We start from the raw sequence: 142,642 nt of genomic DNA, 5'->3' as shown, positions 1-142,642 counted from the left end.
GTAACTGAGCTAGAGTGCAACTCCAGATGCTGCAAAAGGGACACAATAGTTAGAAGAGGGTGCAGGCCAGGGAGCGCCCAACATATGACATCTATTATGTTTACGAATGATTTAGTATCAAGGAGGCTGTGGGTGCATGCATACCCTCCAGATGCGCAGGTAGTCCCCGCTAGTGGCAAGCAGGTCTGGGTAAACACCCTTGCTGTCCGGGATCCACATGATCTTGGTGGTGGGGTAGGGGTGGTCAAAGGTGTTCCTGCAGATGAACTCTGAACTCTCCTCCTCCAGACCCACAATCTGCACCTGAAGAGAAACAAGAATTAAATCTGAAACCGCTCTTGATATAGTCGTGGCCAAAAGTTTTCAGAAAGACAAATATTAATTTTCAAAGTCTGCTGCCTCAGTTTGTATGATGGCAATTTGCATATACTCCAGAACGTTATGAAGAGTGATCAAATGAATTGCAATTAATTGCTAAGTCCCTCTTTGCCATGCAAATGAACTGAATCCCCCAAAAACATCTCCACTGCATTTCAGCCCTGTCACAAAAGGACCAACTGACATGTCAGTGATTCTCTTGTTAACACAGGTGTGAGTGTTGACGAGGACACGGCTGGAGATCCCTCTGTCATGCTGATTGAGTTTGAATAACAGACTGGAAGCTTCAAAAGGAGGGTGGTGCTTGGAATCATTGTTCTTCCTCTGTCAACCATGGTTACCTGCAAGGAAACACGTGCCGTCATCATTGCTTTGCACAAAAAGGGCTTCACAGGCAAGGATATTGCTGCTAGTAAGAGTGCATCTAAATCAACCATTTATCGGATCATCAATAACTTCAAGGAGAGCGGTTCAATTGTTGTGAAGAAGGCTTCAGGGCGCCCAAGAAAGTTCAGCAAGCGCCAGGACCTTCTCCTAAAGTTGATTCAGATGTGGGATCGGGGCACCACCAGTACAGAGCTTGCTCAGGAATGGCAGCAGGCAGGTGTGAGTGCATCTGCACGCACAGTGAGGCGAAGACTTTTGGAGGATGTCCTAGTGTCAAGAAGGGCAGCAAAGAAGCCACTTCTCTCCAGGAAAAACATCAGACTGATATTCTGCAAAATTCTACAGGGATTGGACTGCTGGGGACTGGGGTAAAGTCATTTTCTCTGATGAATCCCCTTTCCGATTGTTTGGGGCACCCGGAAAAAAGCTTGTCCGGAGAAGACAAGGTGAGCGCCACCATCCGTCCTGTGTCATGCCAACAGTAAAGCATCCTGAGACCATTAATGTGTGGGGTTGCTTCTCAGCCAAGGAAGTGGGCTCACTCACAATTGTTCCTAAGAACACAGCCATAAATAAAGAATGGTACCAACACATCCACATTGAGAGCAACTTCTCCCAACCATCCAGTAACAGTTTGGTGACAAACAATGCCTTTTCAGCATGATGGAGCACCTTGCCATAAGGCAAGTGATAACTAAGTGGCTCGGGGAACAAAACATAGATATTTTGGGTCCATAGCCAGGAAACTCCCCAGACCTTAATCCCATTGAGAACTTGTGGTCAATCCTCCTGGGGCGGGTGGACAAACAAAACCCCACAAATTCTGACAAACTCCAAGCATTGATTATGCAAGAATGTGCTGCCATCAGTCAGGATGTGGCCCAGAAGTTAATTGACATCATGCCAGGGCGGATTGCAGAGGTCTTGAAAAAGAAGGGTCAACACTGCAAATAGACTCTCTGCATCAACTTCATGTAATTGTCAATAAAAGGCTTTGACACTTATGAAATGCTTGTAATTATACTACAGTGTTCCATAGTAACATCTGACAAAAATATCTAAAGATACTTAAGCAGCAAACTTTGTGGAAATTAATATGTCATTCTCAACTTTTGGCCAGGACTACTATATAACAAGGAACAAATTACTTAGAACTTAAACACACTTCATACTGTTTCTATTCACTTTTTGGTCATGTTCATTCTTTGTGGGTGAACTCTTATAACATAGAAGCGAAGATCTGTTCTGGGTGGCCCACATCACAGCATTGTGATTCACGGTGGTCCCAACTAATTAGTTCTGATTCTACACTGGGACTGGTTAACAAAAATATGCAGTTCATCTTCTCACTCACCTTATTGTTATATTCTTCAACGAAACTTCCAAGGGCCAGGCGAAAGCGTTTGTCGGGACGAACGCTCCAGTTCATTGCATACACCGTCCATGGCGCTTCGTATTTGTAGATCTCTTTTCGCTTACCGTGGAGCGACATAGCTCAATAAACGAGCTCTTATATCAAATCCTTACCTATATAAAGCAAAACAACTGTTTCCTTGGAACAAAATATACCCCACGGCTCGTTAGACTTTCCGAATTGAAGATTTGAACAGTTCAAAGGACAAAGGCTGTCAAACGACAGCTAGCTAGCAAACAGTCGTTAGTTATGGATACTACACTAGCCCAGTTAACGCCATTAGCTAGCTAGTTGCGCGTTGTACCGCGTGATAGCTATTACTGTCGGACAACGAAGGCAACCTTAAAGCTTAAATGTAGCTTCGAGACATACATTGGCTTACGGACAATAGTCTGAATTTGCCATTCGCTCGATGTTGATGATCCGGGTAAGTGAGCCTGCTTTTCGAATTGAGTCCCCTGCTAGCTTTGACCCGACTCCGACTTCAACAACACTGCTGCTGTAACCACAAAGAGGGGTTGGGGATCACTCTCCTCCCATCGAAGAAAATGTCGGCGGTGTGACGCTAGCTAGCTCATAGACCACAATCAACCCATTAACGTGTGGAAATCATCATACCAATCACACCATTCTGAAAATATGCAAAGATGTTTTTTTTAAACTATTTTAACAGCGTAACAGGGGTGGTGGACTCTGTTTGGGGATTGTGTCTAGAAGGGATATAGTTTATGTCACAAATAACTTTCCGTAACAGGTTAGGATAACTTACTCAGCAGGTTAGGGAAAAAGTAGGCTGAGGTAAATATATATATATTCGTCAATTTGATAAACTCTATACAACTGGGAAACTACTTTTGAACAGTCATGCAACTCGGAATTCCAAATCTGGAACTCTGGCATCTTTCTAGCGCTCCGACCTGAAGATCACTGGTGTTATTATTTCACCTCGTTTTCCCCCCGAGTTCCCAGTTGTCTTGAAAGCACCATAAAACTGATTATCCAATAGAAACCCCTAATCACACTTGTAGGCGGTGTCATGGCGACGTTGGTAGGCTAGCTAAACTTCAACGGGTAACGTCTCGGCCGAACTGCGCATGTGCACACTGTCAACTCAAGACACTTCTTTGCTATAACGTTGTTTTTAACGAACATGAAAAAGTGTCAGTTTGTCACTTTCACAAGGTTGGAGTAATAACATATTTAACTACTTACAATATTAGCTTGAATCTAGGCTGTGTCTTTAGATTTCGAGAAAATCAACAAGGAAGAAAATTTGACTTCTCAAACCCCGGCCTGGTCTGTTTCGCAAGCGGTCCAGGAAGTCTCGCGAGGTTGCTCCTCTGGGTTTTTAGAAACTCTGTGGTATAATCTACTGTCAAGAGGACTGTATTGAACAGTTAAGCGAACGACGACCTCAGCGTTTTCTATAGGAACGTATTTTAACACTCCATAGGTATTCATACAGCAAACGTTACATGTGTTGTTTTGCTTTAGTTTGATTCAACTTGATAAAACCGGCTTTTGTTATAATGTCAACCACTTATTAGCTATAGCGTGGCAATAACTTGGTTGGTAACGTTAGCTAGCTTGCTCGGTTAGAATGGGAAGAGATGGGGGTGGGACACGTTGGCTAATCATTCAGTTATCTAGCTTGCTAGACTAACGTTAGTTAACCAGATTTTGTGAACTGTGTTGCATATTTGCTAGCTCTTTGTAATCTTAGCCATCTGAAATGTTCTATGATTTCAGCTAGCCACTCCAAGTCAAGCTAGCTAGCTAACAGTCAGAGAGTGGATTTGTCTAACAGCAGACAGCTAACTTTAGTTAGCTCACCTGAATGCGAAGCAAGATTTGTAGTTGTAGTTTGTTAAACTGGTGGTTATCTAGCATAATTGGACTACAGTGTCCAGAATGATGATGTGTAAATCAAGAAAGCAACGCGAGCCATATCTTTTTTAGAATATTGATGACTTGGGGCCATTACCAATAACCACAGTCCATGTCCAGTCCGATTGATGAATAGATTCTATGGCGTTCAGACTGACACCTTTTGTAATTTAGGTAATTTGAAAGTGTCCAGACCTAGCTACCATTCTCTTGGATGTTGACCTTTTCAGTGGGAGTGGATGTAAGAGGCATGAAATTATAGATATGTGTTGTAAAAAAAACAAGTTACTATCCTGGGCATGTAAATAAATCAACTCACAGTAATGCAGGTATTTATTGGAAACATCTTTGTGACAGCCAGCCTGTGTGAGACTGACTGAGGCATTCTGTCTAGTGCTGGTTTGACCTTCTGTCACCTCCAAACCCACCTGGTTTGACCTTTCCCTCCTTATCTTCCTCCTGCTCTTCTCCTCCCACCTGTCCTCTCATTTTCTGTCCTGTGCTGGCACAGCTTCAACCATGAGGAGTGTGTACCTCTTGCTGCCCGCACTGCTACTTCTCCTGGCACTGCCCGTCTCCAGGGGACGCTACAACGATGACTTTGACGACGGGGAAGACCTGGCAGACTTCGCAGATGACAATGACTTTGCTGAGTTTGAGGATGTGAGCGAGGACACTGCGGCCGAGCCGGAGACGGCCCCTCCACCCCGTGGGGCCCCCCCTGCTCAGCCTGCTGAGGACGATGAGGACGAGGCCACAGTGGAGCTGGAGGAAGACGGACAGGAGGACGGCTTTGAGGATTCCGATACACAGGTTAGGGGCTGCTGTGGCCTGGTAGCTTGCATATGACCAGGGACAACTTAGTTGGCACACTATCCCATGCACTGTGTTTTTGGTTTGTGCCAGAACTAATCAATATTTATTTTTGTATTGCTGTAGGATCAAGACATGTACAGCAAGTACGATCCAGACGAGTTTGATGGCATGGAGAAGCCCAGCCAGTCCCTTAAAGACCCTCTGATCATCCACACAGTAAGTTCACTGTTAACACCAGACTAGTGACCATTAGGAAGCCATTGATTACAGACCTATTTCTTAAACTGTACTCTGACAACCAAGAAGAAAATCCCTCTTAAATGTGAGTGCCAAGATCAAACATCCTTAATGTTGTGGTTGTCAAGGTGATGAGTCTGTCCGTCTTCCCCTTCCAGGTGCCGGCCCACCTTCAGAACAGCTGGGAGAGCTACTACATGGAAATTCTAATGGTGACGGGCCTGCTGGCCTATATCATGAACTACATCATCGGCAAGAACAAGAACAGCCGTCTGGCCACAGCCTGGTTCAACTCCCACCGAGAGCTCCTGGAGAGCAACTTTGCCTTGGTGGGTGATGATGGCACCAGTAAGGATGCAGTGAGCACCGGGAAGCTGAACCAGGAGAATGAGCACATCTACAACCTGTGGTGCTCAGGTCGAGTGTGTTGTGAGGGCATGCTCATCCAGCTTAAGGTATTTACAGTGTGTGAGTAAGAGAGAGAAAGTGTTTGTGTGAGAACTAGCTGCTGTTTCAATGTTTTCTCTGGTCTGTTCCAGTTTGTGAAGAGGCAGGACCTGCTGAATGTACTGGCCAGGATGATGAGGCCAGTCTGTGATCAAGTGGTGGGTACATATGATGCCTGCATACATGTACATCACCAGTCACATTGTCACTCACCTCAGCGCTTACGAATACTTTCCTAAAGGTAGACCTTTTCTGTTGTCTGACTTGCTGTATATTTCTGTCTCTTTTTCTTTGTAGCAAATCAAAGTTACTCTGAATGATGAGGACATGGATACGTTTGTGTTTGCTGTGGGCACCAAAAAGGCCATGGCCCGGATGCAAAAGGAGATGCAGGACTTGGTGAGGGGCGGGCCCACATCACTCTACATTCATTCAGCCTTCCAGACACTATTAACCATCTATAAGCCTCAGGCTGCGTGGGTGTATGTATTGACCCGTCTTTGTTTGTGTGTCTGTCTGTCCCCAGAGTGAGTTCTGCAGTGACAAGCCCAGGTCAGGGGCAAAGTACGGCCTTCCTGAGCTCCTGGCCATCCTGACAGAGATGGGTGAGGTCACGGATGGTGTGATGGACAGCAAGGTGAGCAAGGGAGGGGACCTCTGTTGTGGCCTACTCACTACAGTGGGGACTTTGTCACTAGGCTTTTGCTGAGTGGTCTCTTATTGTTTGTAGTGGGAGAATTTGACTTGAAGAGTACAGTGTGCTACAATTTGACAGACCCCTTGTTTTTCTTTCATTCACCCTTCCACTGTCTTTGTCTTTCAGATGGTTCATTATATCACCAACCATGCTGACAAGATCGAGTCCATCCATTTCTCTGACCAATTTTCTGGTACAAAAGTTGTGCAAGAGTAAGTGTGCCTGCAAGCAAGTCAGTTTTTCCACAACATATTAACTATATCACACCAATGTCCTTACTCCACCCCTACCTCTGGTCTTGTATTAAAGCCTCTTATGAAATGATGTACAGCTGTTTCTGTTACCTGAAGCTTCCTTCTCAACCCTGTTGTGTTTCAGGGATGGACAGCCCTTAAAACTGCCTGAGACCAAGAAGACACTGCTGTTTACATTTAATGGTGAGCCAATTGTCTTCACTTGAAATGCTTTCCAACACTTGGCATGCAGCCGATTCACCATATTTGATACGTAGTGACTGAATGAAATGTTAACAAATGTTTTCCTGTGTTTGTGCATGTAGTGCCTGGCATGGGGAACACATCTCCCAAAGACATGGACACTCTGCTACCCCTGATGAACATGGTCATCTACAGCATCGACAAGGTCAAGAAGCTCCGCCTCAACAGAGAGGTGAGAATGGCAGGATAATTACACTAGTCTCCTAGTACGCCCTCAATCTGGCCTATTGGCAGACTTTAATTATTATAATTTTTTTATCTACAGTCTTCCTTTCATCCATCACTGCATCTCCTTGCTCCCCCTCTTTCTCCCTGTGTCTGTCCTCCAGGGAAAACAGAAGGCGGATAAGAACCGTGCCCGTGTGGAGGAGAACTTCCTGAAGCAGACCCACAATCAGCGCCAGGAGGCTGCTCAGACCCGACGGGAGGAGAAGAAGAGGGCTGAGAAGGAGAGGATCATGAGCGAGGAGGATCCTGAGAGACAGCGCCGCCTGGAGGTCAGCTCCACCACAGCCCACCAGCAGAATAACACACTGTAACATTACACATTGGAACACAGCACACTGTTCATCTTGACCTTCTTTGTACCTCTTGCTCTAACTGTCTATGGTGTTTCCCCCTTTTCCAGGAGGCTGCTCAACGTCGTGATCAGAAGAAGATTGAGAAGAAGCAGATGAAGATGAAGCAGATCAAAGTCAAAGCCATGTGAGGACAGACAGCTACAGGGATTCAATCACACAGCTCAGACGGTTTCCACTGCTTCCATCCATCTCTCTCACTTCAGCGCCCAGTTCTGGCTCACAGGCTCACACAGACATTCCCTTCTCCATGGGTGTGTCAAGCTTAGCTGTTTCTGTTCTCATGGAAACACTTTGTCCAATCAGAGTGGTGTTTTCCTTGGCTGTGAGTGAGCTGCTAGTGACAAGCGAGAGGGACAGAGGAGTTTTGCATATCAAGTCTGTCGCCATGACGACCCGTGCAAGTTTTTTTTTTTTTTACTTTCTTCTGCCTAGGTTTTCATTGCTCTTTTCAAAGCAAGTCGGCTCAATGAGCCTATTAATCAAATCGACAGGGATTGGGGGTTGCACCTCTTGGTGGGAAATAAAATGCTCATATTTTAAAAGGAATGAAGGCGTGTGAGGCCTGTTTGAGTTATTAAGTTAATTATTAACACTGTGGATGCTACAAGACGAGATGCAAAGTATCCAATTTGAATTTATATCTACAGTGGGGAGAACAAATATTTGATACACTGCCGATTTTGCAGGTTCTCCTACTTACAAAGCATGTAGAGGTCTGTAATTTTTATCATAGGTACACTTCAACTGTGAGAGACGGAATCTAAAACAAAAATCTAGAAAATCACATTGTATTATTTTTAAGTAATTAATTTGCATTTTATTGCATGACATAAGTATTTGATCACCTACCAACCAGTAAGAATTCCGGCTCTCACAGAATTCCGGCTCTCACTGTTCTCCACTCATTACCTGTATTAACTGCACCTGTTTGAACTCGTTACCTGTATAAAAGACACCTGTCCACACACTCAATCAAACAGACTCCAACCTCTCCACAATGGCCAAGACCAGAGAGCTGTGTAAGGACATCAGGGATAGAATTGTAGACCTGCACAAGGCTGGGATGGGCTACAGGACAATAGGCAAGCAGCTTGGTGAGAAGGCAACAACTGTTGGAGCAATTATTAGAAAATGGAAGAAGTTCAAGATGACGGTCAATCACCCTCGGTTTGGGGCTCCATGCAAGATCTCACCTCGTGGGGCATCAATGATCATGAGGAAGGTGAGGGATCAGCCCAGAACTACACGGCAGGACCTGGTCAATGATCTGAAGAGAGCTGGGACCACAGTCTCAAAGAAAACCATTAGTAACACACTACGCCGTCATGGCGCACGCAAGGTCCCCCTGCTCAAGCCAGCGCATGTCCAGGCCCATCTGAAGTTTGCCAATGACCATCTGGATGATCCAGAGCAGGAATGGGAGGAGGTCATATGGTCTGATGAGACAAAAATAGAGCTTTTTGGTCTAAACTCCACTCACCGTGTTTGGAGGAAGAAGATGGATGAGTACAACCCCAAGAACACCATCTCAACCGTGGAGCATGGAGGTGGAAACATCATTATTTGGGGATGCTTTTCTGCAAAGATGACAGGACGACTGCACCGTATTGAGGGGAGGATGGATGGGGCCATGTATAGCGAGATCTTGGTCAACAACCTCCTTCCCTCAGTAAGAGCATTGAAGATGGGTCGTGGCTGGGTCTTCCAGTATGACAACGACCTGAAACACACAGCCAGGGCAACTAAGGAGTGGCTCCGTAAGAAGCATCTCAAGGTCCTGGAGTGGCCTAGCCAGTCTCCAGACCTGAACCCAATAGAAAATCTTTGGAGGGAGCTGAAAGTCCGTATTGCCAAGCGACAGCCCCAAAACCTGAAGGATCCGGAGAAGGACTGTATGGAGGAGTGGACCAAAATCCCTGCTGCAGTGTGTGCAAACCTGGTCAAGAACTACAGGAAACGTATGATCTTTGTAATTGTGAACAAAGGTTTCTGTACCAAATGTTAAGTTCTGCTTTTCTGATGTATCAAATACTTATGTCATGCAATAAAATGCTAATTAATTACTTAAATCATACAATGTAATTTTCTGGATTTTTGTTTTAAAGTCCGTCTCTCACAGTTGAAGTGTACCTATGATAAAAATGACAGACCTTTACATGCTTTGTAAGTAGGAAAACCTGCAAAATCAGCAGTGTATCAAATACTTGTTCTCCCCACTGTAAGTGACAGTCCTTACAAGTTATGTCTGTCTGGTGAATTTCTAAGCAAACAATAAAATGCACTGGAAGTTATTGAAAAATCTCATTTCTGTCTTTTTAATTTTTTTTAGAAGAGTTGTGTCTTGAGGGTAGGTGATTATAAATGGAACAATGGGACGGTAAGTCTAGCGCTAAATTTGACCCAAAGATTGAGTCCGCAGAGAGATTGTCTAGGCTACTGGGTTCAAACTAAGCTGTCCTGGTGGGCTTAATGTCAATTCCCTTGTCTCCTATACTGTACAGTAGCCTTTTTTGGAAACCACCATTTCTGCCAGCATGTTGATTTTTATTGGGGAGTAAGTATTGTAATTTTTATGACCTAGTACTGTAGTTTAACAAAAACCCACCTAGGAAGTCATGTTGAGGACAATTTAATTAAGGATGCTTCAAGGTCACTGAAAAAAAAATCTGCAGTAATACATACACTATTTTCCATGTCTTCCTGACCGTTCTTGTTTATTTTTTAGCAGAAAAGCTAGTTATCACACCCAGACACAAGGATGGTCAGCATTGGACAGTATGTGTTACCAATGCAGAGAGCTGAATGGCAGCATCTGATGCCAACTGATAATGTACTGTACTCCATCTTGGCCAGGAAGGGTTTCTTGATGTCATTGAGGTGAGCGAAGGTCACATCCTTGAGGGGAATGGGGCCCACGTCAAACTCATCCAGCTTTGTGAACAAGAGACAGAAATTAGAGATGGCAAATCCTATGAGGTCGAGGGTCCCGCAAATCTGGAATAATGACTGAAGTCAAAGGCCCATGTGGCAATACAGGATGTGTTCAACAACCCTACTCCAACATAAAAGTCATGTAAAAACAATACCAACCATCAAACTGAAATGCACCACATCACACAGTCCTTTCGGAAAGTATTCAGACCCCTTGACTTTTTCCACATTTTGTAACGTTACAGCCTTATTCTAAAATGCATTAAATAAATAAATCCTCATCAATCTACACTGAATGACAAAGGGAAAACAGGTTTATAGAAATGTTGACAAATGTACTAACAATAAAAGTATTCAGACCCTTTGCTATGAGACTCGAAATCGAGCTCAGGTGCATCCTGTTTCCATTGATCATCCTTGAGATGTTTCTACAACTTGATTGGAGTCCACCTGTGGTAAATGCACATGAGAAGGACCTTGGTCAGGGAGGTGACCAAGACCCCGATGGTCCCTCTGACAAAGCTCCAATGTGGAGACTGGGGAATAACCCAGAAGGACAACCATCTCTGCAGCACTCTACCAATCAGGCCTTTATGGTAGAGTGGCGAGACGGAAACCACTGCTCAGTAAAAGGCACATGACAGCCCACTTGGAGTTTGCCAAAAGACACCTAAAGACTGTCAGACCATGAAACAAGACTCTCTGGTCTAATGAAACCAAGATTGAACTCTTTGCCCTGAATGCCAAGTGTTACGTCTGGAGGAATCCTGGCACCATCCCTACGGTGAAGCATGGTGGTGGCAGCATCCTGTTGTGGGTATGTTTTTCAGCGGCAGGGACTGGGAGACTAGTCAGGATCGAGGGAAAGATGAAAGGAGCATAATACAGAGATCCTTGATGACACCTGCTCCAGAGCGCTCAGGACTTCAGACTGGGGCGAAGGTTCACCTTCCAACAGGACAACAACCCTAAGCACACAGCCAAGACTAGGCAGGAGTGGCTTCGGGACAAGTCTGAATGTCCTTGAGTGGGCCATCCAGAGCCAAGACTTGAACCCTAATATCTGTGCCAAACTTGTAGTGTCATACCCAAGAAGACTCGATGCTGTAATCACTGCCAAATGTGCTTAAACAAAGTGCTGAGTAAAGGGTCTGATTACTTATGTAAATGTTATTTTTTATTTGTAATACATTTGCGAAAATGTCTAAACCTGCTTTAGATTTGTCATTATGGAGTATTGTGTGTATTGTGAGAAACAAAATGTGGTAAAAGTAAAGCGTCCTGAATATTTTCTGAATGCACTGTATCATGTATCCTGTATACAGGATGGCTTGGTCTTGGATGAGCTTATAGCACTTCCATTGCTAAATGAAAGCTCATTGTGTATTCAGCTGACTGTCTGGATCCATGCGATAACTGGAAGAGTAAAGTAGAAGATGTTACTTAAGTGTTTGTCAGTAATGTTACCTTTTTTTTTTTAAATCATCATAGCTGGCACAGGTATACATGATGCTATCTACATACTCGTATTTGATTAATAAACAAACATGTTTTCGCAAACCTTTGATGAAAAGGATCACATCAATGTAGCTTCAAACGTCCGTTGTATACCTCTGGTTTACTGCAAACTTGCCCCCAGTCCGGTGCTGTTGTCAAAACAATGGCAACATCACACACTAGCTAGTTGTGCTTTGCTGATGAATATTTTATTTTTGTCCGCTCACACAGGAGTAATGTTTTTGTTTAAGGGTTGCAGCAGCAACCCTACTTCCCGCTGCTATGAACATAACCCTTTTTACTTGTGTGACTTGTGTGATCATGTCTCGTTTCCCTGCGGTGCTCTGCTTGGCCACATGATGGCAATGTTGTCACTTGATCGTTTCCTTGTGCAGCAGTTCTTTTGAAACTTATTTGGTACTCCGTATGCATATAACTAAGTAAAGAAGTTCAAAACTGGAGGTATGAGAATAATTAAATAATACATTTTTCTGTGTCAATGTCCTGCAAGTTATACTATGTGGAATGGGTATCTCTAAGGCCACATCTGATATATTGATCCGTAGATTCGCCACAAGCAGTCATAGACAAGAGAAGGCACATACGAATAGTTTTAAAAATCCTATACCTGAATGTAGTAGGCACATCCAACAGAAAAAAATATAATATATTTTTAGTCGGTGACGTTTGTATTTTGACTGAGTTGACTGTTCCCTTTATTTTCATGGATCTGGATGGATTGTGAGGAAAGTGCTGACTTCGAATGACGAAATGTATTAGCAAAGACTGATGGAGTGCAGGCGAGGCTTTCAGGTTTGTTACGCGATGGCCGCTCGTTTAACATTATTTTGTTGTAGGACATAAACAAATATTTCGTGAAATATTACGCTTTGTATGGTAACTACACAGCACCGGGAAAGTATCGACATTGTTATAACTGAGCTATTGTGCCCACTGGCAAAAACGGAGTTATCTTTTCAGTTTGGTACTCAGTGTTTTTCCCTGTTCGTCCTAGGCCTAGCTTCACTTGAGCAGCGGGTTGGTAGTTTCGGATGAAACGGGCAATCGGTTTGAAAGAGGCAGGTTCGGTTAGGCGAGTGAATGACGTTTAGCAAGCTAACTTAGGTCGATCTTTGCATCGTTGTACAGAAATAGTATTTTGAATAACCACTTTCAAATTTATGAAACTTAACTAGCTAGTTGGGATTTAAATAGCTAGCTAGGTAACAAGCTAACTTGTTAAATGAAACTGAGTATGGTAGCAGCTAACGCTAGCTACACATGCTAATCTAGTTTAGATATAGCTAGTTAGTCAAGGTGATCCGAAGTATATAACGAACGTTACAACAAGCTACCGTAGTTATCTAAATCATAACTAGCGGATTGAAAATAGTGGAATCCTATCAAAACACAGCTAGCTAGCGTGTGACGTTGTCATTGTTTTGACAGCAGCACCAGGCTGGAGCGAGTTTACAGTATGCCAGAGGTAGGTTACCATGACAAGAACTGACGTTTGATGCTACATTGATGTGAGCTGTTTTATCAAAGGTTTTTTAAAACATGGTTTATTTAACCAAATACGAGTATGTAGCTAGCATCATGTATACTTGTGCCTGTTATGAGGATACAAAATTATGGTAACGTTAGTGACAATACTTAATTCAGTTGCATCTCCCACTTCACTCTTCCAGTTATAGCATGGATCCAGACAGTGAGCCGGATACACAACGAGCTCTCAGTTTGCAATGGAAGAGCTATAAGCTCGTCCAAGACCCAGCCACCCGGAGGGTTAACAACAAAATATACCGATATGATGGGGTGCATTTCAGTGTGCCGGTTGGTATTGTTTTTCCATAACTGTTTTTATTTTGGAGTAGGGTTGTTGTACATGTCCTGAATTGTAACATGAGCCTTTGACTTGTCATCTCTCCAGGACTCGGGGTTCCCCCCAGTGGGAGATTTGCGGGACCCTCGACCTCGTAGAATCTGGTCCAGGCACACAGAGATGGCCCTGCCAGTGCCCAAGTTCAAAGTTAGAACCCTAACTAACTTGCTGACTCACCATACACTCACACCAGCCTCACTCTCTAAAAGCTGCACTGTAGCATGCTATCTCTAATTTCCTTATTTTGTTCCCAAAGCTGGATGAGTTCTACGTGGGCCCCATTCCCCTCAAGGAGGTGACCTTCGCTCGCCTCAATGACAACATCAAGGAACCCTTCCTGGCTGAGATGTGCGCAAAGTTTGGAGAGGTGGAGGAGATGGAGATATTGTTTCACCCCAAGACTCGTAAGCACCTGGGCCTGGCCCGCGTGCTCTTCACCAGCACCAGGGGGGCGAAGGACACGGTCAAACAGCTTCACAACACCTCCGTCATGGGTAACATCATTCACGCTCAGCTGGACATCAAAGGTATGACATGGATTCATGGCTTAATATCTGTGGTTTGATTTGATATATACATCTATTTTGTATAGAAAAAAACTTGTATTGCAATTACTATTGAAGTATAGAGGTGTTTTATGGAGACATAATTGTTGTCACATTAGAATTTTGTGAAGATATTAGCTACATCCTTGTCTTATGGGTATGTTTGTGTGTATCTGCAGGCCAGCAGAGGCAGAAGTATTATGACCTGATAGTGAGTGGCTCCTACACGCCCCAGACTGTGCCCACAGGAGGCAAGGCCTTGACAGAGCGGTTCCAGCCCCCAGCGCCAACACAACCAGACACGGTACACTCACCAAGGGCTCATCACAACCATCTTACTGACATTTTCATGGAGGATTTACCTTTATGGTCCATCATTCTTGAGAGGCTTTCATAATTTTCTACTGTGTAATGTTTTTGACTTTCTCTGTCTAATTCTCCCATCTTCCTGTTCCTCTCTGTCTGTGCAGTCGTCAGATATCAGGCGGAGACTGTCCTCTGAGATAGCTGGCCTGGCTGCGGGCTTGGCTGCAGGGGTACCGGCTCTCACCCCTGGGAGCACCACCCCCTGCTCTGTGGACACAGGCTTCAGTGAGCAGCGTCTAGACACGACCCCCTCCTCCATGGGGGGGCCCTACACCCCAGGCTCCTCCGCTTCCTCGCAGGGAGGAGGAACGCCCTACACCCCTCGCTCTGTCTCACAGGACTCGGGCTACGCTGTTGCCAGGTCAGTATTGGGGAACAAACACCCTGCATAATAGCTCAGTTGTTAATTTATCCAAAAATGTGTTTGTCATTCCAAAAAGGTATACACATTTATCTTTATTAGGATAGTAATAGTCAATGTGGTAACTTGTGTTATATATAAACCCTCTATGAACCCTCATACTCCTTTTGTTTCTTAGACAAGTTGGATACAGTGCTGGCCCGTTGACCAGTGGCTACCCTCCCCAGGACATGCTTCCATCCTCCTCCTGCTCCTCCTCTACCGTCTCCTCCTCAGTCGGGGCATACAAAGCTCCCCGGTACTCGGAGGACCCCCATGCACCTCCTCAAGACCTCTACCAAAGGTGTCGCCCCACATACCCCCCTACCGTCCCTTTTCGTCCTAACGAGCCCCCGCTCTACCCCACATACCCAAATGCTGGAGGGGCTGGACAGCACATGGCACACCACCCTGCAATGCCTCCCCCACCTCTTGCACTCCAGTACGAGCAGCCCCCTCTGGCAGACCGGGACAGAGAGAGGGACAGAGAGCGGGACAGGGACTCAGGAGGGCGGCACAGTGCCGGTGGGATTGGCTCTAGAAGGTCATCTTACCAGGAGGCCAATTCTTCCTCCAAGTATTCCCACCACTCGCATCACTCAGAGAGGGAGAGGGGCTACAGACGGGACAGCCTGGGCTCCAGAGAACACGGCAGACACCGTAACCACCACTCACACAATCACAGCAGCAGTAGTAGTAGTAGCAGCAGCCGGCGACGGAGCAGCCACGACCGAGACAGCAGGGAGAGGGACAGAGACAGCGACTACTCAAACAGCTCCGACCCCAGATTCAACTCCAACTCCCACCGCTCCTCCTCCAACAGCCTGTCCCCGCCTCCATCTGCCTACCCCTCCTACTCCTCCTCCAAAGACCAACCCCCTCCCCACAACCCCTCTGTCTCCTCCCGCCTAGAGCCCTCCTCAGTGTATCGTGCCCAGCCTAGTGGTGCTGGTTCTGGGGAGAGGGGTTCTGTATCTGACAAGGACCCCCGATCCCACCACACCCCTCTGCCACCCCCTCCCCCACCTCCCCTCCCCCTGCCTCTGTGATAGCGGCGGCTGTAGCAGAGACGCTCAGCTCCCTTGACTTTGGCCAGGAGAGCCCAGTCAGAGAGGAGACGTGGACCAAGCCCAAACGCCGGCCCACCACCCCACCTCCCCCTCCTCAGCATCCCTCCACGCCTCCCTCTTCTCCACCCCACTCCTCCATCGCTTCCTCCTCCACTTCACCCTCCTCCACCTCCCTCCCACACCATCTCCCCTCCTCCACTTCCCTCTCCCCACCACCCCAGCGAGACTCTTCCTCCCCGGAGCCAGATTCCACCAATGAGAGCCTGCCATTTGTCTACCACAGCAGCAGCTTAGACTCTCGTATTGAAATGCTCCTGAAAGAGCAGAAAGCTAAGTTCTCCTTCCTGCCCTCTGATGAAGATGAGGGAGAGGACAGAAAGGAAGAAAGGCAGAGAGAGAAGGTGGCAGCAGCAGGAGAGGGAGGAGCAGCAGGCGAGGGCAGGAGCAATAAGCAGAGGGAGCAGGATGGGGAGAAAGACAGGCGGAGGAGACAAGGAGGAGATAGCGGAGGCCAGCAGAGGAGGAAAGGAGAGAGGGATAGAGACGGCCGTAGAGGGAGGAAGCAGAGAACGGGGGGAGAGGGGAGGAAGAGTCCCACTGTAGTAGCACAAGCTACCCCCTCCTCCTCCTCCACCTTCTCTCCCCGTGTCCCCACCACAGATAACCATACTAGTCTCCATGGAACAGGACCTCTGCAGGAGGAGACAGCCCAACCTGAGCCTATTGATCCAAGGACCAGACAAGGGGCACAGACACCCCCCTACAACGGAAAGAGTCAGGTAAGAACATCTTACTCTGTTAATGGAAATATTGTAGGAATCAGATTTTATGGAAACATTGGTGTATTGTTAGCAGCGATTGTCAGTTGATGCAAGAGTGTGGGAAAATTGTGAATTCTCTCTTTCCTTTCTGCAGTCATCCCCTCATTCCTCTGGAGAAGACATGGAGATCTCTGACGAGGATGAAGAACACACCATTACAGCAGTGACCACCCACCACGCCACTCCTTCCTCCGTCTCTTCTCCATCTTCATCCCAGGCCCCCCTGCCCTCCCAGACAGACCCCTCTACCTCCCCCTCTGACCCCACACAGCACTTTGGCACATCCATGCCTGCTCCACCCATCCCCTCTTACCCCCTCACCTCCCTCCCCCGGGCTTTTCCCTGCAGCCCCCTCCACCCCCTTGCATCCCCCCACCGCTGGGCCACATGGAGCTGCACCCTGAGTACCCTCCTCACATGCCCCCACACATGTATGACTATGCCAGCAGTATGGAGCTGATGAACCAGTACAGTGGCGGAGCCCCCATGTCCTTCCAGATGCAGACCCAGATGCTGAGTCGGCTGCACCAGCTGAGGATGTCCTCCTCTAATGGCACCGCTGCCCCTGGCGACGCCCCCCCTTCAGACTACTACCACTCCATGCCCCCTCCCCCACACCCCCACCACCCCTACATGGACCAAGAAGGGGGTGGCTATGAGCAGGATCAGCACTACATGCCCCCCCACATGCCCTACGCCTACCCTGGCCCCTCTCAGATGCCCCACCACCACGCCATCCCCCCTCCACACACGGGCTGGGCCCCGCATGTCTTACCCGAACACTACGCATACCACACCCCTCCGCCCTATGGGACTATGCCTCCTGTGGGGGGTGAGGCCCAGTACGGGGCGGAGGGGGACCCCCAAATGCCCCTGCTAACAGAGAACCCCCATGAGGCCACAGTGCAGCTGGTGCTGGCCACCCTCATCCAGGAGATGAAGAGCATCATGCAGAGGGACCTCAACCGCAAGATGGTGGAGAACATCGCCTTTGGAACCTTTGACGAGTGGTGGGAGCGCAAGGAGACCAAAGCCAAGGTAAGAGAGTGGAACAACATGTTTAGAAAGCACAGAAAAAATGGCCTATACTACATACCTGGTTTGAGGAGTTAGTGAGGTAACTTTGGTCAACCCTGGAGTTCAACTCGGGATAACTGGTACCATGAAAGTGACTCACCCTTCAGCCAGGTACATTTCTATGGCAACGAATCCTTCAGAACTAACCTGCAGGCTAACTCAGGGCTAACTCCATTTATCCTGAATGAAGTGTCTGCCATGAGTTGAGGACCAAATAAATCAGATTCCCTCCCTCTCATCAAGGTTCCCTCCCTCCATCATCCCCCTCATTTTATTAATCAAATGTTTTTTTGTATGTTAAACATGTTGTGAAAATGTTAAAATACCTATCGCATTACAATTAGTAATGACAGAATGCATTTGAAACTTTTATCTATAGGATTTGGGAAAAAGGTGTTTGTGCATTGATAAGCACACCAAAGATGACATTAACACCATAGCCTGCTGAATTTGCAAGATAACCTTTCTTGCAATTAGATTTTGGGACAAATTAAAATGTGTCACTTACTCCCCCATGGATTGATGTTTCAGTATTGTCTCGACGAGTTTGTTGTTTGATTATTTACGTGCAACATCCACGCGCAGTTACAAGCCTGCTAGAGTTAGCGACAGGCAGACAAGCAATATCCACCGTTGTATTACGGATGAAATCTGAGCTGGAATGTGAAGCTAACTGAAGCTGGTTAGCTTCAGAAAACCCCGAGTAGATATAGCTAGCGTAGTATACCCATCTGGTCAATTTAAATGGGTTTCTGATTTCCGTTTTTCAAGTCGTACATAGTTTTCCTGTTATTGTTTTTTTTTTATCCATTATTTGATTTGCCGTGGTACCCGTCCTCCCTCCCCAGCCGTTCCAGACCATGGTTCGGGGTGTGGCTGCAGTGAGGGACGAGGACAGAAAGGAGGAGAACAAGGCCAGCAGCAAGCCCCGGGAGCCCCTCATGTCTCTGGTGGACTGGGCCAAGAGTGGAGGAATGGAAGGCTTCTCACTGAGAGGGGCACTACGACTACCATCATTCAAGGTAAACAAGTACACAGAGGAAACAGTTGGAACTCGGGAATTGTCCGTCACTGATGTACATACATTTTTGTACTGAGCATAGGAAATAGAGATGGATTAGTACTGTACATGTATAGACATTACACTAATACATGTTCATGAATAGATATTACTCCAATGTATCCATCCATTCACTTAGGGATTTTTTCCACCATAACGTACCATGATATTAACTTTCTGTGTGTATTGTGTCCAGGTGAAGAGGAAAGAACCTCTGGAGCTAGCAGAGGTAGGAGAGATGAAGAGACCCAAGACACCGCCAGAGGATGACGACGAAGGTGAGCTTTTCATCAATGACCCCCTCCTTTGGGGATTTGTCACCGACCGTCTTTGTGTTTCCTATGTTGGCTCACCATCTCTCTCCTCCCCCAGACTCGTACCATGACAAGGGTCTAGAGGGAAGAATGGCAGATGGGGAGGGCCACAGGGCTGAGAGGGACAGCAGGCGGAGGAAGAAGAAGACGAGAAGTCGTAAACCTTGGGACCTGGACAGCGAAGGAGAAGAGACTTCTGATGGTTCTTCTTCAGATAAGGTGTGTGTCTGCATGTGCAAGGGATAATTTAGCATGAAAATAATGTTTCTCCACATTATAAAGTTTATCTGATCTCAAATTGAATAAATGGCTACAGAAACAATAATGCATGATTCTTCTAATCAGTTGATGATTTCCGCAAGCAGTACATATTTGCAGTGTTGTTGTATTTCCCCATAGTGCTGGCTAGATGGCAGCATTTCACTGTATGCCTCTTCATACTCTGCTGTACTTTGGCTTCATTGACTTGGATTGAACCTGAGACACTGTTGTATATTATCACAAACTGTCCTTCTGTTCCTCTCTGTAGGAGGAGGGAAGTGACAAGGGGTCTGAAGGTAAATCTAGCATTCTTCATGTTATCCTTATTGAAGCCAATGTGCCCCCCTCACAGGCATTCTTATCTACCTTTTCCATCATGCCATCTTATCTCTCACTTCATCTCACTTCTTTCTTCAGATGAGGCCTTGAGTGCGGACAGCGATGATGAGAGCCTCTCCTCATCCACAGAGAATTCTTCCTCCTCAACATCATCATCCTCCTCTTCCTCCGAAGACGAGGATGAGGAGGAAGGAGAGCAGGCCGGCAGTGGACTGGACACCATGGATGAGTCTACGATGGACAGCACAGCTCTGGACACAGAGAAGGGGGATGACCGGTATGTTTTGAACGGTGTTCCTGTTTTTGAATATACCTGTATATAAGTATCCAAAATGTTTTCTATATATTTCCTACGGAAGTGTCTTTATTGAAACTTGATTTGTTGCTCAATGTGTGTCTGGGTTGTAACTGACCATTCCACTTGTGCACTCCAGAGAAAAGTCTGCAGCTGCTGTTCCAAAGGCACCGCTCAGCGCCGAGATCAAAGCTGGTTAGTCACGCATTTAGTTTCTCTGTTGTGGATGTTCATTTCCATGGCAAGTGCCAATGTTTTTCACCTGATTCATAATTCAAATATGTGCCCATATCTCAGAAATTGCTGCCAGCAAGAAGGATTCATCAACACTCAGCTCAAACGCTCGTCCTCCAGCCCCCCGCCCGTCCTCCCCAATTGTCATTGTGCCTCCTCTCAAGAAGCGAAGGAAGACCGTCTCGTTCTCTACCGGGGAGAGCGACTACAAACCCCACCTTCCAACTGTCCCCTTGTCCCCACCTCCCTCCACTGCCTCTCCTCTCTTGTCCCACATGAAATCTCACCTTCCAGACTCCATTTTCATCGCCTCCATACCTGGAACCACCCCCTCCAAGACTCTCTCACTCCTCCCCTTTGCCTCCAAACCAGGCGAAGGCAATGCCCTCTCTCCCTCCCCTGTTCTCACTGTTCCCTCGCCTGTACGCCCGAAGACTCAAAAAGAGCCCTGTCCCTCTGGTGTCCCCCAATCACCCCCACCAAGTCCCCCAACAAACGGGGGCCTCCCCAAATCCCCCGCTCCAGTGTGGGTGTGTCGCACCGTGCAGAACCTCCCCCTGGACCACGCTTCCATGGTCAAGATGGCCTTCGAGGAGGCCCCGCCCCCTGCCACAAAGGGCCGGGGCAGGGGACGCCCCAGGACTGTCAGCCTGTCGACCCCCACCCCTCCCTCCTCTTTCAACACCCTCAGAGAGGAGGAGGAGGAGGAGGAGGAGGAGGAGGGACTGCAGACGCTGAGACTCAGTGAGCAGCTGGGAGCATCCAGCCTGCTACAGCTGGGCTCGGCCCCCACGGCTGATCTGTCTGTCCTGGCTGATGTGGCCCTGAAACTGGCCCCAGATGCTGGAGACTCAGAGGAGACGGAGACGTCAGACGAGGCAGAGGAGCAGAAGATGGAGGAGGAGATGCTCCTCTCTCCCAAAGCCCTCCCCCTGGTTATGGACCCACAGGGCCTGTCTGCCCTGCAGGAGCACAACTATTCCAAAGCCCCCTTCCACCTCATCCCTGCCCAAAAGAGGAGTGTCTCCAAACAGGAGTCTGGGGTGCTCCTCCCTGCAGACTTCAACCATCACGCCATCTCTGGGGTGCTGGAAGCTCCCGAGGAGGTCATAGGGGAACCCCTGCCCTCTAGGGACAGACACCAGGCTGAGTACCTGTCTGGCATGGGGCTGCTGTGTGAGGATGGAGACATGGCCAAGGCCTCTGTGCTGACATCTCTCACCCTATCAGCCAAGAGGAAGGGAATGGTGGCGAGGGGCAGTGAACTGGAGGAGATGGGGAAAGAGAAGAACAAGAAGAGGAGGAGGAAAGATATGGAAAATCTGGAGTTGCAGCAAACGAAAAAGCAGAAGGAACATCAGACCAAGAAACAGAAGAGGAAACTAGAGGTGTGAGGTTTTGTGGGTTTGTGCTTGAGTCAAGTGTCACATCTAAGAAGTGTTGAGCATGGTGCTTCAACAACATGTAAAGATAGGGTATTGCTCAACTACAGCTTACATTTACTGTAACTTTGTCATCTTAAAATGACATGCAAAGAAATGTCTTTCCTCAATTGCATAAAGTTTCACAGCTTGACAGTTACAAATTGTCATGTAAATATATATTAATAATGTCAAACAAATGACTAGTAAATTACAGTCTAATCTAGAAAGTCTCACCCTATGGCCTGATTTGACCAGTATTTAAAAACCTTGTTACAGGCTAATTTTAGTTCCTGAGTTGACATCTCCCACTCTCTCCTTGTTCCTGTCCCTCTCCCACTCTCTGCCACTTTCTGTCCCCGGTTCCTGTCAGGAGGTGGACCTGGAGGAGGATGTGGACGTGGAGCAGCTGGAGCCGGGTGAGCTGTCTAACACTGAGGATGAGGAAGAGTGGGACGATGTGAGGAAGAGCGAGCGCCTCTTCCTCCAGGAGGCCGGGTTGACTTCGTCGCAGCGTTGGCCCAAGCCCATCCCTGCCCCGGAGCCCGTCACGTTTGACCAGCGCAGCGAGTTTGAGCAGATGACCATCCTGTACGACATCTGGAACTCTGGTCTAGACATGGAGGACATGACGCTGCTGAAGACGACCTACGAGAAGCTGCTGCAGGACGACCACAGCACCGACTGGCTCAACGACACACACTGGGTCCACCACACTGATATCCTTTACTACTGGCAGGGCAGGGGGTTTGGAATGAGGGTTAGAAGCCCTGCTTGTGGTTTAGGATATTCCATGTGTTGATGCCTCTTATGAACAGTTATGCTGTGTTCTTAAGTAATGTACCAGTATGTGGAAGTCAGTGGAGGCTTCTGAGAGGAGTGTGGCGCAAATAGAATGGCATCAATCACCTGAAAACCATGTGATTGATGTATTTGATACCATTCCACTTATTCCACTCCAGCCATTACCACAAGCCCATCCTCCCCAATTAAGGTGCCACCAACCTCCTGTGGTGGAAGTAGATGAAATGGTGTGTAATGATGCATGTGTATTTAGATGGACTGGTGTGTGTTCAACAGTAACTGTTGTTAGCCTTAACGTATGGCCTGCACTTACCAACATCCCCAACCCGCGGCGTAAGAAGAAGAGTGCAGACGGGCAGCTGCGGGAGCACGTGACAGGCTGTGCCAGGAGCGAGGGCTACTACGCCATCAGCAGGAAGGAGAAGGATGTCTACCTGGATCTGGAACTGCCTGAGCAGGCCCTACTGGAGGCTGCCGACTACGACGCCTCGGTACGCACACCTCTCTTTACCATCTCTCTACTTTTTATATTATATATAGTCTCTGGCTTTTCATACAATGGTGTCATGTTGTTGCTTGTCATTGGCTCTGTGGTCACAGGTTTTGTTCCAATAAGATTGATGACCTTTGGTCATTGAATACAGGGAAGTTGGCGAACAAGTAGTGTATTTCTTATTTTAGCATATTCTTCACAATGCTGTAGGAAGTTCCACAGAGTTTGTCATGCAGATGTATTCAACAGCTTTGCTGCGTCTGCTCGAGGCAATGAAAATTAACTCACTTACTCTGGAGTTAACTATTTTATTGGGCATTTAGGGCAAAGTGCCTCTGACTCAGTAGTATTTACATCGAGGCCATGTGATGGTGTGTGTCACCATATGTGTGTCACTGGCCCAATGTAACTCTCCTTCTGTCCTCCCCCTCAGGGCTCAAACCGGCTGCTGTCAGAGAGACGGTCGGAGCAGCGCCGCCTCCTCAGTGCCATAGGCATCCCTGCAGTCATGGACTCTGACCTGCTCAAACTCAATCAGCTCAAGGTACACAACAGCAGCCTGAAACTGTGTGTACCACTGATATTATGTAACTGCTGTGTTACCTCTGCTCTTCAACCACCATGTTATTTCCCATGGGTTTCATTCTGAGAACTCACTTCTGTTACTGTGTAATGAAGACCTTGACCCTTTAAACCCATGCCAGTGTGTTGAAAATGAGACTTTGATTCAGGACTATGGTGAAATCTAGAGGGAAGGCTGATAGTATATTCAATCCGGTTGTCTAGACAAAGTTTGATGAGTTGGTTATTTTAATCAGTTGTGTAGTGCTGGGGGGGTGGGACTGAGTTTGTGAAACCCTGGACTAGAGTAACTAAATGATTATTGCACCACTATGGCACTAACTCTTGCTCCCTTCCTCAGTTCCGTAAGAAGAAGCTTCGATTTGGCCGCAGTAGAATCCATGAATGGGGCCTGTTCACCATGGAACCCATTGCTGCTGACGAGATGGTCATTGAGTATGTGGGCCAGAATATTAGACAGGTACGGGTCATTGTACTGCTTGAGGACTGTATGTGTCTAGGGCCATATTCTAGTCTGTACTTCATTCATCCATAGTGTTGTGTCATACCATTAGCAATATACACATGGCAAACATCAGTGTTAGTCTTTCCTGGGTGTTCAGCAGGCATCATTGTTTGACTGTTTGTGCCCGTTTCTTTTCCAGATGGTGGCTGACAACAGAGAGAAGCGTTATGCCCAGCAGGGCATTGGGAGCAGCTACCTGTTCAGAGTGGACCACGACACCATCATTGATGCTACCAAGTTAGGCAACCTGGCACGCTTCATCAACCACTGCTGCACTGTGAGTCAGCCTATACCTGCACAAGCAAAACAATACAGGATATAACAATGGAGTGAAGCAACGTGAAGACTAAATAGAAATACACACATTTCCATCATAGATATTTAGTGACTCTGATACACACACAATGTTCACAGTAACATTGACTGGTAAGATCCTCTTAATTAAGTTGTGTTTTCTTTGTATTACCTATAACTGGTCTTCATCCTCTTCCTTCCCTAGCCTAACTGCTATGCAAAGGTGATCACCATAGAATCCCAGAAGAAGATCGTGATCTACTCCAAGCAGGCCATTGGCATGAATGAAGAGATTACCTATGACTACAAGTTCCCTCTAGAGGAAAATAAGATTCCCTGTCTGTGTGGAACAGAGAACTGCCGTGGGACGCTCAACTAGATACCACAGCATGACCACTCATGCGGCAGTACCCCATTTCAGTCCCTCCTGTCCCCGCACCACAACCCCTGACTATAACCAAGAACAAAGCCACACCCACCACCAACAGCCCCCCTCCAGACCCCAAAGCCCACCTGCTCCTCCAGACTGTCAAACAGTTGTCTGTACCATATCCAGAAAACAGAGAGAGACATGCAACGTTTGCACTGTTCACACGCTTTAATTTACCTGGGGTTCTGGTTTATTATCTTAGGGGCTGTGAGACTCTCCTTCCCAGGGATGTGATTAATAATCGGGCCCCCTCTCCTGTACCCCAAACCCCTGAAATGCAGCATTAGTCTCCTCTGTAGCAGGATTTAATAACTTAGGACCACTTGTTCCCGTTCGTTCAAGGGTGGACATCCCCCCCCCTGCCAACAGCCTTTCCTTGTTCCTTGGAATAGAGAATGCAACCGTAACCTATCAGAACTGGTTTTGTGTGTCTTGTCTGCCTCCGCACAGATAGGGAGTGGTCCGGAAGCTTCCGCTAACCCAAACCCTCTGCCCACACACACCAATCCGCACATAGACGCACAGGATTTACAAACATATTCAGGGTTTTAAAGGCGTTCGTTCGCAGTGTTGGTTACACACTAATCCATTGGGACTTCAGTTATGCAAGATTTCCAAAAATGAAGATTGTTAGAGCTTTGTCATTTTATAGTATTGCATATTCTTATTACTATTCTTGTTCTGATTTAGTTGCGCGAGCTGTAGGTGGGTGCGTGACTCCCCTCACCAGTTTGTTTGGATGAGAGACCATAGACTTAAATATTTGTTTTTCACCATGCTACATAAGAACAAATCATTTGTAGATCAAATAGTCTATCTTTAAAGCTTAAGATAGCTGCTGAGTTTTAGTCTGCAGGTTTATCTCAATTTGGAATGCTTTGTTTGTTCCCTTTACGTTGTCCCCTTTCCCCATTGTGATGTTGTCCCTCATCACGTTAGGAAGCAGAGAAAGGACCTGACCCATGTGTATCTGTGTGTTTTAAGAGAATGTATTCTTACGAAAGCGAGTAAGTTTTTATTCCTGTCGTGTGAATGTGCTCTTACTGTCAATTAGTAGTTTTGTGCTATTGAACAACCTGCAAATGTCAGGTTGTCTGTGCTTTTTGTATGACATGGTCAAGGCACACTGTCAGGAAAAATGTTTCTATGAAATCTCCCTTATTTGGCAAACCATTACAGACAAATCTGTTCAAAAAAATTTTTAAATTTAAATGTAACCTTTATTTAACTAGGCAAGTCAGTTAAGAGCAAATTCTTATTTACAATGATGGCCTACCCGGCTCGACACTGGGCCAATTGTGGGCCACCCTATGGGACTCCCAATTACGGCCGGATGTGATACAGCCTGTAATCGAAACCAGGGACTGTAGTAACGTCTCTTGCACTGAGATGCAGTGCCTTAGACCGCTGCGCTACTCGGGAGCCCGAACATAACTCTGCCCCATTGACCCCTATACAAGTGTTGAGGTCTGTGTATGTTGGACTTAGTCATTGAGTGTGTGTTCTGAATGGTTTTAAAGGGTTAATTTATGTGTAGATCAGATCTGGTAAATCTAGTTTCTAGTAAGTCGATCTCGAGGGGTCATTTTTCACTGTTATTCATGCTCTCTCAACTCAAGCAGTCGCTGTCCCAAATTTTAATCTTTGATTTAGATGTTTTAAATGTCACAAAGCCCCTCCATATTCTGTTCCTTCCACAGCAGAAAAGTTATCTATATTTCTTGTTGCAACAGGCAATTTTCAGTACAAACCAACCTCTAACTTTAAAAATAAAAAGATGGAAAAAAAGTTCAGACAAATGTACATATTGTAGAAGTGTTTGTTTCTCGTAGAAACACACTGGTTCCAGTCTGTAAATACGTTGTTCCTTTCCTACTTCCCATGAGGAAAACTGTACATACCTTCCATTGTTCTTTTTTGTTTTTCCTTTTAATTTGATTTTAATATTATTTGCAATATTTCTCTTGTATTAATGCGTTGGACTCTTTTATTAATGGTGCATTAAAATATTTTTTTTTTAAAGTGAAAGCTTTGTTGTTTTTTAAGCCTTGGTTGAGTGTCAGGATTTCCCCTAGCCCCTGGGTTGTCTATAGGTGTTATATTCACTCTGGCTATCTAATGCGATTTCAGAGCACTCTCGTCCAAAGTGTGCCGGAGTGCAGAATAACAGGAATTTACGAAAGCGCAACAACGGTTGAATGTGTTGGCAAAAAAAGATAACGTTCCTAGCCCTTTCATGCGTGAGTTCCAAGTACTCTTACCGTTAGAGATATATTTTATCCGCGCTGTCCTCAAACTAAAGCATGCAGCCTGTTTATATGTATAGGTTGTTTCAACTTCAATTTCAAATGATTTTGTAAAAAGGTTTTATTTTCTAAAAACAGTTTGAATTTAGGTGTGTTCCGCCTCATTCATTCATATAAAAATAGTCATTTTTACTTTTGCGGACAATTACATTTTTGGGACATTTCTGACACGGACAAAATTCACCAAGCACTTCCCAATTGTTAGTGCAGTTCACGTCTGCAGACATTTATCATCTCCTGTCAGATCAGGATCTGCACACTTATTCACATTTTCATTCCACATTTCTATTGTAGCGTACTGTATGTATGGAGCATAATATATTTGTGTATATTCTTTATCACCGCTGACACGTGAGGTAACGTTACTCATTTTATAACCTTTATGGTGTTATAGTCAATCGTGCTTATGTAGCCACATTCTTCTATTAGCTCTGTAAAACAATGCTAACTGCGTCAGAGAAGTATTATCTTGTGTTGTATTTTGAAACTACATGGCCTTATGACTCCCAAGTGGTGCAGCGGTCAAAGGCACAGCACATCAGTGCTTAGAGGCGTCACTACAGGCTCCCTGGTTAAAATCCAGGCTGAGTTTCTATCAAAGTAAGTGCCTTATTACGTTATAATAGTTTCCGTATGCCGTTTCTGCTGTAGCTCACTGTATGTATGGATCATAATATATTCCTTATAACTGCGGACACGCGAGGTAACGTTACACATCTTTATGGTGTTATAGTCAATCATGCTTACGTAGCTACATTATTCTATTAGCTCTGTAAAACAATGTTAGTTGCGTCAGAGAACTATTAGGTTGTGTTGTATTTTGAAGCTACCCTGGCCTTATGACTCCCAAGTGGCGCAGCGGTCTATGGCACTACATCTCAGTGCTAGAGGCGTCACTACAGACACCCTGGTTCAAATCCAGGCTGTATCACAACTGGCTGTGATTGGGAGTCCCATAGTGCAGCGCACAATTGGCCCTGCGTTGTCCGAGTTTGGCCGGTGTAGGCCATCATTGTAAATAATAATTTGTTCTTAAATTACTTGCCTAGTTAAATAAATAAAAAATATGACCATGGTTTGTTTATTTGGTCTATTCAGCATAGCTCTGTTCTGCCCTGCCTTGTCCCCTTGTGGAGCTCAAAAGTTAGTTTCTTACTGTTATAACTGAAATCTGTGATTTTGTCAATGCAATAAACTATTTTTTATAGCAGTGTTTATTATGTTACTTCTTTGTAGTATTTTTTTTATTGCTATATCCTTATATTGTATTCTAATGAATAATTCCTCTTTATTCTGTACTTTCTGTACTTTCAGAAACCACAAACATTATTTGCCAATATCATAACTGGAACAGGACATCTTTGGAGCTGAAGAATTAGGACAGCTTTTGTATGCTAACGTACACTCCTTAACAGTTTTACTGGATGAAAACACAGCAAGAAAACACATATGCCAATATGTAATAGTCATCTATTTTATTGCAGTATTGGTAGTTGGTTCAACAACTTGTTTTACTAGAGGACAAAAAACTGAATATGCATAACCCATATTTAATATCCATGCAGTGACTGAACAACAACTGCATTTCCACCCCCATCTCTAAAGGCATAGTATCATGGCAGGTCACCAGTCAAGTCACCTGTCAGGTCAGTCAGTCACTTATTGCTGCAGATGTGCTCAATAATGCTTGAGCATGTGATACTCCTCAAAGCATGGTGAAATACAATACTTCCTGTTCGACCTGACTGTGCCACATGCCACAGGCCCCTGTGCTGTTGGAGAACAGATGATGGAAGAGTGTGAGACTGCTGTACCAATTGTCCACGTACAAAGTGTGTCCCTTGCCGAGATGAGGAGCCAGCATGGTCATCACCACGGACCCTGACACCCCAAGCCCCTCATAATGTTTGATGTCAGTGGTGGACCCTGTGTAAACTATAATATCCTGGACAAATCCTGTCTTCACGTCGCACATGACAAAGAAATTGACTCCAAACCTGTGCCTTTTGGAGGGAATATATTGATGGAACGCCAGCCTACCTTTCCATAACATCAGGGACTCATCAATGCATAGGTCCTTGTATGGCACAAAGACCCGACCAAATGCTGATGTCAGGCTGATAAGAACATTTATTATTTTGTATAACGGGTCACTTAGGATGGCAGTAGCATTGTTGACGAAATGCAGGCATCGCAGCAGAACTAGGAAGCGGTTTTGGGAAAAGAGGGTGGCAAAGGAGGGAGTTGCAAACATAAGATCTGTGCTCCAGTATTCTCTTAGGGAGTTCTTCTTTACTATTCCCATGAGAAGGACTGTCACCAGGAAGGTATACATTTCACTAATTGTGGTTGTCACCCATTTAGCGAGTTTCCCCCTCACTCCTGGCTCTCTTCTCCTGTAGCTCTAAGGCATAGCGATTGGTCTCCTCAACTATGTCTCCCACCAGCTCCTCTGTCAGAAACAACTTGAAGCACTCTGCCTCAGTTGGAAATGGCAAGGGGCGTTGCACTCCAGACTGGGACTCGTCAAAGCAAACAGCAGGGCCAGGAGGGGTGAAATGACTGGTGGCCATCCAGCTACCACAGAACTCCTGTACTTCATCCACTGTCGGTCTGCCTCCATCACCACCAGCATCTTCAAAGGGACCTGGTACTTCGTCAGTGGACAAGGGAAATTCAGATTCAGGGTTCTCAATGGCTACAATGTTGGGGGGCAGCTCCTCACTGTCACTGTCAGAATATGATTCCTGACTTTCATACTCTGATTCTGAGTCTGAGACTTTCATACTCAGACTCATTGTCAGAATTTTACACAATTATTTGTGTATTTACGGTTTTACTCACATGTTTTCAATTCTAGGTGACAAATCATGCATTCCGATTCTTGCACAGATTGTAATGGGCACATATTATGTGTGTAAAATACTTTTTTGAAGGTTGTACTGATTATGATGAGCTAAGCTAATTCCCGCTGTGTAGCCATGTTTGTTGACATACAATGCATTCTGGGTTTCAAGTCTGTTTGACCAAAGATGTTATAACAAAATGAGGTGAGTAAGAGTTCACAATTTTTTTGAGGACTTCCGGAAATTAATGGTGGGATGTGAACAACGGTAGATGACAGACCCCTTCAACACAAAGAGACCAAACTCATCTCGTCTTCTCTTATTATCTTCGGTTTCTGTGAGGAAGAAATGCATGGCTGCGCGCTGAAACTAATCGTCGGATTACTTTCGATTTCTATAAAGTGTTTTACCTAGTTATTTCGATCAATGGTTAGTTCACCCGTGATGTGATTCATTATATATAGTAATTGCTATTAGCTTATTCATATTGTAGTTTATGTCAGCCGAGAGTTAGAAAATATGACTGCTTGTGTTGGGTCAATCTTTCCTCAGCGCTACGGACATAACTCACATTCTCCAAATAAGACCCTTTTTACCCAATTTACCAGGAAAGTACAGGATTTAAGCATCAAATAGAGGCTTTTCTAATTATTTCAGGGGATTTGAATAAAACACCTGATGCATCTGCTGATCGTTTTCCTTCTACAACGAGTCAAAGCCTTCAAAATAGCAATATTATCACTACATTATGCAAGGGTCTCTGTGCTGAGGATGCTTGGCCTTATTTCAATCTGGATGCAAAGGGCTACACCTGGACCAACAAAACTATGTCACGTAAATCTAGAATAGATTTATTCCTAATGACCCCCTTTTTGTTACAATTTGTTATAAATGTCGATCATCAATTGGCTCCCTTTTCTGATCATCACTTGATTTCCCTGAGTTTACAAGCTACTCGGGGATATTGGAAATTAAACAACACACTTCTTAAAGATACCACTCTCATTGAACACATCAAATCGTTAGCTGAATATATTGTTGCATTAAAAGACTTGGGTCATGGAAGTAATTTTTCAAATATAAAGTCAGAGTGGTAGTCATTAAACGCGCCAAAGAGCTGATGCACTTAAAGAACCATAGAGAAAAGGAGATGATGAGCAAGCTTGACAGTTTTCTAAAGAAAGATAATCTATCTGAAGAAGAGGAGTCTGTGTTCAGGTCTTTGCAACTAGAATTAGAACAGCTTTACACGGATCTGGCAAAGGGTGCCTTTGTAAGGTCAAGAGCAAAATGTATTGAAGAGGGGGAAAGAAACACTAGTTACTTTTTTGCACTTGAAAAGATAATCTACAAAAGAACATCTGTAACTGCACTCAGAATTAACAATGTTTTATGCCAAGATCCCATTACAATATCATCATTTGTCAATTCCTTTTATGAAAACCTTTGCAGCTCTCAATTTCAGGAAGATGGTTGTGAAAGCTACATTTGCCACATTCAGAATTATGTCCCTGTAATTGAGGATGATTTCCACTCAGTTTGTGATTCACCTGTGTCAACTGAAGAAATTAGAGAGGCTCTGAATTCAATGAAAAAAGGGAAATCACCTGGCCCTGATGGCCTATCAGTTGAATTCTATAGACAGTTTTGGGAGTTACTAGAAGACCCGATTTTTAATGTTTCAAGATTACATTAAAAGTGGGGAAATAGTCTCCACTATGAAACTGGGCCTTATTTCATTGATTCCGAAGCCCGATAAAGACCCTTCTCTCATTGACAATTGGAGAACCAAAATACTTTATTATATGTTGATTACAAATTGATTGCTCTGGTTTATGTCAAAATTTTAAAGAAAGGAATAGATACCATTATAAATGAGACTCAAACAGGGTTTATGAAGGGCCGCCACATAAGCTCTAACATTTGTTTAGTCTTGGACCTTATAGATTATTCAGATGCAATTGACTCAGTTGTCTTGTTTTTGGACTTCTGTAAAGCCTTTGACACAATTGAACATGAATTTCTCTTTAGGTCTCTTAAACTTTTTGGATTCTGTGAAAATTGTATCAAAGTAATTATCATGTTATACAACGATATAAATAGTTCTGTGTTACTAAACCTTAATACTTCCAAAATATTCAGTATCAACAGAAGTGTACGACAGAGATGGCCAATTTCGTCATTTTTATTCATTTTGGCTGTGGAACTTCTATCTCTAGATATTATGAATAATGCAAATTTGTATGGCTTAACTATTTTTAACAAAGAAATCAAAATTTCCCAACTGGCTGATAATACTACTCTTTTTTTAAGAGACAAACTGTCACGCCCTGACCTTAGAGAGCCTTTTTATGTCTCTATTTGGTTTGGTCAGGGTGTGATTTGGGTGGACATTCTATGTTTTGTATTTCTTTGTGTTTGGCCAAGTGTGGTTCCCAATCAGAGGCAGCTGTCTATCGTTGTCTCTGATTGGGAATCATACTTAGGTAGCCTTTTTTTCCCACCTATGTTGTGGGATCTTGTCCTTGTATGGTTGCTATTGAGCCCTACAAGGCTGTATGTTTCGTTGGTTCTCTCGTTCTTGTTTTTCTGTTTATCATTAAAGAATATGCTTAACCTACCCCACGCTGCATCTTGGTCTAATTTCACCAACGACGATCATTACACAAAGACCAGGTCACCCATGCCTTTAATGCTATAACTGCATTTTCTATTGCATCAGGATTAATGCTGAATGTTTCTAAATGTGAAATCTTATGTTTATTTGACTCTGATGATAAACAAATAGAAAATATTCCTGTAAAGGACTGTGTTAAATATTTAGGAATACATCTGTCATCTGTTTCCTGCACATCTGTTTCCTGCACAATTTTTCCCCTCATAAAGCTCTCTTGTTGAATAATTCAGACATAACTGTAAGGAATAAGTCATTGTTCTACCCCAGCTGGCATGAGAGGAATATTGACTTTGTTCTTCATGTTTTCGACCACAAGGGTAATATTCTCACATATGAACAATTTATAACATTGAAAGAGTTTCCAATACCTTTCAGAGAGTTTATTTCTGTGATCAAAGCCGTTCCCAGTGGTCTAACTACACTAATGAAAACTCATCTTAGCTTTGGTAATGATCACAAAGTTTATCCAGAACTCAGATTGGAAGGTGTGGGCTTACTTGATAAATCTTGTTGTAATAAATATACAAGACAAATTCTTCATTCACAAAACCAACTTACACAGAGAGGAACATTTTTCTGGAACATGCTTATTCCTGACATTGTCTGGAAAAATGCATGGTTAAGGCCTTACAAATATTGTATACCAAACAAAGTTAAGGAAGTGCACTTAAAATTTTTACAGAATATATATCCATGTAATTCTATGATATCCAAATGTGTGGCTATTAATGATATCTGCGTTTTCTGTGAAAAAGACAGTGAGAATCTCTCACTTGTTCTTTGAATGTAAATGTGTGTCAGAATTTTAGGAAAACCTTGCAGAATACTTATTTACCATTATGAACACTACCCATGTTTTTGACATGAAATATATATGTTACTATTGCAATGATAACAAGACCATTGAAATTATTGTGATTTTTTAAATTCTTAAATAATAAATACAAGAATAACATTTTCCTAAATCATAACAGTAAGTTTTTCAGAGTGATTACAATTGCACTAGAATTGTTTATTTTTTTAAAAATATGTTTTGTTTGTTTTAGTATTTTCTCGTTAATACCTGCGTTCTATTTTGTATGATGTACGAATGTAAATTGTTGATCTGTATTTTTTTAAATATAATTTAAAAAACGTCGGCGAAACAAATTAATTCAATTGTTGTCAGCAGCACCGTTAGTCACTAACGCTCTAGATAACACGAAAATGGCCTAAGCAGCTCTTGCTAGGGCGAGTAAAAACGGTCAGACTGATGTTCTCTCATTTCTGTCTGGAAGTAGCTAGCCAATTTTAGCCAGTTAGCTTAGGTGATTGACTGAGGTTGTGAGGTCAGAACGCTCGGACCAACCCTACTCCTCTCTGACCGCTCCGGATATACAAACGGACAATCTGACAACACACTGAATTTACTAACGCCCAGAGCGCACTCTGGCACTCCAGGGTGATTTTACGAACACAGAGATAAGATTGTCTTACAATGAATGTTAAGACACGTTCAGACTAGTTTGAAAATATACTTGTTATGACAACGTAATAATTGCATGCGGCAGCTTTCGAAAATAAACAAATGAATTGGACTAGCGCCGTCCCATTGTTGCAAAGAATTATGGGATATTAGATTTCCGTTTTCTTAGTCATTTGCAATCTAGCTTTAAGGGGGGAAGTTCCAGACCGTAGTAGAATAATATCCATATAAGGTCGTCAAGCGATTTTGTAATACATAGTAGTCTTTTGATATCATCTTCTCCTACCCTGTGTGGTACTATACTGTATGTCATCAGGGTGAGTGTGCATAGTGGAACGCACACAATGTCGTACAGGAACTTGCAGGCTTGCCGGAAACTGCAATGCCCTCGTTGCATAGAGAGGATACAACAGAAGGTACGTTTGTCAGTCAAGTTCCACCTGAAAACTGAGTGTTTACTGTGTGTGTGAGAGCGATAGAGATGGAGAAAACGTGGTGCTTTCTAAATGAAGCCAAGTGGATTGCAAAGTGTCGTGTCAGAGGAGGAAACACAAATAAAGAAGACGTGACCTTGTATGGAACTAGGTTAACAGACACTTAGACCATTATGTGGCAAAGAAGTATGCATTTTCTGAGCTGGTTTAGTTTCAAATCAAATCAAATCAAATTTTATTTGTCACATACACATGGTTAGCAGATGTTAATGCGAGTGTAGCGAAATGCTTGTGCTTCTAGTTCCGACAATGCAGTAATAACGAGCAAGTAATCTAACTAACAATTCCAAAAAAACTACTGTCATACACAGTGTAAGGGGATAAAGAATATGTACATAAGGATATATGAATGAGTGATGGTACAGAGCAGCATAGGCAAGATACAGTAGATGATATCGAGTACAGTATATACATATGAGATAAGTATGTAAACCAAGTGGCATAGTTAAAGTGGCTAGTGATACATGTATTACATAAGGATGCAGTCGATGATATAGAGTACAGTATCAACGTATGCATATGAGATGAACAATGTAGGGTAAGTAACATTATATAAGGTAGCATTGTTTAAAGTGGCTAGTGATATATTTACATCATTTCCCATCGATTCCCATGATTAAAGTGGCTGGAGTAGAGTCAGTGTCATTGACAGTGTGTTGGCAGTAGCCACTCAATGTTAGTGGTGGCTGTTTAACAGTCTGATGGCCTTGAGATAGAAGCTGTTTTTCAGTCTCTCGGTCCCAGCTTTGATGCACCTGTACTGACCTCGCCTTCTGGATGGCAGCGGGGTGAACAGGCAGTGGCTCGGGTGGTTGATGTCCTTGATGATCTTTATGGCCTTCCTGTAGCATCGGGTGGTGTAGGTGTCCTGGAGGGCAGGTAGATTGCCCCCGGTGATGCGTTGTGCAGACCTCACTACCCTCTGGAGAGCCTTACGGTTGAGGGCGGTGCAGTTGCCATACCAGGCGGTGATACAGCCCGCCAGGATGCTCTCGATTGTGCATCTGTAGAAGTTTGTGAGTGCTTTTGGTGACAAGCCGAATTTCTTCAGCCTCCTGAGGTTGAAGAGGCGCTGCTGCGCCTTCCTCACGATGCTGTCTGTGTGAGTGGACCAATTCAGTTTGTCTGTGATGTGTATGCCGAGGAACTTAAAACTTGCTACCCTCTCCACTACTGTTCCATCGATGTGGATGGGGGTGTTCCCTCTGCTGTTTCCTGAAGTCCACAATCATCTCCTTAGTTTTGTTGACGTTGAGTGTGAGGTTATTTTCCTGACACCACACTCCGAGGGCCCTCACCTCCTCCCTGTAGGCCGTCTCGTCGTTGTTGGTAATCAAGCCTACCACTGTTGTGTCGTCCGCAAACTTGATGATTGAGTTGGAGGCGTGCATGGCCACGCAGTCGTGGGTGAACAGGGAGTACAGGAGAGGGCTCAGAACGCACCCTTGTGGGGCCCCAGTGTTGAGGATCAGCGGGGAGGAGATGTTGTTGCCTACCCTCACCACCTGGGGGCGGCCCGTCAGGAAGTCCAGTACCCAGTTGCACAGGGCGGTTATTTTTAACTTCATGAACTCTGCTTCTTTAACAAGGGTGATTGAACTCACGCATGTTGCATGTTGTAAAATAATTTACAAAACTAGGTGAAGCCAAGTTGTAAAACCCTAAATAGGACATTTTAGAAGTGATTTATTGAATGTTAATCATTCATCCATTTAGGACATACCTCATCGAATGAGCATAACCCAAACATAATGGCTAAATGATTTACTGGAATTGCACCTGTTTCACTTTGTTTTCAAGCATCTAGTGGCCTTCAAAATGAAAGCGATGAGGCTCGGAGGGTTCTCCCTACCTAGGACACTTACAAGCTTGGTCTGTTCTTTTGGGGGCACTTTGTGACATGCATTTTAAGATAATAATTTGCATTCTTCATTGATAGTTTATCCAGATTGTCAAAATCAGTTATAGTCCACATTCAACCAAATCAGTGAGACTTTTTAGCAGATGGTCAATGGTAACTTAAAGTTCAGGATGGGTATAACGAGGCTGTTTAACCAGTAAATCCTGCCTGATTCAGCGCTGTGAGTAATATGCTCTCATTTAACCTGGCAATGACAATGTTTTGCAGTCTGTAGCTGAGACTATAGGTAACTTGTCTGTGAATCATGTGACTGTCTGGAATTTTGCAAGGAATGGAAATACAATACAGTGTGTGTCACTTTCCATGTAGGTCTACGCTACGACAATATCTGTTTCACAATATGTTGTCCATTCAAATGTTGCTGTGTGCATGACTTACAGGGCTGTTCAAGAAGGCTACTATTGGACACAGAAAGATGTTGGATGAATGGCCATGTTGTTAAAACAGGAGAACAATAAGGCTTCTGACATTTGACATGATATCCAAACCAGTCTAGTCAGAGAGAAAGAATGAAAGGAAGTAAGACTTTTTCAGACCACTGGGGCTGTCTGCTTCATTGCTCCAGACTGACAGGTAGTAGAGTTCCGTGGTTAAAATCATTGAGCAAGCCAAGCCAAGCCAGTAAAAAAGCCATATTACAACCTGTTGTGACAATTGCATTGTTTGCTCTATAGCCATTAGTTCATACACCACCGTTACAGCTAGAAGACAACAGTCACACAGTTGCGGAATAAATTCAACGACACATACGGTTTGTTTCATCACAAAACCAGAGAGCCACATCTGTGTGAAGTCCACAATGCACATATCGCATGTAACAAACAGTTAACTCAAGCAAGTTAATGTTTTCGACAGTTTACTAAATAAACAAACTACTGATTTACAACCACAGAGTTACCGCAAGTCAGCGCAAAGTCAACAGGAGCCCTGCCGTCACCATTCCAGCACCAATTCAACTTAAACATTTGAAACATCGTAAAATCAACAAGGCTATATATGCTTAGTTTAATAGACTGAAAACAAACTTAAAGATACCAAAAACAATTTATTTCAATCGAATTTGTTAAATATCATGTGGCTGTCCAAGTAAAACATAACATGTTAACTCACCCTACTTGTAGACTAGTTGAACGCTAATTGCCATCCTCTCTTTCATGTTGGGAAATCGGTCTATGACACTTTTAGTTTTTGTTGTTATAGGATAGTTAGCTAAAATGCTTGCTAGCCTAACTACCTGGCATGGGCAACAATGAACCAGCTAAGTTAGCTAGTTAGTTACCGTGAGCCTACTCAGCTACATATTGAACTTCAATCGTCTCAGGCCAGTGGCACAACATATTAATTTATGGTTAGCTCAGAATCGATGTCATAATCATTGGCCTGTGCAGAGAATTAAGTAAAAGTCAAAATCCCTTCTCCACCCATGGCTTAGGAAAGGGCAGATTTAGCAAGCTAGTTACTGCAGGACATCAACACAGGCAGACCAGAAAATGACGTTTTGCTTAGGAAGTTATTTGAATGGTCTGAAGCCAAATCCAAACTGGCCTCCCTTGGGGGGCGTTTTGTGGCACCAGGACAACCCACAGTTGAGCTCAGCTCAATGCTGATTGGCTAATTATTATTATTTAATATTATTACTTTTTTTAATCAAGGGAGACCAAATGCTTTCTGGCATCAATCAATCAAATGCTATGGCGGCAACATGTAAATGATATTTTGGTCCAGACAGCATCAGATACATGGGCTACACATTCTGAGACCGAGGGAAGCTGTTGCCCTCGCTGGGATGATTTCTCCGGTGAGATTCAGCTACTTGCGAATTTACGTAAATTTATGAAAACACAGAGATGAAAGATAAATTATTTTAGATTTAATTTTATTGGTTAAATATTTGGGAAAGCCTGGCTTCCCTTGGCGTCCATGAATACACGCCACTGCGGACAGTGAATAATATATTTCTAGTGAACATAGCAGGTCCGTACTGATTATGACTGTTCTAGTCCCCAAACCCTCTGTCATATAGCCTACACAATAAATAAATCATTCAGTGCTCCACATAGATGTTGCCTTCCTGTAGTTTTTTGTGTGGAATGTGAACTTGTGTGGGCGTGGGTGAGGTGTAGAATACAGTAGAATTTCAAGGTGAAAGCCTGCAGCAGCCTGGTATGGCAAGTCAACCGCTGCTGACGGTAAGGCGCTACAGAGTGTGGTACGCTCAGCCGAACGCACCATTGGGTGCCCACTGCCTGCCCTCCAGGACACTTAAAACACCAGGTGTCACAGGAAGGGCAAGAAGATAATCAGGAACCTCAGCTACCCGAGCCACGGCCTGTTCTCCCCGCTTCCATCACTCAGACGCGGGCAGTGTAGGAGCATAATGGCAAAAACTGACAGACTGGCCAATAGCTTCTACCACCAGACCATAATGCTGCTGAATAGCCAGCACTAGTCAGCTATTTGCTCCCTCTATGGACATTTCCCCCCTCAACAAACATGTATCCTGCCCCCACCCCAATGGACATTTATCACAGTTACAGTTGGAAATGTGTGTATATATTTTGATGGTGTATTGTTTCAATCAATTCCCTTTGACCTGCACTGTCGGAGCTCAGAGTTTAAGAATTGCACTGTACCCTGCAATTACATCTGCAACCCCGTGCATGTGACTAATAAACTCTAATCTAATCATGGTGGCATATAGCCTATCTACAGTAAGCTACATTTAAACGAAAAGACCAATCGAGGTAATTTTGCATAGTGATCTTTGCCTTTCTTTGATGATAGAACAAACACTAAATCGAAGGTCATCAATTAAGTCCAGTGAAGCGGAGCAGTTTACGATCGCTGTGTACAAACCGATCAGGGCTGCGTTCAGTACGTTTTTACGTTCTGGAACGTTCAATTGAACGGAAACGGTGCTGTACTGAACGACCAGGGTTGGGGAGCACTGTTAGCATGACCACTTCCCTTTAAAACACGTCACTCTGCTTCCAGCCACACCTCCCCACATCTACCAAACCGTAGTCTATTCAAGAGCGTACAAGAACCTTTTGGGGGAACGTGTCGTTCAGTACAAACCGTTGTTCAACGCAGCAAACGTTTAAGAGGACTGAACGCACCTCTCCCTGTCTTTTTTTCATTTTGTTCTCTCTGGTTGTTTATCTCCGCTCTTTTAGAAGGTTGGATCGCAGAGGGAGTTGTAGAAGATCAACAAGGACGACTCAGTAACTAATCTACCAAACATCAATTGTTGATAGTAGCAACTAGCAACAGTGAAGAATGTCGACGAAAGAACGGGGCCTGGTTTATCTCGTCACTGGGGGCTGTGGGTTCCTCGGACAACACCTGTTACAGGTCCTTTTGGAGAAAGAGGATGCGGTAACGGAAATTCGACTTTTTGACAAACACATCGACTCAAGTTTAAATGGCCACAGCACAGGTAAAAGAAAAATATATGATTGAAACATAAATTGTACATGTCTGGCAGTTCACTGACATGCTCAAACCCCATTTGTAGTTTTCTTGTCTAACAATGTTTTATGCATATTTCATTGTCATAACCATACATCACACGAGGCTGCTGAGTTGAAAACGGCTCATAAATGTCCAGAATGATCTGCAGTTGTGGGACTGGTGGAGTTTTAAACATGAAAGTTAAGCTACTCTTACCCTTATTCATGGTTACAATTATTATTGGGCTCTGCTACTCCTAGCAAGATATATAGAGACTCAAGTGGGCAAGACTTCTAATCTTGAATGTCCAGGGGTTTATGCAATGAGAAGAGGTGGGATGTCAACTCCTCAGTGAAACAGTTTGGGTTTTTATCTACCTTAGCACATTGAAATTACTGAAAGTGAGAGAACCTAGACTAGCATCACAGACCTTTACCCACATACATACCCAATCAAATAGATTCTGGATATCAGCTTTATTCCATAACTCTTTTCTGACACCCTTTATTTTTGGCTTATACCTTTCTTACTCATATATTCTCAGGCATAAGAACATGCACATTTTAATTTACTAACTTTGTACAAAATGTTATTGCATTGTCAGTCTTCACTACAGAAACAGAGCCATATATAGGATAGAGGTGGAGAGTGGGCAGTAGGTAGATGGACTGAGAGGGAGAGATGGGAAAGCTGAAAGTCAGATACATACTAGAGTGTGACAGAGATGAGAGTTAGCGAATGTCACTGAATGGGAAATGTTAGGATAGTAAACAACACATATCTACACTCCGCTGAGGTCACTTCGACATCTGAATTGCTTGCTGTTTGGGGTTTTAGGCTGGGTTTCTATATAAGCACTTTGTGACATCTGATGTAAAAAACTCTTTATAAATGCGTTTGATTTGATTTGACTGCATCGGTCTGCATGAACAATGTCATAACATGATTGGGTCATGGACACAGATGTCCCACACCCATCCTAATTCTATTTCCTGTCCTTGAACACTGCAGCCGGCCTATGTAATTTCCCCTAACCTGTGACATGTCACTGTCATAACAGGAATCTCCACCTGCACCCTGTCACCTTGTGTGACTTTTCAGTTTTTGTGGAATATGAATCAGAAAGGCAGGGCGGTATGTGGGGAAGGTTGCACTCTTCACAGAGTGACAGGTTTGTTGGACAGAGCCTTCCTCCAAACTCAGTGATAGAAGATCACTCCATAGATGTGTTTGACTGATGAGCTAAATACATGGCATTGATTACAAAGGAAATCGCCCACATAGGCTGACATTGTTAGTCTTTAACCTCTATATTGCCATAGGCTACATCCAGGTAATATTAGAATACCTTGTTTTCTCTTAAATACCAAACATATATATTTATCCCCTGGAGAGAATGTGCTTTTCAAGTAGAGGAGATATAGGGGCTGAGGAAAAATGGAAAAAATGATTTGCTTACCATTCATTATGTAGGCCAGTGGTATTCACCTCCTACTATGTCTGGAGCTGTTGTACTCGGTGCATGTGACTAATACAATTTGATTTGATTTGCTACTCAACCAAGCCACCGCGGCAGAGCTAAAAGAGACAGCTGCAGTAGTGTGACTTCAAGGCAAGAGTGTGTTTTTTAAGAGTCAGGACCATTCCTGTGGTTACTTGGACTCCAGCCCCGTCCTGGCTTCATGGTCATCAGATATATTTCAAGGCCATGATCTAGATAAGCCAAGCCAGGGACAGCACATTGAGAATAAGGGCAGCTTCTTTTCCATCTTATCTTTCCAAGAAGGAAAGACTGAACAAACAGACCAATGCTCTCAAAAGACACATTTGTGAAGAACGTGATTTTGTTGTGACCCACCTACCGGTGTTCCGATAAACATAAAGACCTTGTATGAGAAGACAATAATTGTGGTGGGGTGATTGCGTCTTTTATATCAACAATCAGATGACATGTTTTCCAGAAACAGAGACAGGGAGTTCCTCAGTGGACCCAGCTTTGGTTAGGTAGCTAGGCAACGTAGGATCTGATTTAGAGGAAACAAATTAACACTCAAGTCAAAGAATGAAAGAATACTTCATATAGCCATGGAAACATGCATAGAAAGACTTGGTTCCTCCTCACACAACATATATACAGTGGGGCAAAAATACGTATTTAGTCAACCAATTGTGCAAGTTCTCCCACTTAAAAAGATGAGAGAGGCCTGTAATTTTCATCATAGGTACACTTCAACTATGACAGACAAAATGAGGGGGAAAAATCCAGAAAATCACATTGTATTATTTTTAATGAATTTATTTGCAAATTATGGTGGAAAATAAGTATTTGGTCAATAACAAAAGTTTATCTCAATACTTTGTTATATACCCTTTGTTGGCAATGACAGAGGTCAAAAGTTTTCTGTAAGTCTTCACAAGGTTTTCACACACTGTTGCTGGTATTTTGGCCCATTCCTCCATGCAGATCTCCTCTAAAGCAGTGATGTTTTGGGCTGTTGCTGGGCTACACGGACTTTCAACTCCCTCCAAAGATTTTCTATGGGGTTGAGATCTGGAGACTGGCTAGGCCACTCCAGGACCTTGAAATGCTTCTTACGAAGCCACTCCTTCATTGCCCGGGCGGTGTGTTTGGGATCATTGTCATGCTGAAAGACCCAGCTACGTTTCATCTTCAATGCCCTTGCTGATGGAAGGAGGTTTTCACTCAAAATCTCACGATACATTGCCCCATTCATTCTTTCCTTTACACGGATCAGTCGTCTTGGTCCCTTTGCAGAAAAACATCCCCACAGCATGATGTTTCCACCCCCATGCTTCACAGTAGGTATGGTGTTCTTTGGATGCAACTCAGAATTCTTTGTCCTCCAAACACGACGAGTTGAGTTTATACCAAAAAGTTATATTTTGGTTTCATCTGACCATATGACATTCTCCCAATCTTCTTCTGGATCATCCAAATGCTCTCTAGCAAACTTCAGACGGGCCTGGACATGTACTGGCTTAAGCAGGGGGACACGTCTGGCACTGCAGGACTTGAGTCCCTGGCAGCGTAGTGTGTTACTGATGGTAGGCTTTGTTACTTTGGTCCCAGCTCTCTGCAGGTCATTCACTAGGTCCCCCCGTGTGGTTCTGGGATTTTTGCTCACCGTTCTTGTGATCATTTTGACCCCACGGGGTGAGATCTTGCGTGGAGCCCCAGATCGAGGGAGATTATCAGTGGTCTTGTATGTCTTCCATTTCCTAATAATTGCTCCCACAGTTGATTTCTTCAAACCAAGCTGCTTACCTATTGCAGATTCAGTCTTCCCAGCCTGGTGCAGTTCTACAATTTTGTTTCTGGTGTCCTTTGACAGCTCTTTGGTGTTGGCCATAGTGGAGTTTGGAGTGTGACTGTTTGAGGTTGTGGACAGGTGTCTTTTATACTGATAACAAGTTCAAACAGGTGCCATTAATACAGGTAACGAGTGGAGGACTGAGGAGCTTCTTAAAGAAGAAGTTACAGGTCTGTGAGAGCCAGAAATCTTGCTTGTCTGTTGGTGACCAAATACTTATTTTCCACCATAATTTGCAAATAAATTCATTAAAAATCCTACAATGTGATTTTCTGGATTTTTTTTCTCATTTTGTCTGTCATAGTTGAAGTGTACCTATGATGAAAATTACAGGCCTCTCTCATATTTTTAAGTGGGAGAACTTGCACAATTGGTGGCTGACTAAATACTTTTTTGCCCCACTGTACCTAGACCTTCTAACCACAATATGTCTGATTCTTCTCTTAGGCTATTATTCTGTACATGATGTCCATGTCTTGTTGTCCAATCTCAATCTAGGATCAATTGTATTATTGTGCATTGTAGATCAGTTTATAGATATTTCATTCAGGTGAAAACAATCCCTTTTACATTATATCTAACATTTTACAACCCCCCCACACACACACACACTTTTCTCCCTCTCTCCCCCATCAGAGCGGGTAAAGGTGGTGGTGACACAGGGGGACATCACAGATTACTCCAGTGTTCTGGAGGTGTCCAAGGGGGCAGACCTGGTCATCCACACAGCCAGCCTGGTGGATGTCTGGCACAGAGTCCCTGAGACAGTCATCCAGGCTGTGAATGTTCAAGGTAAGGCCTCAGACACAGCAATAGCATTAACTGGCTGAGAATATGCACCAATTTGTACATGTAGAATCGCATAAAAATGTGATCAGTCAGACGTCTACAGCGGGTGGTCCCTAAAACACAGCGCGCTGAACGGTGGGCAGACGAACACTAGATCCACATTCGGTGCGATGTGTGGAAGCCTTAAAGACACAGGAGGATTTACGAAGAAGGGAATGGAAAATATGTTGAGGGAAAGGAAAAGAGAAGAGGGAGAAATGGTTGCCTTCGAGATGATTGATGATAGAACGAGACAAACATAGGAGGGGTGGTTGGCTTCTCTTGACTGTAAATTAAACCACAACAGGAACTGTTATGGAGACTCATGAAAACCCATGAAATAGTATTCCCTAAAGTTATTGTGATTCATGGTATAACCCACGTTTTTCCTGTTTGCCTGTCGCCTCTCCCTTCCTATAGTGCCTGGTGTTTTCCTCTGAACATTCTGACTATAAAACTGCCCCTTGAGTCTGTTAAAGGATGACAACTACAACAATGGTTTTATAGTCAGCAAACATAGACATACACAAATAAGGTCATTATTTATTTATTTATTTGTTTATGTAGTGGGTAAATGTGTGTGAGTCTCTGAGAAGTCCTGTTTATAGAAATTGTGTGTGTGTGTGTGTGTGTGTGTGTGTCTGAGAGGGCCTGTTTATATAAATTGTGTGTGTGCTTGTCATGAGATTGAAATGGCTGTAAAAGACTCCTCTCAAAAGGTTTCACATCTCACGATAAGGTTAGTGCCAGCCTGTCAAGTGGTTTTCATGCAACTGAATTACCTACAAACTCAACTTATTGAAGGGAATCAGCTGCTCTCTGTGATCCACTGCAATTCATCTGGTTTCTATTAAACTAACAACATCAAATTAAAATAGCAAGCCCTTTGAACCATTATATAAGGCCAATTAAACACTGACACTTTGTTTCCAGTTTGGTTATTCTATCTGTTCCCCGTCTGGTGGGTGGCCTACTGTGTTGTGTGTGTGTGTGTGTGTGTGTGCGTGTGTGCGTGTGTGCGTGTGTGTGTGTCTCACTGTCCTAGATCTGGGTATCTGTCCCATATTTCTGCTCTTCATCTCTTGGAAAATGTGACATTGTCCTCACAGGAATAGTTGTTTGTATTAGTTAGTGTAATTACTGTATATTTATTTATTTATTTATCCGTTATTTTACCAGGTAAGTTGACTGAGAACACATTCTCATTTGCAGCAACGACCTGGGGAATAGTTACAGGGGAGAGGAGGGGGATGAATGAGCCAATTGTAAACTGGGGATTATTAGGTGACCGTGATGGTTTGAGGGCCAGAGGAAAGAGTGCCTCCTACTGGCCCATATCAGATGTTTCACATCCTTCTAGGATGTTTGTGTTGAGCTCTGAGAAAACACTTATCATCCCGGGCTAGTTCCTAGAACATGCTCGTCCAGGTGCTTGTGTACTCATCGTCTGCCAACGTCTCTGTCCAGATGTTCTGCACGCACTTCCTGTTGACCGCATCACACCCTAGCCCTTTCTTTCTGCAATTAAATCAATGATAACCTCTAGTAATTGGCCTCTAGAATGTTTATCTTCCTCTCTCCTTGTCTCTCTAACAGGAACTGTGAATGTGATCAATGCCTGTGTGGAGAATGGTATTCAGTATCTGGTCTACACCAGCAGCATGGAGGTGGTCGGCCCCAATGTGAAAGGAGACCCCTTTATCAGGTAGCGTTTTACTTCACAAATATATGTTTCTCCTTTAGGCTTTCGTTATTTTTTTCCTCTTTCCACTAAATCACTACCTCTCCTCCATCTGTCTTTTGTCTGGCCCGTACGGTAGAGATTTCCCTTATCTGCGATGTGTTTGGCATTCTCTTCCTTTCACATCAGCTAAAGCACTCACAGTATCTGTAAAAATGTCTATCAGCCTTTGCATGCATGACTGACTTTGCTAAAATATTCACAGAAACAACAGGATGAGTCCTGCACAGCCAGCAAGGAGAAACAACATCATGAAAACTGCCAATGTCCATCTGGCTATTATATTGGATCATTCCACATGTGAATGTGATATTCTGTTCAAAGGTCATCAAATAATAACACCCCCCCATCTCCCTCTCTCTCTTTCATGCACAGAGGTGATGAAGACACCATCTACAATGTTCATCATGATATGCCCTACCCCAGGAGCAAGGCCAAGGCAGAGAAACTGGTGCTGGAGGCCAATGGCAATAAGGTACTTGCATTAACACATCGCATCTCATACAAAGACGCGGTAATAACACACACAGACCAACTCACACACTTCTATTTGATGGACATTTGAAAGATCCGGGGGATAGTTGCCTTTAAAGGTACCCTCATTAATAGCCTGATTCAGATAGGGAATCCCTTCATGGACCATAATCAGATACTTATTCTCTCTCTTTGACTGAACTGCTCCAAAAGGTACCGCAGAACACAAATATACTATAGTAATCCATGAAAAAAATGGTATGATGCAAGTAAGATTTTTTCACCCAATGGCCATATTTGTGCTGTTACTCTGCGCAAAAAACGAATATTTCTGAGTTATGATAAATGGTAGAATTATTTTTGACTGTTACTCTGCCAAAAAGCTGTTGAAGTGTTCCCTTGTGGCCTTGTGCGTTAGTCTACTCCACCCTTCTGTTAACATGTTGAGTTAAAACTGCATATTTGAGATTCTGGGTTTCCAAACTGTTCATTTCCCGTCCACTCCCATCAGTGTCTAATGCTTTGTTTCCACATCCTTCCTCTCCTCTCTCTGGCCAGGTGAATGAAGGGGCCTGCTTGTACACATGCTCCCTCCGTCCCACAGGGATCTATGGTGAGCAGCACCAGCTGATGAGGGACTTCTATCAGATGGGTGTGAGGACAGGGGGCTGGATCATTCGAGGCGTCCCAAAGGACACGGAACATGGTCGTGTCTATGCAGGTGAGTCCTGAAATGCGTGCTGATACCTAGCCACACCTACAAGATCTTTTAGCTGATTTTCTACTGGGCTCTTGGTTATCAAATCAAATCAAATCAAATGTATTTATATAGCCCTTCGTACATCAGCTGATATCTCAAAGTGCTGTACAGAAACCCAGCCTAAAACCCCAAACAGCAATCAATACAGGTGTAGAAGCACGGTGGCTAGGAAAAACTCTCTAGAAAGGCCAAAACCTAGGAAGAAATCTAGAGGAACCAGTCTATGTGGGGTGGCCAGTCCTCTTCTGGCTGTGCCGGGTGGAGATTATAACAGAACATGGCCAAGATGTTCAAATGTTCATAAATGACCAGCATGGTCGTATAATAATAAGGCAGAACAGTTGAAACTGGAGCAGCAGCACGGTCAGGTGGACTGGGGACAGAAAGGAGTCATCATGTCAGGTAGTCCTGGGGCATGGTCCTAGGGCTCAGGTCCTCCTCCGAGAGAGAGAGAAAGAGAGAATTAGAGAACGCACACTTAGATTCACACAGGACACCGAATAGGACAGGAGAGGTACTCCAGATATAACAAACTGACCCTAGCCCCCCGACACATTAACTACTGCAGCATAAATACTGGAGGCTGAGACAGGAGGGGTCAGGAGACACTGTGGCCCCATCCGAGGACACCCCCAGACAGGGCCAAACAGGAAGGACATAATTATGTAATTATGTTATGTACCAAGGTGGCTACTTAACTTGTTCAACAGCCCTAGTGGATTAGGCTAGTGGTATACACGTTCTCAGCATAGTTTTCTTTTTTTTCAGGTAACGTGGCTTGGATGCATCTGCTGGCTGCACGCTCCCTGAGAGAGCACCCCCAAAGGCTTGGAGGGGAAGTTTACTTCTGCTATGACGACTCACCCTACAAGAGTTATGAGGATTTCAACATGCAGTTCCTGTCTGGGTTCAATTTCCGCCAGGTCCATGTGCCGCTATTGGTGCTGTGGTTGGTGGCGTGCCTGAATGACCTGATCCGCTGGGTGCTGAAGCCTGTGTGCAGCTACACACCATTACTCAACCGCTACACACTCGCTGTGGCCAGCACCTCCTTCACAGTGGGTTCAGACAAGGCCCAGCGCCACTTCCAGTACCGCCCCCTCTATGACTGGGACCAGTGCAAGGCCCGCACACAGAGATGGGTGGACACCTTTCCCTTCACAGGCCCCAAGGACTCCTGATCTGGGCTGATCTGCTGGTCTGGTGGAACCTTGTCTGGGCTAAACCGATGCACCACACATCATAACCTGGAATGGATGGAGGAGTGAGAGGACTTTCTCAGATTTATATTCTCACTATGTTTGCTCCATCATAAGCAGTATTATCATTACACATATGCAAACAAACTCTTGACCCCTGAACTCTTAAACCCTGAACTACGACCTCCTACACGTGTTCTTCAAAAATGGTTATGTCTTCCTACCTGTCATTACTTGTGGCTAGCCTGTAGCTCCTCAGGCAAAATGATGACAATGCATGTTCCACACTGAAATGGGTCACTTATCCATCCCATGATCTTCTGATTCACATGAGACCCTTCCCAGCCCTAAATAAGAGATAATATATTGGAGATTCAATATAAATGTTTGGGGCTTTATCGGACATTGCAATATTCATCTTCTTACAAAAGCGGTAGATATAATGTGATAGTAGTCATAAAAGGGCATAGATATGTGATATAGGAAAGCTGCTCATTCATTCTTTTGAGTCTATTTCCAACAATACATGGTGCAATACATTGCTATACATATTTTGCAATACATACATGAAAATGCAATACATTTTTCACAAGACATCATCACTACATAGACTTGATCTGTTTTTGTTGAAGAGCACTAGTGCAGAAAATAAGTATTTACCTCTTCAACATGCATTAATGCACACAGAGAATATTCTCTGAATATGTTCTATGTGATTTTAGAGTTTTATGAATCACCTGCTATACATTAAGCTGATTTTATAATCTGAATGCACTGACAATTTAAAAACAATAATAAAAAAAATCTTTAAAAATAATATTTGCCAGTGCATTCAGATTTTAAACTTCAGACAGAGAAAAGGTTCATTTTATATTTCATGCCTATTGATGAAATTATAATTTTGAGAAGTAGCGTTACTTTTAAAGAGCAATAAAAATAAATATATTCTATTCTCTGGTAGAAAATGGCCTATGTCTCAAAGCAACTATACATTAATGAAATGTAAGCATTTCATGAGACGCCTATAAAAGATGTGTAACATGAAAATATTGTCCCATTTACAATGTGTAATTTATTGACAGTCGCTAACTAGCCCCAGAGATAGGCTATCCAAAGACAAAACCATTTTGACACTGTCGCACACCAGCCGGCAAAGAAGTTGAATAGCGTGCTAGCTAATTTAGGCTTCTTCCAGACACAAAACCTTGTTCGACTGTTTCAAGTTATCTCAAAGGGTGTGTACTGTTTTGGCAGAGTGTAAGTACAAATGCTTCCCACGTCGGAAAACACAACAGACACCCACATCAAAGAGCACCGAGACCCAAAACTTGTTAAGTTTAATTTCCTAATGACGAGAATTGAAACCAGGACTCGATCAGGAAGTTCAGCCCTCTTTAAGAAAACAATAGACATACTTGGAACACAGGAGGTTGGGGGCACCTTAATTGGGAAGGATGGGCTTGTGGTAAGGACTGGAGCGGAATTGGTGGAATGGTATGTGTTTGATGCCATTCCATTAGCTCCATCCTCACCGCCACCATGGTGCACTCTGTTCACAACCTTGACATCAACAAACCGCTCGCCCACACAACGCCATACACGTGGTCTACGGTTGTGAGCCAGTTGGATGCGCTGCCAAATTCTCTAAAACGACATTGGAGGTGGCTTATGGTAAAGAAATTAACATTCAATTCACTGGCAACAGCTCTGGTGGATATTTCCATAGCACGATGCATCATCTTCAGATGAAGAAGAATACAACCCAGAGCACGATGCATCATCTTCAGATGAAGAAGAAATACCCCAAGCTGAAAGAGACATTTTTGTCAAAGAACAGCAAAAATTGTATTTATCCATTATTTTACCAGATAAATTGACTGAGAACACATTCTCATTTGCAGCAACGACCTGGGGAATAGTTACAGGAGAGAGGAGGGGGATGAATGAGCCAATTGTAAACTGGGGATTATTAGGTAACCGTGATGGTTTGATGGCCAGATTGGGAATTTAGCCAGGACACCAGGGTTAACACCGCTACTCTTACGATAACTGCCATGGGATCTTTAATGACCGCAGAGAGTCAGGACACCCGTTTAACATCCCATCCGAAAGACAGCACCCTACACAGGGCAGTGTCCCCAATCACTGGCCTGGGGTATTGGGATATTTTTTAGAAAGAGTGCCTCCTACTGGCCCTCCAACACCACTTCCAGCAGCATCTGGTCTCCCATCCAGGATCAACCCTGACCAGGACCAACCCTGCTTAGCTTCAGAAGCAAGCCAGCAGTAGTATGCAGGGTGGTATGCTACTGGCTAAAATAACATGGTCCTTGTCACCATAAGACAACCAGGGCCGAATGGCAGCACAAAAACCAGGGCCGAATGTCAGCACATAAGGTTGACCCCAGGGCCCACAAGACATGCAGTTACCCATGCCCAGGACATTGCCTCAACATGCTACATGTTCATCACACCAGCCATCGAAAAAATCATCCCGGAGATGACAAATTTGGAGGGTTTCCATATATGGAGACAACTGGAAAAGGTTGGATGAGATTGACCTGCGTGCCTACATAGGGCTGCTAATCTTAACGGGTGTGTATAGGTCCCGAGGCGAGGCTACATGTAGTCTCTGGGATGCAGAGAGTGGAAGGGTGATTTGCCGTGCCACGATGCCACTGAAAGTCTTTCACACTTTCTCAAGAATGCTACGATGTGATAACCGTGAGCCACGGGTAGTTAACTTTGTTTGTGGCACATTGCCCTTAAGCGTCATGGTTGTTTTGTATTGTTTATTGTTTTTGTCGGCATCATACTAAATAAAAGGAATATGTACACATGCTGCGCTTTGGTCTAGTTCTTTTGACGGCCGTGACAGAACTACCCACCACCAAAGGACCAAGCAGCATGTTAAAGAGGACTCCTGGAGGCAGGCTGGGGAGTATCGCCGTCCAAAGGAGGAGATAACGGCAGCGAAGGAGGAGCGGCGGCGATATGAGGAGGCACGTCAGCGAAGCAGGCACGAGAGGCAGCACGGGTAGATTGGCGGAGTCTGAGTTTAGACCTGAGCCATCTCCCCGTGCTTGCCATGGCAAACGTCATACTGGTCAGGCACTGTGTTATGCGGTGGAGCGCGTTCACAGCCCCGTGCACTACATCCCAGCTCCCCGCATCTGCCGGGCTAGAGTGAGAATCCAGCCAGGACGGATGGTGCCAGCTCAGCGCGCCTGGTCTCCAGTGCGTCTCTTCAGCCCAGGATATCCTGCGCCGGCTCTGTGCACTGTGTCTCCGGTACGTCTGCACAGCCCAGTGCGCATTTGCAGGGCGAAGATAACCACCCAGCCAGGACAGGTTGTGCAGGCTCTAAGCTCGAGACCTCCAGTGCGCCTCCACAGCCCAGTGTATCCGGTGCCTCTGCCCAGAACTAAGCCTCCTGTATGTCTCCCCAGCCTGGTGAGTCCTGTGCCTGCTCCCAGAACCAGGCCTCCTGTGTGTCTCTCCACTCAAGTGATGACCCATGGCACGAAGCCTGCAGTGATGATCAATGGCACGAAGCCTCCAGTGATGATCCATGGCACGAAGCCTCCAGTGGTGATCCATGGCACGAAGCCTCCAGTGGTGATCCATGGCACGAAGCCTCCAGTGGTGATCCATGGCACGAAGCCTCCAGTGGTGATCCATGGCACGAAGCCTCCAGTGGTGATCCATGGCACGAAGCCTCCAGTGGTGATCCATGGCACGAAGCCTCCAGTGGTGATCCATGGCACGAAGCCTCCAGTGGGGAGTCATGGCACGAAGCCTCCAGCGACGTCCTCCAGTCCGGAGCCTCCAGCAACGGCCTCCAGTCCTAGGCCCGCAGTGAGGGTGCCCAGTCCGGGGCCCGCAGCGAGGGTCCCCACACCAGAGGCGCCACCAAAGCGGGGTGAGCCAGAGATGGAGTGGGGAGGTGGAGCCGCCACCGAGGATAGATGCCCACCCGGACCCTCCCCTATAGGTTCAGGTTTTACCATCACCCTCTACTTCATCAATGTTGTGCTGATAGAATCCCTTCTTTCCTTTGTTTAGCTTGGTCACAATATTTCTTAATTTACAATAAATTTGCTTATCAAACAGAGTGCCAGATTTATCTGCTACTTCTTTGGCATCAAACATTGAATCATAAACTTTCTCAGCTCATCATCAATCCATGTGGCACCGTTTGACCTCACAGTGCATTTTCTTAAAGGGACATGCTTATCAGCTATACTCATAAATCATTTCCTAAACAAACTTAGTGACATTTCAGGATCATCCTTACTACACACTTCTAACCATTGCACATTCTTAAAAAAAAAAAAAAATGTTGAATTTTTCTCCCCAGTTTTCTCCCCAATTTTATGGTATCCAATTGTTTATTAGCTACTATCAACTCCCTTACGGGCTCGGGAGAGACGAAGGTTGAAAGTCATGCGTCCTCCGATACACAATCCAATCAAGCCCGCTATGACTCTCTCATTACCTGGCTGTTAATCTAACATCTGCTATGGAACATCTGGCTGAAAGATGAAGGATTGTTAAGCCTTGAGACAATTGAGGCATGGATTGTGTATCAAATCAAATTCTATTGGTTACATACACATATTTAGCAGATTTTATTGCGGGTGTAGCGAAATGCTTGTGTTCCTAGCTCCAACAGTGCAAGATTGTGTATGTGTGCCATTCAGAGGATGAATGGGCAAGACAAAATATTTAACTGCCTTTGAACGGGATATGGTAGTAGGTGCCTGTCGCACCGGTTTCAGTTTGTCAAGAACTGCAACGCTGCTAGGTTTTTCACCATCACCAGTTTCCCTTGTGTATCAAGAATGGTCCACCACCCAAAGGACAACTTGACATCCTGTGGAGTGATTTCGAGACCTTGTAGTCCATGCCCCAACGAATTGAGACTGTTCTGATGGCAAAAGGGGGTGCAACTCAATATTAGGAAGGTGTTCCTAATGTTTTGTACACTCAGTGTATGTGTTAAACACTTTACATGCCAAGGATTTAATTGAGAGAGTGAGTGAGAGAGAGAGAGAGAGAGAGAGAGAGAGAGAAGGGAGTTCCCTTGTAAACAGTCAGAGATTCCATCCTACTCTATGACATGTCTGGGTGTCCCCCGTTGGATTGGTTTCTCCATAGCAATCTTCTAAATATTTACACATGCAGTAAGAGCGGTGCTGGAGCTGGATCCATGAGGTTGGATCCATGAGATTGGATCCATGACCGTTTTATTTTGGCAAAGCCTGGCTGGATCCATAACAATTGAGTAAGGCTTTATGACTTCCAAACCCTATCAAACACACAGTATTTGTACATTGTACCACTGTGAATATCAAATACATATATTATTACTGACTATAATGTATTTGTAGAATGATGTATCACAATAGATACTTAATTGATAATGTACATTATTTTAATACTTATGATTGGAATGTAAAAAAGGTATTTCTGTAAGTCTGTCTGTCTCTCTGTCAGTCAATTGTGTCAACCCACAGTTTCCGGGGGTTGACCAAACTGGCACACCGGGCATGTGCCCGGGCCCCGACCTCGAGGTGTAAACCCTGGATTGCTGATGCTAAGTATTGGCCATTGAAAGACTTTGACGCCACCGGTTGGCCATATTGGCACTCCCCAGTAGGAGCAGGCCTCCATAGGAATGAATGAATTTGTACAGTATTTACATTCATTGTATCAAGGGCAAAATGACATTTATTTAAGTGTTTTTTGTAATGGAGACAGTAACAATAGTAATCTCAAAAAATGCAACTTTAAGTAAAATGTTTTTATATATACACTACATGGTCAAAAGTATTTGATTGTCGAAAATCTCATTCCAAAATCATGGGCATTAAAATAGATTTGGTCCCCACATGGCTGTTATAACAGCCTCCACTCTTCTTGGAAAGGCTTTCCACTAGATGTTGGAACTTTGCTATGGGGACTTGCTTCCATTCAGCCACAAGAGCATTAGCAAGGTCGGGCACCGATGTTGGGCGATTTGGCCTGGCTCGCAGTCCGCATTGCAATTCATCCCAAAGATGTTCTATTGGGTTGAGGTCAGGGATCTGTGCAGGCCAGTCAAGTTCTTCCACACCGATCTCGACAAACCATTTCTGTGTGCCACAAAGTTGGAAGCTCAAAATCATCTAGAATGTCATTGTATGCTGTAGCGTTAAGATTTTCCTTTACTGGAACTTAGGGGCGTAGGTGGGACTATGAAAAACAGCCCCAGACCATTATTCCTCCTCCACCAAACTTTACAGTTGGCACTATGCATTCAGGCAGGTAGCGTTCTCCTGGTATTCAGCAAACCCAGATTCGTCTGTCGGACTGACAGATGGTGAAGCGTGATTCATCGCTCCGGAGAACGCATTTCCACTGCTCCGGAGTCCAATGGCGGCGAGGTTTACACCACTTCAGACAACGCTGGCATTACATATGGTAATCTTAGGCTTGTGTGCGGCTGCTCGGCCATGGAAACCCATTTCATGAACTCCCAATGAACAGTTCTTGTGCTGACGTTGCTTCCAGAGGCCGTTTGGAACTCGGTAGTGAGTGCTGCAATCGAGGACAGAAGTTTTTATGTGCTGCATGATTCAGCACTCGGCGGTCCCGTTCTTTGCTAGCTTGAGTGGCCTATCACTTTGCAGCTGAGCCGTTGTTGCTCCTAGACGTTTCCACTTCACAATAACAGCAGTTACAGTTGACCAGGGCAGTTTGAGCAGGACAGACATTTGACGAACTGACTTGTTGTAAAGGTGCCTATGACGTTGCCACGTTGAAAGTAACTGAGCTCTTCAGCACGGTCCATTCAACTGACACTGTTTGTCTATGGAGATTGCATGACTGTGTGCTCAATTTTATATACCTGTCAGTAACAGGTGGGGCTGAAATATCTGAATCAACTAATTTGAAAAGGTGTCCACTTACTTTTGGCAAGGTAGTGTATTTATATATTTTTTAGCTCACATAATATAATTTAGATGTATGGAATAAGGTGTCTGTAATAAAATAAATGTGGCAAAAACGAATGTAAATATTTTTTACAATGGTGAGAGAGTGCCAAGATGGAGGTAAGGTGGCTTCAACACAGCGCTCCCTATAACTCATCTAGTGTATATATAAATCATTGTGTACAACAGCTGATGAACCTAACAGTGGAAAACTGAAAAAATGTGTTCAGGGTTATTTCCTGACAGTTTCTGGTTGAAAATACAATCTACCCAGGACCTAATCAGCAGGTCACCCAATACCTTTTTTGCACTATTGGTTAGAGCCTGTAAGTAATGATTTCATTGTAAGGTCTACTACACCTGTTGTATTCAGGGCACGTGACAAATAAACTTTGATTTGATTTGAGGTTTGAATGGGCGGGAGTTTCAGCTTGTCTGGTGATATCACCAGTGCCAACAGAAACTGTATTTGAATTCCATAATTTTGAACTTGAACTTACATTTGAATGTTATATCTTAGAATTTGTAATGCACAAATGTAATCATAGAATTCATAATATGAACTGAATTGAATGAATATTGCATTACATTTTAAAATTAAATTTCAATTTTATTGAATATTCAAATTCAATATTTAGCTAGCTTTCCGTTTTCCCATATATTTGGGGCCCCAAATGCGTTAGTCTGGCCCTGCTCAGTTTGTTTTAGATTTTGTTAAAGGCCCAATGCAGTCGTTTTTATATCAATATCAAATAATTTCTGGGTAACGATTAAGTACCTTACTGTAATATATTTCCATAACAATTGCGTTTAAGCAAAAAAATATTTCTCAAGCAAGAATTTAAAAGACACTACACAAGCTCTTCCCTGGAAGGTGCCTAGGTCCAGGAACACATAGCGACTATGGTGACCTCGGAAACGGCAAGAGAAACAAAATGGAGGAACACATGGAACACAAGGTTTCAAACATTAATCACACATTCTTTACATTCTCTCTAACCTCATTATGTCAATGATGTGTCCTAGTTACAAGCCAGAGTGAGTCATTGTAGAGAAAACAAGTGAAGTTACCATTGAGATTACACAGATGTTGTTTTTCAATGCAGAACTATGCAACAATGTTGTTATTATGGAAACATTTGGTCAGACTCCAGAATCAAAGTAAATACTTCCAGCTCTAGTGGTGGAACCGAACACTGTGAGGGTAGAGAGCCAGAAGAACGTTACAGCAAAACAATGTGTTATGTCACAACAGCGGTGTAGCCTCTTTTTTATACAATTTCAGTCGTGCAAAGAGAGAATGCTCGAAACCACATAAGCTTGAAAGGGAAGAATGAGGGGAAGACTTATGAAAGAAGGAGAGGCTACCCAGTAACCTTGTAAACAACCGGGGATTCCATCCTACTCTATGACATGTCTGGGTGTCCCCTGTTGGATTGGTTTCTCCATAGCAATCTTCTAAATATTTACACATGCAAATACTATGGCTTATTTATTGCCTTACCTCCTCACGCCATTTGCACACACTGTATATAGACTTTTTTTCTGTTGTGTTATTGACTGTACGCTTGTTTATTCCATGTGTACCTCTTTGTTGTTGTTTGTGTCGCACTGCTTTGTAGTTGTAAATGACAACTTGTTCTCAACTGGTCTACCTGGATAAATAAAGGTGAGCTTTACTCAGAGAGTTGTAAGTGGCTGGGTTGGATCAATGACAATAACAATTGAGTAACGCTTATGACTTCCAAACCCTACCATGTACACAATAGAATGAAAGGAACATCAAACGCATGGAAACCACTTGTTTGACTCCGTTACGTTAATTTAATTTCCAGCTATTACAACGTGCCTGTCCTCCTATAACTCTTCCCACCAGCCTCCTCTGTTGTGCATGGTACTACTGTGGATGTCAAATGTACAGTGCATCTGGAAAGTATTCAGATCCCTTCCCTTTTTCCACATTTTGTTACGTTACAGCCTTATTCTAAAATTGATTAAATACTTTTCCCCCCTCATTAATCTACACACAATACCCCATAATGACAAAGCAAAATCAGATTTTTTGAATATTGTGCACATTTATTAAAAATAAAAATTTAAAATACCTTATTTACATAAGTATTCAAACATTTTGTACGAGACTCGAAATTGAGCTAAGCTGCATCTTATTTCCATTGATCATCCTTGAGATGGTTCTACAACTTGATTGGAGTCCACCTGGGGTAAATTCAATTGATTGGCCATGGTTTGGAAAGGCACACACCTGTCAATATAAGGTCCCACAATTCACAGTGCATGTCAGAGCAAAAACCAAGCCATGAGGTCGAAGGAATTGTCCGAGACAGGATTGTGTCAATGCACAGATCTGGGAAAGGGTACCAAAAGACTGCTGAGCCATAAGACTGCTGAACAATTAATAAAATGGACGCCCGGACTATTTACATTGACCCCCCCATTGTTTTTACACTGCTGCTACTCGCTGTTTATTATCTATGCATAATCACTTTACCTCGACCTACATGTACAAATGACCTCAACTAACCTGTACCCCCGCACATTGACTTGGTACCTGTGCCCGTGCCCCCTGTATATAGCCTCGTAATTGTTATGTAATCTTACTGTGTTACTTTTTTATGAAAATTGTACATTAGTTTATTTAGCAAATATTTTCTTAACTCTATTTCTTGTACTGCATTGTTGGTTTGTAAGTAAGCAAGCCAATAGCGTGCAAAGCTGTCATCAAGGCAAAAGGTGGCTACTTTGAAAAATCTTAAATATAACATATTTTAATTTGTTTAACACTTTTTTGGTTACTACATGATTCCATATGTGCTATTTAATAGTTTTGATATCTTCACTATTATTCTACAATGTAGAAAATAGTAAAAATAAAGACAAACCCTGGAATGAGTAGGTGTGTACAAAATTTGGATTGGTACTGTATATTTACCATATCCTTGTTCAGCCACGACTCATGGAAACATAGGGTATTACAGGATAATACATTACGACAATATATTTGTAGAATGATGTATCATAATGCATACTTCGCCAATAATGTACATTATGTTCATAGTAATGATTGGAACTGAAAAGTCAGTCAATTGGCAACACAGAGTTTGTTTTACAACGTGTTACCTTTTTTTCTCAATTGCTAAAACACAATTTCTGAAACCTTGCTTCATTTCCTGAAAACTTTAAACACAAAACCTCATCTTCAAGCACTATTTACATAACCTCTGACTCCTCTCGCAAAATGAAACATTCGCCTCAAAACAGTTTTACCTGTGTTCAAAATCAAACACTGCTCTCAAATCATAAACAAAGTGATCAAAATGATATACACTCTCAAGCAGTCAGTAAACAATACACCGAAAAATAGAAAACACATTGTTCAAAACATACAATTCTCAGGGAGAAGTACATTTTTAATCTAAAAAAATATTCATATTTTCCATCATTGTCTTTTGATGAACGAAAACATGTTCTATCATAGTAGCTCAAAATTGATCAGAAATTACTACTCTGCTTTGCACTTTGCAATTTTGTTTTTTGTTCATCCTCCTCCTTGTACCCCTATTTTTACAGTACTGTATCCTGCATCTCACAAACTTGTCCTTTGTCTCTGTGATACTGTAATTCTTGTTCTTTGTTGAATGAACCTGCAACCAGTCAAAATCTATTGAGCAGTCAGTACTGTTAATAAATGGAAAGCACAATGTTCAGGGCCATACAATTTGTCCATTGTACAGTATACAGCCTACAATGCACTGTAATACAGTATACAATACTAAAAGGGACAAAAATCAAAGGAGTAAACGTGATCAATGTGCTTCTTCTTGTCTTTGGGCTGGGTCAGGCCAGAGCACTTCGTCGACATCACAAGCAATATTGTCCCTCCTGAGGCAACGGGGGAAGAAGCCTCTTGTGTGCCGTATCCAGCCCTGACATGATTCCTCACCTATATCACCACAGGCTAAATCCATGGCTTGCAGCAGATTTACTCTGGTGTAGGGTTGTCTATCATACACTTTCCATCTCCAAGAGGAGAAAAACTCCTCAATCGGATTCAGGAAAGGCGAGTATGGAGGGAGGTACAAGTTCATAAACTGCCCATTGATGTTAAACCATTCCCTTACCTGAGCAGCTCGGTGGAAACTGACATTGTCCCACACTATCACATAGGTGGGAATGGGATTCTCATTTAGCTCTTGACCCTGCTGCTCTTGAACCTGATGCTCAAATAAAATATCTCTTAGATTGGCAATAAATCTTAGAAGGTGCTGGGTGTTATATGGCCCGAGTGTAACATGGTGATGTAAAACACCATGATTGCTGATAGCAGCACAGATTGTGACATTGCCACCTCTTTGACCAGGGACTTCAACAATGGCCCGCTGTCCAATCGTGTTTCGGCCTCTCCTTCTCCTCTTTGTTAGATTGAAGCCTGCTTCATCAACAAAGATGAACTCATGGGGTCTGTCCAAGGATTCCAAGTCAAATATTGTCTGTGTAGAAATACAATATACTGTATGTAGGATTCGTACAGAAGTCGTACAGAGACAGTGCTATACCGTAGAGTACAATTAGGCTTCTGATTCACATACATTGTATGTACTGAGGAGTAATGTCATTCACATGGTATGTGTTAGTACTGGAGACAATCTGGATTACAGTAAATGTTTCTGAATGTACACTTACTTGCACATACTGAGCTCGCAGTTCTTTCACCCTTGGTGAGTTGCGCTCAAAAGGTACTCTGTATACTTGTTTCATTCGCATCCTGTTACGATGGAGGACACGGTCAATTGTGGAAATGCTCACACTGTCGATTCCCTGGAAGTGTGTGTTGTCTTGTATCACTCGTTCCTGGATTTCTCTGAGTCTTATTGCATTATCTTGAAGGACCATGCCAACTATAACGGCCTCTTGCTCCTGAGTGAATATAGCTGTCCTTCCACCTGCATGTGGCAGCCTTGCAATTCTACAAAAGTAGTTGTGCAGTTACAAAACATATTCATGCAGTACAATACATACAGTGATTAACTTTACAAATGTCTATTGAAACAGCTGCATATAGTGTAGTACAGTAAATTTGCAATTACAAAAATACAGTAGTATCCTGTACCTGTCCTCTACTCTGAATGCCCTTACTATGGTGGACACAGAAAATCAGCTCAAATTGGGTTGCACTCTAAGTCCTGCTTCCCTCATTGTCAGTCCATGGACAAGAACATGGTCTATAACTATTGCTCGAATTTCATCAGATATTTCCACTCTTTGTCTTCCTCTTCCTCTTCGTCCTCCTCGTCCTCTTTCTTGCCCTCCTCATCCACTTCCTCCTCGTCGCCCACCTCACATACGCACTCGTCCTCGTATTCTCACATTTTTTCTTCTATCCATTCTCAGACTTTCTCCTCCCCACCTTCAACAACCTGTTTGCTCTCTGAACTGGCTTATATTGGTTGTGTCGTATAATTTGAAACAGGTTAAATCAATTTTGAGTGGTTGTGTTCAATCAATGACATGTATTCTCTATTTGTATTTGATTGTTGCCACTTGTGTTTACCAGTATGGATGACATGTGCATTAGAGTGCAGAATGTGTTTTGAGAATGAGAATGTGTTTAGAGTTTTGCTGAAAAGTCTAAGTGAGATCTGCAAATTGTGTTTTACCATGTGAAATGGTTTAAGGTATTGACAACAGACTGCATAATTAGCTAAATGAGTCCAGGCAACTGAGAACTTTGTTCAGCCAATGGGTTTTAGTGTTTTAGCAATCGAGAAAACTGTAATATCTTATGCCACCTACTGGTCTCATTCTGGTCTTAAAGTCTTGTGCTACCTGCTGTTAAATCGTAGAGATGTTGGTATAATTCTAAAAAGTAATGGCCTTATACCAACAGCAGAGGGAAGCAGAGTACTGAGAGACAGCGACAATCCGGTAAATGTTTGCTACCGTGAAAAAACGGAGGATAGTTTAGTTCAATCAAACGGTGCATATACAAATTTAACAACATATTTGAAAATGAAAGATTATTTGAGACAAATACTATCTACTTAGTTCTAGTTTAACCTGATATTATTATTTTCTTTGCCACTCGTGTTGACAGATGGTCCCGATTATGCCTATACGTGTGAGTGCCCGATCGCACTAACAGGAGCGCGCACGTGGCTGTCAGCAGAAGGAAATGCAGGCGATTTGTGCTAAATGTCTAACAGCAGCACGACCACACTGATTGTGAAGGACAGTTTGGAAGAAAGGAATACCATTTGGTCGTAAAATGATATACATTTGTAAGATTTAAACTCTCTGCAGTTATGTCAGAGAGTAACCCAAACAGACAGCTAGGCTAACAACACTCGCCTAACATCATTAGCCAGCAAGCTAACTAACTAACTAACTAGCTAGCTAGTTTTGGGGGACATTGCGCCTCCTAACCTGCTCAGCCGTTGTCTATTTATTTTCCCTTTGTTGCCTGGACAGTCCAGCTTCTCATTGTCGTGCTTTCATTGAACGGAGGAGCTTAGCGGACCGGAGCTGTGGGGGGCCCGCGGACAAACCCCCTACCCTGGGCGTCCAGGCGGACGGATCACGTAGACACGCGGGCCGTGGGTAAGTTTACACGAGAGAGTTTATATCGAGGGAAGCGGATGGGCAAGGCCGTGGACCCAATGGTCAGGCAGGGCCCCGACGTCAGGGAGGGGAGTGGACCACTAGAAAACGAAGATGCCTGTTTAGCAACAATATAATTTTCCTGTGGTTCAATTGGGAAGTTATGTTTCTTTGAATGAGGCCTCGAGAGGATATGAAAACACAATCGTTCGTTTTTAGGTAGATATAGTAGCTAGGTAGTTAGCGTGTTGGCTGACGCGAGTTAGCAAACCAACCTGCTTAGATCAGCGAAATATAAATACAATCTTGTCCGTAATCTTGGTAGAAGAAATAAGGTACTGTATCGGTGGTTGCTAGCGAAGGTAATTTTGTCTGACTGTTGTGTTTGTTAGTGCATGCACATGATAGTGTTTGTGGCCACACCTGAGTTGATCGTTAGGGCCAGGCAGTCTTTTGAATGAATGTATTCTACAATGTATTTGAATTGTAGACATGTCATTGTCAACATCCAGCTCTGTAGATTGTCCGTGTTCGATGACACTGGATAGATATTGGGCAAAAATGAAGAGGTGGGTTTGGGTATAGTAAATAACACAGGTCAAATCATCATATTGAACAACATTAAGTGAAACCTCAGATAGACATGTATAATTCTACCGATTACTGTATTGTTACTGTATTGTGGAGATGGTGCTTGTTGAAAATAACCCAATAGGCAATAATTCGAAAAATCCAAACCCATGTCCACTAACTAAATATCAAATAGAAGACAAAGAGTAGGAGGTAGGTGTGTAATGAATGGCCAATGTCCTCTTTCAGATATAGGGAACTGTGTTTGTTTAATTTTAGCTGGTTTTCATTGTCTGTTATTAGAATCTTCCCCACTGTTCAAAACTGCAATTCCACCAATATAGTAGCCAGTAAAACTTTGGGCATTAGCCTATCTTGCAAATAATGTCCATGATTTTGAAATATACAGCCAACTTCTTCATTTAACATTGTGGAAGCAAAGACTTTGTTTTTTTGTAAAAAACTGTGGGGCAGGGACTGATGGCCTCAGTATTATTTATTATCACCAGTCCAACATAATTTACTCTAATACACTATGGAAATGTGGAGAGGTTGTTTCCATGTGATCATGATTAAGAGTTTTGTTAACTTTGGTTTCTCATGAAACCTTTCTGTCTTCTCTTTCCATCTGTCAAGGAGCAAATAAGGAGGCGCCATGGCCGAAATCTCCACCCTAATCCCCTCACCTCCAGCTATAGGTGACACACATGCTGCCCCCTCCTTCCCCATACCTTCTACTGCCCCCCCTCCTCCCAGCAGCACCACTAAGGAGAACCCAATCCCCAAGTCCTCTCTGTACGGTGACAAAGCTTCTCTGACATTAACTGTACCAGGAGAGACACATCCTTCTCACCCTCCTTCTCCCAAGTCTCCCAAGAGAGGGGGGAGAGGACCTCCACCGAGTCCCCCCAAACGCGTCTCATCAGCGTTAACTCCAGAGACTCCAGTGCCCCCACCTCTAATACCCCCAGAGAGACCTGCCCCCTTACCTGTAATAGCCCTAGATACTCCTGCCATCCCACCGGTAGATGTAGCATTGTGGCAGAGGGAGGGAGTAAAGGAGACATACATGGGGACAGGGGCCAGCCCAGTGTTGGCTGTAAAGCAGGAAGTGAGTAACCCAGGGGGCAAGGAGCTGTTGAATGCCCCCTCAGAGGGCCCTACACAGGCCCACAGTGAGCAAGAGGTACCAGGGGTAACACAGCAGACTACCAGCCCCTCCTCCTGTCTTAATCTCACCCCTAATCTCTACCCCAGTGTTCATGTCACTGTGAACACTAATCCTGCTACTGATTATGCTCAGCCTCAGTCTATGGTGGAATCTCCCCCTCCTCCTGCCCCCACTTACACTCCCCCTCCTCCAGACTCCACCCAAGCAGCTGCAGCCCCTGAAGCACAAAATCGTCAGCCACCAGAAGAAAGCCAAAACCCTCACCCAAACCCTCCCAAACTGGACACCCCCAGCCTGTCTCCCATACCTGAGACCTCAAGCCAATCTCCCAGAAGGGCAGAGCTACCCAACACACCCTCCAGAGCAGGGCACCCCAGCCCCCCAGTGATCCAGGAACCTGTCTCCCTCTCCCTGCCCTACCCCAGAGCCCCAGCCCCAGACACCCTCAGCTACTTGGAGTCAGCCAGCATGATGTCAGGGACCCTGGAGTCTCTGTCTGGCCTGGGGGAGGATGGAAGCTCTATCGGGTCAGACTCAGAGATCAACGGCCTGGCTGTCAGACGCACTGACAAATATGGCTTCCTCGGCGGGACCCAGTACAGCGAGGGCAGGTGGGCATGGTAAAACAAAAACACACCCTCACTCTATGCACACACCCATGTAAAATACACATCTATTGTGTCTTCACTCTGACGGTAGATGGGCAATTACACTGGTTTGTTTTTTTCTCTCTTAAAGAAAATTCTAATTGTCACTTGACCCGACTACAACAGTTGTAGTAGACCTTACCGTAAAATGCTTACTTACTAGTCCTTAACCAACAGTGCAGAGTAAAAATTTAAAAAAGCTAAACATTTGCTAAATAAACTAAAGGAAAAATAGTAACACAATAAAATAACTATAATGAGGTTATATACAAAGGGTACCGAGTCAATTTGCAGGGGTATGAGGTAATATGTACATAGGTAGGGGTAAAGTGACTATGCATAGATCTAAACAGAGGGTAGCAGAATCATAGTGGGAGGGGATATGTGTATGTGTGTGTGTTGGAATGTCAGTGTAGTATGTGTGAGTGTATGGTTGAGTCCAGTGAGTGTACATAGTCTGTGCAAAAACGTATAATTAACAAAAGGTGGTCAATGCAAATACTCTGGGTAGCCATTTGATTAACTGTTAAGCATTCTTATGGTTTGGGGGTAGAAGCTGTTATGGAGCTTTTTGGTCCCAAACTTGGTGCTCCAGTACCACTTGCCGTGCGGTAGCAGAACTCTATGACTTGGGTGGCTGGAGTCTTTGACAATCAACTGTCTTTCCTGGCTTGGTCATCTTCTCCGAGTCACCCATCTTGCCCAAGTGAACTCTCCCTCCCCACACTTTCTGTCCAGTCCTCCCTATATCCACTCTAAACTTATCGGTCTGTCCTTCATCTCTCCTTTGTGTGACTCAGATAGATAGTGCTGAGAGCGCTTTTGTGACACAATATGTACTGACTGTGCCTCGCCCAGCCAGTAATTTCCCTCTCTTTCTGGAGAACGTATCTTGCCCCTCCCCTCGGACAGTCTCTAAGTGCACTTCCTCTTCTGTTTTATTGATTTAGTTTGGTATTGATTAAGCCTGTTCCCCTTCAGGGTCGTTATCAAAGGGTGTCTGTGTGTAAGTGAGTAGTGTAGGACAGAAATATTGTAAATGAGCATATAATATGAAGTATAAGATAAATCTGTAGATGAGTATTCCTTTTAAAGAATCTCAGGTCGCACAGCTTCCATTTAAAACAACTCTAGCTCCTGTTTGAAATCTACTGAATGAACATGACCCTGTGGCTGCATCCAATCTTAGGATATCCGTATTTAGATGAGCAGTTTTTTTTAAAATCCAGAACAAAAATGTGTTAAGTGGTGGGCATGGCAGGGGTCGTGACAATGGGTGCAGTCAGCCCGTCAGTGGGGCTGAATTTTAGAGGCCCCCAATTTTTTATATTTTTAAGACAATTTCCTGCATTTCTCCAAACTTCTCCATGGCACCGAGAGATATTTTTGCTGTTTTAAATCTACTTTCCTGCAATTCTACATATTCTGCCTTGGAGCTGAGAACATTTTTGTATTTTTTTAAGGTGAATTACCTGCAATTCTATGCATTTTGCCATTTCTAATGCTGTGTTCTTTTGCTCAAACATAATAACAAAGTTGATACTGTTCAATTAATTGTTTTTGTAATTTTAGCTTTTATTTTTCTGATGTTAGTTCTCAAAGATTCTATTATAAAAAATAATATATATAATATGAGGTCTATTATCTTTTCTACGTACTTTGTAGAGGAATTTTTAGAGAGGGGTAAAGAAAGATTTTGTTTCGGGCGCCAGGCAGGTATTAACCATGCTGAAAGGAAAAGAGTAGGATAGAGTACCACTACCAGATCCACACACATCAGCAGAAGAGACTGCCTAGAGTGTAGCCTGTTTTCCAGATAGCCAGTGGAGAGAAAAGATAAGACACCATATAAAACGCATGTCACAGCACAGGGGTAACCCAACCAATAATAATGGCAGAGCAATTTTAAAGGCAACTTCATAGAAACAATTGACAAGAAAGAGCCCAGTCATCAACATTAGATGATTTGCAATATTCTGAATTACCTCAGAGGGGGGGCGGTATGAATGGGTGTGTGGAGTGTGTGTTCATAGACAATACAAAGAAGGCCTTAAAATGCCTAAAAATCTTCTTGGCCAAATGTAAATGGTCCCACACAAAATCAATACAGTTCAAACTACAATAAACAATAACTCTCACGCAAACTCCCTTTAACTAAAATGTCACACCAAATATGACTGGCAGGGGACTAATAGTCCAACGACACTGAACATCTCAAGGAGCATCTAAAAAGAGATTCTGCTGCAGTAAAAAGCACAGGAGTGATAGGGGGGGGGGGCTTGCAGTTACACTATCTGTCCGATACACCTAATGGTTTGTTTTTCAAAGCTTTGCAAACAATGTTGTTACTACTCCATGCGAACAATGCCAGGAGCGGTCCCAAAAGATTACAGCCAGACCTAGAGCGGTAACACCAGTGATCGACTTAAACACTTTACAACTAAGCATGCTGAAAATGAACAATACTTCTGCAGAGTTGCACACACCGTCAAACTTCCGCGCCAACTGAGAGCTCTTCACAGAGAGCCGGAAGAGCTATCGTTATTTTCTCCTTCCTGACTGCTGATGCGTTCTTAAAGTTGCAGGGCATGGTGAAGGCTCCGTGCAGGATTTTGCCAAAGCCTGTAGAAACAGAGAGGATGCAGGTTTTGGCAGGTTCAGATTTCTCCTACACTAAACCAGGGAAGTCCCCCTCCAAGAAGAGCTCCTGCAGGTGTTGTTTTTGCCTCCTCTGCAGTAGGGTAGCAGGGCTTTAGGTCAACAACATGCACCATCCTGACATCTTCCCAAGTGTCCTCCAAACAGACTAGTTCACCGGCCCCAACTGCTGCACCACACAGTATGGATCTTTCCATCTTGAAGCTAGCTTGGCAGTGGACTGTTTGGAAGCCTTTGACAGATGATAACAGACCCAGACATGAGACTGTGGTGGGAAACTCTCGTCTATGTTTGTCATAGTTTCTGACCTGTCGTTGTTTGGCTTTGATTCTGCTGGCCTCCACTCTGGCTAGCAATGTGTGGTGCTGTTGGACTGCATCAAATGCTGGGCAGTCAGGTGAAATGTTGGAACTTTGCAAGACTCAGTCCATCTGACCCCAGAAATCTACTGGACTGCGGTTTTCAGTGCAAAGCAAAACTCAGGAAGATGCTGATCCCACCTTGTGTGCTGACCCCCCCCCCCTCGAATGAAGCAATCTTCTCCTTCAAGGTGCGGTATACCCTCTCGGTCAGGTTGGTCTGAGGATGGTAGGCTGTGGTCAATTGCCAGCTACACCCCAGTAGGTACTGGGCTCTTTGTAGATTCCTGATATGAACTGCGGACCTCGGTCAGAGAGAATTTGGTCTGGAATCCGGAATCTGGTAAAGACACCTCTTCGCAGAATTAGAGTAATGGCGGATGCAGTGGCTTTGCGGAGGGGAAACGACTCCAACCAGTGTGTGGTAGTCCACTACCACCAATAAAAATTCATTCCCAGTTGGGAGGAAAAGGTCCCATGAGGTAAATTCCCAGCACTTCATTGGGATGGTTCACCATGTCTGCTGCAGTTTCCAGGCATGTCTGCCAATGTCTGGTTTGTATTTCTGGCAGACTTCCCACTGTGTACGAACTTCTTGGTATCAACCCGTAAGCCTGGCCAGTAAGCCACCCCCTGTAATCTTCGGTAGGTCTTGTAAACTCCAAGATGGCCACACATGGGGTTGGCATGATAAGCTTGGATCATTTGGTCAGTCAATGTAGAGGGGATGAAGACGTGGTAATGGGTGCTATGTGTTCCATCTCCTCTTGGAGTTTTTCGATACACTTTATCCTGAATTATGCTGAACATCTAATTGAAGCGACTCTTGGAGTCTTCTTCAGACAGACTCTTGTGGATCGCCATGATGGCGGCATCATTCTGCTGTGCTCTCCACACACTCTCATCATCCAGATGAAAGGAATAATCCAGACACTTAGCACCAGTGTAAGTGCTGCCCAATGGAGGACAAACATTGGCAGTCTCAGTAATCTGATCTGGTTTCAGTCGTTTACGTTGACAGTGGAAGCGTTTTTCCATCCTGTAAATGTATTTCAATTATATATAAAAACTGATAATTAGGTGCCCCGCCCAAGGATTTCAATGGCAGAGAAATCCCTGGAAAGCAATAAATACACTGTCTTACATGCCCAGTGTGGTTGACATGTATGTGTGTCTTGGTGTTTATGCTGTTAACTCTTTCTCCATGTGTTACAGTGATAAGGACATCAGAGTTGATGTAGCACGGCAGAGAGAGCTGAAATGGCTGGACATGTTCAACAATTGGGACAAATGGGTCTCAAGACGCTTCCAAAAGGTACTTAGCTACATCTGGCTATGTATGGTATGAGATTGTATATCTATTACATACATTGTATGTGAGTATTTTTATTTTTTATTTTTTTATTTCACCTTTATTTAACCAGGTAGGCTAGTTGAGAACAAGTTCTCATTTGCAAATGCGACCTGGCCAAGATAAAGCATAGCAGTGTGAGCAGACAACACAGAGTTACACATGGAATAAACAATTAACAAGTCAATAACACAGTAGAAAACAAAGGGGGGAGTCTATATACAATGTGTGCAAAAGGCATGAGGAGGTAGGCGAATAATTACAATTTTGCAGATTAACACTGGAGTGATAAATGATCAGATGGTCATGTACAGGTAGAGATATTGGTGTGCAAAAGAGCAGAAAAGTAAATAAATAAAAACAGTATGGGGATGAGGTAGGTGAACATGGGTGGGCTATTTACCAATAGACTATGTACAGCTGCAGCGATCGGTTAGCTGCTCAGATAGCTGATGTTTGAAGTTGGTGAGGGAGATAAAAGTCTCCAACTTTAGCGATTTTTGCAATTCGTTCCAGTCACAGGCAGCAGAGTACTGGAACGAAAGGCGGCCAAATGAGGTGTTGGCTTTAGGGATGATCAGTGAGATAAACCTGCTGGAGAGTATAACAAAAGTGTATGTGTGTGATCCAGGTGAAGTTGCGCTGTAGGAAGGGGATCCCCTCTTCTCTCAGGGCTAAAGCCTGGCAGCTGCTCTCCAACAGCAAGGAGCTCCTGGACTCCAACCCTGGCAAGTTTGAGGTACTGCCACTAACCCACACCCTTTCTGTCTTCATACTCACACTTCCACTATGCAAAACATGTCTATTGTGAAGCAGACACTCAAAAAAGACTAACTCTGCCTATGTACTCTTCACCCATTCAAATCCGTGGCCATCATTCCTACAGCCTCTATTTAGGGTCATTGTAGTCAAAATGTCACTGTAATCAAAAGAACATATTTGAGTACAGAAGTTCTTCAGTGACCTCTAGGTAGACAGACTAACTGGAACAGAAGTTAATGCGATGGGGAGGAGTTGTGGCTCGTTCGACCAGTTAGATCTCCAGGGGTGTTTATTAGGGGGCGCAGAGACCTCCCCAGCTCTAAGCCTCTTATCCTGGGCAGTAATCCAGCCTGACTGGGTCTACCTTCACAGACCTGGGGGTCTGGACAGATCATATCAGATAAACCCTTTTTCCTTCCCTTTCTCTGCTTTCACTCTGACACAGACATGCTTTGTTAAAGGCCTAGTTATACTCAGTCCTGTTCCATATTATGCTGCTCCAACTAGATATGTTGCTCAATTAGAAATGATCTGAACATTTCTTTCTCTCTTAATCTTTGTAGGAGTTGGAGAGGGAGCAGGGAGACCCTAAATGGTTGGACATTATAGAGAAGGACCTGCATAGACAGTTCCCCTTCCATGAGATGTTTGCTGCTCGTGGTGGACACGGGTAAATGACCATGCTTTACTGATGTATGATAGGATTTGTTCAGTCCATGTAGAGCACGCTGACATGTACAATAAAAATGTACTTTGAGTGCATGTGTGCTAACTGTCTGTTCTCTTCTGGTGTGGCCTCCAGGCAGCAGGATCTGTACCGGGTACTGAAAGCCTACACAGTGTATAGACCTGAAGAGGGATACTGCCAGGCCCAGGCCCCGGTGGCTGCTGTCCTGCTCATGCACATGCCTGCGGAGGTGAGGGGCTGCTGGGGGACACAGAGAGAGGGAGGGGGACTGTGGAGGAGACTGGGAATGGGAACAATGTTCTAGAATGATGAAGTAGTGGGATGGGGCTAGGTGTTTATAATGTGGTATAATGTGTATATTCCCAACTTGCAGCATGCCTTCTGGTGTCTGGTGCAGATCTGTGAGACGTACCTGCCTGGATATTATAGTGCTGGATTGGTGAGTAAATGAACGAACACACACACACTGTATCTTCTTCTTCGGTGTACACTGAGCCGACTCATCATTCTTTTAGGAAGCAATCCAGTTGGACGGAGAGATCTTCTTCTCTCTGCTACGTCGTGTCTGTCCCATGGCCTACCGTCACCTGAAGAAGTTTAAGATAGACCCCATTCTCTACATGACCGAGTGGTTCATGTGTGTCTTTTCACGCACCCTGCCGTGGTCCTGTGTGCTACGTGTGTGGGACATGTTCTTCTGTGAGGGTAAGACACATAGACACACACACACAGTGCACATGATGCTGTGGCTAACTATTAGCTAACTGTGCTGTTTTCTAGGAGTGAAGATAGTGTTCCGTGTGGGCCTGGTGCTGCTCAAGCAGATGCTTGGCTCGGTGGATAAACTGCGGGAGGTCCAGGGCATGTACGAAACCATGGAGCGCCTCCGGAACATCCCACCTGAGTCTGTCAGAGAGGACCTATTGGTGCAGGAGGTGAGACTGTAAACAGTGTATACAGACATACATGTGTTCTCTAAACATACTTCTACTCTGACTCATTGACACGAGTCAAATGAGTCAACTGACGTTTCACTGTCTGTGTGTCTAAATCTGGTTTGATGACTTCCTCTGTATGTCTCTGTCTGTGTGTAGGTGGTGTCCCTAGCGGTGACCGAGGCTCTGATCGAGAGGGAGTGCAGTATTCAGGTAAGGAAGTGGAGGGAGTCCAGGGGCGAACTGACCCACCAGCCTGTCCGACGGCTCCACGGGACACGGGACATCCACGAGCACAAGCGTCGGGCCTCCGCCATCAGCTCCGGGGGTAGTTTCTCCTTCCTGGGGTCCATCCCCCCTCCAGGGCCCCTCAGGGCTTCCTCCAGCCTGCTCTCCCTCCCCGGCTTCCGCAAGTCCAAAACCCCCTTCCGTTCTCAGAAGATGGGCTCCTTCTCTGGGGCCTCTGGGATGGAGGCCATGCAGCGACAGAACCCCTCAGCGGCAGCTTCAAGCCCACCCAGAGGCCCCGCCCACAAACCACCCATGTCTAGTGGCTCTGTAGCTAGGGTGCCTGCCTCTCAGAGTCCTTTGGTTGGGTCTGGTCCAGGCCCCTCTTCTGGCCCAGCCCAGACCTCAGCACAGAGCCAGCCTGGTGCATCAGCCCCAGTACACCATACACCACCAAACACCCTCTCCCCCAAAGTTACTTCCGAGCAGATCACACCCACCATCCCATCACCCACCGCTAACAACACACCTCTGCCCCCGTTCCCAGACGGAGGGAGAGGAGGAGGAGGAGCTACAGGAGGAGAGGATGACAGGAAGAAGAAGAGGAGCAAGGAAGACAAGAAGAAAGAGAAGGAGGAGGAGAAGAGGAAAGAGAAGGAGAAGAAGAAGGACAAAGCAGACAAGGAGAGCCAGAAGAAGGAGAAGGAGCGGGCAGAGAAAGAGAAGAAAAGGGAGAAAGGGGGGAAGAAAAAGGACAGAGGGGGAGGAGAGGCAGAGGAGAAGAATGGAGCCACAGCACCAAGAGATTCGGCCTAGTTTCTCCTGTTATTCCTTCAGAAAGAAAACGGAGAAGGGAAAAAAGAGGACATGGAAACAAAAGACCCCCAGAAGTAGAACGAGAGCGAGAAAAGAAGGCCTCCTGTATAGTGCATCTTGAGGACTACATATAGTCAGGAGACATCTGGATCATGGTTTTATTAGCACCCCAGGGGTCATGCCCCCCCTATACAACCCCCCTCCCCCATGCTTTCTTCATCAATGAGTTTGAATAATTAAGATGGGACACGTTTCCTTTTGCAACTGGAGAATTGTCTGTGTGGTTCACAATGAATCTCCCAAGATCACACAACTGTTTTCTCATTTAGTTTATTATTTTATTTAGTTTTTATCAGACTATAGCTGGTGGACAGACAAGCCGTTGGACATAGAGTAGGTGGGAGTTATAGATAGGGTGTAAATAGAACATCCTAAATCCATGTAGGACCCTTGAGTCGTTCCCCATAATGCCCTGTCATGTCCAGTTTGTGGTCAGATGTCCAACCGGAATGCCTGCAGATAAAAGTAAACAATTGAAAAATATCTCAAACCCAGGCACTGAAGACCGTGATTGCTGGTAGTACTATGGTATTTGGATGTCTGGGAGGACCTATTTATTGTAGTGTTAAGTGTTGTGTGAGTGTGTGCCTTAGTAGCGTAGTGAGCTGAGTTACCGTTCAATATTGCCACCCAGTTTCTCTGCTCTTTCTCTCATGTCTTTGTCTTCTTTTTTGAGTTGCTTGTTTTCTCCCCCCTTTCTCTCATCTCTTGATCTCTAGTCCTCTGACCAGTGACTAAAGGTAAATGGAGAGATAACAGGTAAATGGAAATATGTACACTGCGATAGGGAGGGTTTGTAAGGAGAGGGAGAAATGAACATGACATTCTGAGCCTTGACAGACAGACATGCATGGATCAGGATGGCACCTCCCTAACAACACGAAGTGATTTAATTTTAGAATGTTTTTTTTTTTTTTGTCTTTTCAAGTCTCTCTTGAGTATGTTTATAGTGGGAGATGATAATAGATACTGGTAGTTCAGTGAGGGAGGGTCCTTCTGCATTCAATGACAACTCTGAATCTGCCTGTCAGACCAAATGTCCATCTATTATTTTTCTGCTTGTGATAAATTAAATAATATATATTTTATTTAGCCAAATAGTAATAAGGGTGAGGCTTTTAGTAAATTAACCCATTGGAATGTGATCTATTTAGAGTGATTTGAGAAACTTAAGTTGACCACTCCTGTTTGGTAGGTAGGTAGGTTGTTGAATCTCATCTGGATAGTTCATACAGAATGATAGAGGCCTCTAGTGGCCAAAGGGCTGTTTTAGCATGAGCAGGGCCATGGGCTTCCACCATTTGAATGTAGTCAACATGGTGGGACTTCCAACTTCATTGACCGATCCCTACTGGTGACCCTGTTGAAGTCGTGCAACCAGGGCATCAGGAGGGATCAGCCAATCGGGAAGAAGAAAATTGACTACTTTGAAATGGAGATTGCCTCAATGAAGTGGGTCAGGCTTGCCAATGTAGCATTAACCTCTGAACTCTGACCTTCGGGCTATGATGTATTTATGTACAAAGTTGGTTAATTTAATCAGATATTATATATGTATTCTTTATTTTGGATCTGACTGCTATTTTTCTATGCGAGTAAAGTACACCTGGTTAACTGGAAGGATGGCTGGCGATGTGAAGCCCAGTTTGAGGATAATGTTAAGTATTGTGTTTTTTAGATACTGGTATGGCTGTTTTGATTTCATTATTGCACATTTGTCCTCATCTTCTAAAATAAATCCTGTTTATGTCATTTCATATTTCAAGTTTACTGTGGTAGCTATGGATAATGTTAGGTCCACAATTCTCCATTTACCTTATTACAGTATTAAACCTGAGAGTGATTGAAGAACAGGGGAATGACCATCAACCGATGAACTAAGATTCACATGAGTATTTTAGATATGACATAATTTGAGTGAGCCGAAGGTCATAAAGTACTGTATAAGAAACTGGGAGGCATTTAGTCAACTCTGACAAGGGTTATAAATTGAAGATCTGAAGTTGTCTGTCTTTGTCACGCTAGTATGTTGTAACCAACCACCATGATGTTTTAATAACTCCCTAACCCACTCACACACAGTGTTATGTAACGTATCTATACTGTACATTAGATGGATAGTGTCGGTTAGTTACTGTAACACCATTCCTTGGTGGAAACCGTTGATTCTCTTAACACTCATTCTCTGTACTGTTTTTGTAGGAGAGGAGGGTCTTTAGTGTAATCGTAGCCAAAATGTCCTTTTTGTTCACTATTTGTCTTTTTCCCCAACTCATGTTATTTTTTTAAGCCCATGCTTTCCCCCACATTTTGCTTTCAGTCTTCTCAGAATCACTTGGATCAGAGGTAGAGTCGGCAAAGATGACTTGAACATGTTTATGCAAACCTTACTGTTCACAAAGAATGTTGTCAAACAGCAGCACTGACGGCCAGCAATGCCACTGCTGAGATCAGTAGTTTTCATGGCAATAATTAGAAGTTGGAGAACTCTGAGAATGTTGGAGAACCCTGAGAATGCTACAGAACCAATCAGGATAGAGCAATATTTCTCCAAGCAGGCCCTGGCTTCATCCAATTGGGTAGGCTCCTTAAGGTCCTCAATTCTATGTTGAGTCATCAAGAGGTTGTGACGGTCATCCTGTCATTGCTCCCAAACTGATCTTGATCTGGAATCAGTCCTCATGCCTGAAATAGCCAGGATGAGTCAACAGAGACACTTAGGTCCTGAGTGCATTTCTGCATTGGTCCTGAAATCCTTGAGCTTGATTGCTTTTAATCGGGAGTGTCCCACTGATTAGATTTTTTTAAAGGTTGTTGCTGTTATGTTTTCTATTTTGTCATGGTTTCTCCCCAACTGTATGTCTTTTGTTGTTTTAAGTTTACATGGAATTGTTATTGGTGGAAAAATAAAATCCTAGATAATGAAATGCATTCCTTAACTGCAGAAAATCTACACATGATGTATTTCATTAATAATGATAATGACAGTTGTGATGAATAATAAACCATAATATATTAAAGAACTCTGCTCTACCTTGCATTCTCGTTTCATATTGATATAGCCCACATTCTCCCAATGAGCTGTGCATGAACATTTTATTCCATTCTGGAAAAACGTCATATTTCAGACAGTCTATGGTCCAGCAGGGGGCAGTAAAGATGTATGAATGCTGTCTTTACAAATGGGCCTAGTCTGCGGATAAGATTTTGGTTGTGTCTCAGACAATTTGTATTTCTTCCCCCAATGCACACAGCACAGGAAATACACCCACACCAGCCCTGTTGTTTCTCAATCCCACTCTACCAGAACCACTCATGAACAGAGACACTAGTGTACAAAAGATAAGAGCTTTTATTCACAGTTAGTCCCTTTTATTCGTTACAGAGGAGTTTCTGGCAGACTAAAGCTAGTCCAGGTGCAGAAAACAAAGGAGCTTATAGAAAACAAAGAGGTAGAACTAAAGGAGGAAAGGGAGGAGGGAAAGGAGGTGAAGACAAGTGTTTTCTTTGGGTCCTTTCTCTTCTCTCGAGCAGCCTTTCACTTCTTGAGAAAAACGTAGCCGTCACTTTAAGGAGACTATGTTTTTCTCTAGCCTCATTCCTTCTTAGAATATCTCCTATTTTCCCACCTTATCTACAGGAGATAACATCTACAATATTTATAGAACGATATCCCTCTGTTTGGTTTATTTGCCCACCTGAGGGTTAAATTAAGGGGGAGTGAAAGGACTTCCAGGTCTAACCTCAGCTGTTGCAGCCGAGGCAAAGACTGGTGCTCCTTTTCACCTTGGGGTTTACACATCCATACCACAGCAGTGGAATACAACTTGCTGTGTGCATTTCTTCTAACAGAGAGACTGGGGAAACAACCAATGATAGGAGTAAGAGATGAAAAGGAGGAAGAGGGTTAAGGGAAGGGAAAGCGGATGAGAAAGAGATGGAGATGTTAAAAGATCATTTTTATTGAAAATAATCCCATATCCCCACGAACAAACATAGACAACCCATGAGCACCCGCTCTCACACAAATGTCTTGAGTGGAGACGAGTCTTTTAGAGAATTTGTGTGAGTGAGAGACAGAGCACATGAGTACACATAAAGAGAAGGAAGGTATGAGAGAATAGAAGGAAGAAGAGAGGAGCAGGAAGGTAGAATGGCAAGGGAGGCTGTTTTCTTTTCTTCTGTCTGTTTCATTACTCCTCCTTCTCCTCTCCGTGTGTGATGACGTAGCAGATTTGCTTGTAGTCTACGTTGCCGGCCACATCTGGGGGGAAGGCAGCCCACAGGTTCTTCATCTGAGGGGAGGAGAAGGAGGGTCAGCCACTCGCCAAGTCAAGGGACAACGAGAGATCATGATGATATTCAAACTGAATGATTAGAAATGTATTCACCTCCTCTGCAGAGAACCTGTCGCACTGAGTGGTCAGGAGCTCCTGAAGGCTAGAGAGAGAGGGAGACAAAGTCAGAAACATTCATGAAGCTGTGGATTCTGTTATGGAGTGCACTCATTACTACAACTGTAAAATAAGGAAGGAAATATTCTCACAAGTCCTTCTTGATGAAACCGGTAGCATCGGGGTCCAGGACCTTGAAAGCACTAACGATGACATCCTCGGGATCAGCCCCTGAGACACACAAAGCGCCAGTCAGGCATGTTACACTGGCAGCAAGACACATGCAATGTCCTCAGATATGGAAGTGTACTTAGAAAGCCACTAACACTTTGAAGCGATTATAACAAGTTAGACAGTGAGCCTAACAGAGTCAAATTAAGAAATTAGAAGATGTGCAACAGAAATAAAGCAAGCAAGTACAGTGAGTTATAGACCCACCCTTGAGCTTCTCTCCGAACATGGTGAGGAAGACGGTGAAGTTGATGGGGCCGCTGGCCTCCTTGACCATGGCTTCCAGCTCCTCATTCTTCACATTCAACTGGCCTACAGAGCAGGGAGGGAGTGGAGGTTAGCTAGAACCATTATCTATCTATCTATCTCTCTCTCTCTCTCTCTCTCACACACACACACACACACACACACACACACATATACAGTACATATAGGACATTGTGGACATACTAAGGCACACTTTTAATAGAGACAAGTCAGTCACATACGTCCTCAGAATCTTAAAATGTCTTAAATGTAACCCTTGCTCACCCATTGATGCCAGCACGTCCCTCAAGTCATCCTTGCTGATAATACCGTCTCTGTTCTGGTCAATGATTGTGAAAGCCTGAGAAGGAGGGAAGGAGGGAGGGAAGAAGTGAGGAAGACAGATAATGTCTGGCATGACATGAACACCAGTCACCAGAGTCTGCCAAGTTGTCATCCCAAGTGGGACATGGAGGAGGGTGGGTTCAGTCTTGTGCGTAGTAGGACGTGGGGGGGTTCAGTCCTGTGCGTAGTGGAACATGGAGGGGGGTTCAGTCCTGTGCGTAGTAGGACATGGAGAAGGAGGGGTTCAGTCCTGTGCGTAGTAGGACATGGAGAAGGAGGGGTTCAGTCCTGTGTTTTGTGGGACGTGGGTAGCATGTGCACTCCATACAACTTAGAGACACCTCTGTCAACTATGGTCATTTAAGTGTCAGGTGCTGCATATTTATGTCACAATGCTATGTAACCCTTGTTAGGCGAGACCTAAAAAGAACAGAAGAAATTTAAATTCTTACACGTTCATTTAGGGAGAGCTCATTAAGTTACACCTGTTAAATCCTTCTTCCACTGTCCCAGCCTGTCTCTGGACCTCATCTCTTACGTCTATGAAACCCAAGAGGACCCCCATGGTTGATCTTGAACTTAAAAAAGCCGCTGGTAATCCATCTTCCTGACTCACACACATGCACACACTCCCCCCATCCTTACAAAGTGTTAAGACGGTCCCAATGATGATATCAGACATTCCCCAAGTGATACTTAAGAAGTCTGTATCACTTACAGCAGCAAGAATTCCCTCCGTCAAGTCTGTGCCCATATCCCTTGACAACACTTTTGAAAACACATACTATCATATACAATCTTCCACCTACTGCCAGATCCCTATTTCCTGACCTTATCCATCCTTCCATACACACAGTATCCTTCCCTACACTCCTTCCACTTTCTACCCTCCGTCTTTCATCTACACACCGTTCACCTCTCCAACCTTCCTCTCCTCATAAACAGGTACACTAACCTGCCTTCCAAACTCTAGACCTTATCAGAAGCTCAAGAAGGTGCCCCCCCCACCTCTTCTGTTCCCCTCTGTCCCCACCTGTTCTCCCCCTGTCCACCCCCAGTCACCCCCATTCATCCCCGCCCCACTGCCCTTCCCCTCTCCTCTGTATGCAGAGTGCCAGCCAGGGCCCAGTTGTCCTGCCATACTTAAACATGCAGCCCTCAGCAGCAGAGGACTTAAGATGAGAGGTTGAGTGACAGCTGAAGGCTCAGACGAGAGGGAGGCCTGGAGAGCTTCAAAAGGTTACAGAAACTTCAGATCTTCTCCTCATGACATTCTTTGGGGGGGGCAGACAAAATAGCAACTGCACTGAGAATTTACCAATCAGAGGCCAGCCACCTAAATCTAATTTGGGGTTCGCTCCTTTAATGAAATAAGGAAAACAGTACGCCTTGATTGACTCATGATTATAACAGTATCAATTTAGCCGCTGTGCCTGTCTGTTTCAGTGTTAGCAACTATTTCAGCCACTCTACAGCAGAATTAGGTTACAATGAAACTGACCGGTGGCCAGACTAGAGTCACTCACTCTCAGCCCAGATAGGGAGTTGAAAGGAAATCTATCCCATTGACATTTGAAGGTGTAAGTAAAAGTGATGAGGTGTTGCATAGTGTGTTAAGAAATCCTCACCTCCTTGTACTCCTGGATCTGGCTCTGCTCAAACATGGAGAACACGTTGGAGGAACCGCCCTCTGCTGCTGCTCCCCTCCTCTTGGCCTTCTTGGGTGCCTGAAGGACAAACACATCAACTGCTTAACAATGGGACCTTCTAGGTCTGTTCATACTTCAGCTGTAGCCCTCAGGAGGCCAATTAGTGACCTTTGACTTCAGTGTCAAGCTGTTCCTGGTCAGCGACAGGTGAAAGGATGTCCTTGTGTGTAGGTCCAGTACACTGTTCCGTCCGCCATCTAGCATCTGCTATCTAGCTTTGACTATCAGTGTGATGTGGGGTGAATTAAATCCTGCCACTATGTCTTAAATGTAGTTTAACATCCCTTACTACCTAGCTCTTGAAATGTTCTCAGATCAGTTAAGGAACATTCTTTCTCTGGCTCAGGACAGAGGAGGATGTTTTTGAATGTGGATGTAATAAAACATACATTTTCCTCAGGTAGCTAACCTTTTACAGCATGTTTTATATAAATGTTGTTAATAAAGTGTTAACAAAATGTTTAGATCTTGTGAATGATATTGTATATCCAGGAACAGCTTTACACAAAATGTCTAAAAATGTCACCACCCAAAAAAGTATAGTTGAGTTTTAAAAAGTTGTTCCATAATTTATTTTTCAATCTAGCAAAAAAGCTTAAAATAGAAAAACAAGAAAATCTGGAAATGCTGTGTTATTCCTGGAGGTTCCCATCGACAGCACACAGAGTAGTGGACAGGTGAGCAGTCAGAAAGTGAGGACCGGTGTTACTCACCATCTCGAGACGGTATGTATGGAGGTTTGGATGGTCAACAAGAGAAGAGACTGATGTGAAGCCGCATTAAACCCCTATCCTCGGGGGCTTATATACCTCTGTAGACCGCGCTAACTTTAGCCACAGCCTCAAGTTTGGATTTGTAGAGGCAGAGAGAGGGAGAGAGGGAGAGAGAGGGATGAGTTTGAAGCAAAAGTTAAGCGACAAGCTATCACCTTACAGGAGATCAGAAATAGACCCAGGAGTCTTGGAATGAAGGGAACCCGATACAACAGGGACCAGGCCATACGTTTAGTGTCCCACGTGGACTAATATGGACATTCAGGACGTAAAAGGCTTGATGGACTGCTGGCTGGCTGGACACATCTTGGTACCGTCCCACCCCTCCATAGACTCCATCACCATCACCCTTCAGTGTGGCACATCAACCTATCATTGACTTTAGTTTTTCCATTACAATATTAAAGGCTTAAATAAACACATTTTGTGCTCTCAGCGACTTGAAATGTACATTTTTATGCATGTGCATGCATGGGTAGATATATTTCTCTGTCTACACTTTCTATGTTCATATGTCCAGCGATTTCCACAGGCAATTGAAACGGCCTTCTCATATTTTGCATGGCACTGCACTGTCCAGCATGCATGTGTAATGTCATTACATAAAATACTGTCAATGCATGAATATTTTGGGAACACTGGTACAGTGTTTGTGTATATTAGACTATGTTAATTGGTGTCGGTAGTGGGGTCTCCCATAATCCCTCTAGAGTCGAAGGGCCCGAGATTGGTTTCTATTAGGCTAACATATGGAGTTGTAAGATGGTTATACCAAGGACCATTCGGCTATTTAATTTTGAATTTAAGGACCTCTGTAGTGGTATATATCTGAGTTAATAGCAAAAGGCCAAATTCAATGTTTCATTAAATAACAATAATAAAACAAATAATATTTATATATATATATATATATATATATATATATATATATATATATATATATATATATATATATATATATATATATATATATATATATATATAATACAGTGCAATCGGAAAGTATTCAAACAGCTTTATTCTAAAATGGATTCCATTCATTTTCCCCCTTGTCAATCTACACACAATACCCCATAATGACAAAGAAAATAACAAAAATTATTGTTGAAAATTTAGCAAATGTATTAAACATATTTTTTTAAATACCTTATAAGTATTCAGACCCTTTGCTATGAGACTCAAAATTGAGCTCAGGTGCATCCTGTTTCCATTGATCATCCTTGAGATGTTTCTACAACTTGATTGGAGTCCACCTGTGGTAAATTCAATAGATTGGACAAGATTTGGAAAGCCACACATCTGTCTATATAAAGGTCCCACAGTTGACAGTGCATGTCAAAGCAAAAACCAAGCAATGAGGTTGAAGGAATTGTCCATAGAGACAGGACTGTGTCGAAGCACAGATCTGGGGAAGGGTACCAAAGAATTCTGCAGTATTGACGGTCCCCAAGAACACAGTGGCCTCCTTTATTCTTAAATGGAAGAAGTTTGGAACCACCAAGACTCTTCCTAGAGGAAGAGGGGGAGAAGGGCCTTGGTCAGGGAGATGACCAAGAACCCGATGTTCCCTCTGACAGAGCTCCAGAATTCCTCTGTGGAGATGGGAGAACCTTCCAGAAGGACAACCATCTCTGCAGCACTCCACCAATTAGGCCTTTATGGTAGAGTGGCCAGACAGAAGCCACTGCTCAGTAAAATACACATGACAGCCTGCTTGGAGTTTGCCAAGAGGCACCTAAAGGACTCTCAGACCATGAGAGTCCTAGCTGGAGGGGTGCTCTCATCTTATCTACCAACATAGACAGGGCTCTAAATCCTCTAGCTCCACAATGAAATAGGGTGCAGGCCAGGCAGCAGGCTGTTAGCCAGCCTGTCAGCTTAGTGGAGTCTGCCACTAGCACAGTCAGTGTAGTCAGCTCAGCTATCCCCATTGAGACTGTGTCTGTGTCTCGACCTGGGTTGGGTAAAACTAAACATGGCGGTGTTCGCCTTAGCAATCTCACTAGGATAAAGACCTCCTCCATTCCTGTCATTATTGAAAGAGATCGTGATACCTCACATCTCAAAATAGGGCTACTTAATGTTAGATCCCTTACTTCAAAGGCAATTATAGTCAATGAACTAATCACTGATCATAATCTTGATGTGATTGGCCTGACTGAAACATGGCTTAAGCCTGATGAATTTACTGTGTTAAATGAGGCCTCACCTCCTGGCTACACTAGTGATCATATCCCCGTGCATCCCGCAAAGGCGGAGGTGTTGCTAACATTTACGATAGCAAATTTCAATTTACAAAAAAAAAAAAGACGTTTTCGTCTTTTGAGCTTCTAGTCATGAAATCTATGCAGCCTACTCAATCACTTTTTATAGCTACTGTTTACAGGCCTCCTGGGCCATATACAGCGTTCCTCATTGAGTTCCCTGAATTCCTATCGGACCTTGTAGTCATAGCAGATAATAGTCTAATTTTTGGTGACTTTAACATTCACGTTGGAAAAGTCCACAGACCCACTCCAAAAGGCTTTCGGAGCCATCATCGACTCAGTGGGTTTTGTCCAACATGTCTCTGGACCTATTCACTGTCACAGTCATACTCTGGACCTAGTTTTGTCCCAGGGAATAAATGTTGTGGATCTTAATGTTTTTCCTCATAATCCTGGACTATCGGACCACCATTTTATTATGTTTGCAATTGCAACAAATAATCTGCTCAGACCCCAACCAAGGAGCATCAAAAGTCGTGCTATAAATTCACAGACAACACAAAGATTCCTTGATGCCCTTTCAGACTCCCTCTGCCTACCCAAGGATGTCAGAGGACAAAAATCAGTTAACCACCTAACTGAGGAACTCAATTTAACCTTGCGCAATACCCTAGATGCAGTTGCACCCCTAAAAACTAAAAACATTTCTCATAAGAAACTAGCTCCCTGGTATATAGAAAATACCCGAGCTCTGAAGCTTCCAGAAAATTGGAAATGGCGCCACACCAAACTGGAAATCTTCCAACTAGCTTGGAAAGACAGTACCGTGCAGTATCGACGAGCCCTTACTGCTGCTACACCAAACTGGAAGTCTTCCGACTAGCTTGGAAAGACAGTAACATGCAGTATCGAAGAGCCCTTACTGCTGCTCGATCATCCTATTTTTCCAACTTAATTGAGGAAAACAAGAACAATCCCAAATTTATTTTTGATTCTGTCGCAAAGCTAACTAAAAAGCAGCATTCCCCAAGTGAGGATGGCTTTCACTTCAGCAGTAATAAATTCCTGAACTTCTTTGAGGAAAAGATCATGAATATTAGAAAGCAAATTACGGACTCCTCTTTAAATCTGCGTATTCCTTCAAAGCTCAGTTGTCCTTAGTCTGCACAACTCTGCCAGGACCTAGGCAGAGTTAAAAATAAATCATGGCCTCTAAACCTTCCAGCTGCATACTGGACCCTATTGCAACTAAACTACTGAAAGAGCTGCTTCCTGTGCTTGGCCCTCCTATGTTGAACATAATAAACGTCTCTCTATCCACCGGATGTGTACCAAACTCACTAAAAGTGGCAGTAATAAAGCCTCTCTTGAAAAAGCCAAACCTTGACCCAGAAAATATAAAAAACTATCCACCTATATCGAATCTTCCATTCCTCTCAAAATTTTTAGAAAAGGCTGTTGCGCAGCAACTCACTGCCTTCCTGAAGACAAACAATGTATACGAAATGCTTCAGTCTGGTTTTAGACCCCATCATAGCACTGAGACTGCACTTGTGAAGGTGGTAAATGACCTTTTAATGGATTCAGACCGAGGCTCTGCATCTGTCCTTGTGCTTCTAGACCTTAGTGCTGCTTTTGATACCATCGATCACCACATTCTTTTGGAGAGATTGGAAACCCAAATTGGTCTACACGGACAAGTTCTGGCCTGGTTTAGATCTTATCTGTCAGAAGATATCAGTTTGTCTCTGTGAATGGCTTGTCCTCTGACAAATCAACTGTACATTTCGGTGTTCCTCAAGGTTCCGTTTTAGGACCACTATTGTTTTCACTATATATTTTACCTCTTGGGGATGTCATTCGAAAACATAATGTTAACTTTCACTGCTATGTGGATGACACACAGCTGTACATTTCAATGAAACATGGTGAAGCCCCTCGCTAGAAGCCTGTGTTTCAGACATAAGGAAGTGGATGGCAGCAAACTTTCTACTTTTAAACTCAGACAAAACAGAGCTGCTTGTTCTAGGTCCCAAGAAACAAAGAGGTCTTCTGTTGAATCTGACAATTAATCTTAATGGTTGTACAGTCGTCTCAAATAAAACTGTGAAGGACCTCGGCGTGGACACTGATCTCTCTTTTGAAGAACATATCAAGACTGTTTCAAGGACAGCTTTTTTCCATCTACGTAACATTGCAAAAATCAGAAACTTTCTGTCCAAAAATAATGCAGAAAAATTAATCCATGCTTTTGTTACTTCTAGGTTAGACTACTGCAATGCTCTACTTTCTGGCTACCCGGATAAAGCACTAAATAAACTTCAGTTAGTGCTAAATACGGCTGTTGGAATCCTAATCATAATACTCCAGTGCTAGCCTCCCTACACTGGCTTCCTGTCAAGGCAAGCGCTGATTTCATGGTTTTACTGCTAACCTACAAAGCATTACATGGGCTTGCTCCTACCTATCTCTCTGATTTGGTCCTGCCGTACATACCTACACGTACGCTACAGTCACAAGACGCAGGCCTCCTAATTGTCCCTAGAATTTCTAAGCAAACAGCTGGAGGCAGGGCTTTCTCCTATAGAGCTCAATTTTTATGGAATGGTCTGCCTACCCATGTGAGAGACGCAAACTCGATCTCAACCTTTAAGTCTTTACTGAAGACTCATCTCTTCAGTGGGTCATATGATTGAGTGTAGCCTGGCCCAGGAGTGTGAAGGTCAACGAAAAGGCTCTGGAGCAACGAACTGCCCTTGCTGTCTCAGCCTGTCCGGTTCCCCTCTTTCCACTGGGATTCTCTGCCTCTAACCCTATTACAGGGGCTAAGTCACTGGCTTACAGGTGCCCTTTCATGCCATCCCTAGGAGTGGTGCGTCACTTGGGTGGGTTGAGTCACTGATGTGATCTTCCTGTCTGGGTTGGCGCCCCCCCTTGGGTTGTGCCGTGGCGGAGATCTTTGTGGGCTATACTCAGCCTTGTCTCAGGATGGTAAGTCGGTGGTTGAAGATATCCCTCTAGTGGTGTGGGGGCTGTGCTTTGGCAAAGTGGGTGGGGTTATATCCTTCCTGTTTGGCCCTGTCCGGGGGTATCATCGGATGGGGCCACGGTGTCTGCTGACCCCTCCTGTCTCAGCCTCCAGTATTTATGCTGCAGTAGTTTATGTGTCGGGGGGCTAGGGTCAGTTTGTTATATCTGGAGTACATCTCCTGTCTTATCCGGTGTCCTGTGTGAATTTAAGTATGCTCTCTCTAATTCTCTCGTTCTCTCTTTCTTTCTCTCTCTCGGAGGACCTGAGCCCTAGGACCATGCCTCAGGACTACCTGGCATGATGATTCCTTGCTGTCCCCAGTCCACCTGGCCATGCTGCTGCTCCAGTTTCAACTGTTCTGCCTGTGGCTATGGAATCCTGACCTGTTCACCGGACATGCTACCTGTCCCAGACCTATTATTTGACCATGCTGGTCATTTATGAACATTTGAACATCTTGGCCATGCTCTGTTATAATCTCTACCTGGCGCAGCCAGAAGAGGACTGGCCACCCCTCATAGCCTGGGTCCTCTCTAGGTTTCTTCCTAGGTTTTGGCCTTGCTAGGGAGTTTTTCCTAGCCAACGTACTTCAACACCTGCATTGCTTGCTGTTTGGGATTTTAGGCTGGGTTTCTGTACAGCACTTTGAGATATCAGCTGATGTACGAAGGGCTATATAAATACATTTGATTTGATGAGAAACAAGATTCTCTGGTCTGATGAATCCAAGATTGAACTCTTCTGCCTGAATGCCAAGTGTCACGTCTGGACGAAAGACCAAGACTACGCAGGTGTGGCTTCGGGACAAGACTCTGAATTTCCTTGAGTGGCCCAGCCAGAGCCCGGACTTAAACCCAATCAAACATCTCTGGAGAGACCTGAAAATAGCTGTGCAGTGGCACTCCCCATCCAACCTGACAGAGCTTGAGAGGATCTGCAGAAAAGAATGGGAAACTCCAAATACAGGTGTGCCAAGCTTGTTGGGTTATACCCAAGAAGACTCAAAACTTTAATTGCTGCCAAAGGTGCTTCAACAAAGTACTGAGTAAAGGGTCAGAATACTTTTAAGTAAATGTTATATTTCAGTTTTTTATTTGGTATACATTTTCAAACATTTCCAAGAATCTGATTTTGCTTTTTCATTATGGGGTATTGTGTGTAGATTGATGAGGATATCATTTAAAAAATATAGATTTTAGAGTAAGGCTGTAATGTAACAGAATGTGAAAAAAGTCAAGGGGTCTGAAAACTTTCTGAATGCACTGTATATAGAGTACCAGTCAGGAGTTTGGACACACCTACTCATTCCAGTGTTATTCTTTATTTTTACTATTTTCTACATTGTAGAATAATAGTGAAGACATCAACGCTATGAAATAACACATTTGGAATCATGTAGTAACCAAAAAAGTGTTAAACAAATCAAAAAAAAAAAACCCTTGAATGAGTAGGTGTGTCCAAACCTTTGACTGGTTATTTATAACCATTTATATATATATATATACACACTGTATGACAGTTGGTTGGTGGCACCTTAATTGGGGAGGACAGGCTTGTAGTAATGGCTGGAGCTGATTTTATGGAATGGTATCTAATGTATGGTTTCCATGTGTTTGATGCCCTTCCATTTGTGCCGTTCCAGCCATTATTATGGGCCATCCAACCCTCAGCAGCCTCCTGTGTAATGTGTGTTTATATACAGTATTTTATTATTTGATGGAACATTGAATTTGACCTTTTGCTATTAGCCCATAGAAACGCATTGAATAACATATTCATACATGGCAAAAAAAGGAAGCATGTTTTAAAGTGTCTGTCCTATATCTGAGAGATACAAGAAAGCTCAGGAAATTACTTTCAAACTAGTAACATTAATTGGATGCTACAGACATTTTTGCAAGAAGACTGACAAACACCGCTGTAGCTCCGTCACTTTCCACTGCAGATGCAGAAGGCCGACATCGGCGAGTGCGATGGATTGGAGACGCAGCCCATCCCAAAACAATTCAGATATCTCAAGCTTAAACAGACGTATTTTTAAAGGGATTTTTTTTTATTTAGCTAATTTGATTAGTACAAGGATCCCGTTAAGAGGTTTTACCATCAGTGGCAGGAGTGCTAAAGAAACTATACTCCCTAAAACCAACCTCATGTTGTTAACATTTGGCAAAAACCCAAGAAACTTCAGGCACTGTCAACTTCTGACCAATGCCCTTTTTTTCTCCTAGGTTTTATTATTACTTTAGTGATGCACACACTTTCATTTGCTTTCATAGTGCCACACACACACAGAAAGTCAGACTGCCCCCCCACACACACACAGTTTTGTATTGCTATCCTTGTGGTGACCAAAGAATTGATTCCCATCCTAAATCCTATTTACCCTAACCTTGAACCTAACCATAGCCCTAACTTTATTCCTAAACCCCTAACCTTAAACCTATATCAAACCAAAACTCCTAGCCTTAATTGTAACCCTAACCCCAATTGTAACCCTAACCCAAAACCTAACCCGTAAGCCTAAAATAGCATGTTTCCTTGTGGACTCATAAACAAAAACACACACACCAGCTCTCTCTCCCTCCTCAAGTGCTCCACTCCTAATGCCATGTTGGAGGGGTTCACAGGGAGGGGGACTGAGGGTACAGGAGGAGCTCTTAGGAGAATATATATGAGGGACAGCTGAGAAAGACCAAAATAGCAAAGGAAACTTGTCCCCCCCCACTCATCATCAATTTTAAAACTGTCCATCCATAGTTCATCCACTATTCTAGTTGTTTTTATATATTCCAGTCTGGTGTCTTTGATTTTTTTAAATGTTAAACAACTTAAACCCAAAGTGCCGCCAGACAGGTGAGAAGCTTCCCCAGTGTCGGGAGACTAGGGTAGGGCCTGTAACCTGCCGTTGGTTGTCTGTGTTGTTCTATGACCTCTGATATGCCTTGTTATTGCCATGGTAAAGTGTAAAGTAAAGTCATTTTCAATGATGCTTTAGTTTATTTAACCAGGGAAGTTACATTCAAGGATGCATGGTCATATGGTGTACCATACATTATCTACCCACAGTTCTGTAACAGGACCCCATACGTCCTTATATAGAGTGCACATAGCCTACTTTATTATAAGACAGGTTACTAGGGGTGTTCAATGTCGGTCTTGGAGGGCCAAAATACTTCTGACTTACATCCTCTCCTTCTAATAAGGGACTAATTCAGACCTGGGACACCAGGTGAGTGCGATTAACAACCAGGTAGAAACAAAGTGTTTTGGCCCTCCAGGAAGGGAATTGAACAGCCCTGGGTTACACCTTATGGCTTGTTTATATCCTGTCACAGTGTGAGGAGGTGTTAATATACAGATGTATGTGCTTTGTGTAAGGTGACACACTTCCACGCTCCCCTGGACAAATCTATCACATTCTAGATGATTGATATGAATTTCTGCTATGTGGTGATTCCCCTGGACAAATCTATCACATTCTAGATGATTGATATGAATTTCTGCTATGTGGTGATTCCCCTGGACAAATCTATCACATTCTAGACGATTGGTATGAATTTCTGCTATGTGGTGATGCCAAAGTCTCATCTTTGAGACGCACATAGAAAACCACTTTCACACTTCAACTTAAAAGGTTAAAGTTTCAACTTTTAGCTGACCCAAAGCAAATATGGATGTGAGCCTTGCTCAAAGGCACATTCACAGATTTTTCACCTAGTCAGCTCAGGGATTAGACCCAGCAACCTTTGGGTTATTGGCCCAATGCTCTTTACCGCTAGGATACCTGCCCACCGTGTGAACTTCAGTTTGATCCGTTGATCTGATATTCTTAAATATGTAACTTGCTGATTTTACCACTGGTGTCTCACTAGTGTACATTATATTAATCCTCATATATCCTTATCTCAGAACGCAGATCCAAATCTCACATCTGTCATGAGAGACTACATTGGTCCTGTTAATATTAGCTCACTTTTCATCTCTTGGTTTTTCAACTGAATGTGTTACATGTTGGCTGGTGGATGGATGTCCCATCAGGGCAATACCAGAGAGGGCTCTTTGATACTTATGTCTCTCTCTATAACAATATTATGATTGAATTAAAATGAGTCTTGTCACACTTTTTAATCAGTGGACATTAATGGTTTAATTCACAGCTAGTGTTTGTAGCACCCTCTGGTGGTACAGCATGGCTGAGCTGCATCAACCTTTGGCGCATTAAAGTTGCTTAAAAATAATGGATACATTTAACATGAAGGATATACACCTAATTATATAGTGCTGCACTGTAACTTATTATTTTGTTAAACCGGGATGTGAGTCCTTTACTTGACAGTGTGTAACAACACATCAATATATATGAAGTTTAACACATCACAAGGATGTTTTTACATTTTAGTCATTCAGCAGATGCTCTTATCCAGACCTACATTCATCTTAAGATAGCATGGTGGGACAACCACATATCACAGGAATATAAAGTACATATTTCCTCAATAACATAGCTATCAGTAGAAGCAGAGCTGGAAGGGGGGGTCAAGCGCTGATGAAGTGTTGCTGTGTTGTTGTTGTTTTTTGGGGGGGGGGTGGTCGAGGTGAGGATACTGTTTATTTAAGTTACTGTTTAAGAGGTAGGGTTTCAGATTTTGTGGAAAATGGGCAGGGACTCTGCTGTCCTAGCTTCAGGGGGAAGCTGGTTCCACCACTGTGGTGCCAGGACAGAGAAGAGCTTGGACAGGGCTGATCGGGAGCTGCCCTCCTGTAGGGGTGGGAGGGCCATGAAACCTGAGGTGGCAGAGCGGAGTGCTAGGGTTGGGGTGTAGTTTTTGAGCATAGCCTGAAGGTAGAGAGGGGCAGTTTATCTTGCTATTCCGTAGGTTAGCACCATGGTCTTGTAGTGGATGCGAGCTTCGACTGGAAGCTCTTTGCTTCAATATTGCATAACTACCCTGATTGCTGACAGAAAGTTAAGCTTCACACTTACCATCAATATTACCTAGAAAATATACCAGTGATTTTAATGATAATTTACAAACAGTAACAGACAAACCAGTAGGCGTGCCAGTACTCTGAAATAAGTAAGTGACTATCATTTGAGGAACTAGAGAGTTTAAGAGGAACCAGTCACCTGTGTATACAGCATGAGCTGATTATAGTCCTATAACCTAACGTAGTAGGTGCAAAAGAAACACCCAAGCAGAGTTCCCACATCAGGGCTGTATCCGGTTGTTTGCAACACCACTAAGGGTGACAGTCCTATGAGTTTGATGATGAGTCTCTGCTTTGTGACAAGACATTCTGAGGGTCATCATCAACTTCATAGGACTATAATCCCATCATGATGAACTAGGTGACTAGTTCTTCTTTAATGCTCTAGTTCCTCAAATTATAAAGTCCCTTTCTTATTTCAGATTACTGGCATTCACACCAAAGTCCTCATCAAAATAACCAGAGTGGTGACTGTCTAATCTCTGTGGGTCAGTGTTCACTCAGGTCAATGAGATCCTCCTCAAGGTGCTCCTCTTCCTCCTGCCTCCTCCTCAGCCAATCAGCTCTCAGCTGCTTCACCTCCTCTCCATAGTAATCATGTAGCTTGGTGAAATCCACTAGAGGATCAAAGTCCACTTGTGGCCATTCCCCATATGGTGGTGCTGGTCCATTTATCGGTGTGACATGTGCGTTTCTCTTGGGCCAATGCTTAGGGGACCTCTTATTGATCACGTTGCTGGGGATTGGAGGGGCTTGTAATACATTACTGGCACTATGGCTTCCCCCTTCTCTCCTCGCTGGTCCTGGCATGAGGAAGGAGGAGGAGCATGAGTTCAGGTAAGTCATGGATTGGGTAAGGCACATTGAGCCTGGACCAGTCACAGTGGTTCGTGGATGGGATTCAGCAGGGCCAGCTTGGCGTTTAGCCTCTGCTTAGTGACAAAAGAATACAGGTTGAGAGGCAGGAAAGGAACACATATTTTTGAAGCATGAATACAACAATACACACACACACACCACACTTTCTCCACACACTCACCTTCATACTGCTTCCCCAGGTCTCTGACCAGCAGTGAAAGGTAACAGTGGCTGGCTGTGAGCAGGGCTTTGACCCAGCTCTCCCTCAGACTCACAGCGCTGGACAGCAGAGCCCTCTAGAACAATAACCCACAGCAGGTCTCGATCTGCCAGACGCTCCTGGTAGAACAGGAGATTGGCTTTCAGGACAAACCAGCGCCTCTGGTAGGAGGAGGTCCTCTCTTTCTGATGTGGTATGTGTAAGAGGAAGATGCCAGGGTGGTGGGGTGAAAGATGGAGAACGGGAGGAGTAAGTAACAATATTTTTGATGAAGGGAAGTTGTAAAGAGTCAGAATAGTTAGAGATAAATACAGGGATAATTTTACCCAAATGAGTGCCATTATACAAGCCCTCCACTTCAATGTTCTATTTATGTCAGTGATATATCAATAGGGGGGTTGACATTGATAATAATAAAGTAGCTTCAAATATCAAATATCAGTTGAGACATAATTATTATTAGACAGGGAAACGCAAAAGGCCAAGAGAAGACTGTGTTATAACAGAATCTCACAGCATATTGATAATGTAATTTGTCTCTTGCTTGTGTCTGTTAAGTTTTACAAAACCTTTTTGTAGAGGTATCCTTCTTTATCTATCGGTGAGGTGCAGGATAGGTAATGGGTTAAAATCTTCTCATGGATCTTCATTACAATGTTCTCCAACAAAGAGAGGATCCTGTAGAGGATGAAAGGCATCCTTGATAATATCAATCCAGCACCAGTAGTACAGACACATAACCTTTGAGCCTTGTTTGTCTGTCATAATACCTCCTTTCTTATTCACCAGTAAAGAAACATTGCCAGTAACCAGTTGCCATCATCCTGTATTCAACTAGTCCATTCTTTATGACAATGATCTTAAATCTACACACAATTTCCACCTCTATCTCTTGCCAGTCTAGCGGAGGAGTAATGTGTCATCCAAGCTTACCTCTCAGGGTCACTCTCTATCCATCCAATTGTATATGTTTTAGATTTTCTGCCATAAACCTTCACTTGTTCCTCTCAGTCTAATTCCCACAGTAGTTTGTGTTCACTGCAACACATCTAGAATAAGACAATGTTTAAATATAAAGTTTCAGGTTACGAACACAGGTCCTCCACTGGGTACTAGAGGACAAGTGTTGAAATATAAATAACTCAACCCACTTCCTTGAAACAAAACCCTGACTCACAATATTCTCTCTCCCCTCTACGCTTAAGTCCACACCTACTACCCAGATAGTATACATCGAGAGGGTGTTCTTCCTCACTTCCCTGTTCTGTGTAAAATGTTAAGTTAATATCCTCAATGATGCTTTAGAAAAAAAGTCTTACTATATCAAATTGTATTAAATGTGTTCTTGAAGTTGATTAAATGTTCCTTACTTCCTCTGGTGATCGATTCATAACCTAGAATGAATCCTCTCATTAAGGCCTAGTTGGACCCTATAGCACCACTACATTAACATGAGTGGTTATGAGGGCCAGAGCCACATAAACAGAGCTTTATCATTGCAGTTTTTACCTATTGAAATTAAGCATTTTTATGAACAATAAAAACAAAAAAGGACTAGAGAACAATGAGAGTTATTTGACCTCGACCAAGGGAAAACTTGTGCTGGCACTGAAATCATAGAAGCCCAAAGATGATAAAAATACTATGATGCTTACCTGAACATGGTAACAACACAAGGCTCATAAGAAAAGGAGGAGTGTCATTAGCCTTCCATAAATTGGTCTCTAGGGGCAAATACCCCCCAAACACCCATATGAAATGGCCTTGCATGGATACGTTACATAACATTTAAACACTTCGAAACGAACAGACTCTGAATACACCCCGTTGTGGTGCCGAACGTTTTGAATTGTTCAGAGAACTTTTTGTGACCGTGACACCTCTTGAACACGCCGCAGAACTGTACGCATCAGGTTCGACATCACTTCCTGTTTAGTTGATTGGCGCTTGCAGACTTTTCGTATCGATAGCCAGCGAGGTAGTTTTTGTTTTCCTTAGCTATCTGCATTTAAATACATGTTGTATTTTTGGTATTGTTAATTATCCTTATCCATTCTCAGATACATGCAAGGTGTTGTGAAGCTAGCTAACTTACGCCCCTTTAACGTTACTTACCAACTCTGCACGTGTCGTTGTTTTCTTGGTACCTGCTAGTACTGTAACGTTAGTCAGCTAGCAAAACAAAACAAATGTACCTACCTATAGCTGTAGTAGTCACACTATTGTGGAGATAATCGTATCACGTAAGTTAACGTCACGTGGAATAGTGTATTCGCTTAAATATTGATAACATACTTATTCAAAGGCTTCAGTAAATGGTTAGCTCGCTAACTAACCTTAGTTAGCTAGCGCAGTAGTTAGCTAAGACGATTGCTTCCATTTGATTCATTATAGTACAGTAATATATAGACATGTATACTACAAACATGTATATTTTGATTTGTTTTCTCTTCTGTCATCAACAGAATGTCAAAAAGAAAAGTCACGTTTGGGGACGGCGATGGTGGAGAGTTGTTGGATGAGGACGTTCCAAAGAAAAAGGTGCTGCCACAAACACTTGTTCTCAGATCTTAAGTACAGTGTTATATGAATTTTTAACAGCATAGAGTGGGACATACGAATTACATCTGACCAACACAAATATGCTTTTTGATGTAAGAATCTTTCAGTTACTTGTGTTAGCTAGAGGTATTTGTTTGTGGGTTTTCTATACTGACCAGTTTGCTTTGCTATCTCACCTGGGATCTCACCAGTTATGTGAGGATGTGGTTGGGCCGGGCTCCAGGTTCAAGGGGAAACATTCTCTGGACAGTGACGAGGAGGACGAGGAAGAAGATGGAGATAAGAGCAGCAAATACAACATATTGGCCAGTGACGATGTGGAAGGTTTGTCTTACCCATTTGATTGTCTTCATAACTGAGACCTGGCACTCCAGTCATTTAAAGGTAGACTCTGAGAAATGGCATTGCCACAAGCAGCACTGCAGATATTGGGATGAGTAAGACGCAAGACACACAGTATCTACACATTTTTATTTATTTTTTTAAACATTTTTTTAACCTTTATTTTACTAGGCAAGTCAGTTAAGAACAAATTCTTATTTTCAATGACGGCCTAGGAACAGTGGGTTAACTGCCTGTTCAGGGGCAGAACGACAGATTTGTACCTTGTCAGCTTGGGGATTCGAACTTGCAACCTTTCGGTTACTAGTCCAACGCTCTAACCACTAGGCTACCCTGCCGCCCCATGTGCACGGGTTCGCCTTACCCATTACAACGTGGTAGCCACAGGACCAAATCAGCGGAGAAGTTGAGCGTTGCACTTCAACACTCTCAGCTGTTAGGCAATTTGATCCACTATGCTGTTTAGTTTTTGCATCTGTCATATCGCTGAGTCTACCTGTTAATGTCTAAAAGTGCATGTTTTGTTTTAGGTCAGGAGGGGGCAACAATTAACTGTGACGAGGGAGTTCCCATCACACCCTTTAACCTGGATGAGGAGATGCAAGAAGGGCACTTTGACTCTGAAGGAAACTACTACGTCAAAAGGATGAGGAGATCAGGGACAACTGGCTTGACAACATTGACTGGGTAACTGTGTCTTTAGTTATTTGATTAGTTGTCACTGCAGAAATGTTACACACAGTGAAGTAATGTATTTGTCTCGCTCTTTAGGTGAAAATAAGAGAGCAACCTACTAAACGAAAGAAGAAAGGTCTGGCAGCCAAGAGGAGGAGGAGAGTGGGGGATGAAGATGAGGCAGAAGAAGAGAAACAGCGAGAGGAGAAGCAGGCAGACAGTGACGAAGAGGAAGACATGGAAGAAGAAAAGGAGCCAGTTGAGGACCCCCTGGCATCCTACAGCCAGCATCAGCTCACAGAGGCTGTGTTGGAGCTGCTATTACCTGGGGAGACTGTTGCCGCAGGGCTTCGCCGGCTTGGAGGCCTAGGTGGGCGTAAGAAGGGAAAGCAGAGGGGAGAGAACGGGAAAGCAGAAGAAACAAATAGGGATACAGAAAAACTGGACAGGCTCACGGCACTGGCAGACAGACTGGTTGGGAGTGGAGTGTTTGAAATATACCAGCAGACATATGAAAAACTGGCCTACACACTGAAAGGGAAGAGCCAGCAGCAATCAGTGGGGAGGAGTTTAAATGGAGAGGAGGAAGAAGATGAGCTTGACATGTTTGCAGACAAAATTGACGAGAAGCACAGTGTCAAAGCTCCGGACAAAGAGGATCAGGATGATGAGACGGGTTAGTGAGAGTAAATTGGTTTGCCGTCAGCTGGTTCCAAACCATTTACACTACTATTACAGGTGCTATTTTTGTTGACTTTTGAGATGTATGTGTAAACATATTTTGTTTGTCTTAAGTGAGTGATGAGGTGATGTGGGAGTATAAATGGGACACAGAGGAGAATTCTGAACTCTACGGCCCCTTCAGCAGTCAGCAGATGCAGGTTTGAATTGTCTCTCTATTTTCTATTACAGTATAATGGACAATAAATTAAGGGCAGTAGTATCTGTACTTCTGCTCTATTAACTGTCCTATGGGTAGGAACATCAACAGTACCTGCCATTCTGCTACTGATCTGTTTTCCTGGTGGTCACACAGTTTATTTTCCTTCTTCCCTTATGATCCTGTACCTGGTTATACTGGATTAGGCCAGGCCGGTTCTGCCCAGTAATCCCTATTTTCTGTCTCTTTCAGGGCTGGGTGGATGAGGGCTATTTCAAAGATGGTGTTTACTGCAGGAGGATTGAACAGGGAAGCGCTCAGTTCTACAATTCCAAGAGACTAGACTTTGATCTTTACACATGACCATGATCAGTTCTTGACTAATAATGTTATGTATTATGTTGTTTCATGTGGACCCCAGGAAGAGTAGCTGCTGCGTTTGCAGTGGCTAATGGGGATCCTAATAAATACCAATGATAGTCGCTCACACACACACACATCCAAATTCTCTGTTATCTGATCTCTTATTGTATGTAGCCTTACTGTTTTAAAATAAACAAATTGGTATTTTATATGGTCTATTTCTTGTCTGCCGCTAAGCCTACAAGCAAGGTCTTGAAACATTGCTAAATCATTTTACTAAATATTTTTGGGGTTTCTATATTGTGTTACATTGGTTTTAAGAGCAGTTAGAAAAATTTGCTAAAATAACATTTGGTATTAGACTGGCTTCTGAACCAGCTACTTTCCGTCTTTCTGATTGGTTCTAATATACATCAATCGAGGACAAAGACTGACTTCTGTTGGTCGTCCTTACCTAACAAGATCCTTTCACTAGAATGCAGTTGGTTGAGAGACGTTTATAGCTTTCCTTCATTGGTTAGATTTTCTGGAGGGATTTCTTTTATGTGAACGCTTCCCTCTGATTGGTTTCTTGGTCGGCGTGCCAGTGGAACTTTTGATGATGAACGGACATTTGTGAAATGGTTCAACTTGGGCGCCGTCCTGCGTCGTGTTTACGTTAAAGATGTCTGTACACAATTATATTATAACAAAACGTCATATTTTTCTTAGCAAATAATTGGGGCGGTGCGGTAAGTTTACTACTTCAAGTTGGCTTCATAAAATATGCATATTTTTAATGTTTATGACTATAACGTTATCACAGCAGTGCATTGGCTGGCTGCGAACGTTAGCATATATATATATGCTAACGTTAATATATGCTAACGTTAGCTAGCTACTAATACTCACCCTACCGTCATTTTACGTTATCCTCCTTGAAATGATTGAATTCTCCCGACTTAGCTAGCTGACGACCACATAGACCGTAGCTGGCTATTGCGTTGAAGTTCACGATATGCACAACACAGATCGACTGCTAGTTAACGAATAACGAGCTCTTGTAGAAGTGGCCTCCACCGGTATACCATCCCCATGACAACACCAATAATGTGCTTTGTTCAAAAGAGTGCACGAAAATGATATGTCAATAGGCAAAAATTATGCATTTGATCAAATACTTGTAGCTATTAGTGGCTTATTCGCGTATTTGTTAGCTGACAAGGTAAAACTAATCAAATCACGTTTTATTGTTCATTCTGGAAAGGTTAAACTAGAAGGTGATCTATATATGTGTTGTTAGCTGGATGAAAAAAAAAACACAAGCTAGCTAACATTTTCCATTTGTGTACATTTTACACAAATGTTTACTGTGCAATTGTTGAACATATACCATAAGCAAGCAAGTCAGTGCCTACTTAATTTGGAAATGAGATAAAAGCATGTTTATCAAATGTTTCACTTATGTTGATGTCCAGCATGTTTATTTCTGTTGTCTTTCCAGAGAAAGACAGATAGGGGGAGAGTGAGGATGTTGATCTAGTTCCCTGACTTGCTCCCCTAAATAGTCTGTCCAATGGAGGGAGCTGCCAAGGTTCCCCCAACCCCTTTCTGTAATCCCCCTCACAGTGAACCTCCACCCCACCTTCTCCCTCTTTCCTCCATCACCCCCAGGTATAGTACCCCTGCCACCTTTTGCTTTCCTCTTCCCCCTTATTTATATTCTTGCTTGTTTGAAACTCATGTTTTTAACTACCATCGCAATTACTGGGAGCTACTGGTGAAGAGTCCAAACCATAACTGTTCATCTCCCACAGCTGTGAAGATGGCAAAAAGCCTGGTGACAGGAGGAGGAGTGGGCGCATTCAGAAGACACCGAAGAAGCAGGAGCCCAAAGACACAGTGGCGGAGTCCAGACAAAATACATCCCCTGCCAAGAGGGAGAGCAGTGTGGTAGTTTCATGTTTAAGTCTTAATGGTTTCTTAGATATTATAGGCTACTTAAAAGGGTCTTGTTTGGTAATCAGTTCACTCCTCTCTGATCCTTAGATGCAAGTGTCTCAGTCCCTGTCAGTAAAGCTAATGAGAGTTGATCCCCTCCGCAAACAACCGCTAAAAAAGGTATGCAATAAATGTCTATTTGTGCATGGGCCGCTTTCTACTGTATCCACTCTAGATAATCTGTCTATACATCAGTGGTGGTCGGTGCTGGTTAAGATTAGGGTGGACAATTTATTACGTTTTTTGTGAGCATGGCCTTATTTCTATGACAGCATATTGGATCACTGTCATTCATATTCCATTTAGCCAGCTCAATGTAACATTGATAGCTTTAGGCTACTACATGATACTACCACATGATTTTCCCTATACCCATCATGAGGTTGCTACAACGTAGCCTACGAATTAAAGTTTATAATGTTGGTGCGTGCACAGGCTGCGCAACTAATTGGAGTTATCAAGGTGACAGAGAGTGACACATTAAATACCTCCTTGCACACTTGCCTGCATCTAGCTGATCTTGGTGTAATCATTAGTCCAAACAGTTGCAAACAAGAGTTTCAATTGGACAAATTCATGTAGGTTTATACCTGTTTCGCTCCATTTGCTTCCGTTTAATAAAAGTTTCTCAACAGAGTCGGCGGAATTAATACACCCAGTATCACCCGCACAAACGGTTCACTTTCATAGCAGCCACATACAAACAGCATCATCAATTTGCTCTATGTATAATTCCTTCTCCTTCCATCTACGCACTCTCCTCTCACCTTTTCCCTTCGCTTGTGGTCTACTTTTGGAATGTAGCCTAATGGAAGAATGTCGCAAATGCTCTTACCCAGGTGTTCAAGATGAAATAACAATAGCCTACGATTGGTACGGCTATAATATTTGTTTTTTAAAAGCTAGTGTGATCAGTCCAGAGGGTTCCGATCTATGCGGTGGCATAAACAGAGGAAGAGTCGGGTTTTTATGTTGCAAAAATAAGTGATGTATTTAATGTTCACAGAATGGCACTCGACCGGTTCAAGAAAGGAAACAAAATCCTAGCTCGGTTCAGAGCACTTTACTTGCACACCAATGAGCCTTTCGACAATCAACAAATTAAATAGTCTCTTTTGTGGCTTAGCTTGACATTGGCTCGCGATTATGGGAATCACTCACTCCCATTCTTTATCTTTTAATCTGTTCTTTGTCTTTCGATGTCCTCTTCTGTCCGTTTCTGGTTTCTTCGTTCTATATTTCTCCTTATTTCTTTGTCCGTTCCTTCCTCCCCTCCCGCGTTTCCCACTGTTCTCTTTTTTCCCCTGTGCGTAATTGCCCCCGTGCCTTCACCTGCGCCGGTAATAATCCTGTGACGTCGGCAGGGATTCCCTGAGATGCCCCCGCCCCTCTGACTCCCATTTACCCCCACACCTCCGGATGGTTCACAGCAGGCTAATATAACTGATATCTGTGTTGGTTTTTTTTATGTACATGAGAAATATAGCCCTACAAATTTCTAAATCATTTTGCAACCCCCCCTTCCTGAGAGAGAAAATAGACGATATGATCGTATATCAACAACGTTTGGACAGGACCATGTGTTATTCCAGACATGGCCCAACCCTAGTGCACTGTGTTTTGGTAGTACAGTGCCCTACACAATGCCGTGGTGTAAATGGTAGAAAGATGTAAATTAATCCTCTTACACGGTCTGCTGCATCTTAGAGATGCACAGCAAGGAGCAATAATTAGTGTCTGCAAACATGACTGACCTAACTAGCCAGACATCCTCAGTGATGTTTGCATTAACAATCTGTTTTATTGCAGATTGACGCTGTCTCTATAAAAGCCATTTTGCAACCAAACAACAACAAACTTTTTTTTTTGTTGCATAAAATCTTTAATAACCTATTTATTTTTCATGGTCACTATGCGTGATTAAAGCAGAGGCAATTATTGGCAAAGTGATTACACTATATGGATATGTTTATGATGTAAATATTTACTTACTTTGCAGAGCGGTTTGGATCTCAATGTTGCATCAGAATGTCAAATGTCTAAGTGAGTATGATGACTTACATAGAAGTTCAATGTTTTTTTGTGTGCATATGACTTTATTTGTTCAAATGTCTAGAAACCAAGTGTTTTACCCATGGGTGGAGAAATTGATTCAGTCAGTGGCTGTTTCCATTAACCTATCAAGTGATTTTTGTCAACATTTAGCAAGTTTGCATAGAAAATAGATGCAACATTTGCCTGCTACGGTGCGTTTCCAATTAACTATCTTGTGTCGATTTAAAAACAGCTGTACGTAATTCCGTCACACCTATAAAAGAAGTGGTTGAAGTCTTTCCATTAACCATTTAGGCAAATTGCACATTATTAAATTGGTTATTGCCTGTATGCCTTCCAACCCATCTGTTTCATGTTTTGTGTGGCCTTCAAAAGCATAGAATTCAATAATTGCCACATTCTTATACAGCGTTTCCCAAACTAGGGGTTGCGACCCCATGTGGGGTCACCTGATTTGAAAATGGGGTCGTGAGAAACTCTGAGATAAAAATAAATAAAATTGCTCTTGGTTCATAGAACCGGGGTTACATCAATAACCTCCGATAGCTGCTAGATGCAGTTGTAATAAACAGTGGTTTCTGTATTATTATTATTATTTTCTACAAATATGGTGAAGTCTTTTGAACTGTTTAAGCAACAAAATAGTAAGACCCCATCACTGAAAGATGCAACTTTGTTGCCCTCTACAATGCCCACAAGCCGCGCAGGACTCATTAGAACAGAGTGGACAAGACCAGGCACTAAATAAGACTGGGAGGAAAAGAACATCACCAATGATAGTATTTTCTACAGAAAAGATCATACAAAATGATTGCCGATCTTTTGAACTTCCCAATACCTTTCTGGTGCATTTCAGTCACTTCAAACCATACTTCCGTCAGATTTAAATATTATCAAAAGCACTGTCGGACAGATTTGTAATAGACTGTCATAGTCCCAATGAAAAAAAGTGAACTTTGGCCGTTGATTCTATCACTTTATTTACATGGTGGGGTCCCTCCCCCCAAAAGTTAGGGAACCTCTCATATAATTCTCATGTGCCACTGTGAAACCTGCACTCCTGTAGATCTGAAATAATTGAATGGTGAAACTTGCACCCAGCCAACCAGAAAAGCAAGGCGAAGCAATTCAGGCTTTCTTGAAAGTCAAGACCAATCTTATCCTGCAAAGAAACATTATTTTCATAGTTGAATAATACATTTAGAAAACAGTTGGCATTTAGAATTAAATGTTGAGAAGAGCTTTATAGTTTGGTGATGACATCACGTGTCCCCGCGTACCTTAAGTTATTCAGCAATAATTTATTCAGAAAATTATTTCCATGATTTGTTGCAATAAAGATTAATAAAAATAATAATCCGCCCCCTGTCGAACGGATACAAATGTTGTCGATCTTTAGAAACGTTCTCCTATAGCTACTGTTTTTAATTACATGTTAATGTTTTTTTTTGCGGCATTGTTTTTGTCAAATTAACCTGGGTCAATGGAAACCTGCCTAGTGAGATCAGTGATCATGGATGGTGTTGACCAGGTTGATCTCTTTTGGGATGAAAAAGGATGGAGGAAAAATAGATGAAGTGAAATGGATGGAGTTAACATTTCAGATTAGGGGAAGGCTTGTCTGATTACGTTCAACCTCTTCATATCCCCAACTGTAGTTTAAGGTAGGGGTACTAGTCAGGGAATTCTTTGGTTAAGATTCATTCATAAGTATTCATAAAAAACAAGCTGGTAGTGCCTTAGTTTGTATGAATAATACCATTCCACCAATTGTAGTTTGTTAAGCATACCTGTATTTTGTACAATAGTGTTGTTTTTTTCTGTTCATGTGTTCTTTTTGTTTCTTTCCATTGTAGGAACAAAGACACAAAAGGCTCAAATAACAAAGCGATTCCATCCTCTTCCACATTAACTTTAGATGTAAACACTACTGGCAAGACTGAATATGATTTCAACCAATCAGGCATGGAGGCGGATGAAGAGGTTGGCTGTGGAAAGTCCCCTGGAAGCCCGACCTCTGTCAAGCGATGGGTGATTGGCCCATTGTTTCAGTCATTTAAATCCAAGATGGCCAGTTTCACACAGATTGTCATGAGTCCCGTCCGACTTTTCAAACCCAATAGCTCCCCACCTGAACCAGATGTAGACGTCTCCTCTGCCTCTCATAGTTCTCACCAACAAGGACCTGGGTATGAGCTAACCTCTGGCACAGTGCAACACTTGGAAGCTGGAAGCGGAGGAAATGACCCAGCCTCTCGTAAACACTTAAAGTTCAGCATGGATCTAAAAACCCACGGCACTCCAGAAGAGGATGAGTTTTCTCTTGAGGGGAAACAAAATATGATGCCACCTGGAGATGCGCAGAGGGACACCTGTATGTCAAACAGCTCAGAAAAGGAGACCAATAATAATGATTCATTACCTTGTATGCAGCGTAGTCCTCTACTCAGAAGCAGTATCAAGTGTGGTTCTGAATCAACGGAGTCCCATTTCAACTCATGCTCTTCCACGTCCTTTCAACCCCTTGACCCCTCAAGTTCCTCATGTGGGTCCAAACTGTCTCTCATTGTTCAAATGAAGGAGCAGGTGGATTTGACAGGGGCTCACCGGAGACCATTGCGCCGAAAATGTGTTTTTCTAAATGAAGCTGCATCACAGAGCAGTCCCTCTGCTGCAATTAACGCATCTGAAGCCGACCGCATCTCTAGTTTGCCAGCTGAAGTAGGAATCTGTGAGCCCAAGGCTAAACGGTTTGCCACAAAATCGTATGTAGAGTACAAAATCTGGGACTGTATTGACAGTGAAACATCTAGTCCATTTTCCAGTATCTACAATACCACTTCTGAGAGTCTATGCCAGGCAGATGATTACAGCATAAAAACTGTTGGTCTGCCTCAAGACCAAAACATTTTGGTGTGTGGTTCCCAGTCACATATGTCTATCCGGAAAAGCCCCAGAAAACCTGTAAACACAACACTGAACAACTGTTCCTCAGTCAGTCAGTGTCTTCAAAAGCAGATAGATGAGTGTGAAGGAAAGCAAGGCTATATGGCAGGCTCAGCAAAGGAAGTTAAGAGGAGATGCAGAGCAACTCCTTTTACAGCGATCAAGAGAGATGCAGAGAAAAAGAAAAGAGTGAAACTGATGAAAAGAGAGCGATGTGAAGAGGTCACAGAAGAAGACACGGTAGATGTTGCGTTAGAAAGTTACACATTAACATCGGTAGAGCACGCAAGTGATGAAGAACTTGTCCAGCCGGGGGCTGGATCAAAACCGTGTGCAACTTCTAAATCTCAGTCTCTTAAAAGTAGGGTGCTGCTTCGGGTTAGCCAGAGTTCTACCGTATACATTGAAACCACTCAAAAACCCTCTGAAACACATGTACCTCTGATGGAGGTGATGAAGGACAAAGGTAGAAGTGGGCGTATTAAGAAAAATACGTCTTTCACAGTAATGGCCACTTCAAGTATTGGGAGTGTACTAGAACACAGTAATGACAGTTTATGTGACAACAGCATAGCAGCCAGCAATAGTAGGGGTATGACCAGTGCCTTGACTTATGGTGACACTGACTCTAGTTCAGCATGTAATATGGAAATGGTAACTACCATGACAACCGCTTTGATGAAAGAAAATCATGAACTGCCCGTCTCTGATCAGCACTTGGATATCAAGGGGAAGTGGCCTCAAACGGCATCCAAAAATCAGCAGAAATACATCTGTAAGAAGAGGAAGATTTCCCCAGTGGTTGAAGTGGCGTCATGTCAAAATCAACAAAAGTGTCTGAAGTTGAATGAGATCACTTCAGAAGAGAGTCGTCCACTAAAACCACAGAAACAAAATAAATCCAGGAGGTCTCATAACTCACGCTCAACCCAACAGCTTGGCACATCTTCAGGGCTGACTGGTGTTGGGGCCGATCACTTGCACTCTTTGAAGCCCAGCAAAGACGACAATGTCCATGTAGCTTCTAGATCTTCAGATGTTACACAACAGACATTACAGACGACCGCAGTGGTGGCTGTCCACAAAGACACAGGTTGGGGAGCAGAAATGAGTGGGTCTGACTCTAGCAAGAGCCCAAAGAAGAGTCGGAATGGATGTAATAAAATGTCTGTCAGTGATGCGTTACTGGTGGATAAGAGGTTTGTGGAACCCCTTGGTGGACGTAAGAGAGTCAACCGAGGTCCGTCCACAGAGGACAATGACGAGACAACTCAGTCCCTGCAACTTAATCAAATAACAGTTGAAGAAAAAAAGAGAACTGTGCCTTGGCCTGTGCGAACTTATCCCAAATGTTCAATCAAGCTGAACAAAAATATAGTGAAACATTCTATGGCTTTGCAAGGAAATGATGTGGCAATGGACTCTGATGTAGAAGTGTTTTCCACTGCCTGTGAACCAACTAACCTTGGCCAGAACAAGACTATTGACCAGCTGATGGAGGAGGAGCAGGGGAAGGAGGATGAGTGTTCTGAACTGCCTGTACCCTCTGAGACGAGGCTCAGGGGGAGGGGGCAAAAAAAGAAGCCAAAGAAAGCAGCGACTCAATGTAGGAAGCACAGGCCTGTGACCTGGAAGAGGGGGCAGGAAGAAGAGGAGGAGAGAAATACCGCGATTGGTGAGCAGATGGACTTTTCATCAGATAACAACACCACCCTTAAGAAGCGTCTGTTGCGCAGCTACTCCTGCCCAGAGATCCCTGCTTTCCTCCACCATGACAGCCACTGGACCACCTCTCTGCATGGCAGGATCCTCTCCGTACCCCGGCTCCACCCCGCCCTCTTTCCTCCTGTCCCCACTCCTCCCGCACCGTCCAGGCGTCCACGACGTCATACTGTCTCTAGTGTGGAAATTGAGCGGGAGATAGCTCCGTTATGCCTGCGTAAGGAGGTGTTTCCCTCAAGAAGGACCTATTCATTGGGAAACCCGTCCTACCACCTGTTACCCGGTGTGCCACCCTCCACTTCCATCTCTGTCTGGGCCTCCTGCTTCCTGTCAAGCCCCCTGGCCTTCCTCTCCAGGAAATTGCGAAAAGGAAGTCTAGCTGCCACTAGTAGTGCTTGCAGTCATGATACCTCCCCTTCCCCCTCCAGTGTTTCCTCTTCCATTTCACCATCCTGCTCTTCTGTATGTCACCTGTTCTCCAGTTCCGACCCCTGTGACCTGACATCAGACATATCCTCTGCTTCAATCTCCTCCTTTTGCAGGTAAAACACCACTTTGTCCTTTGTTCAAAAATACATATTTTCCTTTTTGATTACAGTAGTTAAAAATGATTTAATTCCACCATGTTTCCAGTGCATTGTCAAAGATTCCCTTGGAGAATGAGACAAGCCAGCAGCATGAGGAGGATGGGGAGAATTTGGAGGACAAAAACCGTTTCAGGAATGAGTTCGAAGCCATAGGGATGAGAGAGGAAAAAGCATTGTCAGATTCTGAAATTAAGGTACACTGACCACGTAATATTTAATGTGAACAATGTCATTTACATATGACATACATTATGTGATTAGTTACAAAGATGAGTAGATAAGTGAGTCTGGCTTTAACCCACCTTCACCACGGTAACACTGTGGTGGTGTTTGCACAGTTGGAAACCGGCAAACATGAGGAACGAAGGAAAGTGTCATCCATTCGAATTCGCAAAGCCTTACCCAAACCTCTCCACAACCTCACACCCATGGGCCTGCCCAAGCCTATCAGGTATGTGTATTTGAAGTGTGTGATGGTGTGCCTGTGTGTATATGGTAAACTTGCTACCTGTATTCGTAAAATGTTATGACATGGATTACTAAAACCCCAACTAATCTGTTTTGTTCCAACAGGGTGAAGAAGAAGGAGTTCAGTTTGGAGGAAATCTACACTAATAAAAACTTCACCAAGCCCCCTGAAAGGTTACTGTTCACTCATGCATCTTATTGTTCATCCTACAGTACAGGAAATCATCATTGTAATGACTGACTGTAACTTTCCTTTCATTAACAACTTCCTTGCTCTGTGTTTGTTTTTATTCGTCCCAGACGGCTGGAGACCATATTTGAGGTGCCACTCAGTCGACGCGATGGGTCTCATTCCCTCCTTGGTCAGAAGCGCATGAAGCGTTTTGTGGAGTTCCCAGAGGTTGGTGTGGCCAGAAAGCCAAGGAAGCCACTTGTTGGTGCTGGGGCAGGGGGTGGTTTACCCAGGAAAGCTGGGGTTGGCTCTCCTTTTGGAAGGCCCAAGCGCGGGGGTTGCCTCTCTTCTAAAGATCACCCCACCCTCAATCTGCAGGAGCTTGATTCACTTCTTTGCTCCAAGCTTGACCAGCTGGATTCCTGGTTAGCTTTTGACCAGAATATCTGTTGACAAATGCCAATCAAAGGGGTAGACAATAGCACATTTACATTATTGAAAATATTGTTATTACAAATTGCCCAGCCCCTTTGCCTCCCATCCAACATCAAGCTTGTCCTCATCTTCTGTAATTGTTTACAATGTTTTTATTTTGTGGGGGTGTATTATTTACCTTCCATTGACTCGTTTAAAATGATAATTGAAGTATTTTTGTATTTTCATTGTGTACTATTTGTAGATAACGATATGGAATATACTGTTATTGTAATATTTGATTATCTATGGATGTAATGCATTTTATATCATTGGTTTAGGTCAGTGAGTGCATAAGTGTTTGTATTTAAAACTGCTACTATTTCTGCACTCAGTTTTGTTGATAATCTGTATTCTTAATATGCCAATGCCTCAGCCTTTTAATCATTATTAAACACTTTCTGCTTTATTTGCTACTGAATCCTACATTTGGAAGCTCACATGCAACTCAAATCTTTGTGGATATTATCCATTGACATCAATGTGTATTTACACAGCAGTTATTGAATGCACATACTTCTCAAGTAAGGATTCTTACTAGCCAAACAATTTCCAGATGATAATTCCCAATTGAGCTGTAGGTGCAAACCTGTTATTGGCAACTAGCATCAAATGGCAGCTACTTTCAAGATATATTGAATGTTGAGAATTCTGTTTTTGGCCAAATTACAGCTGTAAGAAAATGTTTCTGGTTCTGACAATCACAGACTTCATATTTTCTTTTAGAACCGTCCTTTAATTGTTGCCTGACTATTCCTGCCAATTCTTGCCTTGTATACACACATTACATTGTATTGTTTTCTTCACCTCCGGATTATAACTATAGCAAATAAAATGTATATTGTCCATTTTATACATTTTTGTAAAAATAATCTGTTGAATTGTTACTTGTGTAAAATTGAACGTAAACGTCATGACACTCCAATGAGTATTTCTATGGAAACATTAACATGAATATTTTCATCAATGCAGTTTAATGTTTTGTATCATTGTGGATTGTAATATTTGTTTTGATAGCAATATTTAATTGAAAATTGCTAGTCTATACAAATTACTTTTCTATTACATCACATTTTTTGTAATTATATTTCTGAAAATATTTGTCTTTACTGTGTGGTTTGTATTGAATAAATGTATTTGTATGCATTTTTTTGTTACAGCTAGAGAGTGACTTTATATTAAGTAAAAGGTATTTGTAGCTATATTAACTTAATGTAAATGAGGCAAATAGCCTGAAAAGGAACTTAATTCAGATCAAATTGATGTAAATGTATTTTCATTTAATTACAAAATCCTTTAAAACATGCTATGTATAAATATAAAATACAAAGTAAGGCAATGACATGAATACAGTAAATGTAGAAATGATAATGTAAACAAAATGAAGTATTGTACAGTTTTGGTATTTAAAACCAAAGGCAGTTTTCACTATTACTGTAAATCAGAAACACTGCCCTGATTTAATTATACCTAGTTCACAATCTGTCCTTTATAATTAGACATTTATATTTAGTTCCTCACATATACAAATTATTTATTTCACTGATAAAAATATAACATTGTTAAAAAATTAAGTTTGTGTTGCATATCATAAATGGTAAAAGTGAAACGTCGAGACCGATAGTGGACATGGGAGTGTTTTGGAGTCAGGCCCCTGTATAGTGCCTCACAGTTTGTTTTGAATTTATACAGGATTTTTTAAAATCTGCTGTTTTATACTCATACAGTCTTGGACTCATGTATGTCAGCAAATAAACCGTGTCCATTAAATGCTATCTCAAAAACAATTGGTTATTTTGTGTCCCCTTGCTCATCTCTGAACCAACCTCTTATTCAGGAAGAAGGTAGTTTGACTACAGTCCTTACTCTAAGTGCTAAAAGTCTGGTTGGGCTACTGATAAATGTCAAAATATCTTAATATTTATAATGTATTTATAGCTGTGGCATCACTTGAATGTTAACTATAAACCAGTCTTCCAGTGATAAATTCCAGAATGACACAAAAGAAAGTTAAAGGTGCCTTTGTAACTCCTTATCAGCAAGACAGCCTTATCAGAATGATACTCAGGGAGGCTGTATACAGTGGAGTCTCCCTGAGTCACCGGAGGTGCTTTTCCCTCTGTTCCCACCTCACAGTGTCATGGCAGTCCAAGATCAATACTAAAGAAGTTGGACCGCTGTCCTGTAGCCATCCTTATGGTACAGTACATCCACCTTGGTGGTTCCTGGGAATTGGTCAGTCTATCAGAGTGAGTATGTATGACACCAGTACCAATAGTCCTGGGCTGAGTACCAGAATCGCCACCCACACCACAATAGAAATGATCCCAAACGTTTTTGCCCGTTGGGAGTATTGTTTAGCCTTCTCTGGCATCGTCTTCCTTGCCTCTCGAGCCTGTCATAGGGGTAGAAGAGTACATTATATTTTGATATGACTCATATCTAAGATATAGACTCTTAGTGTAGATGTGCACATTTTGAGAACCAAGATGGTCCCTAAAGGGGCAACACCTTTGATTACATTACAGAATGTTTACAAAAACAGGTTTAAAAAAAATAAGCTTGAAATTACTTTGACTGAGTTGACCAAAGCTAAAATTCCAATGCAGGAGAGTCCACAGATGATGCTGCTAATGGCCAGTCTCCTATAGTCCCTGTCCTTGGCACAGGAGGGAACAGTATGGTCACGACCACAGCAGATGATCACTTGAAGGCAGGTGGTGTTATTTTGGGCATCTGTCGTTTCACCTGTACCTGGGACAGCAGTCAGTGGAATGTCCTCCATTTTTGCTGATTGGGAAGACATTTCTGAGGAGAAAATAGATGCAGCAGAGTTCAGAGGATAGATCAAATGCAGAACAAGGGAATACAATTATTCAAGTCTGATAGTACTGTATTATTTGCAGTTGTGACATTGTCATCAAGGATGTAGGATATTAGTTTACTGAAACTAAATTAGTTTGTTTGTAATTGTCTTTCACTGACATGCCAACAAAAATGGTTTGAGAGGCTCATTCTCTGCCAGGGTACTTTCTACAGACAAAACACTGTTATGCCCCATGGGATGAGGTATGCATTGCTATCAATCAAACAGGAGCCTGAAGAACTGGAATGATTACACTGTGCAGTGTGCAATTGAATATATACCAGAGTTAAATCATTAGCCATGGAGAAAGAAAACAGCAAGAGGGAAATGTTATGATTGTATGTCCACTGAGTATACCAAACATTACAAACACCTTCCTTATATTGAGTTGCACCCCAACAAGTTGGCTGGATGTCCTTTGGATGGTGAACCATTCTTGATACACACGGGAAACTGTTGAGCGTGAAAAACCCAGTAGCATAGCAGTTCTTGACACAAACCTACTACCATACCCCGTTCAAAGGCACTTCAATATTTTGTCTTGCCTATTCACCCTCTAAATAGCACATACCCAATCCATGTCTCAATTGTCTCAAGGCTTCTTTTTTTACCATGTCCTCCCCTTCATTCATCTACACTGATTGAAGTGACATCAATAAGGGATCACCTGGATTCACTTGTTCAGACTATGTCATGGAAAGAGCAGCTGTTCTTAATGTTTATGTATATCACATTTAAGTGTGTTAGATGTCATTAGATACCATCAACATTATCTTACTGCTGTAATGTTAACATGAGAAACCTTTTCCTGTCCCAGTTTCAGTCTTGACCTGGTGAATTCCAGTAACTTGATATGTATTATTCTTACGGCAAAGATCATATCAATGAATGAAGAATAGTTACATTGTAATCGTCTCCCTTCAGCCTTTGACAACAGAACATTATTGGGGGCTTTTCTTGAGCCCTCCTCATCAACTGATCATAAAGGAGAAGTATTTTAGGGAAATAACTTGGAGTGTCTGTAAAGTCCTGATTACTCAAAGCAATGAATGAGCGATGCTAAGCTCTTTTCCCATATGGTCTCATACACTCATTCTCAAAGGGAATCACATACGGAACAACATAACAGCATTTTTGTGGATTAACAAAGCACACATTATCTGAAATTAAACAATAGTATATGACACACCATAAAAATAGCACAGATAATAATTGGCTTACTAGTCCAGGCTTGATCTTGATTGAGAAAGTACAGCTCTGTATGCCTCTGTCTATTCTCCAGTCAAACTGAAATCTTCACTTATGACGGCTGACAGAGCTGTGAAGAAGAAAGCCGATCTTTTCTTTGATTTATTTTCCTTCCTGGATTTAGTTAATGATCACAGCTGCTAGTTGGTTGTGGCTTCAGGTTCGTGAAGACTTGATTTAACATATCCAAATGTTATCCAGATATTTCTTGTTTATAATATTTTCTTGAGCAATCTTTCTTTCGTTTGCAGTCTCAGTTTTGGTTGTGGTCACCATGAAAGTTAGTGGTGTCTGAAAAAGGAGAAGGCTGGGAGTGGATTATAACTCTTTCTTGTGTGAAACCTCCACGCCCCTTTACTGTTCACACTTTAACCTCCTCTGACGTCCCACTCCCTCCCACACTCTCAGGCCCTACCTTTATCTATATCTAACTACACTCTACCTCCACTTCAACCATACTTGTTGGTTCTCCACATTCTATTGTTCTATCAATCATGATGTTATGGAATACAGTGCCTCTTAGCTCATCTTCTCTCTCTCTCTCTCTCTTGCTCGCTCTGTGCAACATTCCTGAAAACCTGCATGGGTGAGTCAAAACATGCCTTGCCTTGAGAGAAAACAAACAGCTTGGTTTCATATGTACTCTGTTCTTCTTTATCCTCTTCTGTACATGTTAATAGTATCTTTATGACACTGTATTCATGTCTGTCTCCCCCTGTATCCCTCTTTTAAACTCACACCTTTCATTCACGCTTTGTTTCATACACACACATACAATTCCCAATATTTTTGGTCCATCGTAAGTGAGAATGATTTAGGTAATTGGATCACTATGTGTTGAGACATGCCCACTCTCTCAAGGTCTCTGTTATACGTCAACTGTTTTGCTACTCTAGTCTAAGTTAACGTGCACACCCTGTTTCAAGTCTTCCGCCAAACTACTCTGTTCTCTGACCCAGAGGTAAGGAATATTTATTTCACTACTTGGGGACTACCAGACTGCATTCCTCAACAGTGATGTCACTCAAGCACACACACACTCGTCCACAGACACACATAACACTTGCACACATGCATTCTGACGCCACACACTCCCACACACACTTTCACTCACACACACACACACACACACACACACACACACTGCTGCTACTGTCTATTATCTATCATGTTGCCTGGTCACTTTACACCTACACCTATATGTACATACCGTAGCTACCTCAATTACCTTGTGCCACTGCACATTGACTCAGTACTGGTACTTCTTGTATTTAGTTAAGTTATTGTTATTCATTATTGTTATTCTTTTTTAAATGTTACTTTTCCATTTTTGTATCTTTAACTCTGCATTGTTGGGAAATTACCCGTAAGTAAGCATTTCACTGTCAGTCTACACCTGTTTTTTACGAAACATGTGACAAATACAATTTTATTGATTTTGTTTGACACACACAGAAACACACACACAAAAATACTCCAAACAAGCTAAATTCGAAGCTTGTGGAAAATTATCTGTGACTTCTGGATCAAGCTGTCCCAAAGCAATCGCGGGATTGGTCTAAACTGCAGGGACAGTTTCAGTCCTTAGCCAATAGAAAATACAGAATTTGTACAGCTGACGTGGCTTCTGAAAACACGGAAGTAAAGCTTTGGTAAGTGAGAACATGCAGCAGAAAGTACTATTGCATAAAATGCATAACTAAATATATTATTTACAAACATCTGTCTAACCGTGCAGGTGGTGTTTCATTGAATTGAGAAAGAGAAAATGCCAGAGGTGGCAACGGAGAGATATGGCTCCCTCGAGTCATGGAAATATCAGTTGAAGGATGGAGTAATGGAGAGAGAAAGAGAAGGTGGCAACGGTGGGACGACTGGAAAAACCATCATTGGCGTGTTCAAAGTGAGACATTTTTTTTACATTATAATGCATTTTGATAAAGGCTCACTGAATATAGTCTCACAACTGCTAAGGGAGTGAACGTTATTTATAATAAAAGTTACATGGAGAAAATCGGACATCTCTGAAGTGAAAATGGTTGGCCCTCTTCAGCAAAATATATTTGACCTAAACCCTCACTGAACGCTTGATAAAAAACAAGTGACCCTCATCTATACCCCAAATAATTAAACATAAATTGGATAACAGGGAAAATGCCTACCGTTTACCCTCACTTCTTGGGACAGACCAGGGGCCTAATTTATAAACCTTTCATAAGTACAAAATAATACCCCAAAATGTGCTTGTGCCACTTTTCACACAAAAGTTGGCATCTACATTTTTTTTTAGCTTGATTGTGAGAATGTGCTCACCTCTCCGCAAACTTTAGACCATGTGTACACACATATATTGCATTCCAAGTAAGCAGTGGCGATTTTAGCATGTAAATCTATTGGTGGGGCAAAAACAAAAATTTGGGATGCATGCCAGCAAAGCCACTACACAACACAACACTAAACAATACATGAATTGCACTATAACAGTAACAAACGGTGTCCACAAACTGTTAGGGCCTACATAAAGCTGTCCCAACAGCAGAGTCCCAACACCTTACCACTGCTACACCTGGCTATCAGCGGAGCCTTGTCTGGCAGCGAAACAGTTAATTCAGCCTAATTTACTGCCTTTAAAAAAACATAGCTGATATGGCTGACTTGCTTAAACAAATGTGGTTTCTACTGACAATTTAGATGTACAAACTATGGTATTTAGATGTACAAACTATGGCATTTAGATGTACAAACTATGGCATTTAGATGTACAAACTATGGCATTTAGATGTACAAACTATGGCATTTAGATGTACAAACTATGGCATTTAGATGTACAAACTATGGCATTTAGATGTACAAACTATGGCATTTAGATGTACAAACTATGGCATAAGTGGATGACGACTGGATAAGAGGCAATCTGTAATTTTGATTAAGACATTAATGAGCAACGACGGACGTAGCTAATATAACTATTTGTTCAGCACTTTTGACATGTACAGCGGCAGAATTCAGAACATGGGCCGTTCTTACAGTGTTCTCCCTGTACAAAAAGTCAGAACTGTAGGGTAAATAAAGGGGACATATAAACCAGACAATGAAAGCTCTTGCAATATTCAATGATTACATCTCTCCAAAACAGGTTATAGGCTACATGTGCACCACCAAGTTAGAACAGTAGGCAAAATAAAGAGGTGAAAAAAGACCAAATTATTAGGGTGAGGCACATTGAACGCCGTTTGGGTCTTTGCGTGTCAAAAAAGATACACGTCATAACACTTTTCGACGCATTAAATAAACTTTTAATTTGACATGTCAAATAACAGCATTCTATTGTAGAATGTTGTGTGTGCTGAAGTTGCACGTGCAACCCAGGCGCCACAACTACTATCAGTAGCACTGTCAAAGCTGTACAAACAAGCACACACCGGCCACGAATGACATGGGCTACTAACAGCTTACTACACAACATACACTTAGTATTACTTTCTTAGCTACAGTGTACATATCTCCCTTGCATATTACATCATTTATGCAGCAGCATAAAATACATTTTTGGAATCACCTTGTGAAGGTGGTGCGGCGGTCCTTTGTGGGCACATTTTGTCAACAAACTTTGTCATCAAAGTCTGCCATTCTCTGGATTTATGGTGGGAACTCTGAAAAAAACACACAGCCACTCCATTGAATAGCAGACTAATGTTAGTGGTTGCTTTGCAGTGTTTGCAGTTAGCCACTGATTCCTTCCAAACAACTCATTGGTGAATTTGCGATTTCCAACTTGTTGTGTAATCTTTATGGCCGATGAGCACCTATACATTTATCTATAATTTATCTTCATATGACAAGGGTTAAAAAGGATTTGCCAGTAGATTGTCGACTTGTTTTTTTGTTGTTGCGCTAAACCGGTGGGGCTCTGCCCTGAACGATGGGTCGCCACTGCGAGGAAGTATTTTGTGCAAATGGAGGATATGATGAAAAGCTTCATAAAAAACGAAAAACAGGAAAACATATGAACAAGAATGCAACCATTTACCATTAGTTAGAAGAATGAAAATAGATGTGTTTATATTTTTAAAAATTAGACATAGAGATCTTATAATTAGATATAGGAATCTTTTTCCCTTTTTTAGGGAATATATTTGGAGAATATATTCCTCACTTTTTCTGGACGTGCTGGGTTCATATTCTCAAAGGAGCCATACAACAAATTATCATCCACATCTCTCATTTAATTGGACCTTGTGGCCTTGTATATAGATAGGCTATATGTATTTCAAGTTTTGCAAAATCATAGGCAGCGCGTTTTATAATACCGGTATGCAGTTGAATTGAATAGCTGATCTTTTACATTGAAGTAGGCCTATGTATGGCGTTTCAATTTGTATTCTCATGTGCATAAGTAGCCTACTGTGAAATGCTTTTTTAGCAGTAATAAATATCAGTAGTACAATAAAACATACATTAAAAAGTGAAGTAAAACAAAAACACAGAAGAAATAGAACTGTACCTACTGTAAGTACTGTAATTGCATTTTTTTGTAGACTGCCCTACTATGTTTCAGAATTCACGGTTTCTCTATCATATTTAGGTTGGGGGAAAAGTTCATGTAAAACATTGTTGAATTAAAATGTTCTGCTGACAGGTCCACGAAAATGTGCCATTGTTTTCTCGTTCAGAAACTGACAGTTATTTTCCAGATACAGCATAAATGACTGCTAACACATTAAATAGGGCAGTAGTTTAGGTCAAATATTTCACAGTATGTGTAGGCTATGGTATTGCGATAGGAACACGACATCATTGCCTATTTAATCCCAGAGCCTATACCAAGGCAGGGCATATAAACCTAATAATCTATTGATAAACTAAATATTTGCATGCCGTGGCCTAATGCCAATAGTTCCAAATTATACAGCAAATAAAGGGTGTTATTGTCACCATAAAAGGTGAATGGAGGGTGTTATTGTCACCATAAAAGGTGAATGGAGGGTGTTATTGTCACCATAAAAGGTGAATGGAGGGTGTTATTGTCACCATAAAAGGTGAATGGAGGGTGTTATTGTCACCATAAAAGGTGAATGGAGGGTGTTATTGTCACCATAACAGGTGAATGGAGGGTGTTATTGTCACCATAACAGGTGAATGGAGGGTGTTATTGTCACCATAACAGGTGAATGGAGGGTGTTATTGTCACCATAACAGGTGAATGGAGGGTGTTTCAGGCTGAGTTGTGAAGCTTGTTCACACCAGTGGAGGCTGGTGGGAGGAGCTATAGTAGGACGAGCTCATTGTAATAGCTGGAATGGAATTAATAGAATGGAGTTGAACGTGGTTTCCATGTGTTTTATACGTTCCTTTTATTCCATTCCAGCCACTACCATGAGTCTGTCCTCCTATACCTCCTTCTCATATTCACCCTCTCCTTCTTAACCTAAACAGAACATAGGCTAGTCGGTGCGCAATCCCCCAAAAATTCAGAAGAAGCCTTTGACTCTCCTGAACTGCCACCGTAGGCCTACACAGCACAGCCATTGGTTAGGCATTAGTCAGCAAGAACAGAGCAGGCTGGGGCTCAGGGTTGGAATATCCATTGCAGTGTGTAATGCTTCCTAGTTTTATTTACCCCATCCCAACAGCTATCTTAGAAATATAACTTTGCTCTGTGCTTCTCCTAGCATGCACATATAGGCTATGGATCATTTGATTGAGACCACACTAAATAGCCTTTAAGCACACTTGATATTGCGTGCCCAGTGGAGAATCAGAAATGAGGGGAGGCATCGGGCACACATCGATATATAGCCTAGTAAGCAACTCATTCTAAAACACTGAGAAATATAGAAATGTCAACAATTACAAATTGCATGACCCACCCCTGGAGTAGATTTAAAAAAATACTAAACCCTCCCCTTGACTGAAATTGAAAAGGCATGACCCTCCCTCATTTTCCTCCAGGTACCCATACTGTAAATTTCAATCCGTCCCTAAACCCCCCCTCATATCTCTCTCTCTCTCTTATTGTCCTCTCTCTCTCTCTCTCTCATATCTCATCTACTCTTGTTAGAGTGTCTTCTTGCCTCAAGGGTATCCAGAGAGTGTCAGTGGCGATTACCTGCAGTATCAATTTTGGGATACTCTTCAGGTAGGTCTGTGTGAGAAAGACAGAGGATGTTGTTTTGTGGATATGTGTGCCATTATTTTTAAATGTCAAATTTATTATGTACATTTTAACACTCTGTTGCACTCTCTCCCCCTCTCCCTCTCTCTGACACACACACAGGCCTTCGCCAGTTCTCTTTCAGGTACTCTTGCCACCCAGGCCTCTTTAAGAGGTGTTGGTGTTGGAAACCAAGAGGCAACAGTTGCTGCTGCAACAATTACCTGGTTATTACGAGGTTAGTGTTAATGACTGTGATAAGACTATTGTCTTCTTTCCTGTTAAGGGGTTTTTAAAAACAAAATCTACATTTTAGATGGCACAGGCATGCTGGGAAGAATCCTATTTGCCTGGCTTAAAGGGTGAGTTTTGATTTGTTTTGTAATCTACTATTAGTAATTTTCAATATTGTTTTTCAAATGTTGTCTTTCTCTGTGTTTTAGGAATAAACTGGACTCTGAGGCCAAAAAATGGAGGTAGGGATGTCAAGCATCACCAAAGTGAGTGTTCATTGTGTGTTATGGAATTATTGGGTATGTCAATACTTGTGCTGTTTTCCTTAGGCTTGTTGCTGATGTTCTCAATGATATCGCCATGTTCATGGAAATACTGGCTCCTAACTTCCCAACATGCTTCACTCTAATTGTGTGCTCTGCTGGAATATTCAAGGTAAATCTGAATACCATATTCTCACTAGCATTGATTTTGAAGATAGCAACTAGCTATTTTGAAGGTTTTACTTGCAATGTTCCTAATATGTGGTTGTTTTACCTACTTTGGTTGAATGCACTGATTGTAATTCACTCTGAATAAGAGCGTCTGTTAAATGTAAATGTACACTGTTCGATCTCTCTCTGTGTTTGTCAGTCCATTGTCGGGGTTGCAGGTGGGGCCACCAGAGCTGCTTTGACTCTTCACCAAGCTCGCAGAGACAACATGGCAGACATCTCTGCCAAAGATGGCAGCCAGGTGCTCCATACATATTTCTCTACTTGATGATACTATAAGATACTGTAACTAACCCATGGCTTTTACTATCCTGTCTTGTACTGCTGCTTTAAGATGAGGATCTTATTGTAATTCATGTGTTCTTTACAGGAGACTTTAGTGAATCTGGCTGGACTGCTGGTCAGTCTGATCCTTATTCCTCTTGTCACTGACAATCCACTGTGAGTCCTCTATTGCACTGCTTACACGGCCACTGTATGAGATAGGACATGACAGCTCTATATAGCTAACCTATTGGTTATTCGATGGAGATTGATCTGTTTTCCATCCCTTCTCATCTCCTCAGGCTGACGTTCGTCCTCTTCTTCCTTTTCACCATCCTCCACCTTTGTGCAAATTACAAAGCAGTGCGTTCAGTTGTCATGGAGACACTCAACGAAGCTCGGCTTGCTATTGTGCTCCACCAATACCTGAGAGATGGACGGGTCCTCGGTCCACTAGAGGCCAATCTTAAAGAGCCTGTATTCTTGGGTATGGCTGACATTCAGTGAATAATAAACAATGAAATGGCTTGTTGGTCATTATGGCTTTCAACTATCAATGGCTTTAACATACTTTTTTGCTGTTTATTTTTTTAGAGTTCAGGAGGACAGTTCCAATCAAACTGGGAGTAAGGCTAGGGGAACTTATTTATACGTAAGTTGGTGTCTGCCTGTTTGGTGTGAAAGTGGAGTGTGCTCAGATTTGGATGTTCATGTTCAATGATATAATTTCTTTCATTTTGTAGGTCAGAGGACCTTAATTTGGCCATGAAAAACAACCACAAGCCCTTCCTTATCGGAGTCAAACGTGGTGTGTATAACATCTTTCAGTAATCCCCCACCAACTGCTGTACTCAGTTGTGACGTGGGTTGTTTCTAGATGGGTGTACATTACATCATGTCATTTTAATAGATGGTGTATGTCATCTGAATGTTATTGAATGTGCTATTTCTATCCCTTAGGCTCTGTGTGTGTTTGTTTGGGACCAGATGCATCTGTATGTGATGAGATTAGGGCTGTGTGCCAAGCAGTGTGCCTCTGCACTGTGTTACACCCTGTCTCGCCACTAGAGGGGGCTCTCAAACAACTCTCAATGTCACACAGCAACAGTGAGCCTTTAATGATCATCTTTACATGACAGTTTAAACCAATGTATTTGTCAATGCTGTGTTATAACTCTGTTATCCCTTATTCCTCTATGTTATCCTTTCCCCTTTCCCTCAAGATCATTGGGAGCTGGTGCATGAGAGTCATAAACTTATGGACCAAATTTTTCAGCCATTCCTCAAAGGTAAGCTCAGTGTAACAAGGTGTGCTCAGTCAGTAGCTGTTTACTCCCACCGTGGATGTTGTCAGTGGCGTCCGTTCAGCTAAACCTAGGGTATGCCCCTCTCCCAAGGAATTGTTTGGAAGTTGAAGCTCATTTACTGCATTTCTACACAGTTTAAAATGCTATTTAGAGAACAGCAAAAACCAATAAAAATGATCCCAGCCATTAATTATCACCTCAATATTGTGTTTAAAGGTCTGTGGAATGGTGTGTAAAATGTCAACCACTACTCAACTTCATAAATTGACTCATTTACTTGTGGAACAGCACATACAGTGAACATGAAATAGATGCTTAATACAGGCTAACAAGTCACAACAAGGACGATTTTCAAATGCCGATATCAATGTTCTTTTATTTTATTATTATTATAATTTTTCATCCCAGGCCCCGTCCCCACAGGAAGGCTTTTGACTTTTGGTAGGCCGTCATTGTAAATAAGAATTTGTTCTTAAGACTTGCCTAGTTAAATAAAGGTTAGTATCTGGTGAATAAAACAACTGGCCGTGAATGTAAACTCGGCCAGATAAATCATAAACATGCATTGAAATAAAAAGCATAGGCCTACACAAAATGACTTACTTAGGCCTACAACTGACAAGGACGCATGACTCGACCAAAGAATGTCCAAAATCACGAAATACAAATGGAAAATCTACACATGCCTTTTTAAAAAGGGAGTTAAGGCCCCTTTACATGTCACCTTATCATACCATAGAGATACAGTGGGGCAAAAAAGTATTTAGTCAGCCACCAATTGTGCAAGTTCTCCCACTTAAAATGATGAGAGAGGCCTGTAATGTTTATCATAGGTACACTTCAACTATGACAGACAAAATGAGGGAAAAAAATCCAGAAAATCACATTGTAGGATTTTTAATGAATTTATTTGCAAATTATGGTGGAAAATAAGTATTTGGTCAATAACAAAAGTTTATCTCAATACTTCGTTATATACCCTTTGTTGGCAATGACAGACGGCAAACGTTTTCTGTAAGTCTTCACAAGGTTTTCACACACTGTTGCTGGCTGGTATTTTGGCCCATTCCTCCATGCAGATCTCCTCTAGAGCAGTGATGTTTTGGGGCTGTTGCTGGGCAACACAGACTTTCAACTCCCTCCAAAGATTTTCTATGGGGTTGAGATCTGGAGACTGGCTAGGCCACTCCAGGACCTTGAAATGCTTCTTACGAAGCCACTCCTTCGTTGCCCGGGTGGTGTGTTTGGGATCATTGTCATGCTGAAAGACCCAGCCACGTTTCATCTGCAATGCCCTTGCTGATGGAAGGAGGTTTTCACTCAAAATCTCACGATACATGGCCCCATTCATTCTTTCCTTTACACGGATCAGTCGTCCTGGTCCCTTTGCAGAAAAACAGCCCCAAAGCATGATGTTTCCACCCCCATGCTTCACAGTAGGTATGGTGTTCTTTGGATGCAACTCAGCATTCGTTGTCCTCCAAACACGACGAGTTGAGTTTTTACCAAAAAGTTATATTTTGGTTTCATCTGATCATATGACATTCTCCCAATCTTCTTCTGGGTCATCCAAATGCTCTCTAGCAAACTTCAGACGGGCCTGGACATGTACTGGCTTAAGCAGGGGGACACGTCTGGCACTGCAGGATTTGAGTCCCTGGCGGCGTAGTGTGTTACTGATGGTAGGCTTTGTTACTTTGGTCGCAGCTCTCTGCAGGTCATTCACTAGGTCCCCACTCGTGGTTCTGGGATTTTGGCTCACCGTTCTTGTGATCATTTTGACCCCACGGGTTGAAATTTTGCGTGGAGCCCCAGATCGAGGGAGATTATCAGTGGTCTTGTATGTCTTCCATTTCCTAATAATTGCTCCTACAGTTGATTTCTTCAAACCAAGCTGCTTACCTATTGCAGATTCAGTCTTCCCAGCCTGGTGCAGGTCTACAATTTTGTTTCTGGTGTCCTTTGACAGCTCTTTGGTCTTGGCCATAGTGGAGTTTGGAGTGTGACTGTTTGAGGTTGTGGACAGGTGTCTTTTATACTGATAACAAGTTCAATCAGGTGCCATTAATACAGGTAACGAGTGGAGGACAGAGGAGCCTCTTAGAGAAGAAGTTACAGGTCTGTGAGAGCCAGGAATCTTGCTTGTTTGTAGGTGACCAAATACTTATTTTCCACCATAATTTGCTAATAAATTCATTAAAAATCCTTCAATGTGATTTTCTGGATTTCTTTTCTCATTTTGTCTGTCATAGTTGAAGTGTACCTATGATGAAAATGACAGGCCTCTCTCATCTTTTTAAGTGGGAGAACTTGCACAATTGGTGGCTGACTAAATACTTTTTTGCCCCACTGTAGATAGAAGTTTCATCTTTTATATGTGCCATCATAGCGTATATGAGCAGCGTCATTGAGGCAATCTCCATTTTGATGTAGTCAATTTTCTTCTTCACTATTGGCTGATCCCTCCTGATGACCCGGAAGGACATGACTCGAACACGGTAACCAGGAGGGCTCAGCCAATGAAGTTGGAAGTCCCATCCAGTTGACAACATTAAAATGGTGGAAGCCCTCATGGCGCTGCCCATGCTAAAATGGCCTTTTGGCCACTAGAGGAAACCTATATATTTCCAGTCGCTACAATTTTTCTTATTGCGCTGCATAATGTGTGCACCAAGCTCATTTTATAATTTCTGTAATATTCACCAGGGAAGGAAAACATTCAACGAATATTGAGGCATTTTATCAACAAGGTGCCTCAGAGTATTTAAACATTCTATTAACCAACGATGTGGCACTGAAAATATTGATGTAAACTTCCCTTTTTCAGGACCCTGTCTTTTAAAGATAATTAGTAAAAATCCAAATAACTTCACAGATCTTCATTGTAAAGGGTTTAAACACCGTTTCCCATGCTTGTTCAATGAGCCATAAACAATTAATGAACATGCTCCTGCGGAACGGTCGTTAAGACAATAACAGCTTACAGGCAATTAAGGTCACAGTTATGAAAACTTAGGACACTAAAAGAGGGCTTTCTACTGACTCTGAAAAACACCAAAAGAAAGATGCCCAGGGTCCCTGCTCATCTGCGTGAACGTGCCTTAGGCATGCCGCAAGGAGGCATGAGGACTGTAAATGTGGCCAGGGCAATAAATTGCAATGTCCGTACTGTGAGACACCTAAGACAGCGCTACAGGGAGATCGTCCTCGCAGTGGCAGACCACGTGTAACAACACCTGCACAGGACTGGTACATCCGAACATCACACCTGCGGGACAGGTACAGGATGGCAACAACAACTGCCCGAGTTACACCAGGAACACACAATCCCTCCATCAGTGCTCAGACTGTCCGCAATAGGCTGAGAGAGGCTGGACTGAGGGCTTGTAGGCCTGTTGTAAGGCGGGTCCTCACCAGACATCACCGGCAACAACGTCGTCTATGGGCACAAACCCACCGTCGCTGGACCAGACAGGACTGGCTAAAAGTGCTCTTCACTGACGAGTCACGGTTTTGTCTCACCAGGGGTGATGGTCGGATTTGCGTTTATCATCGAAGGAATGAGCGTTACACCAATGCCTGTACTCTGGAGTGGGATCGATTTTGAGGTGGAGGGTCCGTCATGGTCTGGGGCGGTGTTTCACAGCATCATCGGACTGAGCTTGTTGTCATTGCAGGCAATCTCAACGCTGTGCGTTACAGAGAAGACATCCTCCTCCCTCATGTGGTAACCTTCCTGCAGGCTCATCCTGACAAGACCCTCCAGCATGACAATGCCACCATGCACAGAACGAGCAGTATGGCTGATTTCCGGCAAGACAGGAATGTCAGTGTTCTGCCATGGCCAGCGAAGAGCCTGGATCTCAATCCCATTTAGCACTTCTTGAACCTGTTGGATCGGAGGCTGAGGGCTAGGGCCATTCCCCCCAGAAATGTCCAGGAACTTGATGGACCTTGATGGAAGAGAGGGGTAACATCTCACAGCAAGAACTGGCAAATCTGGTGCAGTCCATGAGGAGATGCACTGCAGTACTTAATGCAGCTGGTGGCCACACCAGATACCGACTGTTACTTTTGATTTTGCCCCCCCCCCTTGTTCAGGGACACATTATTCAATGAAGTTTGCTGAAAATAAACCCCACTGAAATACCACTGAAAGTGAGATGTTTCTTTTTTTGCTGAGTTCACGTAACCAGCGAAGGGGCGGCTCGCTCCATTTGTTCCCCAGGCCAGCTTGTCTCCATCTGATAGTGCATCCTCTGTGTATGCAACACATCACTATCAGGGTTCTCATATTTAAAAAGTGCTACATCCACACTATAGCTAAATAACTTTTGCAAGCAAGATTGTTAGAATATATCATTTTAATTCAGGAAGATGGACAAGCAAGACTGATAGTGAGTGGTGGAAATGCATTATACCAGAGGCAGGTAGGCTACAGGTAGGGATTAAGGATGCAGGCAGAGGATCATGATGATGAAGTTGACCTACAGCAAGAAGTTGAAAAAAGTTAGCCCAACTAAGTAATCATGAATGATTTACATTATCTCAATAATCATTCTGTCACTGCATGACAATGCACATTTGTTATAGCCTACAATTGTTTGTTTTTAAGGCCAAAACCAGGAAACCAAACTTGCTCTAGCCTACTGGGTGAATGAATGAAAATATAAATTAGCTCTACAGCTTTCATGACCCATATTTTAATGGCAATAAATGCTTTTGTTTTTGAACGGCCACCAAAAAGGAGGGCTCCCCCACCTCCCCCAATGATCTCCTGGCTATCAAATAAGACCGTTCAAATGCCAACATCAAATTCAAAGCATTCAGCGCACTGCCTAAATTGCTGTCCGGCAAAGCAAACTGGCACTGTCCCTGCTTTCTAAAAGTGATAATTATGAGTTTACTCAGGCCGTTAACCATTGAAGAAAAAATGGTCACTGTTCCTGTCTGTATAAGTGGGCGTTTCCTCTCTCACATGAGCAGGCTTTACCCATGTGAGCTCGCGGTTCCTCCATAATATCTGGCATGCTCACGCAAGAGAAGGAACAGCTGTCTCTGGTCTACTTATTGTCCGCTCCCGCCCCGTCAGGGGCAATAAGTAGACGAGTGGCCCTGCCCCAATCAGAAAACAATTGGGAGTGGGGTGTCTCGATTTCTCTCCTCTCTCCGAGCGATGCTCCACATGGTCCTAAAGCCAGCTCTCAATATGCTAAACAGCTGTTGCATTTTAAATCGGGATTGGAATGATTTGAGTCTAATTTACATTTTTGGTCTTGAGCTCCATACTCAACTGTTCCGGCGCCGACAGAGATGGCCGCCTCGCTTCGCGTTCCTAGGAAACTATGCAGTTTTTTGTTTTTTTACGTGTTATTTCTTACACTAGTACCCCAGGTCATCTTAGGTTTCATTACATACAGCCGAGAAGAACTACTGAATATAAGATCAGCGTCAACTCACCATCAGTACGACCAAGAATATGTTTTTCGCGATGCGGATCCTGTGTTCTGCCTTACAACCAGTGTAACGGAGTGGATTATATGCAGCGACCCAAAAAACGACTCAGAAAAAGAGGGAAACGAAGCGGTCTTCTGGTCAGACTCCGGAGACGGGCACATCGTGCACCACTCCCTAGCATTCTTCTCGCCAATGTCCAGTCTCTTGACAACAAGGTTGATGAAATCCGAGCAAGGGTAGCATTCCAGAGGGACATCAGAGACTGCAACGTTCTCTGCTTCACGGAAACATGGCTAACCGGAGAGACGCTATCCGAAGCGGTGCAGCCAGCGGGTTTCTCCACGCATCGCGCCGACAGAAACGAACATCTTTCTGGTAAGAAGAGGGGCGGGGGCGTATGCCTTATGACTAAAGTGACATGGTGTGATGACAGAAACATACAGGAACTCAAATCCTTCTGTTCACCTGATTTAGAATTCCTCACAATCAAATGTAGACCGCATTATCTACCAAGAGAATTCTCTTCGAATATAATCACAGCCGTATATATCCCCCCCCAAGCAGACACATCGATGGCTCTGAACGAACTTTATTTAACTCTCTGCAAACTGGAAACGATTTATCCGGAGGCTGCATTCATTGTAGCTGGGGATTTTAACAAGGCTAATCTGAAAACAAGACTCCCTAAATTTTATCAGCATATCGATTGCGCAACCAGGGGTGGAAAGACCCTGGATCATTGTTACTCTAACTTCCGCGACGCATATAAGGCCCTGCCCCGCCCCCTTTCGGAAAAGCTGACCACGACTCCATTTTGTTGATCCCTGCCTACAGACAGAAACTAAAACAAGAAGCTCCCACGCTGAGGTCTGTCCAACGCTGGTCCGACCAAGCTGACTCCACACTCCAAGACTGCTTCCATCACGTGGACTGGGAGATGTTTCGTATTGCGTCAGACAACAACATTGACGAATACGCTGATTCGGTGTGCGAGTTCATTAGAACGTGCGTTGAAGATGTCGTTCCCATAGCAACGATTAAAACATTCCCTAACCAGAAACCTTGGATTGATGGCAGCATTCGTGTGAAACTGAAGGCACGAACCACTGCTTTTAATCAGGGCAAGGTGTCTGGTAACATGACTGAATACAAACAGTGCAGCTATTCCGTCCGCAAGGCTATCAAACAAGCTAAGCGCCAGTACAGAGACAAAGTAGAATCTCAATTCAACGGCTCAGACACAAGAGGCATGTGGCAGGGTCTACAGTCAATCACGGACTACAGGAAGAAACCCAGCCCAGTCACGGACCAGGATGTCTTGCTCCCAGGCAGACTAAATAACTTTTTGCCCGCTTTGAGGACAATACAGTGCCACTGACACGGCCTGCAACGAAAACATGCGGTCTCTCCTTCACTGCAGCCGAAGTGAGTAAGACATTTAAACGTGTTAACCCTCGCAAGGCTGCAGGCCCAGACGGCATCCCCAGCCGCGCCCTCAGAGCATGCGCAGACCAGCTGGCCGGTGTGTTTACGGACATATTCAATCAATCCCTATACCAGTCTGCTGTTCCCACATGCTTCAAGAGGGCCACCATTGTTCCTGTTCCCAAGAAAGCTAAGGTAACTGAGCTAAACGACTACCGCCCCGTAGCACTCACATCCGTCATCATGAAGTGCTTTGAGAGACTAGTCAAGGACCATATCACCTCCACCCTACCTGACACCCTTGACCCACTCCAATTTGCTTACCGCCCAAATAGGTCCACAGACGATGCAATCTCAACCACACTGCACACTGCCCTAACCCATCTGGACAAGAGGAATACCTATGTGAGAATGCTGTTCATCGACTACAGCTCGGCATTCAACACCATAGTACCCTCCAAGCTCGTCATCAAGCTCGAGACCCTGGGTCTCGACCCCGCCCTGTGCAACTGGGTTCTGGACTTCCTGACGGGCCGCCCCCAGGTGGTGAGGGTAGGCAACAACATCTCCTCCCCGCTGATCCTCAACACTGGGGCCCCACAAGGGTGCGTTCTGAGCCCTCTCCTGTACTCCCTGTTCACCCACGACTGCGTGGCCACGCACGCCTCCAACTCAATCATCAAGTTTGCGGACGACACAACAGTGGTAGGCTTGATTACCAACAACGACGAGACGGCCTACAGGGAGGAGGTGAGGGCCCTCGGAGTGTGGTGTCAGGAAAATAACCTCACACTCAACGTCAACAAAACTAAGGAGATGATTGTGGACTTCAGGAAACAGCAGAGGGAACACCCCCATCCACATCGATGGAACAGTAGTGGAGAGGGTAGCAAGTTTTAAGTTCCTCGGCATACACATCACAGACAAACTGAATTGGTCCACTCACACAGACAGCATCGTGAGGAAGGCGCAGCAGCGCCTCTTCAACCTCAGGAGGCTGAAGAAATTCGGCTTGTCACCAAAAGCACTCACAAACTTCTACAGATGCACAATCGAGAGCATCCTGGCGGGCTGTATCACCGCCTGGTATGGCAACTGCACCGCCCTCAACCGTAAGGCTCTCCAGAGGGTAGTGAGGTCTGCACAACGCATCACCGGGGGCAAACTACCTGCCCTCCAGGACACCTACACCACCCGATGCTAGAGGAAGGCCATAAAGATAATCAAGGACATCAACCACCCGAGCCACTGCCTGTTCACCCCGCTGTCATCCAGAAGGTGAGGTCAGTACAGGTGCATCAAAGCTGGGACCGAGAGACTGAAAAACAGCTTCTATCTCAAGGCCATCAGACTGTTAAACAGCCACCACTAACATTGAGTGGCTACTGCCAACACACTGTCAATGACACTGACTCTACTCCAGCCACTTTAATAATGGGAATTGATGGGAAATGATGTAAATATATCACTAGCCACTTTAAACAATGCTACCTTATATAATGTTACTTACCCTACATTATTCATCTCATATGCATACGTAGATACTGTACTCTATATCATCGACTGCATCCTTATGCAATACATGTATCACTAGCCACTTTAACTATGCCACTTGGTTTACATACTCATATCATATGTATATACTGTACTCGATATCATCTACTGTATCTTGCCTATGCTGCTCTGTACCATCACTCATTCATATATCCTTATGTACATATTCCTTATCCCCTTACACTGTGTATAAGACAGTAGTTTTTTTGGAATTGTTAGTTAGATTACTTGTTCGTTATTACTGCATTGTCGGAACTAGAAGCACAAGCATTTCGCTACACTCGCATTAACATCTGCTAACCATGTGTATGTGACAAATAAAATTTGATTTGATTTGACACCCCTGGATGTTGTAACACTGGTCAGTCACCATTGTTTGTGCTTTATCTCTTCTAGCTCTGGAGGTAGCTGGATGGCAGACCAGTCGAACCCTACTGGACTGGAATGAATGGAGGGTGGAGTGGAAGAAGAAGAGCAGTTAAAGGAGTGGCAGGGTCTCTGGAGAGCAACAACTGCAAGGCTATAGGCTGAGCTCTCTGTCAAACATTCATTGTGACATGCTCAGAGATGAATATGCTCAGATTCATTTAAAGGTTTTTGTCCTTTTATGGTACATTTTATACAAACAACTTCAGAATAAACTTGACCATACGTTTAACCATCTTATGTCCAGTGTGATATTACCAGCCCCTGAAAGTAAGCCTCTGACTAGCCTGATACATCATCCAGTGATAGCCAGCAAGCTAGTCACCGTCTGACATAATGCAATACAAAAAATCTTTGGAAACGGTTCTCTCATGACCTTTGGAAACCAGAATATTGAATGAAATGACATTTGAACTTTGTCTGCCCATTTGTCTGGGGGATTGGTCCTTTTGAGACAAAATATTAAAACTATTGTACTGTATCTACTGGCTCCCGAGTGGCTCAGCGGTATAAGGCACTGCATCTCAGTGGAAGAAGTGTCACTACAGTCCCTGGTTTGAATCCGGCCATGATTGAGAGTCCCATAGGGTGGCGCACAATTTTCCGGGTTTGGCTGGGGTAGGCCATCATTGTAAATAATAATTTGTTCTTAACTGACTTGCCTAGTCAAATAAAGGTTCAAAATAAATTATATTAAATCAGACTTTCCAAATGTGGGTCCCACTTCTCTGCTTGCCTCATGTCAAAATAAGTCAGTGACAAGTGATCCCTTCCCACTGGGCACACCATGTAATTTCCACGTGGATAATTGGGTAATAGTTGGTTGATATGTTGATCAATGAGATTCCAACCTATATTCACCAACTCAAAAAGACAGCCAAAAGATATGCTGTGATTTTAAAATGGTTCTTTTTTAGAAATATCTGATATCGATAAATTGTTCATACTCAAGAGTCACGGCCCCAGCAGAAGCACCTTTTACAATTTTGAGTCGTCTTGGGTGTATCTGTATCAGCATTGCACATACGGTATGGATGTGGATTTTTCTCCCATTCTTCCCTGCAAATTTTCTCAAGCTCTGTTAAGTTAGATGGGGAGCGGCGGTGAACCGCAATCCTCAAGAATTTCCACAAATTTAAATGGGATTCAAGGCTGGATTTCAGCTGGGCCACTCAAGGACTTTCACATTCTTGTTCTGAAGCCATTCCAGCATTGCTTTGGCTGTATGCTTGGGGTCACTGTCCTGTTAGACTGGGGCCGTGACCAAGTTAAGGTCATTTACATTCTGAAGTATGTTCTCATCAAGGATTTGCCTGTGTCCTTGCCGCTGAAAAGCATCCCCATAGCATGATGCTGCCACCACCATGCTTCACAGTAGGGATGGTGTTCAACAGGTGATGGGCTGTGTGTGCCTGGTTTTCTCCAGTCATAGCCTTATGCTCTGAGTCTTTCACATGCATTTTTGCTTACTCCAGGTGTGCTGCCATGTGCCTTTTTCTCAGGTGTGACTTCCATCTGGTTATTCTCCTATAAAACCCAGATTGGTGAAGTGCTGTAAAGACTGTCGTCCTTCTGACAGGTTCTTCCATCTCAGCCAAGGAACTCTGTAGTTCTATCAGAGTGGGCATTTGGTTCTTGGTCACCTCGCTCAGTTTGGTCGGACAGCCAGCTCTATGCAGAGTCTGGGTAGTTCCATATTTTTTTAATTTCCCAATGATGGAGACCACTGTGCTCATGGAAACTTTCAACACTATAGAAATAGTTTTATAGCCATTCCCAGATATATTCCTCCTCACAATTGTATCTAGTCGATCACAGGACAGTTCCCTGGACTTCATGGTATAGTTTCTGCTCTGACATGCGCTATCAACAGTGGGAACTTATATAGACAGGTGCGTTTCTTTCTAAATCATGTCAAAACAATTGAATTGGCCACAGGTGGACTCCAATCAAGTTCTAGTGACATCTCAAAGATGATCAGAGTATATTGGATGCACCTGAGCTCAATTTGGAGTGTCATAGAAAAGTGGTGTGAATACTTAAGTAAATAAGATATTTCTGTAAAAAAAATATAGCAATTTAAATTCAGGCTTTAAGTAAACAAAATGTGGTCAATTTTAGGGGTATGAATAATATAATAAGGGGTATGAATTCTTTCTGAAAGCGCAATAGAGAGAATACAGTAGACGGCATGTGTGAAAAAGTGATTGATGATCTATTTTTAGTGTCACGGGTTTATGCCCTTTTATGGACATCCTGTCCGGATGTTCTCAGCTATCGAGTGAGTGCTTATGTAATATGATAGTGCAGCTGTTACTTTGAAGTAAAGTACACTGCTCAAAAAAATAAAGGGAACACTAAAATAACACATCCTAGATCTGAATGAATGAAATATTATTATTAAATACTTTTTTTTTCAAAATCACACAACAATTATCAATGGAAATCAAATTTATCAACCCATGGAGGTCTGGATTTGGAGTCACACTCAAAATTAAAGTGGAAAACCACACTACAGGCTGATCCAACTTTGATGTATTGTCCTTAAAACAAGTCAAAATGAGGCTCAGTAGTGTGTGTGGCCTCCACGTGCCTGTATGACCTCCCTACAATGCCTGGGCATGCTCCTGATGAGGTGGCGGATGGTCTCCTGAGGGATCTCCTCCCAGACCTGGACGAAAGCATCTGCCAACTCCTGGACAGTCTGTGGTGCAACGTGGCATTGGTGGATGGAGTGAGACATGTGCTCAATTGGATTCAGGTCTGGGGAACGGGCAGGCCAGTCAATAGCATCAATGCCTTCCTCTTGAAGGAACTGCTGACACACTCCAGCCACATGAGGTCTAGCATTGTCTTGCATTCGGAGGAACCCAGGGCCAACCGCACCAGCATATGGTCTCACAAGGGGTCTGAGGATCTCATCTCGGTACCCAATGGCAGTCAGGCTACCTCTGGCGAGCACATGGAGGGCTGTGCGGCCCCCCAAAGAAATGCCAACCCACACCATGACTGACCCACCGCCAAACCGGTCATGCTGGAGGATGTTGCAGGCAGCAGAACGTTCTCCACGGCGTCTCCAGACTGTCACGTCTGTCACATGTGCTCAGTGTGAACCTGCTTTCATCTGTGAAGAGCACAGGGCGCCAGTGGCGAATTTGCCAATCTGGGTGTTCTCTGGCAAATGCCAAACGTCCTGCACGGTGTTGGGCTGTAAGCACAACCCCCACCTGTGGACGTCGGGCCCTCATACCACCCCCATGGAGTCTGTTACTGACCGTTTGAGCAGACACATGCACATTTGTGGCCTGCTGGAGGTCATTTTGCAGGGCTCTGGCAGTGCTCCTCCTGCTCCTCCTTGCACAAAGGCGGAGGTAGCGGTCCTGCTGCTGGGTTGTTGCCCTCCTACGGCCTCCTCCACGTCTCCTGATGTACTGGCCTGTCTTCTGGTAGCGCCTCCATGCTCTGGACACTACGCTGACAGACACAGCAAACCTTCTTGCCACAGCTCACATTGATGTGCCATCCTGGATGAGCTGCACTACCTGAGCCACTTGTGTGGGTTGTAGACTCAGTCTCATGCTACCACTAGAGTGAAAGCACCGCCAGCATTCAAAAGTGACCAAAACATCAGCCAGGAAGCATAGGAACTGAGAAGTGGTCTGTGGTCACCACCTGCAGAACCACTCCTTTATTGGGGGTGTCTTGCTAATTTCCTATAATTTCCACCTGTTGTCTATTCCATTTGCACAACAGCATGTGAAATGTATTGTCAATCAGTGTTGCTTCCTAAGTGGACAGTGTGATTTCACAGAAGTGTGATTGATTTGGAGTTACATTGTGTTGTTTAAGTGTTCCCTTTATTTTTTTGAGCGGTGTATATGTTTGCAATACAAATGTAATGTTGATTGATGTGTTGATTGATTGACCTTATTGAACTGTTGAATGTGTTTGAACATTTGAAACAGTTGGGAAATTATGTAGTGATTTTATGGAGTCAGCTTGTGAACACCAGTAGAATGAAAAAAGTCATTTCCAGGGTAGGTTTGCCCAAGTATAAGTAAGACCTGTGAACACCACAAGCGACAAGAAACCTTGAGAGATAAACTACATAAAACATAGCTCCTAGACCAATTATCTGTATTGTGTCCTTGTCAGGAACACAATGACAAAAACATTGATGCCATTCTTTGTGATGCACCTGATTGTTTTATTGGTGTGATTGATACGAGTGAAGGACAAATGGGTTACATTTTCCAACCAGACGATTCAACAGTGAAGATTTTCACAGCTGCCTCAGCACACTTTTTCAGCCAAAAACTGGGAGTTTTTCGCCTGCGTTGCACATGAGAGAATGGCTTAAGATAAGACTTGCTCTATGTCAGATCGAACAGGCCCTGAATGGAACATCCCTGCCTGGGTAAGCATTGGAAGAGGAAGTCTGCGGTCGAGATGATTTGAAAGCCATAAGAATCTCTTCAGTGACCAATAGTCCAGACTCCAAAGTGACAATTTTAGGTTGTGCCGAATTCAATAGCTCAAATACCACCAAATCTGTTAGCACATACAATTGAAGTCATAAGTTTACATACACCTTAGCCAAATACATTTAAACTAAGTTTTTCACAATTCCTGACATTTAATCCAAGTAAAAATTCCCTGTCTTAGGTCAGTTAGGATCACCACTTTATTTTAAGAATGTGAAATGTCAGAATAATAGTAGAGAGAATGATTTCTTTCAGCTTTTATTTATTTAATCACATCCCAGTAGGTCAGAAGTTTACATACTGTACACTCAATTAGTATTTGATAGCATTGCCTTTAAATTGTTGGGTCAAATGTGTCAGGTAGCCTTCTACAAGCTTCCCACAATAAGTTGAGTGAATTTTGGCCCATTCCTCCTGACAGAGCTGGTGTAACAGTCAGGCTTGGAGGCCTCTTTGCTCGCACATGCTTTTTCAGATCTGCCCACAAATTGTCTATGGGATTGAGGTCAGGGCTTTGTGATGGCCACTCCAATACCTTGACTTCGTTGTCCTTAAGCCATTTTGCCACAACTTTGGAAGTATGCTTGGGGTCATTGTCCATTTAGAAGACCCATTTGCGACCAAGCTTTAACTTCCTGACTGATGTCTTGAGATGCTGCTTCAATATATCCACATAATTTTCCTTTCTCATGGTGCCATCTATTTTGTGAAGTGCACCAGTCCCTCCTGCAGCAAAGCACCCCCACAACATGATGCTGCCACCCTGGTGCTTCACAGTTGGGATGGTGTTCTTCGGCTTGCAAGCATTTGTCCTCCAAACATAACGATGGTCATTATGGCCAAACAGTTCTTTGCACTTTTTGCACCCAAGTACGTTCATCTCTAGGAGACAGAACGCGTCTCCTTCCTGAGCGGCATGATGGATGCGTGGTCCCATGGTGTTTATACTTGCGTACTACTGTTTGTAAAGATGAACGTGGTACCTTCAGGCGTTTGGAAATTGCTCCCAAGGATGTGGAGGTCTACAATTTTTTTTCTGAGGTCTTGGCTGATGTCTTTTGATTTTCCAATGATGTCAAGCAAAGAGGCACTGAAGGTAGGCCTTGAAATACATCCACAGATACACCTCCAATTGACTCAAATGATGTCAATTAGCCTATTAGAAGCTTCTAAAGCCATGACATAATTTTCTGGAATTTTCCAAGCTGTTTAAAGGCACAGTCAACTTAGTGTATGTAAACTTCTGACTCACTGGAATTGTGATACAGTGAATTATAAGTGAAATAATATGTCTGTAAACAATTGTTGGAAAAATTACTTGTGTCATGCACAAAGTAGATGTCCCAACCGACTTGCCAAAACTATAGTTTGTTAACAAGAAATTTGTGGAGTGGTTGAAAAACAAGTTTTAATGACTCCAACCTAAGTGTATGTAAACTTCCGACAACTGTAGATAGATAAATAAAAAATATTTTACCTTTATTTAACTAGGCGAGTCAGTTAAGAACAAATTCTTATTTTGAATGATGGCCTAGGAACAGTGGGTTAACTGCCTGTTCAGAGGCAGAACGACAGATTTGTACCTTGTCAGCTCGGGGGTTTGAGACTTGCAACCTTCCGGTTGCTAGTCCACCACTCTAACCACCCTGCCACCCCATCTGCACATGAATAAACGAGCAAGGACATACAAATATACTGACCAAAATGCATCCACATATCTGTATGTATTTAATTATTTATTAACACATTCATTCATATATATTTACCCATTTTTTTATTTCTTCCTCCATATGATAATGAGGAGGTGTCAATCAACATCTGTGGGTGGTATCTAACACATCATTGGATGATCAATGTCACAGCACGGTGCTTGATTGCTTTTGCCTGACTCTAATGGTCCGAAAAGTAAACAATTAAACTACACACACTTGAGAGATTTACAACCGGTAAATGCTGTAGCTACAGTAGACCAGTTCTTCTGGCAGTTTGTTAGTATGGCTGCAATCAGGCGAGCAACAGCCAGAGACTTGGAAGTGCTGGCTAACGCCTCTGAAAACAACGCCTCTCCAGATTACCTGCTTTTCCATGTGGAGGTGTAACAGAGTTTATTTATTTTCTTTTTTATTTAACCTTAACTGACTTGCCTAGTGTTAAGGTTTGCGTCAATTCGAATCTGGTATCAGAACAAGTATGACACTGAGTCACCGATTGTATACTATGTACTTTTTATTAGTTAAGCAATAAGTGGTAAATGCAATTTTCGTATATAGGGGTCTGCTGTAACACCACGCAGGGTAGAACAGAGAACTGACTTGTTCCTGACAAAGTTATTATAATATACTCTGACAGAAGTAGGTCCCGCTTCTGAGCTGGCCTGTCACAGAATAGAGACTGGGCGTGGTTTAAACTCACCCAGCCTATCGTTGATTGTTGGCGCACGAACTGGACCCAGCCCCCAGGCGTTTCAGCGGTCAGGCGTTGTTGTGTAGAATATCTGTGCGCTCATACTCTCGATACAGTTATCACATACCTGGCTCCTGTTATCTAACAAAAGACTGTTTGTTCTCTACACTACGTTCTATATGTGTCCCCCGCAACCCATTGCACAGTTCCTGTTTTTATGTTATTCTGTATTTTTCCATCATGAGAAAGGCCCATGGCCCTGAAGCTGTTAACAATGTCTCAAGTCAGCTATGTTGCATAACACATACACCCACACAAGCCAACAGCAGATAATATTCAAACACATATGATATGGTAACGGCTATAGTGCATAACACAGAACCTCACACTAGTTAAATAAAGAACAAATTCCTGTTTACAATGACGGCCATACCCAGACGACGCTGGGCCAATTGTGCTCCGCCCTATTGGACCCCCATTCACGGCCGGATGTGACACAGCCTGGATAAGAACCTCTTGCACTGATATGCAGTGCCTTAAACTGCTGCCCCACTTGGGAGCCTCGAGTTAAGAACATATCGTAACCTCACTCCACAGCTAGCTTGAAATGTCGCCGATGGAGCTATCCAATTGGTATCTTTTGTATAGCTCAATCTGTTTGCATGTTGTCAAGCGGGCGGTCACCTCTGTTGGCAAGGTAGAGGAACATGGTTCAAGCCCAGTCAGAGGGGCTTGAAGGGCAAGTTCAGGGAGGCTGCGCTATATGCTAAGCTAGCACACTTGACCCTGGTTATACTTGTGCTGTGACCCAAATCCACAGTTTGGCTCAGCTCGAAGGCTGGGGTTTCTGTGGAGTGAGTTTAAAGAGGGTGAGTCTAACGGAGTTAAGAACGTATTGTAACCTCACTCCGCTGCTAGCTTAAAATATTGCCGATGGTGCTACCCAATTGGTTAATTTTGTATAGCATAAATTGGTTTGCACGTTGTCAAGCCGTTGGTCACTTTTGTTGGAGAGGTAGAAGAACCTGGTTCAAGCCCAGTTAGAGGCAAGTTCAGGGAGGCAGTGCTATGTGCTAAGCTAGCACACAAACCCCGGTTATCGAGGCATGCATCGAAAATTCGAGTCAGCTAGCTGCTACAATTTGGAGGAAGTTGCCCGATGACTTAGAGTTCAGGTGCAACACACCATAGACAATCGCCCCGTGGGACACCATAATCACACCATTTTTCAACTGGTCGTTCATCACAGGACCGTTTGTGTATTTATTATTACTTATTATTACGTGTTTTACTTTTCTATTATTTCCCTTTTCTGTGCATTGTTAGGAAGGACTAGACTAAGCATTTTCCTGTCAGTCTACACCTGTTGCTTACAAAGCATGTGACGAACAAAATTTTATTTTATTTGATTAATTAAACGTTGAACACCGTTCTGAAATACTGAATCAAGCAACGCGCTGTGACATTGATTAACCAATGATGTGTTAGATACCACCCACAAATGTTTAATGACACCTCATTATCATATTGGAGGAAAAATACATAAATATATAATAACAATTCATAAAAGTGAGAATAATAATTATATATCTATTTGTGTGTGCTTCATTCATCCATTTATCTATGTGTGCATTTATTTATGTATTGATTTGTGGCAGGTTTGGTCCTCTATAGGTTGGAAGCCCATAAGGGCTTATGTGAAAACCACACCACAAAAACAATACATAAATATAAGTAAAATAACGAAGAAAAAGTTAAATCTGCCTGAAATCTGTCCACGTTAAGCAGATCCTTAATTATTAAGCAGGCAAGGAGTTTTTGTATGGGGGACAATGAGAGAGTGTCAAATTTAGTCAAGATGAACATGAATTGCTATTTTGATAAGTGAGACTTATTTGGTCTAATAGAAGTTTCTTAATGATTAGGTTGTTACGAGTGTAGTGATATAAGTGTGATGCAAGTAAAATCCTGGCAACTTTGATTAAAAAAACATTTTATATCGGAGTCCCTGTTGAACTTCAAGATGGTCTAAGCATCTCACTCTCCATTGAATACACATGGTTGACATCAACACTCATAAAATATTCAAAATTATTATTCAAATAACAAGATGTTTCCACAAATCCAAAGAGGAATAAGCAGGAGCAACGAATCCTATTGTCATTATATCATATCTCTGGATTGATTATATGTCTTGAGTGTGATACTTCCATCTGGTGGCATCCAGTCTTGCAAATTTAGGGACTTTGTCATTTTATTTTTGCGAATTTTCAGACCCCTTCAATTACTTTATTGGTAAAAGGGTCTATCGACAAATTCAGTTACTTTTCAGTCTGCATTTGGGGAGTTTTCACACCGAAGGTTTCTATGTTTTATCTAGTGATCCATCAATGATTTGGTTATTTATTACCTATAATAACACCAACCGTTTCTAAATGCAAAGTGGTAATCGGATGTCTTATACAAACTCAGCTTGAAAGCTTAACATGATGTTTGCCCTTACTCATACTTTTCTTGACCCAAAATAGGTTTACTACAAGCGTTGTTTTTAAAATGGCATGTTGTCATGCATAGGTGTAATAGGTGGCAGGGAAGTCAGGCGCAGGAGAGTCAAATGGAGTGAAAAATGGAGTCTTTTAATAAAGTCCACGGAGTATGCTCCATAACACTAAATGTACATAAACAAACAAACATGGGTACGAGGACCCGACGCGCACCTATACAACAATCACACTACACTGACAATAAAACAATCTCTGACAAAGACATGAGGGGAAACAGAGGGTTAAATACACAACAGGTAATGAATGGGATTGAAAACAGGTGTGTGGGAAGACAAGACAAAACCAATGGAAAATGAAAAAAGGATCAATGATGGCTAGAAGACCGGTGACGTCGAACGCCGAGCACCGCCCGAACAAGGAGAGGCAATGACTTTGGCAGAAGTCGTGACACATGTAGACAAACAAATTGACACATCTTGATTTTAGAGTTTTATTTTCAAAATCCACAACTAATCCATCCATTTCACAGAAATGTCCATTTTTGAAATTGTCTGATTTTTTTCTGATTTAAGATAAACCCTGCTACTTTATTTGGCACTTAGGTACTTACTATAGTAATTTATTTAACATCTTGAAATGAGAACATGTTTTTATTATGTTGAACTCTTCATGACCGAATGTTAAAATTAGGTGAAATAAGAGTTACACTACACAAAAGGTACTCAATTGGTGGAACAATCCGCACACTTTCCTCCTCCCAGGTATTTTGTACCAGTTTCCGTCTCTGTACAAAGGCATGGTCTTAAAGCTATGGAAGATGGCAAAACATTTGATAATAATAATAATTGATTGGACTTACAGGGCACTTTTCTAGACACCCAAAGCACTTTACAGTGTAAGGGAAAACTCACCACCATAACCCCACTAACATACTTTTGCGATAAGTGCCATGGGAATGACCACAAAGTTGGGACACCCGTTTAAGTCCCATCTTCTTCAATTTGATTGAGGAACATTACATTGTTCTTTAGCACTTCAACATTATTAAAAGGAAATTGATGTTGTAAATTGGTACAGTATACTGTATGGTATAAATTACAGTGATCTGTCTTTGAACCTCCTGCCTTTCTGTTCATTTCAGAAGCATTTTTGTATTTTGTTAGTCTGTCTTTCCCCCTGGTGGCATTCATACATCTTCGTGCCCACAATTTGAAAGGGAACACCATTGAATGTGAGACTTTTACTCAACCAACTCAGTTTTTTTCATGCCAAAGGCTGAGCATCTGTTGAAGATCAAGAATATGATATATTACTATTAGAAAGATAGGCTTGTAGGGAAACTAACAACGTTGCTCTATCAAATAGAATAACTCCTCCATGCTTGGAATGGAATCCCTTATACTAGGTAGCAAATTTAGGTGAATAGCAGAAGGTTAGCCTCATACGAACCATCCTGATCTCGCAAGCTTACATTCTGTGTCGCGAAACATCATGGAAGCGCACGCGATCAGGATGTTCGTACGAGGCTAGCAAAAGGGGAAAGTGCCAAGATGGCGGCTTGAACTGACGCTTTTTTACCGAGCTCCGTACCTAACTTCAGAAAGATTGTGAAAAAAAACTAAACAAGTTTACAGTCATTACTATTTTTATTTGTTCAAGATATAATACCTTTCCTGTGACTGGAATAATAATTGAATAATTTATTTCGTCATGTCCAGGCAAAGTCGTGGCAAAAAAAGAAAGGAAGAAGTTAGCCGTTCTATTGCTAATCAGCAAGAGAGAGACGTGCTTATAGACAACTGCCATAACTACGCTTGGCCTTTGGATAATATCATGCTTTCGAATGCTGTTGAAGATGACGAATTCCCCTCTTTACCGGTTACTCCGTGCAAATGCTAGGGGGTTACGAAACAATGTGAAGCGCAAGGCCTTATTTTTATTTGTTAAACGATTTCGAACAGATTGTTTCTTTTTTCAAGAGTCTCACTCAATTTCGGTGATGCCAACTTCTGGAGGTCACAGTGGGGCAACGATATTTGGCTTTCCCATGGATCTGAACACTCTGCTGGTGTCACTACAATGAAAAATACCTTTGGCGGTAATATTCTACACTCGGAATGTGACCCCTTTAGTCACTTAATTTGTCTTGTGATCAGTTACAATGACATTACGCTCATTACTGTAAACCTCTACGGGTACAACAGCAAACATGAGAATGATGAGTTGCTTGAATCTATAGACAAACATATACTTCATTGGTTATCTAAATTTCACAATTCGTTATTATTGATAGGAGAGGACTTTAACATTACTATAGATAATTCAACTGATAGATGGCCCCTAGGTAGGCCAACCAATCAGAATTTGGGTTTAATACTTTTTATGGAAAAGTTTGAGAGAGAGGTTTCCGGCTGACAGATCATTCACTTGGAGTAACAAAACAGGTTCCAGACAATCCAGAATATATTTTTGGCTTATATCCAAATGTATTGATAGTGAGTGTGTTACTACAAGTATTTGTACTACTCCCCTCACAGATCATAGGGCCATTTACATTGATATAAAATATTTACCCCTGATACTAACCTGGGTAGAGCATCCTGCTGGAAGCTAAATAGCTCATTATTAAATAATGATATAGTTCAATTTGAGGTTAAAGATCTGCTCTCACACTTTTGGGAAAGGGCTTGTGAAGAAAAATCGTATTGCAAGAACTGGGAGCTCTTTAAATTTGAGGGTAGTAATCTTGGTAGTAATCTTGCTTAGACCAGAAGAGCTGAGGAGGAAAAGGTGATCATTAAGATAACTTCCCTTTCTCAGAGGTCCCCAGCCGGCCTCTTGGGAGAGGAGAAGATGGAACTAATTGAGTTACAAAATAAACTGGATAATATATATAGATTAAAAGCAGAAGGAGCCTTTATTAGATCTAGAAAAAAATGGATAGAGGGAGAACAGAATTCATCCTATTTCTTTAGACTTGAGAAATTTCACTCTAAAAATAACACTATCCATAAGTTAAACATCGATGGTGTTATTACAGATGACCAAAAATTAATCGCTAAATAGTGTAGCAATTTTTACTGAAAATTGTATAGCTGTTCGTACTGTCAGGAATCCACAGATATGTTTTTTAACTCACTGAATAATGTTCACTCTATCAGTGATATAGAATCTAAACAGTGTGATGAACCCATCAAAGTTGAAGAGATTATAGAGTCAATCAAACATCTAAAGAACAATAAATCACCAGGTGTTGATGGAATTACATCAAACTTTAACAAATTATTTTCTGAACAAGTAGCTCCCTTCCTATTTGAAGTCTTTTTTTTAGAGAGTATTAAAAACAATGTTCTCCCTCCTACAATGAGTCAGGGGTTAATAACACTGATACCTACAGTGGGGCAAAAAAGTATTTAGTCAGCCACCAATTGTGCAAGTTATCCCACTTAAAAAGATGAGAGAGGCCTGTAATTTTCTCCTCTAGAGCAGTGATGTTTTGGGGCTGTTGCTGGGCAACACGGACTTTCAACTCCCTTCAAAGATTTTTTATGGGGTTGAGATCTGGAGACTGGCTAGGCCACTCCAGGACCTTGAAATGCTTCTTACGAAGCCACTCCTTTGTTGCCCGGGCGGTGTGTTAGGGATCATTGTCATGCTGAAAGACCCAGCCACGTTTCATCTTCAATGCCCTTGCTGATGGAAGGAGATTTTCACTCAAAATCTCACAATACATGGCCCCATTCATTCTTTCCTTTACACGGATCAGTCGTCCTGGTCCCTTTGCAGAAAAACAGCCCCAAAGCATGATGCTTCCACCCCCATGCTTCACAGTAGGTATGGTGTTCTTTGGATGCAACTCAGCATTCTTTGTCCTCCAAACACGACGAGTTGAGTTTTTACCAAAAAGTTCTATTTTGGTTTCATCTGACCATATGACATTCTCCCAATCTTCTTCTGGGTCATCCAAATGCTCTCTAGCAAACTTCCGACGGGCCTGGACTTGTACTGGCTTAAGCAGGGGGACACGTCTGGCACTGCAGGATTTGAGTCCCTGGTGGCGTAGTGTGTTACTGATGGTAGGCTTTGTTACTTTGGTCCCCGCTCTCTGCAGGTCATTCACTAGGTCCCTCTGTGTGGTTCTGGGATTTTTGCTCACCATTCTTGTGATCATTTTGACCCCACGGGGTGAGATCTTGCGTGGAGCCCCAGATCGAGGGAGATTATCAGTGGTCTTGTATGTCTTCCATTTCCTAATAATTGCTCCCACAGTTGATTTCTTCAAACCAAGCTGCTTACCTATTGCAGATTCAGTCTTCCCAGCCTGGTGCAGGTCTACAATTTTGTTTCTGGTGTCCTTTGACAGCTCGTTGGTCTTGGCCATAGTGGAGTTTGGAGTGTGACTGTTTGAGGTTGTGGACAGGTGTCTTTTATACTGATAACAAGTTCAATCAGGTGCCATTAATACACGTAACGAGTGGAGGACAGATGAGCCTCTTAAAGAAGAAGTTACAGGTCTGTGCGAGCCAGACATCTTTCTTGGTTGTAGGTGACCAAATACTTATTTTCCACTATAATTTGCAAATAAATTCATAAAAAAATCCTACATTGTGATTTTCTGGATAGTTGAAGTGTACCTATGATGAAAATTACAGGCCTCTCTCATCTTTTTAAGTGGGAGAACTTGCACAATTGGTGGCTGACTAAATACTTTTTTGCCCCACTGTCTGTATGTGTATATGTGTGTGTGTGTGTGTGTGTGTGTGTGTGTGTGTGTGTGTGTGTGTGTGTGTGTGTGTGTGTGTGTCTCCCAATTGCTTGCCACTGGGCTTTATTTGTCACGTACATGTTAGGCAGATGTTATTGTGGGTGTAACGAAATGCTTGGGTTTCTAGCTTCAACAGTGCAGTAATATCTAACATCACCATATTTGCTAGCGAGTGGAAATGCCAACCGGATGCTTCACATTTATACATTCTGTGAAATATCTGTCTCGTTGTTCTGTGGTAGAACTCTACTCTTAACAGAGCCGAAAATGAGTTTTCTGTTTTCTGGTGCTCAGCTGGTCTAGGACTGTTGTAAAAGTGCAATGCCGGTGATTGCACGTAAGCAAAACCATGTTTGCAGTCCCGTCCAGGAGGGTTAGCCCTATATGAAGATTACACACACTGCATAAGGACTCCAGTTGCCGAATGGCCCAACATTTCTATTTGTTACCTCTAACTACTATGCTATATTTGACCAATTTACAAGGGTACTTTTCAAAAGCTTCACATCCAGGTGAAGTGGAGATGTAAA

The 142,642-nt window shown here is 43.1% G+C and overlaps 9 protein-coding genes, 1 long non-coding RNA gene and 1 pseudogene across 15 annotated transcripts in view; 7 read left to right on the top strand and 4 right to left on the bottom strand.

The window, feature by feature from the left end:
• LOC112258962 (DDB1- and CUL4-associated factor 7) overlaps positions 1–3,104 on the bottom strand; it is a 6,925-nt gene extending 3,821 nt beyond the window's left edge. Inside the window, exons 1-2 of the mRNA XM_024433641.2 lie at positions 2,120–3,104; positions 145–303 (exon numbers count right to left, since the gene is read on the bottom strand). Of these exons, the coding sequence (XP_024289409.1) occupies positions 145–303; positions 2,120–2,257 (297 nt within the window). The 5' untranslated portion in view covers positions 2,258–3,104. The remainder of the gene's footprint in view (positions 1–144; positions 304–2,119) is intronic.
• Positions 3,105–3,337: 233 nt separating this feature from the next.
• Positions 3,338–7,887, top strand: LOC112258961 (PAT complex subunit CCDC47). Of its 4 annotated transcripts, none has more exons than XM_024433640.2 (12): positions 3,338–3,361; positions 4,578–4,879; positions 5,006–5,098; positions 5,278–5,574; positions 5,659–5,724; positions 5,864–5,965; positions 6,093–6,203; positions 6,390–6,475; positions 6,642–6,700; positions 6,823–6,932; positions 7,090–7,257; positions 7,389–7,887. In XM_024433640.2, exons 2-12 carry the CDS (start codon positions 4,586–4,588, stop codon positions 7,467–7,469), a joined length of 1,467 nt encoding a protein of 488 aa, XP_024289408.1. In that variant the 5' UTR covers positions 3,338–3,361; positions 4,578–4,585; the 3' UTR covers positions 7,470–7,887. The 4 variants fall into 4 exon arrangements, with proteins under 4 accessions (XP_024289408.1, XP_024289405.1, XP_024289407.1 ...); XM_024433637.2 differs by lacking the exon at positions 3,338–3,361 and adding an exon at positions 3,500–3,632; XM_024433639.2 differs by lacking the exon at positions 3,338–3,361 and adding an exon at positions 3,551–3,575.
• A 4,701-nt stretch (positions 7,888–12,588) lies between these two features.
• Positions 12,589–25,586, top strand: LOC112258963 (histone-lysine N-methyltransferase SETD1A-like). The gene is given in 23 exon segments (XM_024433642.2): positions 12,589–13,255; positions 13,461–13,605; positions 13,703–13,801; positions 13,911–14,181; positions 14,379–14,503; positions 14,670–14,926; positions 15,105–15,999; positions 16,032–16,814; positions 16,951–17,259; positions 17,262–17,894; positions 18,782–18,955; positions 19,190–19,271; positions 19,366–19,526; positions 19,837–19,864; positions 19,986–20,184; positions 20,342–20,397; positions 20,500–21,824; positions 22,231–22,576; positions 22,971–23,152; positions 23,588–23,698; positions 24,077–24,196; positions 24,381–24,518; positions 24,741–25,586. Coding segments are annotated over 22 exon segments (6,606 nt in total). The 5' UTR covers positions 12,589–13,255; positions 13,461–13,467; the 3' UTR covers positions 24,915–25,586.
• An 8,824-nt stretch (positions 25,587–34,410) lies between these two features.
• Positions 34,411–49,411, top strand: hsd3b7 (hydroxy-delta-5-steroid dehydrogenase, 3 beta- and steroid delta-isomerase). The gene is made up of 7 exons (XM_024433645.2): positions 34,411–34,675; positions 39,851–40,113; positions 44,096–44,251; positions 45,884–45,992; positions 46,404–46,503; positions 47,061–47,223; positions 48,031–49,411. Exons 2-7 carry the CDS (start codon positions 39,954–39,956, stop codon positions 48,441–48,443), a joined length of 1,101 nt encoding a protein of 366 aa, XP_024289413.1. The 5' UTR covers positions 34,411–34,675; positions 39,851–39,953; the 3' UTR covers positions 48,444–49,411.
• A 12,009-nt stretch (positions 49,412–61,420) lies between these two features.
• Positions 61,421–75,331, top strand: LOC112258966 (TBC1 domain family member 10B). Of its 2 annotated transcripts, none has more exons than XM_042307036.1 (10): positions 61,421–62,053; positions 63,260–64,414; positions 68,674–68,773; positions 69,441–69,548; positions 70,135–70,241; positions 70,374–70,488; positions 70,633–70,698; positions 70,775–70,964; positions 71,040–71,194; positions 71,354–75,331. In XM_042307036.1, the coding sequence occupies exons 2-10, from the start codon at positions 63,279–63,281 to the stop codon at positions 72,236–72,238; spliced, it is 2,862 nt and encodes a 953-aa protein (XP_042162970.1). In that variant the 5' UTR covers positions 61,421–62,053; positions 63,260–63,278; the 3' UTR covers positions 72,239–75,331. The 2 variants fall into 2 exon arrangements, with proteins under 2 accessions (XP_042162970.1, XP_024289414.2); XM_024433646.2 differs by having other exon boundaries at positions 61,565–62,053; positions 63,260–64,405.
• Positions 75,332–75,632: 301 nt separating this feature from the next.
• On the bottom strand, positions 75,633–80,093 carry LOC112258967 (myosin regulatory light chain 2, skeletal muscle isoform type 2). The gene is made up of 7 exons (XM_024433647.2): positions 79,937–80,093; positions 79,143–79,241; positions 77,455–77,530; positions 77,131–77,235; positions 76,845–76,923; positions 76,690–76,738; positions 75,633–76,593 (listed from the first exon to the last, which is right to left on the bottom strand). The coding sequence occupies exons 1-7, from the start codon at positions 79,937–79,939 to the stop codon at positions 76,492–76,494; spliced, it is 513 nt and encodes a 170-aa protein (XP_024289415.1). The 5' UTR covers positions 79,940–80,093; the 3' UTR covers positions 75,633–76,491.
• Positions 80,094–89,801: 9,708 nt separating this feature from the next.
• On the bottom strand, positions 89,802–93,252 carry LOC112258972 (annotated as a pseudogene).
• On the top strand, positions 93,199–96,332 carry LOC112258971 (CD2 antigen cytoplasmic tail-binding protein 2). The gene is given in 8 exon segments (XM_024433651.2): positions 93,199–93,279; positions 93,767–93,842; positions 94,055–94,187; positions 94,736–94,843; positions 94,846–94,892; positions 94,977–95,556; positions 95,676–95,761; positions 96,013–96,332. Coding segments are annotated over 7 exon segments (1,140 nt in total). The 5' UTR covers positions 93,199–93,279; position 93,767; the 3' UTR covers positions 96,124–96,332.
• Positions 96,333–96,711: 379 nt separating this feature from the next.
• Positions 96,712–108,310, top strand: LOC112258968. 2 transcript variants are annotated; one of them, XM_024433648.2, is made up of 10 exons: positions 96,712–96,854; positions 97,607–97,776; positions 97,920–98,055; positions 98,152–98,223; positions 100,103–100,146; positions 102,015–105,368; positions 105,460–105,607; positions 105,752–105,864; positions 105,987–106,055; positions 106,182–108,310. In XM_024433648.2, the coding sequence occupies exons 2-10, from the start codon at positions 97,679–97,681 to the stop codon at positions 106,504–106,506; spliced, it is 4,359 nt and encodes a 1,452-aa protein (XP_024289416.2). In that variant the 5' UTR covers positions 96,712–96,854; positions 97,607–97,678; the 3' UTR covers positions 106,507–108,310. The 2 variants fall into 2 exon arrangements, with proteins under 2 accessions (XP_024289416.2, XP_024289417.2); XM_024433649.2 differs by lacking the exon at positions 97,607–97,776 and having other exon boundaries at positions 96,720–96,854.
• LOC112258973 lies at positions 107,791–111,037 on the bottom strand. Its single transcript, XR_002954791.2, has 3 exons — positions 110,615–111,037; positions 109,100–109,335; positions 107,791–108,922 (listed from the first exon to the last, which is right to left on the bottom strand). It is a non-coding gene; the product is annotated as an uncharacterized LOC112258973 (long non-coding RNA).
• Positions 111,038–111,109: 72 nt separating this feature from the next.
• Positions 111,110–128,188, top strand: rusf1 (RUS family member 1). The gene is made up of 16 exons (XM_024433650.2): positions 111,110–111,227; positions 112,097–112,293; positions 112,380–112,544; positions 116,703–116,780; positions 116,919–117,033; positions 117,112–117,157; positions 117,239–117,271; positions 117,359–117,464; positions 117,663–117,764; positions 117,894–117,964; positions 118,090–118,274; positions 118,382–118,439; positions 118,531–118,595; positions 118,748–118,894; positions 119,011–119,076; positions 127,927–128,188. Exons 3-16 carry the CDS (start codon positions 112,410–112,412, stop codon positions 128,010–128,012), a joined length of 1,293 nt encoding a protein of 430 aa, XP_024289418.2. The 5' UTR covers positions 111,110–111,227; positions 112,097–112,293; positions 112,380–112,409; the 3' UTR covers positions 128,013–128,188.
• Positions 128,189–142,642: the final 14,454 nt, after the last annotated feature.

Source organism: Oncorhynchus tshawytscha, linkage group LG27 (genome assembly GCF_018296145.1).
Source record: "Oncorhynchus tshawytscha isolate Ot180627B linkage group LG27, Otsh_v2.0, whole genome shotgun sequence".
Lineage (NCBI taxonomy): Eukaryota > Metazoa > Chordata > Actinopteri > Salmoniformes > Salmonidae > Oncorhynchus > Oncorhynchus tshawytscha.
This window is presented reverse-complemented; position numbering and strand designations above follow the sequence as displayed.

What these genes read in the sequence shown, in the direction of transcription:
- hsd3b7 (XM_024433645.2), top strand. Translation starts at nt 39,954, where the DNA reads ATGTCGACGAAAGAACGGGGCCTGGTTTATCTCGTCACTGGGGGCTGT. An exon ending in TGGAGGCCAATGGCAATAAG is followed by an intron (nt 46,504 to 47,060) that starts GTACTTGCATTA and finishes CTCTCTGGCCAG; the next exon opens with GTGAATGAAGGGGCCTGCTT. An exon ending in ACATGGTCGTGTCTATGCAG is followed by an intron (nt 47,224 to 48,030) that starts GTGAGTCCTGAA and finishes CTTTTTTTTCAG; the next exon opens with GTAACGTGGCTTGGATGCAT.
- LOC112258966 (XM_042307036.1), top strand. Translation starts at nt 63,279, where the DNA reads ATGGCCGAAATCTCCACCCTAATCCCCTCACCTCCAGCTATAGGTGAC. An exon ending in AGCGAGGGCAGGTGGGCATG is followed by an intron (nt 64,415 to 68,673) that starts GTAAAACAAAAA and finishes CATGTGTTACAG; the next exon opens with TGATAAGGACATCAGAGTTG. An exon ending in TCTCAAGACGCTTCCAAAAG is followed by an intron (nt 68,774 to 69,440) that starts GTACTTAGCTAC and finishes TGTGTGATCCAG; the next exon opens with GTGAAGTTGCGCTGTAGGAA.
- LOC112258961 (XM_024433640.2), top strand. Translation starts at nt 4,586, where the DNA reads ATGAGGAGTGTGTACCTCTTGCTGCCCGCACTGCTACTTCTCCTGGCA. An exon ending in GGTACAAAAGTTGTGCAAGA is followed by an intron (nt 6,476 to 6,641) that starts GTAAGTGTGCCT and finishes GTTGTGTTTCAG; the next exon opens with GGATGGACAGCCCTTAAAAC. An exon ending in ACTGCTGTTTACATTTAATG is followed by an intron (nt 6,701 to 6,822) that starts GTGAGCCAATTG and finishes TTGTGCATGTAG; the next exon opens with TGCCTGGCATGGGGAACACA.
- LOC112258968 (XM_024433648.2), top strand. Translation starts at nt 97,679, where the DNA reads ATGGAGGGAGCTGCCAAGGTTCCCCCAACCCCTTTCTGTAATCCCCCT. An exon ending in CTTTCCTCCATCACCCCCAG is followed by an intron (nt 97,777 to 97,919) that starts GTATAGTACCCC and finishes CATCTCCCACAG; the next exon opens with CTGTGAAGATGGCAAAAAGC. An exon ending in TCAATCTCCTCCTTTTGCAG is followed by an intron (nt 105,369 to 105,459) that starts GTAAAACACCAC and finishes CCATGTTTCCAG; the next exon opens with TGCATTGTCAAAGATTCCCT.
- rusf1 (XM_024433650.2), top strand. Translation starts at nt 112,410, where the DNA reads ATGCCAGAGGTGGCAACGGAGAGATATGGCTCCCTCGAGTCATGGAAA. An exon ending in AATTTTGGGATACTCTTCAG is followed by an intron (nt 116,781 to 116,918) that starts GTAGGTCTGTGT and finishes ACACACACACAG; the next exon opens with GCCTTCGCCAGTTCTCTTTC. An exon ending in CTGCCAAAGATGGCAGCCAG is followed by an intron (nt 117,765 to 117,893) that starts GTGCTCCATACA and finishes TGTTCTTTACAG; the next exon opens with GAGACTTTAGTGAATCTGGC.
- LOC112258967 (XM_024433647.2), bottom strand. An exon ending in GGACGTGCTGGCATCAATGG is followed by an intron (nt 77,236 to 77,454) that starts GTGAGCAAGGGT and finishes CCTGCTCTGTAG; the next exon opens with GCCAGTTGAATGTGAAGAAT. An exon ending in GGTTTCATCAAGAAGGACTT is followed by an intron (nt 76,739 to 76,844) that starts GTGAGAATATTT and finishes CTCTCTCTCTAG; the next exon opens with CCTTCAGGAGCTCCTGACCA.